Below are 142,342 nucleotides of genomic sequence, written 5' to 3'. Positions count from 1 at the left end.
ATTTTCACAACCGAAAATACAGTCCTTGATTGCCACAGACAAAGAGACAGCATTGAGCCCGGGACTGGTGCTGGGTGAACCTAGATCCGACCTCTATCACATCAGAACTCCCTCTGTTCACCAAATGGCATCTCCAGGGGGGCTGTTTTATACAGTTTTTTCTGCCCGAGGCAGAGGTGCCCCCATTCCTTTTGTTACCCCGCATATGCATGAAGTTTCTTTTCTCTGTAGGGGCTGGACAATGCTATTTCTTGGTAGGTGGAGGGTGTTGATCATGTTGTGGGAAGTCGGGTATTCAGATGTATGTTCCCGACAACTTTGGTTATCTTGATTGTAGATACTTATCAAGTGTTGATCGGGTGGTTCCCTGAGATGCCCATCTCCATACTTGTTTTGCTCTCTTTCCTTCCTGCCATCAGGAGTTTGGCAACTTCTGTGTGGCAGTCTGTCTCGGGACTGTCTGTGGTCTTAGGCTTTTGGATTTTGGTTACATGTACCATTTTATTTTACAATTTTATTTTATACATATTTCATATAGCATGTATTATCTCACATTACATATTACAACTGTAATCACAGATGTTTGTCAATGTCTCTCCACTACTTCATAAGTGTATAAGACTCCTTGTTCTATATGTGTGAATTTCATGTAGAGACATATACAAACGTTCAATTTCTCAAACACACACAAATCATTAAAAAAGAAGAAGGCAAAAAAAGCAGCCATATCTTTTGTATAGCTATTTGTTGTGAGTTTTTAAGAATGCTTTCAGTTTTCAAAATTCTGTTATATTCTAACAGCTCAACTGTTCCTCTTTTTTATAAGGGTAGGTATAAAATCCAAGTAAATTTGTCTTAAGAGTAATGACTCTTTAAAGCCATTGAAAAGCAGTGATGCAGAAAATTCTAACAGCCTTACTAAAAGGTGTGCAGCACTCGTGCAACTAAATACAATTTTGTCTCTCTATGTACTTTTGAAATAAGAGATTTTTGGAGCAATATGAATTAAGCATTTAAAGTTTAGCCTGTAGAATTATGTGTTGAATTTCAACCTTTTTACTTAAGAAACCTCTGCCATGGTACAAAGGACATAGGAAAATGCAAATTTCTGAAGCTTCTTGCATAAAAAACAATACCAGAGGAGACCAAGGTGTTGTGAACAAGTTCACAAGTTAATACTGTTGGAGTTGTTAGTGTCAATCTGAAACTGTAAGAAGTTGTGTTATTGAAATTGTTGTTAAATATTAAACCTTTAAGTGACCCCTTTCAGTCTTACCCTGTATTTGTACCCCCTTCCATCTTACCCCGGAGCTGTATCCCTTTCCGTAGGAAACCACTTCCCCTGCTCCCAAAAGGACTTGGACCCAGGCTGAATTTTAATGAGAGGCTGATGGTACTACATGAACCATCTCAAAAACAACAAACCAGCACATAAACTGATTTTAACCCAGCAGAACCACACGAAATCACCTACCATTGACCAGAATCGGATTCTGCCACCATAATTTAAATAGCACCCAGTTTGGATGATACTCCTAAGCTACGAGCCAACATTGTCTTCCTAAGGACTCTCGTGAGGACGGAAGCCCCAGCTCTGCCGAGAGACAAAGCTGCACTCCTCCTCAGTGTAGTCCTGTGGGAGCAGCAGCTGTGCGCAACCCCTTGGGTTGCCCACCCAGAGCTGTCTTTAATAAAGGCCTTTTAAAAGAAGCTGGTCTCCTGGCCCTGTTTATCTCAAAGGGATGCAAAGAACCCAGATAAAGGGACTCCTCCATCTCCAAGCTGATCAAGGCCAACAGATATATCCAGATAAGGGGTATATCTGGGTATATCTGATATATATCCAAGGGACCAAAAGCACACACGCAAAGGAGAAAAGTTCAAAAGTTCAGTCATGAGGAAGACCACGGCCTTCAGGCTCAGAGACCACCGAGAAACCCCCGCGCGACCACCACAGCAAACAGCGCATGCCCAGAAGGGCGTGGAGCTGATTACCATACGAGGAGAGAACAGGTGGAGCCAGGGGTTGAATGTGCATGGCAAGGTTGAAAAATGTATTGCATATGGAACACCTTTGTGAATAAAGATGTGGCTCAGACTGAGGCTCAGGGCACAAGTTTTCACAAGAGCTATCTCGCTTGTGCCGGGTGCTGACATACATACCCACTTCATAACTACATCAGGTTGTGGAGTCTGTTTATTCGACGTATTGCTTCACTTTGGACGTAACAAATCAATGAAATTGAAATTTGCAAATACTCAGCCTTTACTAAATTGTGCAGCTTCTTTGAAATCTTACTCCCAACCAGCAAATAAATGGTTCCATGGCCAAAACACCCTGTGGCTTTGGGAAGCTTGCTATGCTAGCACCTGACTTTACCATAATTCATGACCAAAAAATTAAGCACAGCAGATTTGTCCATCCGTTTAAATCTGACTGCAAAACTGAAATTGACTCTTGAGGTAGAAAAAAGAAAATAGCAGCCTCAGTATTGGCCCCTGGGGTTGCTCCTGCAAAAACTCAATAAATGCTAAGAGAATTAAAGGTGCTGGCTAAGTAAGCAAACCAATGCTACACCCTAAGCATTGAGTGAGCTGCTAACAAATGGTAATAACACCATGCATGTATCATTATAAAACCAAGCAATAGACTTTTCACTGCTCGCCCTTGGACATAGCTGCCAAAACTTTGAAAATATGTACTTTGTACTTGTGAAAAATGCATATTTTATTATTGGCTTTTCACAAATATTAAAATTAATATTATATGTGTTATGTTAGAAAGTTATGCTGTATTAATTTTCTCAAGTAGTGTGTTAAATATAGTTTTAGGTTATAACATAATGTTAAAAAAGAAACTATGCTATGTAAGATATTTTTTTAAAGAAAGGACTCGCACTGAAACAGCAGCCACAGGACACCTAAATCTTTCAGATGAAAGGAATTTACTGCACTCTTATCAGAAGAAACTAACTTCTTCCTGCCTCGCTCAGTCCTGAAGATGCCATTAGGATTGAGAGGAAGAAGCTGACACTGACCAGACAGAATCCTTTGTTTGAATGGAATTTATGCATCATGTATGAGGTGTATGAATATGCAACAGGCTATTGTTTTTAATGGTTAATCCTCTGTTAATGGGTATCCTTTTTTGGGCTTATTTTGCCCAGAAAAAGGTACCTAGAAGTCTGTAATTCTTTGTTTTTATTGTCTCATATTATCCTATTCCAAATTGTCCAAATTATTATTACTCTAATTAGATTGCTATTTTTATAACCATTTTATTATTATTAAATTTTAAAAATTTTAAAAATAAGTGATTGGCATTTTTCACATACTCGACATCTATCCATGCAAACATCCAGAAGCTGAAGGAGGAAGTAAAGGGCTTAAAAGTTAAGAAGAACTCAGTTTACATCAATGAACTTTTCAGACAATGGGAGTTGACAGGGTGGATTTCATCGTTTGTTCAAGGAATTTTTGGGTTGTATTCATTTTTTTACTTATGTTTTCCTGTTTTGTTACGTGTCTGCAGAGGTCCAATGGGGAAGATTTCACAATAAGAAAAAACAGGGGAGTTGTGGAATCCTCTGACTCCTACCCCTCAGGGAAATCCCCAGGGCCTGCCTTGGAAGAATATATCATAGAGTTTTCCCCGCCTATGCTACTAGAGGGGACTCAGCCAATGGTGCTCTGCAGCACTACTGCCAATCTACACTAGATTGCCTTCCCCATTGGCCAGTTGACACTGCTCACCCCAATTACTCATCCCTCCTCCCCGCTACAGGTTGCTGCCCTTTGCCCCGACCTTTGTCCGCCCTTGTGCCCTCAGGTCATTGATCACTGACCCCATTCTTAAGTCATGCAGACCACATGGTTTGGTATTTTGTCTCTGGTCCCTTTGGCATGGTGGATGCAATAAACCCTCTCTGGAATATATCATGCAAAGACCCTTCCTGTCTTTCCTCTGCTGAGCTATCTGTAGTATGTGTATGTGTGCGTGCATGGACTTGAAATGGCTGATCTTGTGGCCTTACTCTGAGTGGCTTCTGAAGGAGATGTTTCAAAGAAGGTTGCAGCGTTTCTACCACTCTGCCACGCTGCAAAAAGGAAGGGTGTGGTTCTGCCAGCTGGGACTGGGGTCAGACTGCAAGGACAGGTCTGGGGGACTTGGCTCCCCTTTGCAAGACTGAGAGTTTGGGGGTGGGAGGATGGAGACGTTTCTTACAGATGTGATGGGGAAGCAACAGAAACCAGGTCATTCTGTGCTGCTTTCTGGTAACAAAATGGCAGCAATGAAAAATGAGAAACGTCCTACACCATCCAAAAGCTGCAAGGGCTTTACTCCTTACAAGTGATAACCTGGGTCTTGCTGTGAGCAAAGAGAACAGCTTAGTTGAGAAGTCTGGAATCAGGGTCTGTAGTCTTCGTATTAGATATCCTGGAAAGGCTACTACTTGCACAAAGCAAAAAAAAAAAAAATAGTGCTTGTATAACTGCCCAGATTTTAAAATTCTGTTTAAAGAAGCTAACTTGTTTAATGAGGCAGAAAAGTTACTGATGTAGTAACTTACATTCCTGGACTGTGCATGTACTTACCCTCTTCCATCTCTGTCAAATAAAAGTACTAAAAAGATTGTTTTTGGGCTGCTGGCATGAAAACCGGTAAAATATTTATGTAGTATGTAGCCTCTTCTGCTTTAACTTTGAAACTTTGTGCTGATTAAAATGGAGGTGGGATCTAAATAAAAACATTTTACAGAAATTCTGGCCCAGAATGTTTACAAGATGAGTTTCAATTTAGGTACAAATTCAAACACAATGCTTGATTTTCAGAATTTATCCTACATTTTACACAGCTAAATACTTAAAGGTATTTGAAGGAACTTAATTTTAGATCTGTAGCACATGAAAATGTTGCCTGCAGTATTTTTTTCCTGATGATCAGAGATAGAGTCAATGACATCTACAGGAATTGCATGAGATGGTATTTACTTATTTGAATCAGTTTTAAATCTCACCTACAGTCTGCTTCAGTAAGACTGTGCATGTATCAGATGAATTTAGCCCGTTTATTTAATGTATCAGATTAATTTAGCCTGTATATTTCATCAAGGTACATCTTTAGCAGCTACAGCTTCTTCTGGCAGCGTTTCACCTGCGTTTTTTAACCTATCTCCTATTGCCTTCATCTGTTACTCCCTCTTTTCTTCTGTGGGAAAATAGGCCTTATCAATCTTCTCAATGTCACTTGTGATATTTCCAGAGCTCTGTCAGGTTGCTTCCCTGCTCTGATCACCTCTCCCTTGGACTGCTCAGTCCCACCTTACTGAGTGGAAAATCCTCAGCCTCCACACTTGTAATTCTGTTGGGAAGGATTTACACGCAGCTGACTATGCTTTGATAAAGTGTGAAATACAAAGCTGTGTTTCGTGTCAGATACATACAGGCAATGTGTGTATTTGTGATTGTAATATGTGTGGAAACTGACCATGGGACAGTTATAAAGATGAATTCTAATAATAACTGAGGAAAGTAAAGCATGGAAGAAGGCTATCCTTTGTTGAACCTATCCTTTGTTTGCAATTAACCTTTATAAGTCTTAAGTTGATTTAGGAGCATTTGAATCAAAGGATGTTGTTTATTTTGACAGGAACTTTCTGCTTGTAGTTAAGCCTTTGTCGTGGTTTGAGAGGAAATGAAGTTTTTTTGTGGTGGTGTGGTCATGCCAATCGGTGTTCAGATTTTAATATTGGCACCTGGTTTGTCCACTGAGGGCATGGATACGCCTCTGAGAACACAGGGGGTTAAAAGCTGTGAACGCCCAGGGGAATTTCCTTTTGGGTTCTGCTTTGGAACAGAGCAGACCCTCCCCTGCCCGGCTCGGAGCTGGGCGGTGGGGGGGGTGGGAGGGGAGCCATGTGGCCAGAGGGAGGTAGGCCAGACCTGGGCCAAAGGGTAGAGAAGCACTGCGAGGACTTCGGGCAGCCATCCCCCATTCCCCCTCCCACCCGGAGGGAGAGAGAGAGAGAGAAAGCAGCCTGTGCCTGTGATAGCGTGGCTGGCAGGGCAGCCAGCCATGGGAGTTCATGAACCAAACCGGCAGAGCCTGAGACTTTTAACCCTTCTTGGGATGATGGAAACCATGCAAATGCTGATTCCTCCTGAAGTTGACGAGATTGAGAGAAGTTGAGAAGAATCCTAGGTTGGAGGACATGATGGAGTGGCCTTTGGCTGGACTTTTCTTGGATAGCCATGACAGAACCCTTGAGTTCCTGTGACACAGAGACTGCCTTCTAGGGGGAGGCAATGGCTCAGAGCCAGGAGAGTGCAGTGATGTGAAAGTGTGTGAACAGAGACGACGGGTGAGGAGGGTGGTGGTGGTGCCCTCCCTCTTCGAAGAAGAGGAAGATGATCTCTATTCAAGAGACCCCTCAGCCCCAGGGGGTCCCCAGGAGGTGAAATTTGGGGGGGACAGGTGTCCCAAAAGGAGAGGGACTGTGCTCTTTTTTTGAACTGGACAAAGCATCCTTAAAGGGAAAAACCCTAGAAGCAGCTCTGGTCCATGTGCAGTGGTGAGAGCACTGGACCTGGAAGGAAGAGGTCATGATGGCAAATGTTCTCCAGGCGGTGCCACACGTGACACGGAAACACGAGAAGTTTCGACTGTTTCCTGGGGAAGTGTCGCCTCGTTCACAGGGGTCCCAGGATGAGGGAAGAGACGAGAAAGTTGACTCCATGTTTCAGAAGGCTTGATTTATTATTATATGATAGATAATATATTAAAACTATACTAAAAGAATAGAGGAAAGGATTTCACTACAAGGCTAAGCTAAGAATAGAATGGAATGAATAACAAAGGTCTTCTCCCAGACCGAGACCGGCTGGACAGGTGAACTGTGATTGGCTCTTAATTGGAAACAGTCTGACGAGGCCAATCACAGACCTCCCCTGTTGCATTCCACAGCAGCAGATAAGTTTGTTCCTGAGGCCTCTCAGCTTCTCAGGAGGGGAAAAATCCTAAGGAAAGGATTTTTCATAAAACATGTTGGTGACAGGGAAGTCTGTGGTTCAAGAGGGACTCCTCTTTTCTCGAGGAATTGAGAATTGATTATCTAAAGGGTGGTAATGGAATTAGAAATTTGGTGGGGGGAGGAGGAGGAAATTTGGAAGGTTTTCATCCTGTGTTCTGTGTGTTTCCTTGTAGTTTTAGGTTAATAAAGTTCTTTTTTTTCTTTCAATCTTAAGTTGGAGCCTGCTCTGCTCTGTCTCTGATCACATCTCACAGTAGATACCAGGGAAAGAGGTATTCTCATAGGGGCACTGGCATTGCACCAGGCTCAAACTTTGACGGCCTTAAAGAGTTTTGCAACAATAACCTTTTGAAGTATAATTTTAGAATATTTCTTGTAGTAGGGATCTTTGAAACTATAGCTTTAGAATATACAAAAAGGAAACATGCAGCTTGAGAAAGGAATATGAACATCAATTCAAGGATTAATAATTTTGACCAAGGGAAGCTGGGCATCACTATTATGAGATTTATAGTCCTTGCAATCAAAAGGTGGACCCACATCTGGAGATTGGACCTCACCATCTGGAAGACTTCTTCCTTCTTTCAGCATCCGAACCACCACCACCTGGGATACTCCTTTTTCTGGGATACATCCTAAGAAAAACTAAATCACAATAGTGTATAGAATTGTGACGTAAAAATTAGGAATAGAAACTGCTGAGAAAGCTTATGAGTACCCCTATAAATACCTGTAAGCCCCAACTATCAGTCTGCAGTTGGCAGAAAACTTCCCCCACTGTCCCCAGTGCTGTATTGCTCATACTTTATCATATTAATTAATATAATGATTGCTGCTTGTATATTGGCCGAGTCAAGCTTCTCATTTATAACAAAAGGAAACTACTACTGATCTTGAAGTCCATTTTGGCCATATTCTGAGTGACTTTCTACTGCTGCACTTCATAGGTGACTGTTTATGTTGTCTGCATTACTAATTTTTCATTTTATTAACCACTTTGCTTCCCTTGAGTTGTCTCGGCTTCTCCTCAATGAGTGTCCACAGCCGCATCTTTAGTTTCCTTTACTTTCTAGGAATGTTCTCCATGTGCTGCACATCTCTGTGATGCAGAAAACAGACGGACCCTGCTGAGAAGCCTCCCAGGACTTGCTATTGACTACTGGTATTGACTATCTGCCTGCTGCCCGATAGGGACAAGCACATCCAAGAGTGCAGCGAGATGAATAGGACCCACTTCTGCCACCTCTTGCAGCTCCAGGATGAGGATTACTTAGTAATCAGTTTCCCCCAGTAAAGAGCCGGCGGCGCACTGTTGTAATGAATTCAATTGCCGGCTGCGATGCAGAGGGACCAGGTGTGCTGTCCAGCGCGGGGCAGCTGACCGCCTGACTTGGGGACGGGAGTGGGTCCGCGCCCTCCTGGAGTGGGTGGGGGTGGGAGGGTAGAGAGTTCAACGGCAGAGCCGGCTGGGAATCTTCCTCCGCAGCCACCGGGGCGTCCTCATGGGTGGAAGACAGCGGCGGGGGCACGCCCCCTCTCTCAGACAGGCTGTTGTCACTCACCGCAGCTGTCGATTGTATGGCCTGGCAACCTGGGCGAAGCAGTGAGAGACAGTGCTTCCGAGATCAGGACGCTGACAAACTCTGCTGGAGGCAGTGGAGCCACGGGCAGGGCTGGCCCAGGAGGTGCCCGCAGGGCTGGTGGTGGCGCTGCCCGTGGGGCTGGCTGGGGTGGCACCGCCATCCCCAGAGGGAAGGGGGCGGGGGGGGGAAAGAAAGGGGCCCCTCTTTCGCATGCTCCAAAGAGGCAGAAAAAAACTTCTCAGCTGTGAGCGAAACGCCCCCCCCCCGCTATGCGCGGGGGCTGGAAACTGTGAAATACAAAGCTGTGTTTTGTGTCAGGTACAGACAGGCAACGTGTGTATTTGTGACTGCGATATATTTGGAAACCGACCATTGGACATGTTATGAGTAAAAAAAGAGTGACCTGGTTTTTTTTAAGAAAAGGGTTGCAGAGTTTAAAGTTAAGCTGGGAACCGATTCCTGGCCAAGAGTTCTTTTGCTGGTTAAGTGTTGTAATCACCTGTTGAGTATCGTCGTTAACCCTCTATTGTGGAGAATTCTTTTTTTCAGTACCACCCTTGCCTGCTGCCAAGAGAATGACAACCCCCCCCCCCCCACCCCGACGGTGGGAAGGGAAGGGGAATCTCAGGAGACATGCAAATTTATCTCAAAACCCAGACTGCAACGGGACGGGACCCCCACCAAATCCTGGAAAATACCCCAAAAGAGACGAGCCAAAGCAGAATTGAGAGCTCAGAGTGGTGTTTGGACAGCAGGGCGAGGTCTGAAGCCAGCAGAGACGCTGAAAACCTCAGTCACTCCTTGCCCTGGATATAAAGAAGTCAGTCGGGTCCAGGACTCCTGGACTGGCAAACCAAACTGAACACAGTGTATCCCCCATTGCCCTTGTGAGGACAGGATTCCCGGCTCTGCCCCCTAGGGTACAGAGCTGCACATTCCTCCTCTTCCGAATTACTCTTGGGGAGTGGTGGCAGGAAACTGCAGACCTGTCACCCCCCCCCTTCCCGAGCTGATCAATTTTAATAAAGGCATTAAAAGGAGAAAGATCTCCTGCCCTGTTTATTTCAGCTGGGGGTTCTCTGGGATAGCCATGCCTGAAGAGGACACTGGGACTGGGATGGCCACTCACCCTAGGACCTCCGGGACAGCTGGTTATCAGGACCAGAGAAGATCAGCTCAGGACCAGTGACGCAGCGGGAGTGGGGGCAAGTGAGAGGAGTGTGAATGAGACAAGGGCTGGCAGCTCAGATCCTCAAAGTGAGTGGGACTTCCTTGTACCGCGTTTTCGAACTCCGGTGAGGGGGCTGGCCGGGAACAGGAGGAAGCGTGTGGAATTAATGTGAGTGAGAGCCTCCGAAGGGGGAGAGAGGGCCCCCCACTCCAGGCATGCGGAGGAATTCTGGGTGTGAGTGGCACTCAATCCAAAAGTCCTGACGAAGGAAGTCAGGCAAATTGTAAGTCTCAAGAAGAATTCAAGCAAGCTCAAAGCCCTGCAGGCAAATTAAGTCCCGACGAAGGAGGTCAGGCACAGATCTTGGCGAAGGAAGCCGGGGTTTGTTTTAAGTACTGTTACATAGAGAAATGAGGCAGTTGTTTTTCCTGACAGAGGGGAGTCAGGCACGGCTCAGGCTCTTATGCTGGAGTTCCGTGGGTTTAAGTCCTGATAGACATAAGACCTGACATTGGTAAAGTTGGGCAGTCAAGAGATCAGGCAGTTTTTCCTGACAGTCAGGCACGAATCCGGCTCTTACGCCAGGGTTTTGTGTTTTAAGTCCTGATAGACATAAGACCTGACTTTGGTAAAGTTAGGCAGTCAAGAGATCAGGCAGTTTTAGAATAAAGTCCTGAGCTTCAGGCAATTTTTCTTGAGATTATCTATCAGTAGAGGCACTTTTGGGAGTTTTTTTCTGTTGAGACCTGAAAAATGGGAGGATGTAATAGCAACAGGCAAGAGCTGAGGAATATACCTCCCAATAGTCCCTTAGGGGAACTGTTGGACAGATGGGATTCTATAGAGGCCACAGAGGGATAGGATAAGGTTAAAATGATTCATTACTGTGTAGAAGTTTGGCCAGAATTAGCGGTGCAAGGAGGATGGCCTTGGTGTGGGACAAAGGACAAGTGGATGTGTCAGCAGCTGAGTCAATATCTGACAGCTCAGGAGGACACTGATCGCGAGCAACTATTGTATGTAGCTTGTTGGTTAAAGAGTGCCATCGGAGATGAAGGTGTAAGAATTTGTAAGGTGCAGGAGAAGAAAGAGGGGAATGTAGGAGGGGATGCTGGAATTAGTAAAAGATGGGACCCCCTGGATTATTTGCCTCCGGGTGTCCCTTTATCTTACAATCCTCTTCCTTGGGCACCTCAAAGGGTAGATCTGGCTTTTCCCCCGGCTGCTATCTCATTACCACCTCCTGTAATTCCTTCTTCTACCCCTTTGGCTTCTCCTATGGCAGACCCAGTATCTCCCCTGGTAACCACTCCCTCGGCACCCCCTTCAGCTCCCTCAGTTCCTTCTGCACCACCACAAGTGCCTACTCCACAGGCTACATTCTCCACCCCTTCTCAGGCTCCACTTAATATGCATGCAGGCTCTTCTCCCCCTCCTATTGCTGTCCCTTTACTTCCTCCTAGCTGGGACACAAATGCCTCCTTGCCTGGTAAACTGTTATCACCAAATACACCGGCTGACCTGCAGAGTTTAGGGTAATCCTGATATCCCTCAAATTGGTAGTCTGGTGTCTGAAGACGGGCCATACTGCAATACCCAATCTAGGACCTCCAAGGTAGAGAGACTCTTTTTCCCCTCAGAGAAGTTCCTATGGGAGGGGTAGCAGGAGGTGTTGGCTTTGTGAACGCTTCTCTAACCACTTTTGAGGTGAGAGGATTCAAGAAGGAGTTAGGGCATTTAGTTGAGGACCCAGTGGGTATAGCTAACTAAGTGGATCAATTCTTAGGTCCAAATATCTACACTTGGGGGGAGATAAATTCCATTCTAAATATATTATTCTCCCCAGAAGAGGTCCTAATGATTAGGGCGGCTGGCGTAAAAATGTGGGAGAAAGAAAACCATCCAGGACCCCAAGTGCCAATAGGTGAACAGAAATTGCCACTAACGGATCCCAACTGGAACCCTAATCAGGAGGAGGGGAGGAAGGCCATGATGGAATATAGGTCTTTGATAATTCAGGGGATCAAAGAGTCAGTTCCCAAAGGAACTAATACCAAATTAGCATTTGAGGGTGCTCAAGAGAAGGATGAAACTCCTGCTACTTGGCTTAATCGCCTAAAGTGGAATTTCCAGCTGTATTCCAAAATAGACCCAGACACCATGGAAGGCAAAGTGTAACTTAAGGTCCAATTTGTTACCAAATCTTGGCCTGATATACGGAGAAAACTGGAAAAGATTGAAGATTGGCAAGAGAACGACATCAATGAGTTATTGAGAGAAGCATTAAAGGTGTATTTAAGGAGGGAAGAAGAAAAAGCAAAGGCCAAAGCTAGGATCATGGTTGCAGTAGCTAGAGAAAGTGTGGGGGCAAGCAATTTCGCCCCGCGATTCGAGGTACCAAAAAGGTGGGTGGGTCCACCACCAGGAGGAGGCAGGGATTTTTAGAAGTGACAATTGGGGGGTCAAGGGCTTTGCACTTTATGAGACACGATGCAACATCTAGAGAAGCCCTTGATAAACTTTGAAGAGGGATCCCTAAATGAAGAATTTGAATTTTTGGTAAATACAGGAGCAGGTATGTCTCAACAAAGTACCAGAAGGTAAGGTAATTGGTAAAAAATTTTGTGAAGGTAAGTTTGACAGGTAAGTCCTGTCTCAACAAAGTACCAGAAGGTATGGTAATTGGTAAAAAATTTTGTGAAGTGTTAGGGGCTGAAGGGAAACCATTTAGAACATCAGTGACTGAAGATGTAAAAGTAATGGGAAATTCAAGACAGTCTTGAAGTTAGAGGAAACTGATTGGCTGATTGGATAGCAAAGGAAGCAGCTTTAGAACCAGGGGATCCAGTGAAAGTTCTTAAAGCAGAAACCACACCTGAAGAGAGAAAGAAAAGAAGAACCTATATTTAGTGAAAAAGAATTAAAGGTTATCAAGGATTTAAAGTTACACCAGGGGCAACAAGGGGAGTGGTTAACTTCAGATGGACGGGTCTTTTTGAACAAAGCACTTGCTCGGACAGTGCTAACAGAACTACATAAATTAACCCACTGGGGAGTTCAGGGGATATGTGATCATGTCTTAAGAAATAACCTATGCATAGGTGTATATAGCCTAGCAAAAGCAATTACAAAAGGTTGTTTCACTTGTCAAAAAGTGAACCAGAGGGTCATGAGACAAGTAGCCCCTGGAGGGAGGGAATTAGCTCTAAGACCTTTCCAAAGCATACAGATAGATTTCACTGAGATGCCCCCAGTGCAGGGGTATAAATATTTACTGGTTATAGTAGATCATCTCACCCATTGGGTAGAAGCTTTCCTGACTAGAAGGGAAACAGCCCAAGTTGTGGCAAGTGTAATTTGGAAAGCATTATCCCCAGATATGGAATGGTGAACACCATAGACTGAGGTTCACATTTTGTAGCCCAAACATTGAAAAATATAATCAGAGCTTTAGGAATAAAATGGAGATTACATACTCCGTGGCACCCCCAGGGTTCTGGGAGGGTGGAGCGGATGAACAAAACACTCAAAAATGTATTAACTGAACTGATAGAAGAGACAAAATTGAATTGGCTGAAGTGTTTGCCCCTAGAACTTTTGCGCATCAGAACAAGACCTCGGTCTGACATAGGGATTTCACCCTATGAAATGATGTTTGGACTGCCATTCTTGTTAACACTTGTTAGCACAGGAGACTATCTGGAAGGAGAAGAGGCTACCAGAAAGTATTTGGAAGTCATTGGAAGACCCTGGAAGGACTTAGAAAAAGAGGATACCTCCCCCAAACTTCCCCTCTTTACATGAAAGTTCATAACATTAACTCAGGAGATTGGGTTCTGATAAAATCATGGAATGCTGGACCATTAATGCCTAAATTTGAAGGCCCCTTCCAGGTACTCCTCATCACTAATTCAGCTGTGCAGACCAGAGAAAAAGGTTGGACTCACATTACGAGAATAAAAGGGCCAGTCTCACCCCCGGGCACGGGATCAGATTCAACATCAGCGTCTTTCTCTGGCATTGGACCAGATTCCACACCACTCCCACCTCCAGGCACTGCACAAGATTCAACCACATCTCGAATTGATTCACCTGAGTATACTGTTATAAAAGGACCATATGACTTGAAATTGACTCTCAAAAGGAAGAGTTAAAAAGACTGAACTATATAGAAAAAGAGTTTGGTATCTGAGCCATAACATATCTAAAAGTGTTGTAAGACAGTTCTGTGTTTAAATGAGGTTTGTAAAACATTAAAAAAACTGTTAAAAAGTAATTCTGGTTAAGCTCCCCCTACTTAAAATCAAATACTCCAAGTTAATCTTCTACAGAGTACCCTCCCTAGGAGAAACAAAAATTAGTAAGGACAGACCAAGAGAGGTAACCAGAGAAGCAGGTAAAAAAAGACTCTAAAGGGCTTAAAAACTTCTTCTAAGTGAAATCCCCAAGAGACAAGGCCGGGTGGACAGGCTGTGTAAGATGACCCATACTGGACTCTTGGGAAGGGCAGTAATGATGGCTTTAATTGCTGGTGCTCTGGGGAGCCCAGGAGAGCTGTGAGTGCTACCAACCCCTCGACGAGGAAGAAGTAAACTCCTTGTTGAGAGTCCACACAGGTTTTAACCCTAATTGTGTTACCCTTTCCCAATTGGTCTTTAGTGAAAAGGATGAGAAAGGATGGATGGCCCATAATACTGCCACTTTTATGCAGCAACTCCCGGGAGAGGGCCCTGTAGGAGAAGCCGGTTTGGGCTTTGAATGTGATGATACTGAAGCAAGCTTAGTAGATCTGGTAAAAAGACAAAAGATTGTAAAAGTGGTAAGAAAAATAGTTTTTAGAAAGTATTTAGCAGTAAAGAGTTTTGCTACCCAGTGGATCCCAAGAGATGCAAATAAATTTAAGTCTGTTGAGAAAAAAGAAAGGGACAAGTGTATCTACCATGAGGTATATGAACTTTATGAATGTACTGAAAAAGAGATAAAAAACTTTTGGAAAAAGAATTGTGTAAATGTTGGGAGAACCCTAAACCCCTGGTTTTGATCTCTGGTATTACAGCATACACTAAATTGTCAGGAGATTGATCGGGCAGTTGCACTACTGGAATGATAAAACCAGATTTCTTTTTATTACCCAAAGAATCTGGATCAAGTTTAGGAGTTCCTATATACAAAGATTTAAGAGAAACCAAACAGAAGAAGCAAAGTGCAATAGAAATTGGGAGAATCCAAAAATGTAAGGGCCAGGTTCGGACCCGGATATCTATGTTAAATAGAATCATCAGGCTCCAGGCAGTATTAGAGATAAGGAATGCAATCATTAGAAACATCTCAAACGAGATAAAAAAACTAGTGTATGTGAACAACCAAGAACGGACTCCTACACTTGATTCCAGTTGGACTTTGGACTTTCAAAAAGGATTTATGGGAAAAAGTAACTTTCCCCACTGTGTATATACTTGGGGGATTGCTCTTTTTACTATGCTTATGTCCCTGCTTCATTAAAATGGTAATATCTGCTGTGCAGACCAACCTGAAGAAACCAAGAAAAGTAACAAAGTTAAGTAACTATGATTACCAGAGTCCTCAAGAAATTTATAATCAATACAAAAAATTAAAGAAATTTGATGCGAGCTTAAGCTCGATCAAAGAAAAAGAGGGGGGACTGTTATGAGTAAAAAAAGAGTTACCCATTTTTTTTTAAAGGGTTGCAGAGTTTAAAGTCAAGGTGGGAACTGATCGCTGGCCAAGAGAGTTCTTTTGTTGGCTAAATGTTGTAATCACCTGTTGAGTATTGAGTTGTTAACCCTCAACTGTGGAGAATTCATCTTTCAGTACCACCCTTGCCTGCTGCCAAGAGCATGACAACCATCCCCCCGACAGTGGGAAGGGAGGATATCTCAGGAGACATGCAAATATGGTCTCAACCCAAACTGCAACAGGACGGAATCCCCACAAAATCCCAGGAAAAACCCCAAAACAGAATTGAGAGGTCAAAGAAGCGTTTGGACAGCAGGAGCGAGGTCCGAAGCCGGCAGATACACTAAAAAGCTCGGTCACCCCTCATCCCAGTTGAAAAAGACGTCAGCTGGGGCCAGGACTCCTGGACTGGCAAACCAAACTGAACCTGGGATATAGCCCCATTGCCCTTGCGAGAACGGGACTCCCGGCTTTGCCCCCTAGGGGACGGAGCTGCATTTTTCTCCTCCTCCGAGTCACTGCTGGGAGCGGCAGCAGGGAACTGCAGACCTGTCAACCCCCCCATCCTGAGCTGATCACTTTTAATAAAGGCATTAAAAAGGAGAAAGTTCTCCTGCCCTCTTTATTTCACTTCTTAATAGCATAGTAATAAAAGAAAGACAATACTGAATTAACTTTTACTATTCGCTTTTCTTCCAAACTTTCTGGGTTTAGCTAAAAGCTTTCTCCACAGCAGCCTCTTCTTCTTATATCCAGCTGTGCTAATAGCTGCAGAGGCAAATTCTTCTTTCTGTGAGTTACAGTTAGTTAAATAAGAAAGACCAGACCAATTTTAATACGAGATGTATCACATCTATTGCTTTTTACTTTTTGGGCAACATTTAATTGTTTTAGCTTTACAAACCCATTCTTCAGGAAAAAAAAACTTCTTTCTAACAGCAAACAAAAGAAAAAATACCTTTTTACTTAAGAAAAACAAACCACTTTGTGAGGTTTGGAGAGTCAGCAATTTCTGCTTTGATTTTATCTTTTAGTGTTAGCCCACTCCCCCTCTTTTCACAGCATTTCTGTCAAGACTGTTCTTTGCCCCGCTGCTGCCACTTCACTGCAGGCTCCCGGCTGGTGGGAGCAGGGGAAAACAGCCATGGCCATGGGGACCCTGGAGCCATGCCTTGGGTCCCTTCTGCCCCGTCTCTCCTCTCTCTTCTTCTCTCTCTTTCTTTCTCTCTCTCGACCCACTTACCGGGGCTGACGCTGCCATCCTGGACTCGGGACCCCGACAGTCTGGGAGCCACCCTGGGCAGTTCCGCCACTGAGCCAGCCCACTCCTGGCCCGCAAACGTGTAATCTGCTCCCAGCACTGCCACCAGGTCATCTCCATGAATCGGTCCCTGCCACAGCCCCCGAGACCATGCCGCTCGTACTGGAGCAGGCAGACACCTCCCAACATCGACAACCTCAAACTTGGTGTTCTCAGGTTGAGAACACCATGACATTCTTTTTCTTTCTTTAGTCAACTTATCCTCTTTTCCCTTCAAGGAGGGCCTGTTCTGCTAAACCCTTTCTGGAACCCAGCTCTTAACAACCATGTGTTAAGACACTTTCCTGCCTTGCATGCAAAAAAAACCCCCGCATTCACACTTCTACTCTCTGCTAGCACCAAGATGTCTTCACTCCACATTCCAACATCCCAGAGTCTGCTAACCACTCCCCCTACTTCACCTTCTCTCTTTCTTCTCTTCTTTTTTTTTTCTTTGATTCAACACACCTCAGATGGTACAAGGTGTACACAACCAGTTTACTTCCAAAAGTAAGCTTACAACTCTCTTTTACTAGGATTGCAGTAGCTATTATAGCTTAAATTCATACTGGCTAGCTGTGGCTTGCCGGGTCTAACATCTTTGATATATAAGCTAGTTGTTTTTTACTCTTCTTCACTCCTGAGTTAAAATTTTATTAGCTACTCCATTTTCTGTATTTATGTATAAATGATAAAGGATTTTTCTAACAAGGGTAAGCCTAAAGCTGGTACTTAGGCTAGTTTTAACTTCAATTCTTTTAATTTAACAATATCTTCCTTGGTCCGTTTAATATCATCTCTCTCTGTCAATTTTTCATACACAAATTTTACTGCCTGTGTGTACCCCTCAATCCATAATCTACAGTATTTCAATAATCCAAGTAGTTTTCTGATCTCCCTCTTTGAAGAAGGAGGGAGAAGGGATAAAAATTCCTGCAATTCTCTCATCGTTGAGTTTCCAGCTACCTTTATTTATAAGGTGTCTAAGATATTTCACCTCTGGTCCTACAAATTACAGTTTCCCTTTTGATGCCCTTAATCCTCCTTTTTTTTTTTTTTCCCAGAAAATTAAAAAATTGTATAGTAGCCTCTCTCACTTCAGCTCCCCAGATAGTAAAAGATCATCCACATATTGGATAATTTGTATTCCAGGAGGAGTAGGGAAATCTTGTAGTATTGTTTTTAAAGCTTGCCCAAATAAGTTTGGGGATTCCGTAAACCCCTGTGGTAATTTTGTCCATCTTAATTGCTGCTTTCTCCCAGTTCTTGGATTCTCCCATATGAAGACAAAAATATCTTGGCTCTCCTTACGTAGTGGGCAAGCCCAAAAAGCATCTTTAAGATCCACCACACTAAAGCACTGATGCTGGGGTGGGACTTAGAAGAGTATAAGGATTTGGTACCACTGGGTAGCGAGTCCAAGTGTTGGGGAAGATGAAACAGGAAGGCCTTACAAATATGATTGCCTGGCAAAAGATTTTGAGAATATAGAAACTATAAGCGAGATTGAAATGAAAGCAAGCTTTGACATCCCTTAGTTACTGAACAACGGGAAAACAATGGTGTGGCCAGCTGAAGGTAATCCCCTTTTGATGATACAAGACCCTCTGCAAGCAGGCAGGTCTAAGGGTCAGAGCAGATCCTGCCAGCTTGGCAGAAGGGGTCCGAAGAGTAGTTTTTAGGGTTAAAAATGTAGCACAATATGATAATATAGTGATTCTTATAGGCTGTATGTAAATGCTATAGGATTTGTATGCTCTACTAGATTGGTTAGTGTGAATCAGAATATTCAACACAGACAATGATTTATTGTATTGTAACGGGAACTTCGCTCTCTTATTCTCTTACTTTTGCTCTTGTGCTCTTGCTCTCTTGCTCTTACTTTACTATGCTCTTAGCTCTTGCCTTTTAAGTTATTACCCTCTCATCCTCTCTCTTCTCTCGGGCCTGCTCCGAGCTGCAGCTGGCAGCTCCCAGCAGGGCCCTGTACGCAGGCCCTTTGCAATAAACCACAAGTTCCACAACCTGGCTTCAGAGATCTCTCGTCTCCGTCCGTCCCGACCATGCAACCCCCAGTCTCGCCTACACCAAGTTCTTTTATTAACCTCCCTTAAATCTTGTACTAGTCTGTAACTCCCATCAGACTTCTTTACTGGGAGAATAGGGGTATTATGAGGAGAAATACAAGGTTCTAATGTCCTATCCTTTATTAGTCCTTTTATTACTGGCTTCAAACCTTCCCTTCCTTCTAAAGATATAGGATACTGACATACACGTATGGGACAGTCTTCTCTCTCAATTGTAACCCTTATGGGGTCGATATTTAATCCTCCCCTATTTCCTTCCCCAGCCCAAACCTTCTTGTTGTTTTTTTTTTTTTCTTCATCCTCTTGGCCTAATTTTAAAACTCTAACTGTCATTTTCCCATTTTCTGGTATAACTCCTATTCCTAATTGCACTTGTCTCTTCCCAATAAGTTGCTACCTGCCCCTGGGACCAATAAGACATCTCCCATCGAAATTTTAGTTTCTTCCCTTAAAAACCACATCTTTAATGACCAGAACTGTAAAACTTTCTCCTTTTGCCCCTATTACTTTCACTGCATGTTTGCTCACACTATAACCTTTTGGAATATTTAACAGGCTGGTTCTTTCTGCCCCTGTGTCTACTACAAATTCCAATTATTCTTCTTCTTGGGGACTGTCTTGGTTTGGAAAACAGGTGCCTGCTAAAGAAGGCAGGAGCCTCCCCTGAAATGGAGAATGCAAACCCTCCCCACCCCTCCGAATCGCTGTGAATTTTAAATTAAGGGGCTCTCAGGCAAAAAAATATGGGAGCAGGAAATAACAGTTCTTTAATAGGAGAAAAAAAAAAGGATAAAATAAAACAATGCAATATACTAGAACAACAATGACAGAGTCTGGACTCAACCTGACACCCTGTTGGTCAGGATCTTGGTAGCAGTCCAGCTGGAAAAGTGGCTGCAGTCCTCCTGGAGTGTCAGGTGCGTTTCTGTTGGAGCAGGGGGGTTCTGTAGAAAAAGGGTGTATTCTTCCTCCACAGATCTGTGGAAGTAGAAGCAGCTGCTGTTCCTCTGGGAAATCCAGTGGGAAGCCGTGCCAGTGTGTCAGAATCCCCAGATTATTTTCGCGTAGCAATGCTTGGCTCCTCCCTCTGGGCGGAGCATCTCACAATGGGAAGTTATAGTTCTTATCGGTCATGCAGTGACATTCAATAGCTTGTTATCAGCAGATGTGCCCTGCTGAGGGAGGAGTGATTATGATCACTCAGAGGGAGAGATAAGGAGAATTGCCCACTTGACACCAGACAACTGCCATACAGATGGTAATAGAATACATCTTGCCTTGCAATCTGGAACAGGGATGCACTTGGCCTCCCTATTCCTCCTCTGTGCTCTTTTAAAGATTTTCAGATCTTCTGCTTGCTTAGGACCATTTTCCTATTTCTCTTGTTTATCTATTTAGTTCGAGTTTCTTCTTTTCCGTCTGAAAAGCTGTCCCTTAAATACTTTTTTTTTTTTTTGCATTTCGCCTTTGATATGCTATCTCATTTATTTCCTTGATTATGTAATTACAATAATTATTCATGTGTTTACTCCCCTCCTATTCTTTTGACCCCACTCAGGAGGTACAGTTGGCATTTTGGCTTCTCTGGAGGTCCCTGTGGATTATCTTTTTTTTTTTTCCAGGTTTTTATTCTAGCTGCCTATCTTCCTGAGAAAATATTATTTTCATTGTAGACCGCATCTCTTCTCAAGTATAAATGTTTGGACCTAAAAATTGGTTAAATTGTTCAGGTATGCCTATGGGATCCTCCAAATATCCATTTTATTTATTTCTTAAAATTTCTGACCTCATACGAAGTCTAAGGAGCATTTACAAACCCCGGTCTGCCCCTCTTATGGGAACCTCTCTTAATGGAGATAGACCAATTCCTTTATCCCATTCTTTTTGGATTTTTATCTTCTAGAGCGTTTCTCCTATATTTTTAGGAAGAATCAGGAGAGGGCTTTCTTTTAACTGACCTTTTAGTGTTTCGAGAAGGTGATTCCTTGAGAGAAAGAGTTCCCCTGACCAGCCGGAGCTGTGGTTCCCAAGGGAACGGAGCTCGGGGTAGGACGGGCGGGGCTCGGCATAGCGCCGAGTCTCGGTCCTCCAAAGGCGGGGCCTGCAGGCGGGATCGCCCGAGGGGGTGTTGCGGTGCAAACCGAGCTGGAGCGTGGACAGCCCCCGCATGGCTAATGGCGGCTGATCCGGCAGAGACAAAGCAGGCGACTGACCCCGGCTGCACTGATTCTGGTCGGCTACCGCCGGTGCAGCCGGGCATGGGACAGACGGGACAGACGGGACCCCCCCCCCCCCTCGGTGCGGTCGGCGCGGTGACCACGGTCCACACGGCAGGACAGACCCCCACCCAGCCGGCATGGTCATGGTCGGAGGACGGGCCGCGGGCCAAGCGGCTGGGACTGTGGCAGACGGACTGTGCCGGTGCCGGCACAGGGGCTGGGGGTGCAGCCGCGAACGGGTGGGGGAGGAAATGGAACGGAGGAGGTAATCTTTTGTTCCCAGCCTTTTTCTTCCACCGTTTTTCTTTTATTGCTTTTTAAAGATGTTATTTTCTTACCGTCTTCCCACCCCCCCCCCCGCATGTGGTATATTCTTTTTCTTCTGGATTAAACAGTTTTTTACAAATCCAGAGCTTAACAAATCCAAACTTTTGCTTGTATACTTTGAAATGGTCGACGAGCTAACTCACGACCTTCTCATGATGTTTTTCTCATCACCCTTTTATTTATCTTTTGGTAAATTCTACATCTTTCAGTTACTTGTTTTTCTACTCCAAAAATCTCAATGCACCCATAGTTCCTTTAAAAAATGATCACACAAAGCCTGAGTATCCCCCTGGGTTTTCTGATGCATGTCTTCTAATATTCCCTAGTAAGCATTTTATTAACTGTCTTGCATCAAGATGTTTCCATTTCCCTGATTTATCTCGTTCACCTCCTATCTTGTTTAATTCCTTTTTTTCTCAGCTTCTCTAAACTTTGGAATTTCCAATTTTTCCTCATTTGGGAGTTAATATTAACTCTTTCAGCTCCATTTTCTGCTGCATCTTTAGCTTCCTGATCTGCCAAATTATTTCCTCTTATTTCTGGGGTCTTCATCTTTTCACGTCCCTTAGTATGTACTATAGCTATCTCTCTTGGGTAATTTTAATGCCTCTAAAACCTCTAAAATAAGTTCTCACGTACTAATCCTTTTCCTCTTGAATTAAGTAATCTCCTTTCATAAATTTTTCTTCAGCTATGTGCTACTCTAAAGGCATACCTTGAATCAATATATAACTCCTTTCTTTTGTGTTAAATATTTTTGTGCTCTTTTTAAAGCATATAATTCACAAGTTTGAGCCTTCTAGTTAAAGGTTAATTTCCCTTTTTCAGTAGTTAGCATGTTTCTCTCATCAACTTCTGCATACCCTCTATTTTGCTAGTTGTATTTCTGTTAGCTAACATAACTCCCAAAGCGCTATCTTGGGGGTTTCTCTTCTACTATGCTTTTATTCCCCCTTTCTTCCCTGTATCCAACTTACTGGTTTTCTGTTCCATTTTCAAGATCTTATCTCTTCATCCCCTGCCTCTGTTTCTTACTTTCACTAACAGCTTTAATACCACTTTTCTTTCCCAAAAACAACCTTTTTCTCACACTACTTTTCAACACAATACTCGGTTCAACACACCTCCCTCCGAGGAGATATGGTAAAGCTTCTACATTACCCATACTTCCATTTGTCTACATTCACTCACTTTTATTCCTCATTCACTTTCACACATTCCTTCACACCCTCAAGACACAAAGTGGATCCCTGCCACCAGAAAATCACGGGTCCCTGTGGCTCCCCTCGCCTTGGGGTTGGCCTCCAGGTCTCAGTATTGCCGGGCCTCCTGGAAGGGCCCTGACTCTGGTCGCCTCCGGTTCCCGTTCACCTGTGAGGCTGTCTGTGTGTCGCTCACACTCTTCAGCTACGGCCCCCTCACATGCCCAGGGAACACTGGCCTGGTTTGCAGGTCACACACACCCTTCAGCTAAAGCCCCACCCTCCCCGGGAACAATATTCTGGTTTGCCGGTCACACACTCCTCTTTCCACTGCCCCCCCACTTCCCACCCGCCCGGGAAGTTGAGACTGATTTTGTGTGTGACTCACTCTCACACACACAACAAGACAATTTTAAGGTACTTTTTACTTTCACATCACTTATTACAGGTTTAAGTATTACTGACCAGTCCCAGTGCTATTGGATATCCCTCAACCCAGCTGTGTTGTCCAACCCCAGATGCTCTTGGGTATTTTTCCCTGAATCCTGACGTGTTGTCCAACCCGAGATGCTCTTGGGTGTCACTGTCGAGGCGGTCACGACAAAAAGCAGAGACCACAAGCAGTCTCAGTTGGCAACTCTTTATTCTTGAACATGGCTGATCTTTTATACACTTTCCAATTGTTTATGCTTCTTCTACCTTAATTATTGGCCACCATGATTCAACATAATTTTATTGGTGAGAATTTACGGTGACTTAACTAACTTTCTAAAAATACTTCGTCCAGCTGCAAAGTTCTTATCTTTCTTCAGTTCTTCTCTTCTCTTTGTCTCCTTGGTGACAGCCTTGGAGAGAGCTCCTTATCAGCTTCTTGCTTCTCACTCCTTTAGCTAACAGGCCCGCTGTTAGCCCCTTCCACACTTCGGTATTTTTCCTTCAATCCAGCTGTGTTGTTCAACCCCAGATGCTCCTGGGCATTTTTCTGTCCCTCAGCCCAGCAGTATGGTACAACTACAGATGCTCTTGGGCATTTAATTATTTTTGGCTGTGTTGTTCAATCTTGGATGCTGTTGGGCAACATTTTCATCCCTCAATCTAGCTGTGTTGTCCAACCGCAGATGTCCTTGGGTATATCCTCACTCAGGCAGAATTCTGCTCAACCCTGCTCTGGGATGCTCTAGGAATGTTAATCCCTCAACCCAGCAGGTTTTTAAGGGCCCTTCCTGTCCCATTTCCAACTGGATTGGGCTAGGAAACATTGCTCCCTACCTCCAAGGGGTCCAAGCCCTCCCTGAGACCCAGTCCCAGTTACCCTGGGGGACTTTTTCACTCCTATTATCACTTGCTTTGTCCCTTTACTGGCTGCTTCTCTCGTGAAAACTTGGAAACGCAGCATGGGAGACTGCACTCACTTGGCAGGTCTGGGACAACCAGCCCGCCTCTCATTCACACACATTCATCTCCCCCACTGCCCCCCTGAGAAATACTTACCCTTTTTCTGGCTTTGTGCTGCCCAGAAAAAGGTGCCCAGACGTCCATAACTCTTTGTTTCTATTGTCTCATATTGTCCTAATTCAAATTGTCCAAATTATTATTACTCTAATTGTATTACTATTTTTATAACCATTTTATTACTATTAAACTTTTAAAAATTAAAAAACAAGTGATTGGCATTTTTCACACTCACAAAGGAACACAGGCAGATAATGGAAGGGGGAAGCCCAAGTAACACCCTGCTGGGATGCTCTCAGAGGCATCACAGGAGAGTCATCAGTCCATCAAAGTCAATCTTTGCAAGTTCAGGGGAGCAGAGGGGCACAATAGCCGTCAAGAAGCCAAATAAAGACTCCAGGGAAGGGACACCTGGTTGCCTGTCAGGGCTGTCCCAGAACAGCTTTAGATCCACGTTCAGGCATGAACTCCAGTGAGGTGGACAGTGGGAGCAAGTCTTGATCATCTCTCTCACTTAAGGAGGAGTTGCTTCCCAGGGCTGAAGGATACCCTATGGGATGCTGGGGAAGAACATTTTGAAACTTCACAATCTAAATTAAAATAGTCCAAACCCAGTTTAAAATCTCTAACACAACCCCCTTGTTGGATATCATATATGAGCTTGCTACCAAAGTCCCAGGATCAACTGACAGGGCCTTCTCCTGATCAGATCTCTTACGAAGCTGCAAGCATTTCAGTGGCCAGATCCTGAGGGGGCATGGAGTTCAGACCAATAAGAATATCCAGACTGGGTCTTTTAAAAATCTTTATAAAAGAGTAGCCTGGGAAAATAAACTTCTGTGCCACATGAACATTGAACATCGGGAGTGAGTTGTGTCTCTGTCTCCTTGCCCCTTATCCAACCTAACATCCCCTGACTATTAAACAATGCGGAAGCAGAATTCTTAGGGACTCAGAAGTAAAGAAGCACTAAGGTTGGGAATGATGAGTAATTGCTTTTAACAAAACATAGTTACAGCAAGTGTTTCACTTAATGTTTAAGACACGTTGTCTTAAGGCACTTCTCACAAGACCCATGTGTGTCGCCCTGATTTTGTAAAACTTTGTAAAGCCTTCTGATGTTTATATTCTCTCAACAAACTTTCTCACACACAATTCTGTAAATAACCTATGTTTTGCATTCTTTCATGGAGGTGGAGAGAATTGATGGACCCTTGGTCTGTCCAGTGGCACTGGAGAGGTGGCACTGTCACCCTCCAATCCACTGTCACCTTTGGAAAACTATAAATGTTGGAGTCAGAAAATAAAGGTCCTCTTTTTTTGTTCCCCTCGAGAGCAGCAGTGTCTGTGTCATCATTTCGTGCCTTATCTCAACATCTGGTGAACCCCTTCGTGTGAATTTGAGACCTCGAGTGTCGTGCGGCCTTGCTGGGTGAGGTTGTATCCTTCCCCCCCGCCTTGGTTGCTTGGCGTTGCCTGCTGCTCTTGTGAGAGATGGCAGCCTCTGTGAGTTCCTCAGATGTTTCTGTTCTTTTAGACCTCTGGAAAGTTCTCCTCGACCGGAGGGGAGTTTCCCTTTCCTGGAGTGAGTTTGAGAGTCTGTTTCTGTGGGCCAGAGAGCAAGGGTTTTTTTCGGACCCTTTGGAGGCGCTCTCTAGGGAGGCGTGGTCTCGCGTGGGGGAATCGTCTCATGGTTGCTCTCCTTGACCATTGTTCGGTGGATGTGAGATCGCTGATGGTGCACTGGAAGAAGTTGAGTGACGTTTGGCGGGGGTCTCCTCGTTATAGCTCTCGGGGTTCCCTAGGGACCCCTTCTGTCTCGGATGTGGAGGAGGGGGAGTCTGATCTTCTGTATGACGCAGGACCCTCTCCCCCACCCCGAGAGGGAGAGCTGGGGGGCAGCTCCGCCTCGGAGGGCGATGTCTGTTCCCCCGGGGTGGATTTGGCTCCTGGCCAGCTGGCCCCGAGCCCGGCGGGGGGTGCCCCGCAGGCATCTGGGGACTCGGTGGAGCCGGGGGGCCGCCCTCGCCCCGCCCCGCCCCGCACGGCTGGCGGGACGGGGGGGGACCCTCCCTCCCTGTGTGCCTTCCCGGCACTTGGGGACAGCGGGCAGTCACGGGCCCCGCTCCCGCCTCTGTTTGACTCTGATTCCGTGACGATTCTGTGTCCGCACTGTGGCGTCTCCGCCAAGTACCCCCTGGCTGCGGTAGGGACAGCTTTGCATCCCCCTGGGTCCGGCTTCTCGGAGGGGGAGGCGGTTTCTCCCGTCCCTGGGCAAGCGCAGTCCGTGGCCGCAGCCCGGGGCGGGCCGTCCATCGCTCCTCCGGCGGGCCCGGCCCCCGCGGCCTGGCAGCCCGCCCCGCCCCGCCCGGCGGAGGTGGTACCCGCTGCCGCCTTTCGCGGCACGGGTCCGGCGCTCATCGGGGCTTTGCCCGCCCCCCTTGTGCCGGCCCGCTCTGACGTGACTCCATGGGCCGTGCCCCTCTCGGCACCCGGCCCCGCCCCCGTGTCGGGGGAGGGGGGCCCCACGCCGGTTTCCCGATCCGTGCCGGCGCCCGCCCCTGCCCCCTCCACGGAGCCCTCTGCCAGGGCTGCGGGGCGGCAGGGCGCTGAGGTGTTTCGATTTAGCGCGTCTACCGACGCTGCCGGCGGGAGGCCAGTGACTCCTCGGGGCCATGGTCAATCCTCGTTGGCTTTGTCGACGCTGCCTTCATGTCAGGTGACGGTGTGTCCGAAGGAACCCAGCCGTTTCTGGCAGGAAGTTAAAGCTAAGACTGACGAGATGTGTGATCCTGCATCCCCACGGCAGCTGCGGGATCGAGGGGGAGTCTCCTCTGGCTCTGCTGATGCTGCAGGAGATGCAGGGCCTGGCGCTGTCGGGCTGGCTCCCAGCCCAGCATCTGCTTTTGTCCCTGTGATGCCCACAGGACAGGATGTGGCAGGTGCTGCAGCTTCGTCGGGGAGTCTCCAGGCCTTCCCTGTGATCAGGGGTGTTACTCACAACACCCATCAACCTATTTTGTTTAAGGTAGAGCAGGAACTTTGCGATGCGGTTGCTAAGCATGGTCTGGGGTCTGTGGAAGTTATGCACGTTCTCCGGAGAATTACCGCGGACGTGCTGACACCTCATGACATACGCAAGCTGGGCCATGCTCTTTTTAACCCTGTGCAATTTGTGGTTTTTGACGCCAAGTGGACTCGCCTGGCAGCTGAAGCGGTGCGGCAGAATGCTGCGCTGGGGGCGCAGGACCCTCGGTGTGCGGTTGTCGCTGAAATGCTGTTGGGCACGGGGCATTTTAGTGATGTTCAGGGGCAGGTTGGCTATGATCCTCTTGTGCTTCAACAGGCCCACGAGCTGGGCGTGGCGGCACTGGTTCAGGCTGTGGAGGTGGCTGCTCCGCAGGCACCGTATGAGACTATTCGCCAAAGGGCTGATGAGCCGTTCATGGACTATGCAACGTGGCTGTCTGCAGCTCTGGAGAGGCAGGTGTCTGATGCTATGACAAGGGATCGCCTCCTTTCGAACATGTTAAAACTTAACAGCAATGAGGCTTGTAGGAGGGTCATAGCGGCTCTGCCTGCGTCTGCTACTATTGCAGACATAGTAGAGGCCTGTTCGAATTTCAACCTGGTGAGGCCAAAGTTGGGTGCCGTGGCTACTGCTGTGCAGCCAGTCTGGGCGGCGCCGCAGAGCCAGTGGCCGCAGCAGGGGAATGCGCGGAATGGCAAGAAGAGGGGGAAGAAGGCGCAGAAGGCCAAATATCCCATGTTTTTATGTGGTCGGTGTGGACGGCCTGGTCACATGTCCAATGCTTGCAAGGCGACGGCTCATGTTAATGGCCAGGCTTTGCCGGGTTCGGGAAACTGGAAGCGGAGCGCCCCGGAGAGATGCGCTCCGACACAAGTCTCTCTCCAGACCCCGGAGCCGATGGAGGTCTGCTCTGCCGGCTTGCGGCCAGCACCCGCGGATCAGCAGGTGTGGATGTCTGCACCGCAGCAACTGTTGTCTTAGAATCTTGTCGGATACACAAGATTCCCCTGGATGCTTTTGGTCCCTTGGGTGGAGGCATGAGTGCTCTCCTGATGGGGAGGTCTAGCGCCACCATTCAGGGCATCATTGTGCACCTGGGGCTCATTGATGCAGACTTCACAGGGCAGATTTGTGCCATGGTTTCCACACCCACCCCCCCGTCACAATCCCAAAAGGGACGCGCATTGCTCAACTTGTGCCTTTTAAGTCCTCTGTTCGCAGGACGGCTGACCGGTCACGTGGTGTGGGCGGCTTTGGATCCACTGGGTCGCCTCAAGTTCACTGGACCACCGTCCTGTCCAAGGACCGTCCCGAGATGCTGTGCACCCTGTCCAACCCTGGTGCGACGCCGTCGGACATCCGCCTCCGCGGACTTCTTGACAGTGGGGCTGATGTCACGATTCTCTCCCTTGCTGCCTGGCCCCCGGAGTGGCCCCTGGATCCGGTGGAGACGCCTGTCACAGGACTGGGAGGGACGGCGCAATGTTTCGTGAGCCAGCGGCCCGTGCTGGTCGCAAACCCGGAGGGACAGACGGCCTGGGTTAGGCCTCATGTTACCTCTACCCCTGCTAACCTCTGGGGGAGGGATGTTCTGTCCGCCTGGGGGGTGCGCATCGGGACGGGTTTTTGATGGGGGCCACTGCGACGAAGGGCGCAGACTGTTCTACGCCTCCTATACGGTGGCTGGTAGACAAACCTGTTTGGGAGAACCAGTGGCCCCTCCCTCATGAAAAATTGGTCGCCCTTCGAAATCTGGTGCAGGAGCAGTTGGACCAGGGTCATCTGGAGCCTTCTACCAGTCCCTGGAACACTCCTGTCTTCTGCATCAAAAAGAAATCTGGGAAATGGAGGTTGTTGCAAGACCTCCGAAAGGTCAATGCCGTGATGGAAGGCATGGGAACATTGCAGGTGGGCATGCCATCGCCTACCATGCTTCCCGCGGACTGGCCGATCCTCATTGTGGATCTGAAGGATTGTTTCTTTACAATTCCTTTGCATCCCAATGACAGGCCGAAATTTGCCTTCACGGTGCCAGCAATTAACAACGCTGAGCCGGCACAGAGATATCAATGGAGGACGCTGCCCCAGGGCATGCGCAATTCCCCAGCCATATGCCAATGGTATGTGGCCCAGGCCTTGTCTGGAGTTCGCAAGCAGTTTCCTGATGCACGTCTGTATCATTATATGGACGACATTTTGGTGGCTGCGTCCACCCAGGATGAGCTGCTGAGGATTCAGCCTCGGTTGCTGGATGCTTTGCATGCTCATGGGCTGCAAGTGGCTCCAGAAAAGGTTCAACAACAACCACCTTGGAAGTATTTGGGGGTCAAAATTCTGGAACAGACAATTTGTCACCAAGAGGTGCAATTTGTGCATTCTGTGAAGACACTGAATGATGCTCAGAAATTGGTAGGTGTCATCACTTGGTTGCGTCCATATTTGGGACTGACCAATGCACAGCTGTCTCCGCTGTATGATTTGTTGAAAGGAGACAATGATCTAAAGTCACCTCGCACGTTGACCCCTGAGGCGCAAAAGGCGCTGGAGGTGGTTCAGCAAGCTGTTTCGGCTTGCCAAGTTCATCGCATTGATCCCTCCGTTGATGTCACTGTGTTCATCACCACTCCAGATTCGCATCCCACAGGTATCATTGGCCAGTGGAGTGACAAATGGTCCGATTCCTTGCACATCTTGGAATGGGTTTTCCTGCCCCATCAGCCGCAGAAGACGGCAACTGCATTGTTTGAGCTAATCGCTCGCTTGATAATCAAATGCCGGCAACGGTGTTTGCAATTGATGGGTGCGGATCCCGCAAAGATTGTACTCCCGGTGCAACGGGAGGATTTTGACTGGAGCTTTGCAAACAGTGTGTCCCTGCAGAGTGCTCTGGAAAACTTTTCAGGGCAGATCACTTATCATCTGCCCAGCCATAAGCTGTTGCATGTGGCGAGATTCACACAAATGTCTTTGCGGCCCAAAAATAGTCAGGAACCCGTGCAAGGACCCACCGTCTTCACTGACGGTTCCGGGAGGACCGGAAAGGCCATTGTTACCTGGAAGGATGGATCTGAGTGGCAGGTTTTGGAAGGTCATGAGGATGGATCAGCCCAATTGGTTGAACTGAGGGCTGCTGTCATGGCATTTGAGAAATTTTCCCAGGAGCCTTTCAACTTGGTCACGGATTCCGCCTATGTGGCCGACATCGCGCAGCGATTGGGTCATTCGGTTTTGAAGGAGGTCAGTAATCCTGCCTTGTTTCATTTGCTGAAGACCTTGTGGCGTGCCATTCAGGCTCGGGTTCATCCCTTCTATGTTCTGCATGTGAGGAGTCACACCTCTTTGCCAGGCTTTATAGTGGAAGGTAACGCGAGGGCTGACAAGTTGGCTAACCCAGCGTGGGTAGCACCTCAGCCTGATACACTCGCGCAGGCCAAGGCATCACATGGGTTTTTCCACCAAAACGCACATACCCTGCAGAAGCAGTTTCAGCTGACGCCAACTGAGGCTCGTGACATTGTTGAGTCGTGTGACGACTGCCACGCGCTTGCTCCGCCTTTGCCGGCAGGGGTAAACCCCAGAGGCCTTAGGGCCTTGGAGCTTTGGCAGACCGATGTCACCCAGATTGCCGAGTTTGGCCGGCTCAAGTATGTGCATGTCACGGTGGACACGTTCTCCTCTGCGATGTGGGCTTCTGCTCACACTGGAGAAAAGGCCCGTGATGTCATTGCCCACTGGAGGCAGGCCTTTGCCGTTCTGGGCATACCTTCTGCTGTGAAGACCGACAATGGTCCTGCTTACGCATCACAGAAGGTGCGGCAGTTCCTGCAGTTGTGGGGTGTCTCACACAAGTTTGGTATCCCTCATTCTCCAACCGGTCAAGCTATTGTAGAACGCGCTCATGGTACTCTGAAGCGGGTTCTTCAAAAACAAAAACGGGGAATGCAGGGTGAAACCCCGCACAGTCGGTTGGCAAAAGCTTTGTACACAATCAATCATCTCACTGTGCCGCAGAACTCAAATAATCCTGTCATTTTGAACCATCATCTCTCGTTGCAGGCTGCGGATGAGGCACTTCAGCCTCGAGCGAAGGTTCAGGTGCGGAATTTAGTCACCAAACAGTGGGAAGGTCCCTATGACCTTATCGCTTCGGGGCGCGGGTATGCTTGTGTATCCACAGATACTGGGGTACGCTGGGTACCTTCGAAGTGTGTTCGCCCTGACCTGCGACCGCAGAGACAGAATCCGGCCGACGGGCAACATGGAGACCGTGACCAACCTGAAAGGCATCAAGCGGGTGACTCATCGAGTGATGACTCGGATGCAGACGACGCGAGTGATCGCTCTGATGACTCCTCCGCAAATGGACACTGAACATTGTTCATGTTTGTTTTTCACATTGTTCATTTTCTTTTTCGTTTTTTCTTTTTTAGACAGAAAAGGGTGAGATGTCGCCCTGATTTTGTAAAACTTTGTAAAGCCTTCTGATGTTTATATTCTCTCAACTAACTTTCTCACACACAATTCTGTAAATAACCTATGTTTTGCATTCTTTCATGGAGGTGGAGAGAATTGATGGACCCTTGGTCTGTCCAGTGGCACTGGAGAGGTGGCACTGTCACCCAATCCACTGTCACCTTTGGAAAACTATAAATGTTGGAGTCAGAAAATAAAGGTCCTCTTTTTTTGTTCCCCTCGAGAGCAGCAGTGTCTGTGTCATCATTTCGTGCCTTATCTCAACACCATGTGAACCCAGACCAAAATCCCAGAGGGAGGTTCAAGCACCTGGTCCTCCAGAATTCTACAGATGTGGCATTAAAACAGAAGTAATGGTTCTGTTTTAATGCCAAAATGGTTCCATTTGGGAACCATTTTGTTGTTGTTTTCAAGCAAACTGGAATTCTGGTTTGTGATAACACATGGACAATTGCTTTCCAAACACAGCAACACTGCATATTTCAACTCATGGGCATGACTGCACAAACAAGTCTCTTCCAGGAGGTAGAGAATTTTGCAGTGTTTCTGTGCCTCTGCTCTTTTAAGATGTATTTGAAATCAACACTGTTTGCATTTCACACAAATATTAAAGTAACATTACAAAAATTCTTTCTGTAATTCTTCAGACATTATCACTTGATTTACATTTATTTTATTAAAAGAATAAATACCAACCAAAGTGATTTTACATAAATATATTTAAAAAAAGTCTAGTACTGAGTCAAGAGGGTCTGCCTAAAGGTTCTGGAGTACCACCAACACAAAAGTCAGTTTTACAGAGAGGAAAAAGTACCAAGAACCTTAGGGTCACCTTCTCATCAAGGCTAAACAGAGGAATCTGGAAGACCACATATTCTCAGGGAAACAGGATTGTGCCTAGTCACAATCTTCTTCAGCATCCGAAACCTTTTCAGTTGAGCTTTGCAGCCTTGGTGTGATACATATTTGAAGTATTTGCAATCTAAAGAAATTTAAAAAAAACAACACTAAGTTACACCATGATACAAGCAAATACAAAATGCTTTCATAATTTAAATAATATGCAAACAGCTAAGAAACTTTTCAGTAATTAAAGGTATTAAAATCCAAGACATGCTCATTAGAGACATAACTGCAGCATTAAATAATCTATCCTCACTTAGCCCAGCAAACATTCTACATGTATCTAAATGCTTGTTATCTTGCACAATGCTTTTTTCTCTTTCATTTTTGCTCTGCAAATAAGATCACAAAGTAAAATTTCAAGAGTGTAAAGCAGCATTGATATAATACAGTATCATATATGTGCATACATTAATTTATTATGCTAGATAATGAAAACAGAAGCTCACATTGAGACCAGTAAGTACTGAAACTTCATTCAAGAAAATCTGAACTGGAATGCTTTTATTTGCCATCTGGCAATTAAAGGGAGATATCTGATTCTACTGAAAGCAAAACCAAAAATATCCAAAGAGCTTCCAACATTAAGCTCTGTTTGTTCTATGAGAAATTGTTCTTTGAAGTGCAGAAGAAAAAGTTACAGAAAAGCTGACAATGAACATGTTGGCCACCAACCAGAAGTTCAAACCAGTCTACAAGCCGTTGTCTCCACACCATATTCCCATTCTCAATTTAGCATGTGATTCTTGGCCTGATCCTCCCCTTGTTTTGGCAGCATTTCAAATAATGCTACTAAAGAGGTAATAATCTTCACCTTTTTACTAAATTGATGATGTTTTTCATTCAGACTCTCCCTCCCTTTCCTGCATTACAACATCCCCATGGTCCTTAATGACCAGCTGACACCCAGTATTGCTGAGATACTGCCCAGGCTGGCATACAGCAAGCAAACTCCCCGCGGTCCTCACAATATTCTCTAATGAGGGTGTTGTGCATTTTTGGAGTTATGGTTTGAAGGTCAAACAAGACAAATGGTACTGTGGCTGCTCAACAAGGCTAGATAAAACTGAATTCTAAACCACAATAAGACCAGCTGCCTCACTGTTAAATATCAAACCAACTTAAATGAACCTTTCATGTTCACCTTCAAAAACAAGAATCTTATTTAAAAGAAAGAAACTCTATTTCTTCCAGGCAGCAGAGCAGCTGCATCCCATGTCATTAGGGCTAGAACTAGACATTATTTCTGTTCCATGAACTGTAAAGAAAAAAAAAAAAATCATACCCTTTCCCAGAAGAATTCCAGCCACCAGAGCTTTTTCATATGAAAGGCTTTTATTTTCCTGCCAATTCCTTTTTGCCAAGTAACGGCTAAAATGGAAGTCCGGCCACCAGTCCTTCCTGGAGTTCCACTCTTGCTTGATCCAGTCAAGATGCTTCTCAGAGCTGGAAAAAGGTTAAACAAATTACAGAAGAGGTTAAAATGTAATAGAAAGATTATTAGGAGACAGTGAATGTTATAATCTACACTACAAATCTCCTAAATTGCCAACACAGACACACTGACTTTATACCAAAACACTAATACAAGCATTTTTACATAAAACTAACAATTATTTTTTAATCTCTGGCAACACTTGTGAGGCTGAAAGTGAACTCTAGCAGTTTTATTAAGCCTTGGCAATAGCACAGATAATGGTTTAAAATTAAGCAAGCGTTTCACTTGTCTGCCAGTTTTTCAATAGTAATATGGAAGTTTCTCCAGGTTTGTCAACAAATGAATACTATGAAGGGGCTGCTTTGTCCTTAGGAAAGGTTTATGTTACTCCAAGCATACTCAAAGACTAACTCATCCCCAACAGTTATTACTGTTAGGCAATAACACCCTTAAACTAAGCATTTCAGCAACACAAACTCCTTCCAGCCCCTCAAGGGAATCTGCAAGAAACACGAAGAGGGAGTTTTTGCAAGGGAAGGTAGAGACAGGACAAGAAGGAACAGCTTTAAACTGGAAAAGGACAGGTTTAGATTAAATATTAGGAAGAAATTCTTCACTGTGATGGTGAGGCCCTGGGTCAGGAATGGCTTTAAACTGGCAAACGACAGGTTTAGGTTAGATATTAGGAAGAAATTTTTCAGTCTGATGGTGAGGGCCTGGGTATGTTTTGCCCAATATAGTATTGGTGAGTGGTCTCTCCCTGTCCTTCTCTCAACCCATGAACACTTATATTTTCTCTCCCCATCCAGTTGCAGAGTGGAGGGATAGAGCAGCTTTGGTGGGCGCCTGGTATCCAGCCATGGACTGCCTACTACGCTGCTCTAATGGGAGGTGTCCCTGCCGATGGCAGGGGGGCTGGAACAAGGTGATCTTTCAGATCCCTTCCTACCCAAACTATTCTAGGATTCTATAAAACTATCTACAGCAGGGAAGTGACATTCCCATACAGTGATCAAACTGCCCAGTATATTCAAAGATACTCTGAAGTTGTGTATGAAAGGCAAAAATGAAGGCAAAGTTAGATCACAGAGGGTCGCTGTGTCCACTGCCCAAAGGTGGAGACTTGACAATTTTGTTTCAACACACTGCATCAAAGCTACTTACATTACAATTTGTTTCACCTGTCTTGCCAAACAGCTCCATGCTTTTGCATTTTCTTTCCAGCCAGCATAATCCAAAGCTGCAAAAATAACTTCTAGGCCCAGTTGACGCTTTTTTCTTTTCTCTGGAAAAAGATGAGGCTGATTAATGAATTACACAGATCAGGATAAACTCATTTGTAAGGCACAAGTGAAATACAGTTCTCCACTCTGCCCCTCCCCCCAGTGCTGCTACTTTAAACATAAGTTATGTTTATTGGTATAAATTTCTTTAAAAACTCCAGGTTATTCTCATTGGTTATGAAAAGCTGGCAAATATGTCACACATGAACTGAAAAAGGGAGGTTTCAGACGAAAGGTCTCTTTTTCCTCCTCCCAAAGGAGAATCATGGTTTGGGTTGGAGAAGACCTTAAAAATCATCAAGTTACAACCCCCTGCCATGGGCAGGGACACCTTCCACTAGAGCAGGTTGCTCAGAGCCCCAGCCATCCTGGCCTTGAACACTTCCAGGGATGGGGCATCCACAGCTTCCCTGGACAACCTGTGCGAGTGCCTCACCACCCTGACAATCAAGAACTTATTCCCAAAATCTTTTCTAAACTTCCCCCTGTCAGTGTGAAGCCATTAAACCTCATCATATCAGAGGAGTGAACAATCTTTCTTCATTTACATTTCACCAATCTGTTGACCTGCTGAGACATACCAAGCCACAAGAAGACAGACAGCTTGGAATACAATTGATCAGCATGGAAAAAAAATAGTCTTCAGATTAGAAGACTCTTCTACCAGTTTGAAGATAATGCTCCCTTAAAGAGAAGGAAAATTTTGTTGTTTGATCATTAACAATGAACTAAAGAATAGACACATTCCAATAAAGAAAAAAAATAAATAGAGATTCCCAAAATGGAATGTAGACCTTGGAATTTGGAGTAGGGCGCCTAAAAAAAATTAAGTTGTTTTTGAGATCCTGCCTGTGCCGTACAACTGCTTGCTTTGCTCAGCCTTTAAAATAAAAAAAAAAGCACTTGTTTACACAAGTTTGTAAATGACTGCTCACACATGTATCTTAAGAGGTTATGGTGATTGAAAAGATGACATTTGAGTGGGTTTTTTGGGATTATTTCTTAAGAAACAAAACTCATTTCAAAAGCAGAAAGAAGGCTGTAGGATAATCCAGAATAGTTTTCTGAATTTACCATAAATGAAATGAACAAAGGTAAAGACTTACTTGATTTTTGAAGCATGGTATTAAAATCTATCATTAGTTCATGAGAAGGAACAATATCGTGCAAGATCTGAAAAATAAAAGACAAAACCCAGATAGGTTATTTTAATGTGAAAACTTTTGAAGACTCTTACCTGACCAAGAAAAGCACAGGCTTCAGAGCTTTGAGTGCTTTTAGTTCGGAAAATTAAGCAATCTGGTACTTTGGTGCTTTGATATAAAGAATGGATCTCTAGGTCCATTTTGTACATTTGTGACACTGCTCTGTGACACCACAGATGAAATACCTTGATTGCTGCTGACAAAAACTGCTTGTGGCAAATACAACGTTCTGAAGGAGCAGCCCAAATGCATATCCAGTGTCCCCTTTTTTGAAGGCAACATCATTTTCTCCCTAGGACAGTTCTAGCTCCCCTGTATACTGCTCTGTGCATTGGACCAGTTTCTGGACTTATCAAACCATTTCTATGATTTATCTCTGTTTTCTAAGAGACCCATGTCTAAAGCCACTGCTAAAAAGCAGAGGAGAATTTCATGCAAAACTGCTACAGTTTCAAAGTCTAAAACAAACAAAACAGCCTTACAAACCTGTTTATAAACAAAACTTGTACTAACAAAAGCACATTAGTGCCATCAAGTGGCAAAGCATAGTTTGCAAGGAGTACCAAGTGCAAGAAAAGCAGGAATTTAAAAGCTTAACCCAACAAGGTCTTATCTGCCAACAACCAGCAGACATTCACTTTTAGCTTTAATGTACAGCTCATTGAAAACAAGCAAAGAAAATAATTGCTAGACAGGATCAATAGGTGAAAGAGAAGGCATTTAATGATTTGTACAATATTGTAAGGATCAAACTCTAAGAGAAATCAATGCATGCTATACACAAGTCTGCTGATACAGACTTCTGGAACCATGTGAACATGCTTTCTGAACTTGCTTACTGCCTTTAAGTGATATGATGTACCAGTCAGAAGCAAAACAAGAACTGGAATTCAAGGAGAGTAAAGGATTCTGCCCCCTCCCACTAACTTCCCACTACTTCCCACAATAAATACGATAGGATAAATTATGTTACAGAGCTTAAGCAAGCTGTCAGACAGACCACCCCATGACTGACACAGACTGTACCTCCTAAGGGATACCTACCTTCAGTGCAGATATGAGGGATTTCTTTGATTCACCCTGCCTCTTGAGGAAGTGATAGAGGTAGACATGGGCATTGGGGTTAGCAGGGAACTTTGAGTTGTAGGCATATTCATTTAACACTTGGTGGGCCTCGTTGTGATCACCATAGAACTCCAGCAACTAGAAGTTAAGTCTCTCATTAGTTTGTCAGATACAGGGAACCAAACTCTTACAATTAATTCCGGACCGCCACAGAGCCATCCAGCAGCACAGTCTGTATATAAGAGTGCAGTGTATTAGATAATGCATATTAGATAATTACATACACGCCCATCTTAATTTTACTGGCTACTCTCAGGACAGAGAAACAAGAATTCACACACAGAAGCTACCATGGGAGAAAATACCTTAATACCTACTTAATTGTCAAAGGATTATCATCCCTTGCACACTGGAAAGAGATGCTGAAGGCACCTGCCATATCTCTAGAGACAGAACTTGGCAGATGCCAGCACCAAGGAAAATTCTTGAGAGTCCTAGATTGCCAAGCACTGTGTATGTTAGAGGTGTGGCAGTTATCTTCTGTTAATTAGGCAGTTTTCCTTCTCTTCCACAACCCATCCTCCCTCCAGAGAGATATAATCAGTTAATGGGCCATTGACTCTCACTGCATGACTGATAAAATTACAGCATCCCATTGTGAGATGCTCTGCCCAGAGGGAGGAGCCAAGCATTCATAACTAGATATAATCTGAGGTTCTGGGACAGCAGAACAGCCTTTCCACTGGATTCCCAGAGGAAGAGTTCTGGATTCCCAGCGGAACAGCTGCCTCTTCACTTCCAATCTTCAGAGGAGAACTACAACCTTCTACAGGATCACTGCTCCAACAGAACCACATCTGACACTCCAGGAGGACCGCAGCCACAATTCCAATTGGACTGCTACCAACACCCTGATCCATAGGGTGTCAGGTTGTATTCTCACTCTTGTTCTCAAACAACACTGTCAGTGTTGTTTTCATTCACCACATTGTTTATTTTCTTTTTATTTTCTTCCCTAATAAAGAACTGTTACTCCTCTTCCCATATCTCTGCCTGAGAACCTCTCTTAATTTCAAATTTTTAACAATTCGGAGAGAGGGAGTTTACATTTTCCATTTCAGGGGAGGCTCTTGCCTTCCTTAGCAGAGTCCTGTCTTTCCAAACCAAGACACGTGCTTAGAGAAGTCAGAGCTTATCAGTGTTCACAAAAAGTAAAAGATCTCTTTAAAATTACTAATTCTTGGTTACAAATCTTAAGTAGGTATTTAAAAAACCCAAAGCAGAACAGAGAGGGGCTGCATATTTGGCATCTCTAACATTTCATGTATCCAGAGAAAATACTGCCCCTGCCATAAATCAAAGTGTTCTCAGGAATTTGAACTAAAGCAGCTATGCTCCAATTTTTGCAGCCCCACAAAAACAAAACATGTAAGCTGTTTGTCTACTTCTTTTTCTTGACAATGAACAGATAAAAGTTCTTTTTGTACTGTGCTCAGACTCTGCAGCTTTACCAGGAGTATGCTGTGCTCTGTATCAAAGACTGTGACATGCACATACAAATGTATTGCTTTTGAAATACTTTGTTTTCACTCACACACAGAGAAAATAATCTGCATATGGGCATCTTAATGAAAATTAGACAGGGAAACACAAAAGAAAGCCATCTGTAAAACAAGCCCTTACATCCACATAGCATTTCACAAAGACATCCCAGACTCCAGGTATTTTAATAATCTCCTTCAAGTTCACTGCTGCTTTCCGGAAGTAACCATGCATTTCCTGCTCAACAGCCAAGTCTGCAAATCCATCCTCACCTACCAAAAGACAAAGGAAGGTCACAAAGTTATTAACTCTGCCAAGTACAGGGGTCTTGAAGTGCTGCACCTTAGGGATGATCACATTTTGCTAAGCAAGGACTTCAGCCAGAGAGCTTTTAAGAAAAGACTCCTCAGTACTGAAACAAGACATTTTCACTGTTCCTCATTGAAATTTATAATCAGTTTCAACTTATGGAGCACAATGAGTAGGACATCAAGAGAAGATGCTACCAGCACAAGGTCCATAAGCCAAATTCAACATCTGGTTTTCAGAGAAACAGAGATCTAGTGCAAGTAATAAAACGCTGCTATCACTCAACATTCCAGCGGCAATCATGCACTTGCACACCTATTAAACCACTGCTTTCGGGGAATGCATTCCTTTGATCACTATTTTAGGTGATGCTGGCTGGACAGGGGGAGAAAGAGTTTCAGAACAGCATTTCAGGGCACTTCATAAAGTGCTATTTTGGCACTGCCATCACTGCTGATATAGAATTCTGTACCAGCCACACCATCACACACTGATGTCTGGTAAAGGAAAAGGTGTCATTGCAAACCTTGGCATCTGCATGAGCAAGCTGAAGCTACAGCTCAATCCAAAAAACACTTACCATGCTCTAAAAGGAATTTCTTCTGCTTAGACCAGCTACAGTAGTCCAAGAGCCCCCTGTAAGCCTGAATCAGCTTAATTTCCTTATCCTGAATGGCTGTTTGTTCTCCAAACCTCCAGCTTTCTGCCAGGGACAGGTTCTGGTAGGCTTCATCTATTTGCCCATTACAGAGGAGATGGAAGACATGCTCCAAGCAGACCTACAACCCAAACAGTCCAAAACACAGCATTACACACTCAAATGCAGAGAATCTAAGCAATACAGCAAAGTTCTACACACATGTGCAAATAAAGAGGAGACTTGCTGACGTGCATAAAAATATTGCCAAGACACGTAATGAAGAATTTAAATTATTTGCGTTGCCTCAAAAACCTGCTTGTCTTTAACATGTGCTGTACCTGATTTAGAAGATCTAAAAATGACCTGAGGAAACCCAGCTGGGTTGCATTTGCTTATTTTTCAGAGCACCTGAAAGAGGGATGTCCTTCCATCCTACCATGTTGATTGGGCATGATAAGATAAAAGCCTAAACCTTCAGTTAGCTCCAGAAAACCCTTGTATGGAACTTCTTTTGAAGACCTTTAAAAACAGTATAAAAGACAGAGGCACCATCCCAAGTGTGCAACAGCCAAGGAAACCAACATTATAGGTTTGAATGAGCCACCAGAGGGGAAAAAAAAACCATTAAAAAAACCCCCACAACTGTGTGACACAGGTGTGCACAACATACAGTTTTATAATCAGATTAGCTACTCAAAAAGTGAGAGGGTAATGAGGCAAAATTTAAGTACAAATGCTTAGTCAGCAGCACAGTGGTCAAATTAAAGACTGAAAATAAAACTTGGCAGGTAATTACCTGTATTTAGATGTCATTGGGACATACATGAATATGAATTTGGTTCAAATTAACAGATTAAAGGGTTTTTAAGCATTTCTAAGGACTGAGAACATACATCCATGATCAAACATACAAACCAAATGAGATAAGGTTAGGCATAAAATGACCTTCAAATATAATGCAATTGGTAATTCAAATTTTGGGTTTGAGTTTTATTGACACTGGGTTTGAGTTTTATTGGCACGAATGTCAGTAATTTCAAAAGAGATCTGGAAATTAATATTCAAGTAAGTGTTCAGATAAATGTGAAAAATCATCAGGGCTGCTTTAAGTACACTCACCTTCAAGTACCTTTTTACTCCTAAAGTTTTCATCTGTTCCATGAAACAGCTGAACTCTTTCATCCTGCTTTGGGAATGATGCCACAAAATTTCAGTTCCTATTCTCCAAATCATCTGTTAATGGGGAGAAAGAAAATCAAAACCAACCTTAGTACAAAAATGGCAACAGACATCACATATAGTCTTACTAAACTTCTAGTTACTGTAGGACATGAAAAATGTACATTTGAGTTGCAAATAAAAAATACTACAAAGCATTATCTACTGCAGTAGTAACCTACTTACTCATCCAGTAGGACTTTTAGAGTCATTCAGTGGTTCAGAATAGCTCATTATAAATGCAGCACTCCAGAAGAGTTTATGAAAACTGCATGCCAAAGGGTTCCTCCTCCCCTCACTGAAAAGTTATGTTCTTTTTTTATATGATCCCACTAAGACACCAGGTATACACAACTCTTTGAACTTAATAGCAAAGATTCTTTCCAATTTGATGTAGCTCCCCAACTGCATGCATTTGTTTCCAAAGTCTGAAAGCTAGCCATACTCAAGTACTCCATTTATTTAAAACTCTGATCCTTTTCCTTCCGCCTGCTTCCATCTACCTGCAAGGAGTTTTGCAGCTACTGGAAAAGCTGGTAACAACCTAAATAAGACACCAACTTGCAAACAGATTCTGACTGATGACATGCCAGAACCAAACACATTTACTGCTTTCCCATTTTAGAGGACTACTTTGACTTTTCATAGATACACTGCTGATAGAGTGAACTTATATAAAGCCAAGTCTTCTTCTGTTGTGACAAGGATCTATTAAAAAAAAATCAAGCCTGTGATTAGCTAATTAAGACAGACGTTGGTCCTGAAGTATATGGATGCTGTTATGAAAGTATTTTTTCAACTGCAAAAAAACTCAGATAAGGAACATAGGCTTACCTCTGATGGACCAATGTGTTCTCTGGAATAGTCCTTTTCTAGTGACTCAACATAGCACGTCAGAAACTCTGCAGCCCTTTTCCACTGCTTTTGTACCAAGGCATCCTGAATGTAATTTAAACATGCTTCCTTGCTCTTCTTGAAGTTTAACTTGTATTCATTGGAAGATGCTAAATAAAGAACAAAAAAAACCCCAAACAAACAAAAAAATCAACTAAGCCCACAGCAGTCACAGCCCTTATTCAGATAGCCACATGCTCTCCCTTTCAGCATCTTTCTTGTATGGACACTACAGAAAGTCATCTTAAGCTCTGTGGTTCTGAAGATGAACAGGGAAGCAAGATTATGGGACAAGCTGGAAATGTGATATGGAATGACATTTTCCATAAGCAGCGCATAGCTGTGCTTGAAATTGCCATTCACTTGAAACAGTGAATAGCCAATTATGTTACACTACTGCCCTACTAGAATCATGGAGCCATATGGAAAATGTCATTCCATATCACATTTCCAGCTTGTCCCATAATCTTGCTTCCCTGTTCATCTTCAGAACCACAGAGCTTAAGATGACTTTCTGTAGTGTCCATACAAGAAAGATAACTTTGATAACTTCACAGTATATTTTGTCATATTTTGGGGACTATTCTCTTCACTTATTAGTCAGCACCTAAGTTTGTGATGCCACGGTGCTGTAGATTTGCACGCACACAAACAGACTGTTCCAGTACCAAAAGCTAAACAATTCCCACAAAGATAAACGTAGAGAATTATTCTCATTTGAGTACAAGGCTGCAAAGAGGTCTCTTGGTCTTTTTACATCAATAGTAGTTCAATTTATACTGAAACCAGGACGAAACTGAAACTTCATTCCTATGAAGTGTGTTTAAAGCTCACAGCTGTATGACCCTACAACAATTCTCATCCAGAAAGAGCCACCTGCAAGGCACATGAAGAGCTCACCAAGAGACCTCCTATCTGGATACTGTAGGCAAAGGAATAACTCAAACAATGGCTAAGTCAGGTAATCACAGAACCATGAGAGTTAGAAGGGACCTCTGGAGATTATCCAGTCCAACCAGCTGCCAAGGCAGAGTCACCTGGAGCAGGTGACACAGGAAGGTGTCCAGGTGGGATTTGAAAAAGTCTCCAGAGAGGGAGACTCCACAAACTCCATGGGCAGCTGTTCCAGTGCTCTCCCACCCTCAATCTAAAGATCTCCTTCATGCTCAGGTGAAACTTCTTGTGCTTTAGTTTATGGCCACTGCACCGTGTCCTGCTGCTGGGCACCATTGAAAAGTCTGGCATCATCCCCCTAGCACTTGTCTTTGAAAAAATTACATGCATTAATGAAATCCCCTCTCAGTCTTCTCCAGCTCTTCTAAAGAGGCTCAGCTCCCTCAGTCTCTCCTCGTAAGAGATGCTCCATATCCCGAATCATCCTTGGTGCCCTCCGCCGGAGCAGGAGCTCCACGTTTCTCCTGCCTTGAGGAGCTCAGAAATGGGCACAGCTCCCCAGATGTGCCTCACCAGGGCTGAGTAGAGGGGCACGATCGCCTCCCTCGACCTGCTGGCACTGCTCTTCCCGATGATACCATGGGCCCTGCTGCCCGCAAGGGCACACGGTCGGCTCACAAAATAACTACGGTTATTTCGAACCTCTTTCCCGGCGCAAGCAGACGGTTGGGCGGATAGAAGCTGAAACTCTGCCACCATTCCCAGGACAGCACGAAGGAGTTCACAAAGAGAACGCACAAACGCCACTCCCTTACCCGACTGCGGCGGCAGGAAGGGCAAGTGCAGGGGCGGCTGCAAGGCCGCCTGAGTGGCGGGGCTCCTTCTCCTTCTTCTCCTTTTCTTCCCCTCTACTACCACCGACGGCGCCTCCTCATAATCCTCCAGGAAGCTGTCCATGGCGCGGCGAGCAGCCGGGCTCCGACCTCACCTTGCAGTTCAGGGGGGCGGGAGACGCCGGCCGAGCCGAACGCGGGGGCTCAGTCGGGGCCGGGCGGGCAGCGGCCGGGCCGTCTTCTCAGGCCGGCACCTCCCGGAGGCAGCATGGACGGAAGATCCCAGCAGGCGCCGCGTCCTGGGAAGCGCAGGGCGGGAGCGGCCCCTGCGCGTGCGCGCCGAGGGGGCCGGGCGGCGCTGCCGCCGTGAGGGGTCGAGGGTGCGCGGTGCCTCCGCGGCGTTTCCTCCGCTGCTTCCCCCTGTGTGTGGGGAAATGAGGGATGCGGGCCAAGGGTGAAGCATGAGGGATGAGGTGGAGCATGGGGCGTAGCTGGGTGTGTGCAGGGGTGTAGCAGAGAGGTGTTTATTTCTAGATATACCGCAATCAGGGCATGACTAGAACCGTGGCTAATGCACTGGTTGTTCCAAGGATAATTTAGCGAGCTCCTCCTGTCACTCTTTCCATTAGCTGTATTGCTACTTTCCTGTTCTTTTGTTACTCATAACGTTCTACAGAAGAAAGAGATTCGGAATCAAAATCCTGTGCATCGTAGAGCAATGATGCTGCCTGTGTTCCTGCTGGATTTTGGGAATTCGTCTGCTTTAGCCACAGCATCCAGTTTATACAAATCTGTGCTGGAACTTGTTTCTTAAAACCACTTTGGAACTGAGTTTGCCCCGGACTGTTTTGATGTGTATAAAGTCCATTTTACCGCATAAGATCTCAGAGAGTTGGGTTGTTTTTTTTTTCCAGAACTGGAATGGGAGAGTGAGTAAATAATAAACTGGCTCAGATTAAAGGTTGCAGTGTCTTGGTTCAGCTGTGATCAATAAGCAGTGTTGGGAATAGTGCAAGGCAGAACAGTTGTGTACAGCATTTAAACACTTAAACCTCAATATCATACCTTAATATGGTATTTAATAAATCAATGTGGTGAAAACAGAAGTCTCCCTTTGCTTTTTCTTTATTTTTAATCCTGTGTTCTTCCAATGAAGGCCAGCATTTCAGTTCATGGGTATTGTTATTAATGGATAATTAACTTACTTGATTGACAAAAATAAAATGTTATGTAACACCACATCTTTATTACTGCCATTTTCTTTGACTGTCCTTTATAATTTGTACCTTGTGTGAGTGCCTCTCTGATCACTGGTGTTCCCCAAGTTTGATGTCACTTCCTACAACACTCCTGATCTTCTGTTAGCTCAGTATTCTAATTTCAGAATCAAACTTATCCCCCATTTTTTGGTTAAAGTTCTCATGTTTGCATGCAAGAACATTTACTTTTGGCTTGTTATTTTTATTGTCCTGTTTCATACATAAGTGAGTGTTTCCTGATCCTTAGGTAAACTTAGCCAACTGATCTTGTCAATGGGTATCAGCTACTTTAGTAGATATTTTAGCACAGAAAAGATAGGAGAACTGCTTTTTAAGAGTAGGTGAATGTTAGATACCTCATGTACAGTGGGACTACACTCATAACTGAATACATATTTCCAAGATTGGGGTTGAAAACTGGAAAGAAATTTTGCCTGAAATATCTTAATTGAACTAAGTGAAATATTTTTCTTTTCTTTCACACATTGAGGAAAGCTAGGTCTGTTAATAAGTGTCTACCTTATTAGCCTGAAATACTTGAAATTGTAGGAAATACTTGACAGTTGCAGTGGTAAACTTGTATCAACTGCAAGCTGCTCATTATTGTAGAATAAAGGCAGTGACTTATACAAGAAGTATGTGATTTTGTTTTTCTTCACATTTCCCTTTCTTGCCCTTTCTTTACAACGACAGACACCATTACCTTTTATCTTGGTCTTTTATAAAGATAAGTTTGATAAATTGTATTGATGGAAAATAACCAAACAGCTCTTTCTTCACAAGAAATTGGACCTAATACTGTGAGCATTACAAAACAGGAAATATTAATGTTGAGGAAAGAATACTTATCTTTCACTCGTAAAATTATCCTAAAATGTGACTTGATTGAATTTACTTCCATAGTGTAAATTGTGACAACCTTCCAGATTTTCTGAGTAAGGCTTTCTTAGAGCTTTTAATCAGCCAGCATCAGTGATGGCAAATAGATATCACCTCATTCTCTAAGATGTGAAACACAAAAATGTCAACAAAATTGCAGGAGGGCTACAGTCACTAAACTACGCTAGGCCTGGAGAACACACATGAGCACTGGGTGAATGAATCATTGCATTCCTGAAGCATGTGGTTCCTGGGGATACACAGGAACCACAAGAAATGCCAGGGTGTCCATGGGATGCTGGGCAAAGAGGTACCAACACCTGTTTCTACCTTGACACTTTTTCATAAGGTGATTAAAATATTAAAGTGCTCTAGGTGGGGGTTGAAAATGAAACACATATTTTTCAGAGATTACACAGCAGTAACTAAGCCTGGATCTAAGGCCTTGTACAATGAGACTGTGGAAATGAGAGTCTGGAGTGAAAATCAATCGGCATGAGGATGCAAGAGGAACACATGCAACAGTGATTGCTAAGTCTTGAGATGTAGCATTTAAAAAGGCTCTCTCTTTAACAGCTCTTGGAAAAAACCCTCAGCTGCTTTAACAAGCACAAAAAAAAAAAAAAAATTCACCTTGACTATCAGTTCTGTGATTGCCTATTCATTTTGGGAGTAGCTTCAGAATTTGCTCTGAAAAGTAGAAAAAAAATACAAAAAATGAAGTAATTTGATTCACCAGCAAGAGGATTCTCTTATGTCACCTGTCCTTTCTTACTTGCATCTTTTATTCTTTTTGTCTACTCAGGCTACTTTGCTGAACAAATAACATGGGGCTGAAAAGGAGAAAAGAGAAGTACTGTTCATCTGCATTGCGACTTCTGCTGTCATTTTGCCATTTTAGATCTCTAAGGCAATATTAAGGTGATGGATGTGAAGAAAAGGCAATGGTAAGCACAAGCCCACTTGTGAGCAGCCAATCTTTCGGCTTGCAAATACTCAACACTTAAAATGTACCATCAAGCGGAAGCTGCAGCTACAGAAGGGCAAGGATAGGCCTTGTCGGAAAATCCTGCGCTTTCGGCTGCTCGCTGTGAAACCCAGCACTTTCCCCAGTGGGATCACGGCTGAATGAGCTCCTCCGTCCGCTGCACCGCAGGTGTAACCTCAAACTCTCGGAGGTCACCGGGAAAGTGGCGGCTGCTTCTCTCCAGCAGAGATAAGAACTGCTCGGCGGGGAAGGAGAGAGAGCAGCCAAGTGCTAGTTCAGATATGTCGTATCCTTACAGGGCGGCAGCTACAACCTTTCTGTAGGTTCTTGTTACTCCAGCGATCCTCAGCTGGAGAAACCCGCACAAATAAGGGGCGGGACCTTCCTTCTTTTCTGGCCTGCGAAGCGGGAAAAGTGGTCGGATTCCTTCTCGGCGCAGCGGTCAGGGGCGCTGGCTTCTCGGGGTTGGGATCCTGCCGCACAGAGAGTGCACTGCCCTCCTCCCGCGGCGGTGGCGGCGGCGGGGCTGGGCTTGTCCCTCCCCCGCCACATCGCCCTCCCGCCGGCGCTGCTGACGTGTCTGCTCCCTCCTTCCCGGCCCAGCTCCCTCCCTCCGCGGCGCTCACCGACATGGCCGCAGTCGCGCCGCCGGAGCCCCGGCTGCTGCTCGTTCCGCTGCTGCTGCCGCCGCTGCTGCTGCTGCTGCTGCCGCCGCCTCCGAGCCCGCGGTGCGCCGTCGCCGCCGCGCCCGACCTGGGCCGCCGTTTCGCCGAGCGCAAGCGCTGCGCCGACCTCGAGTGCAGCAGTGAGTGGGGGGCGGCGGGCACGGCCCCGGCGAGGGAGTTGTGGGCGAAGATGCCTCCCGCAGATTCTTCCCTACGCTCCTTCCTTCCGCCGGCTCTGGAACGGAAACTGGGGGGAATCGGGGAAACGGGAACGCGACGCCCACGCGCGCCGTCCCTCTCTTTGCTCGGCCAAGTTTTCAGATCCCCGCAGCTCCCTGTGTGGTTTTCTCCCCCTATGCAGAGCCCTCTCGTGATAAACCCGCTCTCTGGGTGTTCTCTCGGATAATTTCAGAACCGATTCGCTGGGACACAGATATTATCTTTCTGATTTAACATTAATAATCAGCTTCATAGCTCACCTCTGAAATGTAGTTCTCCCGTGCTTTGTCAAACCCTTGTCTTGACTAGAATGCTTGCTTTACTTTTTTAGCTATAACTTGCCTTTTTTTTTTTTTAGTTATAACTTGGCTTGCTTGTGTTAATTATAGCTAAAAATTTCTTAGTTATACTTTCTATTTAGTTATATTTTTATTAATTTATTAATTTATTAGTTATACTTTCAATTTACTTTCTTATCTCTTGACCCAGTCTAGAAAACAGCAAAGTGGTGCATGGGAGGTGGTTTTTACTGCCAGTTAGCAAAGACACTTTTAATGTAAATTATTTTTAAAGTCATACTCTGTTTTCTTTGGACAGTGTTAATGTGCCGTGGGAAGGCCGTGCGGGATTTTAAAGGTCCGGATTGTCGCTTTGTAAATTTTAAGAAGGGAGAAGCAGTGTATGTATATTATAAACTAATAGGAGAATCCACTGAGCTTTGGGCTGGAAGCGTAAGTACTGTAGAGCATTTCTTCTGTTTGCTCTTCTTGGTAATCTTTTTTCATTCCTTTTGCCTTGTAAGAGAATGCTTGGAGTTTTGAACAGGGCTAAATAACGCAGTGAATCCTGCTTTGTCATGAGGCCAGTGGGAAATGGGATGAGGTTTGATCAAACCTGAGTGCTGTGAAAAATGGGCAACTCTAATGTGTCTAAAAACTGTTAGAAAACTGTGTTGAAAACCTCTAATTGCAGCACTGTCAGTGGTGATGGCCACAGGGCCACCTGGAAGCTAAGCCTCCCTTCCCATTTAGGGAGGCTTAAGCCTGTCCTTGTCCTTTCCCATGACGTGGTCTCATCCTGCACTCTGTAATCCTGCTAAAGATCACTGCATGTGCATGTTTTAATTTTGCTTCTCATCCTAATATTCATCTGCCTTCTTCCGCTTTTTATCTAAGCTGCGTGCAGAGTTGGAGGGAAAATAAGTAGTAAAACTAGAAAGGATTAGGGAAAATTTGATTTCTAAAAGGTCTCTTAGCTCTGCTGTAGCTTGCAGAGTAGTGGCCTTCTCTGTGTCAGCGTCCTTGGACAATCTGAGAGGCTTCAGCTAATGGGGAAGGAACACCCCCATACTTGCAGTTACTTCATAGAAAGCTCCTCTTCACTTTCATAAGCACCTTATTTGCCTGGCAGAGGCAGAACTGAGATACCATGGAGGAGGAGCAGTTTCTCTGGGCTTACCTTGAAAATGTTGGCAATCCAGAGGTTGCTTAGACCTAGTCCCTGTTGCTTCCTCCCCATGTTTCCCCTACATCCTTTTTAGTGTCTAAATTGTTTACTTCAACCTCTTTTCTTTCTCTAGTTTTCTACAAAGGATTAACAATTTTGACAGTGGTCTCGGGTGCTTGAAACACCTGGGTGTTGACTATAGGGCCAGTGGATTAATGAAAATCAGGATGTATCACTTTCTGTAACCACTTCAGGCTGGGCGTGGACACCCAAGCTCTCAGTAGGAGCTGAATCCAATTAGAAGGATACAGAAGTGAACAGAAAAAATTGCAGCGCGTGGTTAAAGAAGAATTAATAATTCTATCATGCTGGTAATTCCCTTCTGACATGTACTGTACCATAAATAATCTGGGTAATTAGTTGGTACAGGTTTCCAGGGCTGCCAGTTCTCGAGATGCAGAGTAGCAGCGTGGGGCCAATTTTGCATCCTCTAACAAGGCATAATGTAGGCTGCAAGATTAGACAGCAGGTTAAGGTAATTGCTGAGTTAATATTCAGTTTAATTATTCACTGATAGGCAGCTCATGCAACAGTTAGGTGTGTCTCCAAGTTAAAAGGATGTTTGCTTTGAGTTTAAAGTAAAAGCTGCAGTTGGCAGGTTGGAAAGAATTGCCAAGCTCAATTTTATTTGTTGTCATTTTTCAGCTGTGTTACACAATTTTCAGTGCTCCTTTTAGGGCAGTACTGCCAGACTGATTCCTTTTGGTTGGTGCCTATAATCTTTATTTCTTTTATCCCTCTTGGATTGATTGCTGCTGCATTAATCCTAACACTGCAACAACCAGCATGGAAGTACTGAAGCAGGGTCAGAAGTGCCTGCCTTTGCATTTTGAGTATGGCACTGGCACAGCTGCCCCTGTCCCTGACTCACAGATAGCACTGGGGTCTCTCCTGCACCATGACTTCCTGTGTCAGATTTGGCTGGGCAGCCTGATTTCTCATGCCAGGTTTGGCTGGACAGCTTGATTTATACAGGCCAGCCTGCTGTGTGAAGTCTTGGAGCCAAGGGGAAGCTGTTCCTGCTTGCTAATTTAAACCAGGCTACCCAGTGAGGTCTGCCATTAAAAGAATTCCAGTGCCATGGAAGGCATGCTACCTTCTGGCATGGCCCTTTTGGGATCTTATTGCGTGACTTCATGTGGGCTTTGTGTGCATTATTTGATCCCATCCATGTACCCTGCTGCCTTTTTTCATTCCCCAAAGTTTTTTTTGGGAGAGGATTTATTAGGGCAGAATAGAAGCTATGAAATCAAGGGCTAACTGGAGTTCTGATTGTCAGGTGTGAGCAGAGTTCAGGGAAATGTGTGTATGAGAAGCTTCAACTAATGCAACCTGGGGCTTATTTCAAACAAGTTGTAAATACAGATTCTTATTCCAAAATCAATTTGAAGGAGCCACGAGAAATACAATAGTATTTCTGACCTGAAGGGATATGATCTAATAAGCCTTTCACCAAGGCTGAAAAATCTATAGCAGTTGGGACTAGGCTTTATTTGCCTTTGCTTTTCTAATTCATTCCACCCTTTACAAGCCATTCTTTTTTTTCCCCTGTGCCAGCAAACATGTTGTATATTGACAAAATAGCTCCTTTATTTTGTGATGCCAGTCTTGAATACTAAATTTCTTACAGAGCACACACTATGTTCACTGGGTATTTTGCATGTGAAAAAATTCTGGAACCCAGCTATATATATATATATACACAGTAATATGTATACTGTGCATTATATGGCCTGTAGGTTTTAGCAGAGCTCTCTAAACCTCAATAGTAAAGCAAAGCCAAATGCTTGGAAAATACTCCATGACCATTATTTAATAGTCATTTTATGTTATGAATTAATACATCAGTTGCAGGAAAAGGCTTGATTTTTTTTCCCCCAAAGCCAAAAGATAGAGCATATCAGGTGCTCTTGTTGTCCTCTGCACAGTGTTCTGCTGTAAATCAGTCTCCTCTTCAGTATCAATCTTGTGATGCTTACACGATCAAGTTGTTGTATAGACTCCTGTGCATTTTTCCTGTATTCTGCCCTCACTTTAGCAGGGTCTGGGTCTGAAAATCCAGAAGTACTTCAGATCATTCCAAGTAAAATCTGCTGCTTTTTCACAAAGCATTTTGTCAAAGACACTTTAAGGTTGTTATTTTATCTTATGGCAAAGGGATGAACTTAATACTAATAAACACTGCCAATGCTCAGTAGGTGCAAACCAGCTCTTCTTTGCCCTGTGTTCTGAAGTTTTAGTTACCTGTGATGCCTGTGCTCTAGGGATGTGGGCTTTAAGATTAAAAAGATTTGAACTTCATCTTCCCCATCTGTCTGTTTTCTGATAAATGATGAGAGAGTGTCACTTCTTGGTCAGTGAATCTGCAGCAGCTGCCTGTGACAGGTGGGCACCAGGGGGGCCAGATGCTGTACGCACAGCCACATGTTTTGTCCATGCACAAGTTTTTAGCTGGGAAGAGAGTGGTTATTTCTCCCTTATACGCTTGGCATTGATAGTGCCTTTCCTCTGTCGTGTCTGTAGAGAATGAATGTTTCCTTTATTTGCACAATGAGGCATTTTTTCCCCCTTACAAGACAGGACTTGTAAGGAGAGAAGCAGATGAAATTTTGGGCAGGCAGATTCCATATGGCTTATAAACCACAGAAGTGGCAAGCTGGGTCACTGCAGAGGACTTGTATGGTCAGCAGATTGGATTGCAATAAAGGAGTTTGAAATTGTGATGCCTGATTATAATGGTTGTCACAGAGATTAGTCTGTAAGGAGGCTTTGAAGCTCTAACTTTTGTTTTCAGAAAGATCATTAAAAACGAGTTGAAGTTTAGAGAGAGAAATAAGCCAATTTACAATTAAACTCTACTGTACAGTACAAAGACAAGCTTTTGATTTGACCTGTCCAAATGAATTTCCCATTGGCAATTCACAGCAGGAAACATAATTTCCAATAATAATCATGCATAAGTGATCTGTTTTCAGTAAGAGAGCAATATATGCTTACAAAAGGTGGGGAGGGTACAATGTAGGGTTTCTTAATACATGTGTAACAAACTTCAGAGATATTAACTATGGAAGGCAAGATCTGAATGAGAAGTAGTTTAAAAAGGAAGTCCTGTAATGTATTATTTTGTACTTTGCTCGCATATCAAAACAAACACCTCCAAAAATTATTAGGACGTATTATTTACTAGATACTAATTTCTTCTAATTTTTTTTTTAAATACCATTGTAAATCCAGAAAGATTCAGGCAAGGTTAACCTGTTTCAGTGCTATCAGTGTAACAATATATCTGTGTATCCCTAATATCCCATACCAAGTTTCTTTTTTGGTTTGAACTTCAGCTGAGTGTTCTCTCCACACAAACTCTTCAAGAAAATTGCCAATTGTCATTTTTCTCCTGTAACAAATAATGGAAAAAATGACCAACATTATTTTTTTCCTCCAGATATTTTGGTTGTCTAGGAACTTTGTACCTTTCTAGGTGTTTCCACCAGACTCTAATTACCTCAATTATCTAATCAGTGTAGTGATTGCATGCTATTAATATTGTCTTCTTGACAGCTGTTCTCAGAACTCTTAAGTGCAAGCATTACTCTGTGTAGATCATATCTGGTGAGTGAAAGAGAGATTCTTGTCTTCCACTATTTGCCTTGCCTTAGCACATTGAAAATCACCATTCTGTGACTGATTTTTTGCTTGTGTCAGGCACTGAAGAGAAACAATACATTCACAGAGGAGGAGGGGTATATTTTCCACAGAGGTTTTTAAATTATTAATTCTGTATTTTAAAATGATGCAATTTTGCATTTCTCTGCAATTTGCTTTAAGAATTTTTTTCCATAAGTTACAAGATGAGCATATTTTGGGCTATAATATTGTGTGTGGATGTAAATCTTATTAGTCAAAGATCCTCTTCTGCTTGCTACTTGGGAAAATCCTTGAGGTGTGTGTGGCGCTTCTGGTGCCTGCACAATAGCAGTTAAAGCAATTGAGTCAGAAGGCCTGGGATTTATTCCCAACTCTCCTAATAAGTTGCTATAAGTCAGGCTTTAAAACATAAAGAGTAAAACTTAAACCAGCTTCACAAGGCTGTTGTGAAATATAAAACCTCAGTCAAAACTCTGGCATAAACAAAGCATCCCTGGTCTTCTTTTATTCACTGTGTTAAACTTCATGTGGAATACCTGAGAGTCAGTTCAACATATTTGCTACTGGTGTCTGCAATTTTTACATAGTCATGTCATTTCTAAACCTTCTTTACTGTTTTTCTTTCGTGCTTGGTTTTTTGCAGGTTGGAAGTGATTTTGGATATTTTCCAAAGGATTTACTTGAAATAAATCATAACTATTCCAATGAGGAGCTAGAATTACCAACAGATGTAAGTCTTACTTGTTCTGTTTTTTTTCTTCACTTGGGGTTTTACTGTTTCTTACCTTGGCATTCAGTGAAATTCCCAAGGAAGAAATCTTGAATATTAGTGATTTTTAGTATTTTTTGTTAGTAAGTAACTACATACTTGCAGAGGTGCAGATGTATGTATGGGGGTGGAATGTTTGTGCAGCTCTGTATGTGGATGGGTGTGAAAGCATCAGCCCAGAATGTGGGCATTGACCTTCCTTTTCTCAAATGTTATAGTTTTCTTCTAAAGAAATCTGTTTGGATTGAACTCTATACATCCTGCTAGCTGGCTTGTGCATAGGCCTTCTAGTGTGTAATCAAAATGGCTTATTTTCCCAAACTTTCCAAGTTTAAAGTACTGTCAGAAGCAAACAAATCTGGGTACACTCAGCCCTTTGATTCTAGAATTGGTCCTGCAACCCTTTCACACATGACTGGCTTTCATGCACTAATAGCAGCAACTTCAGAGTTGTGTCAGTAAAGCCTTTTTGAGGCTGTAGCTTTAGGTGTACTGTGTGTTGTAGCGCAGAAAGCCAGGCAAATCCTGGGCTGCATCCAAGACAGCGTGGCCAGCAAGGCAAGGGAGGGTATTCTGCCCCTCTGCTCTGCCCTGGTGAGACCCCACCTGCAGTGCTGCATCCAGTTCTGGGGTCCCTAGCACAGGAAGGACATCAGCCTCTTGGAATGAGTCCAGAGGAGGCCACCAAGGTGATTTGAAGGATGGAGCCCCTTTCCTATGAGGAAAGGCTGAGAGATGTGGGTTTGTTTAGCTTGGGAAAGAGAAGGCTGCAGAGAGACCTAATTGCAGCCTTCCAGTACCTGAAGGGAGCATACAAGAAAGATGGAGGGGGACATTTTATAAGAGCATGTAGTAACAGGACAAGGGGGAATGGCTTCAAACTGAAAGAGAGCAGGTTTAAATTAGATATTAGGAAGAAATTCTTTGGAGGTACTGAAAGAAGTTGCCCAGAGAAGTTGTGGATCCCCCATCCCTGGAAGTGTTCACAGGCAGGATGGATGGGGCTCTGAGCTACCTGGTCTAGTGGAAGATGTCCCTGCCCATGGCAGGGGGTTGAACCCTGATGACCTTTAAACCCTTTTCAACCCAAGGCCATTCTATGGTTCTATGAAACTGCATCTCACACTGTTTCTATTTATTTTTCAGAAACTGTGTGACAGGGAGCTCCTGCTTGGAGGACTTAGTCCTTTAAGGGAACACCAGTTAACAGAGGTTGTGACACACAAGCTTAGCAACATTTGTTTTCTTCTGTTCACTGGCATTTAGCAGTAGACTTGTTCTTCATTCAGTACATATGGTGATCAGTGTAGTGTAATACTGCCACCTCCATTGATGCCTTACACTTTGTTCCTGCAAAACCTCTTTATTTAGATTTTTTTAATGAGTCCTTGGGCAAAGCTTCCACTGGTTTCAAAGAGAGCTTTGGTTAAGGAGTTAAGGGGTTGATTCTATGTGATTAACATTATTTACTTTGTTGCTGCATCTCTCTTTAAATATGTAAATGGTTTTGGTTTCATTACTGCTATAAAGAAAATAACATTTTTTGACTGCATGTTGTTTTTCATTTCAGGAAACAGACTTTGTTTGCTTTGATGGAGGAAGGGATGATTTTGATAATTATAATGTGGATGAACTTCTGAAGTCATTGCAAGAGACAATAGCAAACGAAGGAGAAACTGAATCAAGTGATGCAGGGACAAAACCAGCTGAAGGAATTGAAATTGAGAAGGATAAGGAAGCTGATCAGACTGATAGAGGAAAGTCCCTTGGTGCTTTGGAGACAGACAGTCTTGAGCAAAGTGCTGAAGAAGAAAAGGAAAACCTTGTCTTGACAGACAAAATTGACAATTCTCATACGGAAGGAACTGAAAATACTGGGGAAGACTCCAGTGTCAATAGTCACAAAGAAAACTCTCAGGGAGATCAAACTGCACACGAGCACTTGAAAGGAATGCTACATGGAAAATTAAAAGGGCTAGAAAGTGAAAATACCAAAAACACTAGTATTCCTCAGGGTGAAACCAGCCAACTTGACCAAGAGAATGAAGTCAATGCCTATACGCTTTTAAACAGAGAGCTCTCTGTGAACTTAAAAACAAAATTTGGCTCAACTGCTGATGCTATTGTATCAGATGATGAAGTGACTCGCCTTGTTACATCACTGGAAGATGATTTAAATGAAGATTTGAGCATTAATCCTCGCAATGAAGAGGAGGAGCCAGAGTTTGCAGATCAGTCTGCAGAAATCCCTTTGCTGTCTTTTATAGCAGAGGATGAAATTACATTCCCTGTGGATTTAGAAGATGGAAACAATGATGTTGAGTCACAAAATCACAAACCTGATGAAGATGCAAAGGGTGCTACAAAGCTGAATAAACAAAGAGACAATGGGGAGGAATGCAATTCAGATGCATTAACTCTTAAGGATGCCTTCAGTAAGAGCAGGAACTTGGGTGGCAGTGTAAGTGTAGACATGTCTGAATCTAGACAAACAGAAGAGAAACAGGAGGAGGTGGTGCTAATTAGTAAAAGAGAAGCACCGGCAACAACTCAGCCTGAGGATGTCTCCAAAGAGCTCCTTGGAAAGGAACCTGTGGGTACACGTGATCTGGGTTCAAAAGAAAAAGCCAACAAAACTGAACAGCTGGAAGAGCAGCTCACTGATGGAACAGAGTCACATTCTGCAGCACTGAAAGGTATAGCTGTGCCTGATCCTCATGCTTTGCCTAGTCCAGGCAGTGCTCTGGAGTCCAAATCATTTCTTGAAAATAAGGAAGATGCTTCAGAACCATCTGATGATGATATCAACAAAAGTCCTGAAAGAGTTCCCCTTGCTCCAATAGAGAAAAGTGAGAAACAGTTTGAGGATGATACCTTGGAGGAGTCCTTGGAAAGTGATTTAAAGTACAAAAGACCATGGGAGAAAACAATGGAGAAGGGAGAAGCTGAGAACAAGCCTCTAGTTGATGTTTCAGCCAAACCAGTGGAAGAAGTAAAAAATGCATCTCAGGATGACCTAGGAGATACTGACCTCTTGAGACAGAAAGTGGAGCGTGGAATGCCTGTTGTGGGAAAAGAACTTCTCAAACATGAAGAAGATTTAAAACAAGCAGGGAAAATTGATCATGAAAATAAAAATCCTGTCTCTTCTAACAAAGAACTGGAAATAAAAAAGAGAAACCTGAAAGAAACCCCTGCAGAGGAAGGAGACTCAACCTATAGTGGAGCTGTTGAGCAACCTAGGCCATGGGAAAATGAGACTGAGTATTCAGAGGCAGATATGAATGAAAAACTTTCAAGAAATCCTGGCAAGATGCCAGTGTTTAAAAAAAGCACTGAGAAAAGTTCTCCTGAAGAAAAATCAAAAAGCACTAAGCAGAACACTAATACAGATAATCTTACTCATCAAGGAACTGCTCATCCTGAGGATGCAGGATCAGACAGAAATCTTGGCAAAGATTTGGCTAAAGAAACAACACAAAGAGCAGAATTGCAGTCTGATGCTGAAGATGACCCTGACCTGAAACAAGCGGATGATGAGCTACTGGAAGATGAGAATGCAGCAAGTGCAAAGTTGTCACGAGCAAGTGCTGCAAATGCCCAGGATAATACACTAAGTGGTGAAAATATAAATCCTGAATTAGGACTCAGTGAAGCTGTTTCAGGAACCCCAAATCCTACTTACAAAACAGGAGGGGTTTCATTCCCTAAGGAGGATAAAACAATCAGCATGCAACACGCAAGCGAGATTGGGAACAAAGAAGTTGATGTATCAGTAAGAAAAGATGCTAAATTGGATGAGATGCAACATGTCACGGAAGCTGATGAGGAGTCTTTTGAACCTGAGGAACCATCAGCTGTTGAAGAACATAATTTCCAATCTCCTCACACAGAAGACAGCAATGACTTTGACCAAAGGAAAGATCGTCTCCCAGAGGGCGTTTTACAGAAAGACTCAAAAGAGGTGCAAAATTTAGAGCAAACAAGAAATGACCACCAGCAATCTGCATATGTCCCCAGCCCTGCGGACAGCTCAGGAGCCACCAGTGACATGGTGACAGACTTCAGTGAATCTGTGAAGCGGCTCTCAATAATGAAAAAGTTCCTGGATGAAAAGCGCGTGATGCGCCTACAGAAGTACCTTGGGCTCCAACACGTGGTTAGGGTTGAAGCCATGTTCCATGACATGAAGGTGGAGATGGAGCTTGCTCGGAAGGCGAGCCAGAATAACGAAGATATAGAGAAAGCTCTCGACGAGATACTGGAATTTTCAGAATCGAGCATTATGGATGTTGTAGGAAAAGTTCTGGATTCCAGGGTGGCAGAAAATAAGGAGGAGGTGGTGAAGGAGATGGATTTGTATGATGAGGAGAGCGCACTGATGGATGATATTCAAGAGTTAATATATTCATTAAGAAGTAAATATTCATTTGCTGGTGAGAGTGTCCCACTTGCTTCTCTTCCAGAACAGGAAGATGACCAGCTGCATATTCAAGGTAAGATGTTAAACCAGTTAATAAATAGATGAAATGGAAGTAAAACCCTGTCTCAAGCAACACTAACACATAGAAACTTTAAGAAGAGGGTGAGCGAGTAGAATCTAAAGAGGTCTTGTGCAATGACCTGGGATTTTGCTTATTTTTAATGCATATTTTTAGCATTGTGATGAGAGTGGCTCAGGGACAAATCCTGAGGGAAGATATTGAGTTCAGCACACCTGTTCTTATGGACCAAGTTCTATGTAAGATAAGTGAGATCCATTGATGGATATGGTCGTAAGGAGCCATTCAGGACAAGTCTGTACCTCCTTAAGAAACAGGGATTCATATATACTTATCTGCAGAATTTTCTGGAGGGCTTTTTTTCCCCTGAATTAATTATCACCTGATTGTCAGAGATCCGATGATTAATGTAAAGTTCAGGTACTAAATCCAGGCACCTAAAGTCTTGGATGTCCTTATAATCATATTTTTGCCCGCATTCATAAAAAAGTGCATAAGTAGCAATACCAAACAAACATCTTTTGATTGGGCAAGAACCAGAGGTAGAGTCTTTTGCAAACTGACTGGGTTTTCTATTAGTGTGCAAGATGTTAAGATACATTTTTAGCCAGGCTCCTCTTACAGTAATACATGTTAAGTATGTGATTTCTGATAAGGTCATGAATGATGCAAATATTTCACCTTGCAGTGTTTCACTGCAAGGTCAGTGGTTGATATCTTGCAAGAATTTCATACAGACATTTAATTAGATGTTACTGAAAGTTGATTGAGAATATACTGGAAGCAATACACAAGCTGAAATATTTAAAAAGTGTCAAAAGCTTGGTTACATGCAGCATTTCACTGAAGTAGCTGTGAGTAAGTAATACACATTAGCTCTGTGCTTAATTCATATCTCCTTGTCTGTCACAGATGGTGCGAAAGAGGCTGAATATGACAGTGTTTCCACCAGAAACCCAAATACCATTGATGAGGGCAATCAGGAATTTCTGCAGCTCATTGAAGATAAGAGACCAGAGCAGCCTATTGAAGAGGAGGAGGAGAGGGCTGTCAATGTTCCACAAAAGCATGAAGAGGCCAACTTCTCAGATAATGGAGAAGCTGAAGAAGGGTATGATAGTGAAAAACGATCACTCCTGGAAGATACTTCCTTTGGGTCAGTTGATTCAGGAGAGAGTGCCAGTGAACACTTTGCTGAAGGTAACCATTTGGAATTGGCTTGTTTTGTTCTTTTGCTCTTGAAGACATGCGTGGTTTAAAGGATTTTTAGGCAAATAGCAGGAGTTTTCACTGATACTTTCATGTTATGTTGCTGTAATCCTCATGGCTTTCCCTGACTGGTGACAGTCCCTCTAGTGGCAGTACTGTATTGCTGTACAATATTATGTACAATTGCTGTACAAAATTTAGCACAGCAGTTTTTTTACTACGGTTTTGCAATGTAGGAAAAAGGAAAGTGCTCTTTTGAGTGTCAGAGTTAGAGCTCTTTGGACTGTGTCTCAGGATGGTAGTGGAGAAAGAGCAGAAATCCCTGGAAGCACACCATCAGCTCAGGTTTCATCCTCTTTTGCATGGATTGACAGCATCAAGGTCACTTTCTATAGACAGGACAGCCCACAGAATAGTGTGCCCTCTTTTTTAGCCCATATCTCTGGTCCATATTATTTTCCAGGAAAGGTAGTGTGTAGCTTCCCCCTCAGGCAGCTCAATAATTTCTCAGTGTGTTGGAGTAGGAGAAATGTTTGGCTCCCTCTGGCTGACGCCTTATCCCTCTGGAGCTAGAGTGCTGTCACATTATGCCAAGGAGGGATCCTGTTACTGTCATATTTCCTAGTTCTGTTTTGGTATGAAACAATCTTTGACTGTATTCTCAGTGCTACTCTCAATTTGCTGTTCTGCCTTCACTACTGATTATGCTTAATAATTCTCTCTCCACTGAACATTTAGGAAAAATCCAGGCACATTTTTGTTAGCTTTTGTACATTGCTGAGGTGCAATACCATCTCCAGGGCCAAGTGCTTTTGAGCAGCTTCTAAGAGCTGAAGGAAGCTCTAGGTTGAATGCCAAGAAAATGAAGGAATTTTAAATGTCTCGTGGATAACTTACTATTTAAGCAGTCAGATGTTCAGCTGTATTTTAGACCATTTTCCATTTTTTCCTTAAATGTGGTTAAATGCTGCTTGGCAGGAATTCTTAGGAGGGCTGGTAGAAGTGCTGGGAAGTAACAAGGTGGACAATGGTAGAATGGCTGGTCACAGCTGCTGTTCTGCGGTGTGAAAACAGGCTAGGCAGGTGGCTGTGGAATCTGCTGGCCCGAACGTGTGGCAGAAGAAGGAGCAAGAGGAGAGGGCAGTATTCAGGACAGGGCAGAGCTGGAGATGGTTTAAAGCTTTTGCCATACTTACAGGGTACTGACAGAGTTCAGGAGTGTTTGACATGGTGTCCTTCTTGGGGGTGTCCTGTGCAGGGCCAGGAGTTGGACTTGACAGTCCTTGTGGGTCCCTTCCAACTTAGAATATTCTGTGGTTCTGTGAACGCTGCTGGGAACTAATCGGAAGGATTCGCGGTTAGGAATTGAAGAGTGTGTGCTGCTCTGATTCACGGCTGGAGGAGATGGGTATGCTCTGTCTGAGCCGGGCTCGGCACCGTGCCACCGCACAGCCGTGTCCTGTCCTGCGGCACCCCACCTAACGCCGCCTGTGGAGTATCAGCGCACTTCCCAAGGGCTCGCTGCCTCTTTCCTCAGTGCCCCGGCGCACGGGGGGCCGTCCTCCAGCGCGGTGACCGAGGCGGCTCCCGTGTGGCCCCGTGAGATGACGCCGCTCCCCTCTGGCCCTGCAGGTACCGATGCGGGCGCCGCCTGGCGGGGGACTCTGGCCGAGGCGCGGGAGCTGCTGCGGCGAGTGAGTGGCGGCGGCGCGCGCCTTGTGACGCGGGCGAGGGCGGTGAGGCCGCGAGGGGCGGGGCCTGAGGGAGGGAGGGGAGGGAGGGAGGGAGGGCTGACGTGTGCCTGACGCTCCCGGGCCGCCATGGATTCCGCGGGCGGCAGAGGGTGGCCGGTGGAGGAGCCCTCGGGGCGGCGAAGGCTGTTGCAGGTGAGGGCAGGCAAACGGCGGCGGGCGGGCCGTGAGGAGCGGCGGAGGTGTTTCGGCCGCCCGACCCGGCGGTGACACACCTCCCATAAGCGAGGTGGGTCCCTGAGGCGGTTACACCGGCGTACCCCGCCGTGAGGGCGGCTGGCATTCCGCGCCCCTGGGCCGTAATGTGGGGCAATCCCGCGGGAGCGGAGGCGGCCGCTGGCATCAGGGATCGCTGCCGGCCTCCCCGATGCGGGGGGATAGCTCGCCCCCCGGCCGGGCTCTGTCGGGGCAGGTGTGCGTTCTCCTTTATGTTCCCCCCTCTGCTGGCTGTGGAGAAGGTAGGGAAAGAGAGGGTAAGTAGGAGGAAAGGAAGGGAAAAGGCAGCGGCTTCCGTGTGGCTCGCACAGTTTGTTTCCCTGAGCGCCATGCCATGTCTCTGTGAGCGCCTTAACTTGTACCAAGCAACCGCACCTTCCCCAGCTGCACTCTGACCTCCAGGTAGAGGAGGACACTCACGTCATATGACCCTCTGACAGGGGCAGCAGCTGGGAGAAGATCTGAGCCATTTGCACTGGATTCGTACAGGCATCCAGATGTAGAACTGTTTGGGGGTTGGTTTTTTTTTTTCCTATAGTTTTCCATCCTTATAGCTTTAATTGGAAACAGGTCAAATAACTACCAGTGCTATCTAACGCAAATTGTGCACATCAGTGTGTACTCGTTTTGGTGTGGCTCTTCTTTACCAGCAGACTGCCTCTGTCAGGTGTCCTCCTGGTACTCGAGAGTTTTGCACTGAAATATGAGCACTAGGTTGCTCTGTGGTGTTCTTCATTTTTGGTTTTCAGTTTGCAGAAAAATTGCAAGAAACCTCCAGATGGTTCTCTGGTTTTATGAGGGGAATAAAGGCACTTGTCAGACTTGTTTTACCCCCCTATTTAATGAAAACACACTCATAACTGTCACTGCTGTTGGTTTGCAGTTTGTCGCCACGCTGCCTGAGGAAATGCGTCCTGGGACTGATTTCCATGGACTTCCGTGGGAGCCCGTTATTATAACTGCCTTAGTGGGAATTGTCACACTTGCCATATTTTTCTGGAGAACCTGCCTTTCAGTGAGTATACTTCATGCTTGCAAGCCTGCTGATGATTCACCCGCTGAATGGTCTTTTGTATGGTTAAACTGTTTCAGCATTAATGAAGTCAAAGCAATATGTAGTCTTTTGTGTTTTACTTTTTCTGTTTAGAGCATTAATGGGAGCTAAATGCTGGGCTGAATAGCTAAAGTAAGTTGCAGTACTAAGAAGCATTTTCTATAAGCTGGTAATTGAAGATTGCTTAGTAAGAGGTAATTTCGAAAGCAACATAGAGGAGTATGATGTAAATAAAGAATGCTGTGGAAAGGGTCGGCATATCTTTGAAATGAGAAGCCTTTCATGTGCTTAAACATGTTGCTGGCTATATCCAAAACACACAGTTAATCCTCCCCACTTCATGTTGTCCTGCTGCTTGCAGGTACTGCATTTAGAAACCTAAAAATATTATATTAATTCTCATTGGAGAGCCTCTTCCATTTGTCCTTATTCCTACATGGATAATTTTCTGTGCAACAAAAAGTCTATCACCAATTCTCAACTATAGCAGTGCTTTTCCTTGGGAGCTGAGAGATGAGAATCAAATAGGCAAATTTATTTACAGCTGTACAGTTTAGCCATGATATACTTAGAAATTTGTGGAATGCTTTATATTTGCCTGACAAAAATAAACTAAAACTACATCTTTTCTGTAACACTGTTGATAGTTTTTTCCCTTGCTTAGTTTTGGTATTGAGTACACTGGGTCAGTTTCAAATGCAAAAATCGGTGTTAATAGAACAGTGTAAAAAAGCTTCTGAAAGTAATTTTTTATGGGGTAATTTCGAAACAACCACCTGTCACGTAATCATTGCTTTAGAGGGTACACAACTGGGATACAAGGGTTTTGGCGTTTTTGGGTTTGGTGGTTTTTTTTTTGGGGGGGGTGGGTTTTGTTTTGTTTTGTTTGTTTGGGTTTTTTTGTTTTGCTTTTTGCGGGGGGGGGGTTGTGTTTTGGGGTTTTTTTTTGGGGTTTTTTTGGTTTTTTTTTGTTTTGGTTTTTTTTTTTTTGGTTTTTGGGTTTTTTTTTGGTGTTTGCAAGGGTGGTTTTTTTTTTTTTTCCTTCTTGCCAGTTTGTGGTTTGATGCAAAATGTCTTCATTTTCTGTGCAAATTAGCTGTGGGCAGTTACTGGCATCCCTTTAGTGAGTGAGTAAACAGACCTTTACTAAGGCTTGGGGCAGGGCTTTAGCCTGGGAGCTTTTATTAGAAAGCAGCTTAAGCTTGTTTGTAGTGTTACTCAACACTCATTGGCAGTGATGGATGTGTTTTCCATATGCTGCTTTAATCTGCAGGGAAGTGGTCACTTTTTTCCATAGGGAATATTAATAGCATTTTTCACTTATCACTTTTTATGGCTAATCTTTTTGTTTGTTTGTTCTCTTCTGTAGGTAAAGAGTAGAATATATCAAGGTAAGTTTCTCTCTTCAGTGTAGTTGATGCTTAGGCATTAGTTTTGAATATTTATACTGTTTCAGAGGACCAAGTATCCATCTTCACTCTCTTTCAAGGAGAATACTCAGTCCAAGGTTACAGTGTAAGCTTGGCCAGTAGATGATACTTAGTTGAATGTGAGGGTTTAAATTTTGCATTTGATAATGCTTTGATCAGGAGAAACAATGCAACTTGGACCTGTAAAGTAAAGGACAAGGAAAAGCTCCACTTTGCTTGACATAAATGTGAACCGCTGGTTCATGGGGCAGAGTTTGTTTTGGTTTTCTGACCAGCAGTGGGTCTGCCTTTGCTTGCTGTTTCGCTCAGAAAGTAGGAGCTGGTTCCTTTTGTTTTTTGGATTGAGGGGAGCCTGAAACTGGCTGCTGTTCAGTTGCAAAGAGACACTCTTAAATGTAGATCTAAATATGCAGGCATTCCTGTGGCCAGTACATCACTTTTTACACGAGTTTTTCTCCAGCTTCAGGTTTATAAAATTAAAATGTACTAAATAGAAAAAAAATCAAAGTAGGATGATTGCTGGAATTCAAATTGAATAAAAAATGCAAATTAAAAGAATTGTCTTCCTAGAAACTCTCTCTTCTTCCCTCACATTTTACTTACCAGTCATTTCTGTCTAGTTTTATTGTGGTTATACTGCAGTTTCCTTCTACACAGCGTAGAATTAATGAGCTGAAAAAAGCCTATCTTAGATTTCTGAGGTGATTTCTGTAGTGCAGGAAGAATATTGGCATTGGTGGTGCAGAAATTACTTAGCAGCCTTCCCTAAAAAATCTAGGAACATGGATTTAATTCCACCACCCAAATACTCTTCTCTTGATGCTGTATAGAAACTTCTAAAGATCAGAACAAATAGATATTCTTCAAGCGTGATACAGGCCACATTGTTATTAAAATCTTTATCCAAAATAGAGGAATACTAACAGTGACAAAAATGCTTTAAAACAGAGATTACATTTGGAGTCCCAAGGATAAAAATCTATTATCCTCTCTTAAAGAGAGTAAAATTGGGAGGCCAAGCTAATGCAGGGATTGCTGCTTCCCTTAAACTGCTGAGAGCTGTCTTGAACCTTGGCAGCCACTTGCTGTCTCTTTTCCCAGAGTGGGAAAGGCCTGGAATTCACTGTCCCAGGAGGCCTTGTGTGGGAGGGAAAGGAGGAGTAGCAGTTATCATTGCAGTCTGTGGGATGCAGTTAGAACAACCCTGTTGTGCTGCAGAGTTTGCTGTGAGGCAAGTGGTGCTTGAGGCAGTTAGATCCAGATCAAGGTGGCTTAGGACTTGAAAAACAACAAAAATTAGGTGTTATTTTAAAAACTTGCAATAAAATAATTGAAGTATGTTAATGGTTTTCATTGAGTCCTAAGACTTGGTTGGTGGCTTGTTTAGAGTAAAAAGCAAATGTATGCCTGAAGGTCTAAGCAGAGCAGCTCCTTAAGACCTACTGGTGCTGTCTCCCAGCTGTCTCTGTTCTGTTCCCAGTAGATCTTTCAGAGCTTTCATCCTCTTACTGTTGCTGATGAAACATTCAGCTTCAATAGAGCAGAAAGGTGGTTGTTAGGGAAGGTGTGGTATCTCCCGGAGTGTCTGAGACTGCTCTGAGATCCTCACTGTCTTCCTCTGAACACACCTCAGGTGTGCGTAGCCAGCACCTCACTTTGCTCTGGGTTCTGGGAGCAGCTTCTGTGAAGTGGATGCAGGAGCTTTGTTCTTTGTGTCAGCTTTACTGTCTTGTTTTCAATTCTCACTTCAAGTGAAAGCTGGAGATGCAGAAAGGGCTGACTGCCAAGGAATTAATACTCTCCTGATTTATGCTTTAGTTATTACTTGAAAACGTTCTTTGAAATGGTAAAAATGATAGCTGATTTTTTTCCCCAGTGTATGAAGTGTAGTTACTGTAAGCTTTCTTTTTCTTCCTAGTGACTGAAGAACAACTTGCTGAAAAGATTAAAAACCTTCTGCAAGAAAAAACAGAAATCTTAGAAAAGCTGTCAGAATACGATCAAAAGGTATTGCTTTAAGTTGTCCTGTTTCTAATTTTCTATTATTGCTTTAATAACACAGTTAATGCAACATCTAATATATTTTTATTTTCTATTAGTGCTGCATATTATGTTGACAATTTCCTCAGTTCTGTGGTTGTTTCTGTGTTTAGATAAAGGAAGCAAAGGAATCTGTGAAAGTGACCCAAGAACAAAAAGACATTCTCTCAGATGAAACTGCAGGCCTTAAGGTAAGAGAAAGTTAACTGTCTCTGTACTGAAAGTAGCAATACAAATAAAAATAGTTTTCTTTTGGTTGGTCTTTTACACCTTTTTTTTTTATTTTTAAGGACACTGTAAAAGAATTGGAAGAAGCAAATCAGCAGCTAGATAATAAAGTGAAAAATTTGCACACCATGCTTGAAACAGAGAGAAAAAAGAATGAGAAGAAACAGAAAAAGGTTTGAACAATTACACTTGTGTCTTACATTGTCATTAGCTTGACATGCCCTGAAAGATGGTCATGACATGATGGATTAGATAGAGTAGAACAAACAAGGTGACCCACCTAAAAAAAGAGAGATTAAATAAAATTTTAGGTTTATCCCAAGATCAAAGGATTAGTCTGATTTATTTTGTTTGGAGTTTTTTGGGGTTTTGTAGGTTTGGGGTTTTTTTTTTAAGATCTTGATGGACTTGTGTGGTTATGTGCTTTCACATACAGATGCAGTCAAGTAATGGGCTAATCTAATACTTCCTAGCTGGCCAGGAAGTTCCTTGGCAATATAAGCTGAAGGCTTCAGTTTGGGAAGAGACATTTTCTTGTACTCAGAGCAGCATTTAGTTCTACAGTAAATGTGAAGATCTGTGAACTGCCCCTCTTTCTTGTTGTCCAGAGATATTTGTTTTCTCTTTCTTCATTTGAAAGCCCAATTTTCTGTATCAGCAAGCTCTTCGGTCTTATTTTGGTCAAAGGTTGCTGCTAATGATAGCAGTTCCTCTCGCTGTGGACTGCGCAGGTATACAGGGAACTTCCTGGCCACAGACAGGCAGAATCAGGGGTAGAAGTTGTTTCAAATTTGCTGAGTGTTTCTATTCCTTACCTTGTCCATAAGGTAGTGCTATGTTGCTGCCAGCAAATGGATGCTTGAAATAGAAGTTTGTTCATGTTTTGGCTTTTCTTTTATGCTTCCAGAAGATACAGGTCAGGCTGAGGTTTGTGCCAGGATAACACTAAGTCACTGCTCATCTTTTTCTTAGCTCTCTGAAACCCAGAAATCCTTGGAGAAGCTTCAGGAAGCTATCACTATGCATTCTGCAGAGCTTTCAGAGGTAAAGAATTATTTACACCCCCTCAAGAGTCACAAGTTTCTGTGCCAGGAAAATTCTTATCTATGGAATAGAAAATGCTGGCTTGGCAGGTTGCAGGTTGTTTGTGCATATGTACCTTTTTCTTTTCCATTTAACCAGGTTTTTTGTAGCTGTTGCTCCACTATAGTTTGACTTTGTTTTCTTGTTCCTTTTTGTTTTGTGTGTAGGTGCAGATAGCCCTTAATGAAGCTAAACTGAGTGAAGAAAAGGTGAAATCTGAGCTTCATCATGTGCAGGAAGAGAATGCTAGACTGAAAAAGAGCAAGGAGCAGGTAAGTTATGCCCAGGCCAGGCAACCTTATCTTTCAAACAAAATATCTGGCTTTTATTCCTAGTTTTTTTGAGTGTAGCTTCAGCACGTCTCTGTTTTCTTAACATGGCAGAATTCCATGTTTTCTATTACCATGATAAAATTCAAATGCTTTATGCCTGCTTGCACAGGCTGTTTGTGCAGCTGAGCCATCTCTGGTATGAAGGCTTTGCCAATTCCCTAGAAGCAGTTTTTGTCAGCAAAGTCTATGCAGAGGTGGTTATCAAGGCATGATGGAGATATTGCCACTTGGGATCTGGGCTCAAGGAGGTAACGGTGAAGAATTGCCAGAAAGTATTTCAGAAAGCAAAGATAATGGGGAGGAGTTTTAGCCCTGGAATATCAAGACAGTTCTTTTCCAAATGATTGTAAATATGTTTTCTTTCTTCATATGTGAAGTAAGTGGCTTTTTAAGGAATGTGTTTTGATTACCTCTGGACTGCAATTAATTTTCTCATATTTTGAGGTGTGTGAGCAGTTTGATGTTGGGATATTAGCTGGGAAAATGTCAAATTTGTAAAGCCGCCTAATAATAAACTGCAGAAAGATTCCCAGCATCCAGTTCTGCCAGTGGAACAGCAGTGAGCCTGATCACTGAAGTTTACCCCACCAGAGCTGGTGGTAAAGTAGGCTTTAATTGCATACACCATGCACTAAAAATACAGGAAATAATAATCTTGTCTTGGTGCTTTATACAGCTGCTAAAAGAAGCTGAAGGTTGGAGTGAGAGGCACTCTGAGCTCCGTGAGCAGATTCAACTGTATCAGAAGTCTCAGAAGGACATAGAGGAGACACTTGCCTACAAAGAAAATGAAATTGAAGTAGGTTCTCTATAATCAGCTTGCTCAACCATAAAATACTCTGTCAAACTTCACAAAATGCAGGACAACTGAACATTTGATTTCTTCACTAGGTTTTAACCAATTGCATTATGCAGCTGAAGCAGCTGGACATGGATTCAGAGGCCAAGAAGGATGACAGAGGGCATGAGTGGAGCCCAGAGGATGATCTGGCCAATGGAGAGTTGTCAGGTAGGGTTATCCCAGCTGAGGATCCTGTGGTGCTGTGCTCATGGCATGTTAGAGAGGGAACAAGAGGGATCCATGCATATAGAGCTGCCAGCTTGAATCCTCAAACACAAAATATCCCTAACCGAAGGGAGGAACTGGCTACAAGGTCAATAATTGCTTTTAGATTACCTTTTAGGTATTCCATGAGTGTAGTGACACAGTTGTAAAGACTTTGTATAAGGGTGGGTAATTAAGAGCATTTCTAAAGCTGAGAGTCTTAGCTTTGTTGTGGTACATTTATTTTTGAGATGAAATTTTAATGAGCTTTCTGCTTGCCTCCAGATAAATAACTAATTTAGGTAATCACATTTTTTAAATCTGAAGGACCAAAATAGATGTTTTCAGCACTATTGAGGCAGTTTGTCATTTGTGATGTTGCACATGTTTTTGCTGCATCTCTGGTTTTGAAAACCGTTTTTTTTTTTTTTTGGTCCTTTTTTCTACTTAAAGTGTATGTGGGTTGGAAATTTTCACTTCTTGATTTATAGGGAGTGTTACTTTAAACAGTTGTCCACAGACTTGTTCATGATTAAAAAGCAGGGAAAACAAAGATATTTTCCTCTTTTAGATATTGAGAGTGAGAAGATGAGGACTCAGATTAAGCAGTTGATGGATGTCTCCAGGGTATGTTGCACAAGAATCTAATTATTGCAGTCACATTACTGCTACTCCTGTGATCATAGACTCTCTGCTCCTTTTTTCAGGTCAAAACAATGTTATCCATAGTTGAAGAGGACAGAAATCTTCTGCAGTCCAAACTGAATGATGAAGTTACAGCAAGGCACGAGCTGGAAGGTAGGTTTAGCAAAATAACTGCTTAGGAGGGAGTGCTGTTGGTGGCTTAAAAAGAAACAGAGCGTGTAAGTGGCCATCATGGTTCTTACTGCAACTGCTTCTCCAACAGAGAAGATAAAAACTTTGGAACATGATTCCTCTTCACTGCATACAGCCAAAACTCAACTGGAAAATGAATGCAAAACTCTTCAGCAGAAAGTGGAGATACTTGGTGAACTGTACCAGCAGAAGGAGATGGCACTCCAGAAGTAAGCCTTTCCTTACTCTGTCTGTTGTATCATGGGCACTGCCCAAATGCTTTTCACTCAGAAGGCTCAAAGAACTTGGAAGTTGTGGGTGGAATGAGTGATGGCAACTCTTTCAATACAGCTGAAGCTGGCGTCCTTTCTTTACTTTTGCCACCGTTCCAGAAATTCTAAAAAGACTGTCTGTGTGCACACACCATATTGCCTTCTACTTTTAAACTTCTGGAGAAGGTGGGTGGGTGGCTTGGTCTGCAAATTCTGTGGTTGCTCTGTTATATCATCCAGAAGTGTCAAGGAGAACATAGGGGCCATTAAGATTTCTTTCTGTTACTCTGACTTCTCTTCAGTGACTCTAATTCTTATAATGTAGAAACTTCAGTATTTCAGCCTTGTGAGCTTCTTGCATTCTCAAAGGGCTAAATGAAGGCTGAATTGGTGATGGCAGTTGAGAGGAATGAATTGCCAGTATGTGTTCATTCCTCATTAATTTATTTACTTACTGAAATGTCTGTAATACCATCTCAGTTTTGTGGGGAAGATTTGAGAATAGGATTCAGGGACATTCTCAGCTAAATTCTGTAGAAAAGCTGAAATTATTATGGAGAAGCAGTTGAAGTTCCTGTGGTTTAAGTGTGTTGGCTTAGGGAAGCATAGGTTTGGAAATGAGGCTGTAGTGAAACTGCCTGACCTTGTAACTACCATGGATCTATGTGCAGTAAACTTAGAATTGAGAGGTGGAGCATAACCCACCTTTCAGGGAAAACTTCATCTATGTTGACCTCTGTGAAGAATTTCTGTTCTTTCCAAAACATACAGGAGACTGTTCTGGAAAACTGCTTTGACTTTTAGCCAAGGAAATGAATTATGTTGAACTGGCTATTAGCAATAATTAACTTGCTATTAGTTAAATGTTTCCAGTTTTGTGGGGTAGCTCTTGTAAGCTAGGAACACACTATAGACCTCTTAAATACTTCCAGAAATATATCAAAAATCAAAAAATAATGAACCATGATGTTATAAAAAGACTCTGGAAATTGGTTGTGCAGTGAAGTGAATTGGTATGGAGAATACTTGGAAAAAGCTTCATGGTTAACAACGATTGAATGTGTTTGTCACCTGGGCCCTAAATTTGTCCCTTCTCACCACACATACATTTCTTCATTTCCTATGGTCGGTGTCAGTCCAGTGGATTTCCTTATTTGTACCTTTGTAAATCTGGATTGCAATCTGTGGCATTGCTAGGAAAACTACAGGATCTGAAGGGATGAACTGTTTGTAGTTGATAGACTCTGATAGATCTTCAGAGGCTGACTAAACTTTCTAGTCAACTCTGTAATTTTAAGGTTTTGTACACAAAGGGTTTGTCTGTTGGTTTCAAAAGACAGGATTTCTGTCTCTCTTTCTAAAAAAATCCCTTTTTTGTCTCTGATTTCACACATTATTGTAGAGTTTGATATTGCTGTTGTTGGCAGGATTTTGAGTTGTAATAGATGGAGAATGCTGGACTATATGGTGCATTTTTTTCCCTATGCAGAAAACTAACCCAGGAAGAATATGAGCGTCAGGAGAAGGAGCAGAAATTGTGTGCTGCAGATGAAAAAGCTGTGCTGGCCATTGAGGAAGTGAAAGTTTACAAGTAACTTGAATTTCTGAAAATTATTGATTTTCCATTTATTTCAGCTACTGAGGAAAATTTATTCAAACATCTTTCCTTCTCCTCTTTTTCCTTTTGTACAGGCAAAGGATCCAAGATATGGAAGAAGAATTGCAAAAAACAGAGCGATCTTACAAAAACCAGGTAAACTTCTTGCTTGCTGGTTGTTGTGCCATCTTTTTCTGCATCATTCTAGTGCTCTGTGATGAGTTATTGGAAATAGTGGTAGTTGGATAAAAACTGAATGGCTTCTTTCCTTCTCAGATTGCTGCTCATGAGAAAAAGGCACATGACAACTGGGTAAGAATATTTGTCCTTTTCTGATGCCAGCAGTTTATATTTGATGTCACATTGGTGCCAGTAATGCAGTTGACAAAATTTTCTCTACCAGCTCATTGCCCGCTCTGCTGAGAGAGCTCTGGCTGAAGAGAAAAGAGAAGCAGCCAACCTCAGACAGAAGTAAGTTCAGAATAGACCCTCTCTATTGCTCTTTGAACATGCTGGGGTGGGGGGGAAGCTCAGAATGTGCAGTGCATTTTTAAGTTACTTATTTTAACTACTGTTAAACTGTTTTGATGGCTAAACTAATGTTTCTTGGTGAAAGCTATAACATTTTACAATGCAGTTGTTATATTTTAATACATACAACTCACATGTGTTGTTTGAATAATAATGAGACCTTTATTTTCCAAAATCAGATTAATAGAGGTAAACCAAAAAATCATCATGCTTCAAAGACCAGTCATTGTAAAGCCAACTCCAGGCAGACCTGACCGCCAGATCCCACCACGACGAGGTAAATGCTGCTGGTTCTCCCAAAACCTTTGGTCTTGGAGTCAGTACATCACAAAAACATAGGGCTGTGCTAAATTGTAGAAAAGTAAATCAAGTGGTTTTATTTCTTTGGCACAGGGCCCTTAAGCAGAGATGGCTCTTCTGGCCCATCACCTGTGAGTGGAGGAAATCCATCCCCTACACAGATGATTGATGTCCCTGCCCGGCCCCTCTCTGCTCCTCGAAGGGAAGGTGTGAGGGGTGAATTTGGTAAGCAGTGAAAACTCCCCCGTTTTGAAAATTGCCTCTTAGGCTACAAACCCAGAAACACTAAGGTCAGATATTGGTTCTAGGAATGTTGGTATTGATAACTGCTTTATTAATACACTAATGAGTGGTGGGTGGTAGTGTTTTATTAATAAGAAATAGCTCAGGCTTGTGTTATTTAGGGTCTCTGGGGTTCTCATTTCCATCAAGGTACAATGGTGGATGGCCCCCCTGCCCCACGAAGGCCTCCAGAGCTGCGTGAAAGGATGTCTGTTCCTGGTAAGTTGTGTGGTCTGCAACTTACTCGTTACTCTTTTCCTTCAGAAAGGCAATTTCAAGCTCACCTTCCCTACCCTTGGCATGGTAGGACACTTATTCATGGTTCTCTTTTTAGATATTGGACCTGCTGTGGCATCCCTAATCAGCAGTGAGCCAAGAACCTCTTCCCTTTCCACAACAATTGATGGAGTGGTGAGTTGAGAACACCTCAGCCTTCAGGAAGCCTTTTTAATATGTGATTCACTGTACTTCCTCCTGCTTCTTTAACTGTATTATGTTCTGTCTTGTCTGTATCCTGTCACTATCCCAATTTGCTGTTCAAAAAAACCCCAAAAGCAACCCTCTCCCAAAGAGTCTGAAGCTCCCAGTGTAACTACAGATTCACCTTCCTCCATGGAACTAGCTGCAGTGAGTATTCCAAGGCTGGACTTGGTGATGGTGCTTTGATGGAGAGGAGTAACAGGCTTGGTGTTCTGAACTGCTGAATAACAACTGCTGTGTGGAACTAACCAAGGGCTGGTCCCTCTGTCTCAAAGGGCTTCTCTAATGATGAGCAGTTGCTATCTGGTTTTTGTGGGATTGAGGCAATAGGATGTTTCTTGTTAGGGACTAAACAGTGGGCAAACACTTTGGAGTTACTACAACAATAATCCTAGTAGCTTACTTACTTGTGGTGTTTAATCACAATTCCATATATCATTCAAAGTTCCAGGTCCTTTACCAAAGGGGTTTCTGCCAAGGGCACCTCAACAGGGCTTGAACTTTTCTTTAGTACAGCTTCATCTAAACAAACTTGTCTCTCTAAACCACTCACTCCTGGGTAGTACCAGCAGTGTTCTGGGAGAAGGGATGATAATAGTGCAGTAGCTGTCCCTGTTTTCTGCCTGGTTAATGTGGTTTGGAGAGTGTTGGGGTGATTTTTCTTTCTTTCCTCTCCCCCTTGTACCTGTTTGCTTCTGGGTGAGTGGTTGGGTTCCAGCAGTGTCAGTGCTTGTCTGCTGCAGTAACTCAGAGATGTAACCTCATCTTGCCCAGGGTAACGCTGGTGCCAAAGGCCCCTCTCCTTTCCCTGGGACACCTCTGATGAGCTCCTCAGTGATGGGGCCTCCGCCACCGCCACCCATTCGCTACGGACTGCCAGGACCACCACCTCCTCCTCTGCGGGGGCACTTCGGGCCTCGGCCTCTCCCTGGGCCTCCAGGTACAGCAGCAGTGCCCTGTGCTGACACTTCACTTCCTGGAGCCTGACTGCAGGACTCAGGGCTGCTTTTCCTAAGCACATGGCTTCCTCATGCTTCATGGGCTTTAGCTGGCTCAGTAAGCTTGGACTGGGTGGCCTTTCTCCTTAATGCCAGGGTACTTTTCCTTGTTTACTCTTAAATGGAAATCAGCAGTCAAAAGTCCCTAGAATAATTTATGGGCTTTGAAGTCCTGTATGTGACAGTGATCCATCCACTCCAGAGCTGCTCCAGAAAATGAAAAACTGAGGAACTAATCAGGAGCTTCTCTGTTTAGGTTAAACTAAGATTTCATTTAACTCCATGATTTCCTTTCCTTCTAGGTTGTGGTCCTCCCTTGCCACCTCCAGCTGGTAGAGATTTCTTACCTAGTCCACGTTTGCCTCCTGGCCCACTCCCACCTCCCCCTGATCCCAGAGGCTACGCACGTGGGCATCCTCCCTTCCGCCCCCTCGGCCCTCCTGGCCCCAGGGATTATCCTCCAGGCCCTCGGCTACCCCTGCAGGCTTCCAGGGACTATGCTCCTTTTCCCAACAGAGACTTGCCTCCATCGGCACCCAGGGACTGAGGGCAGCTGGCCCCAAGGACTACGCACATCCCCAGTGCAGGATCCCTGCCTGCAGCACCCAGTCAGCCCCACAGACCTGGCTCCTGTGTGCACAACTCTAGGAAATGGCTCTTGGTTTGAAGACATTGGTGTCATTTCAGTATATCTCAGCTTTTGCAGGATTAATTTTTATCCAGTTGCTACAGATGTCTTACATGCATTTATGATCACAAACTCATCCATCCACTTGGGCTGCAAGAACTTTTCTGTGATGGACTTGAACCTACTCTAAAAGTGCAATAGGAAGGAGGTGCCTGTGTGGAGAGTTTTAATTCAATGTAGCCTTTGTAACCAGTTGGCGAATGAACTAATTTCGTTAAAAATGTATATCAAATCATTTCCTGTGGAAATAATTTTCTAAGTAAAATGCTATCCAACCTGCCTTCTCCATTAACACCTTCTCCTTCTCCAGTAACATCATTGAGCTGCAGTTACTGTAGACCAGGGGTTTACATAAGGACTCTGAGGTTTTGATGTTTTTTAAAAAACATGTCTGGTCAGAGATCAGAAGCACAAATGACACTGTATTCAAAGGAAAGTTATAATAAAAAGCAAAATTCCTTTTGCCAAACCCCAAAGGCTTTGTTTCAGTGCCATGTTTTGTTCAGAAAGGATATTGGTTCAGTAATGTGACAGAGAATGCTACAGTTTTGAGAACAAGAATTGAATCAAGGCCTAATTAATGCTGCTGCAGGGTAATGACCATGTTACCTTCATGCTGATCTACTCTAACACAATATGGATTTGCTTCGTCTAATGAGGGCCATGGGGGATACAGCTTCCAGAGTTGGAAACCTTAATGAGGTTGTGGAGTTGACCTGTGTTACTACAGTGCCCCTCCACTAGAGAAACTTAGAATGTCCCTAATTGCTTTCTGCTTTCAAGAGCACCTCGCAGCATGAAGTGAAGTTTGAAAACCGAGTTTTCATCTTCCTCAGGGTTAAGAGCAATTCAACTTCTTTAAAAGGAAGGCTGGATTTGGAGAACCTTTTTTACTTCCATCAAAAAAAAAAAAAGTAGCTTTCTGTAAAGGAGAGTTGGGAGTATGTAAACCATGTTAACACCTACTGCAGCTACCACCACTGAACAACTTTCAAAACACACCCTACACTGGCAGGTCAAGTGTTTGTGCAAGCATTTGGAATAGCAGGCTTTTGACTGTCTCAGTGAATAAGGCTTCTCACAAGCCTGAGGGAGGAAAAAAGGAAGACAATGCAGAATAATAAAAAACCCTACTGGGAGGCCATTACAGCTTTACTGCCAGAGTACAAGCAGCCAATAAAGTTGCCATCTAGGTGTTACATTCTTAAAGTACAAGTATAAAGCTTTTAGATTTCAGGTGAAAGACAAGCTGGAACATCAATGAAGCATAAAACAATCCCCAAGCCTGTGGTGTGTGCAGCAGCAGTCCTGGCACTGAGACAGTTTGCAGAAAAAAGGCAAGGGATAGAAGCAACTTTAAAAATGGTATTTCACACTCAAGAGACATTAATTCACAAACAGTTAAATACAAAGCTCTACTTGTGTATTTAACAAAAATATTTCAAAGTTGACATTTCATATAACTGGCATTAATACAGACATCTACAAGGTGGGGAAGGGTCCAAGTAAGCAGCAGAAATTATGGGTTTGTACTTCAAGGGACAGTATTTCAGTTTGCAGATGGCTGATGCTACACAAATTGATGAACATCCATGATTAAAAGTCAAGTTCTCCAAGTCCAGAATCTTTCCTTCCCCATACAAACCTTTGTGACACTCACTGTCTCCCCCCTTGCCCATCCCAGCTAACAGTAACAAAAGTTGGATGGAATCTCCCTCTGGATGCACGAGCATTCACCTTGGACACACACAGAACTGCAGTGCTTACCCTGGATGGCAGCTGCACTGAACTCCAGAACCAGCCCTTCCACCTTTCAGGAACACTCAGATCCTGCAATTCTTTGGTCAGAACAAGTCCTGAGCCAGCCAGGGACCACTGACAGGTAAAATGGGCCAAGCTCAGATTACTTGCAACCACAGACTAACGCTTTGCTTTGTCCTTTTGCAAAGTTCAGAGGATGACTGGTATTTGGTTTTGAGCAGTGTAGGTATTCTCCTTTAGTCTGGTGTCCAGAATGCTGCATTCAGAGGAGTTTCCATAACTCACAGGGATATCTTGATGATCACCCATCAGCTTTAAAACCAGTGGGATATTGTAAAGATCCATAAACAGGACAATTCAACTGCCCTTTTTCCCCTCCAACCAGCAGTGGAATTTGGGAAAGTGTTGCTGACTTTTGTTGTAACACCTAAATAACGTCATTCCTAGTTATACCAGAGCAAAGAAAGGCAAGAAGATTAGGACATTCAAAACCAGCTTTTTATCCTAATCAATATGGTAAAGCCAGAAATGCCAAATAGCTGAGTAGACACAGACAAACAGGATGAGGAAAAGTAACATCCCTTCCCTTAACACATGATGGAACATCTTGGGGTGAGGTGACAGAAAAGAGGAATGATGATTCACCTGCATCCAGGCTGTTTAAAATAATTGACACTATTTTGGGAGCTGGGTCTGTAGTTAGCATAGCAGAGTATTCAGGCACTAGTTGAATATGCAAGAAGTTTATCAAACAATAAAGTATCGTATTAAATATCCACACAAATATATGAAAGATTTGATTGGGTTCTACTCTTTCCCTTTTTCAGGTCAAAAGGTGAATGCAAATGTGTCATAATAAGCCAATGTCCTGCAGCTTATTATGCACCAAATAAAAAATACAGAAAATTAATGATAATCCTACCTACTTACATAAAAAGGCAATTTTTTTAGTAAGTTTCCAGACTTGCACAAAATATGCAGAAAACTGCATACAATCAGTTTCCATAAGAACAGCAGTTTCATGTAGAAGGTGGGTCAGCCTGCTAGCCAGACCTACTTTATATAAAGCTCTGGAAAACTGAAACTTCAGCACTGAAGCCTGCTGTCATTGAAATGGCAAAATGCTCACTGCAACCAGGAGAAAGCCCTGGAGAAGGCCTCTTTATCCCCCATCTGCCTTTGCAACCACTCTGTGACAAGATAGAGAAAAGAATAGCTCTATTAGGGAGTAAGAGTGACTGAAAAGATTGTAACAGGTATTCAAAACTCAGGCAAGGCTGTTCAATCATAGTTCAGTGTTCTCATCTGCACTTGTCCTCCTTCTGACCTGACCACAGGGACTTGTGACCACTCATCTGACTGCATCCTCTGCTCTCTCACTTCAAAGCACTTGCAGTACCTCAATCTCCTTCCCAGCCCACCTCGTCCTTCTCCCAGTCTTCTGTCACCCTACCCACTCCAGAGGACTCTGAAATGCAGATGAGAGGAACTACAACAGCACAGCAGTGTAAACAGTTAGTAGGCCTGCCACATCTTTATTACTGCAGGTTTGACAAAGGGGCACTCTTCATCCTCAGGGGGAGCTTGAGGCAAAAGGAGAACACTTAAAGATAAAAAGTGATGAACAGCAAACTTAGGAAAAGCAGTCAACCTATATCATGGCTCTTGGAAAAACCTGTAGCTGGAAGTTACTGAAAAAATCTTGCACTTGCATGGTGGGCTTGTCTCTGCCCCTGAAGTAGTGCTGTGCAGTGGGTGATGGTCTCGTGTGACCTACTGGCATGAACAGAGTCATCTTCCCACCCCTTGGAGCCTAAAGCTACTACACAGTTACTAGGACTTATGGTTCAGTTCACAGAGGTCTCAAAACTGGGGTCATTCCTTGTGCAATGTTTGATGGAGGTGAAGGTAAAGTGGTTTCTTGGTCAACAGTTGCAATTTCTTCCTTTTAAAGTCAGTGGGTTTTTTGTACCTGTAACCATAAGAAAGTGCATTAATCCAAGTGCTAATGGCTGTGCAGAAAGATGACAGCAAACTAGAAAGCTCATCCTGTACAGATCTTGTTACCCTCACCCTTTAAATACATCTGACAAGGCTTGCTGTAAGCAACAGTCATCAGTAGGTTTACAGGAAGAAACAGTATTTTCTCTGGATGATTATTTTTACAGAAGAAAGATTTCAATATCTAAGTGAATGTAGTATTTTTGTAAGGAGATTCCAAACATAATACTCTGGATGGTAGGAGAGACCCAGTGTCAGTAACTCAGTACTTCAGAAGTACTCCAAGTAGCACAGACTAAGCACTTTTCCAAGAATTGCAAGATTCACCTTCTTCTTGAATATAAAAACCAAACCCCAATCCTCAAACCCCTCCCTCACACCTTCAGCCACTCAGCAAGGAGAGGATGCACACCATAACCACTCAATACTGCTTTGAAATGTTGACAAAGTTAATTGCAAATTGGTATCTCATGCCTCAAATCAGATTTCCTTTGTAGAAGTTCTGTACAAAAAGACTGAGTTGATTATTTTTTTAAATATAGCCGATCTGACAGTCAGGCTAAGCTCCAAATTAAAATGTCCCCTACAGACTTCATTAAATTAATACAAAATTAAATTACAAACACCAGTATTTTATTTGGAAACTGATCTAGTTTCTGAGAAGAGTCTCTAACCATCTTACTTGCCTAAAAGCATTTTATCTTCCCCTCTTCACTGAAAATAAAATATTCCTTATGAAAGCAAATCTAATGAGTCTAAGAAACCTTCCTTAATACAACAAGCCACACATTGTAATTGAAGGCTGGTTCATTTCCTCTGTCATTGTCATCCATTATTGTGAGTCACTTACAGTTCTATAACAATTGCCCCAGGTTTAATTTCATCCATCTCCATGAAAGCAAAGCACTTGGTGCTAGTAAACCTTTTCTTAGGCTTGTAGTGTTTGAATTCAAAGAAAATAGCTGCACCTGGAGGGAAAATTAATAGAAAAGTTAGAAATTATGGCTAAGAGTTATCTGAAAAATTATCTGCCATTAAGTTGCTTGACTTAAATTGAAGGGAATTATCTCCCATACTTCTGTTATTTTCTCAAAAGCTACACCGTCTTCTTACAATGCTCACAACACTCCACAATTCAAACTCTTCACTCCATTGCTCACACCCAGGTACCAATGACTAAGCAGGTGATAAAGCAGCTCAATACCTGTGTAGCAGAGCAGACTGCTCTGTTTTTATGTCTTTTCCTTTCTCTCTTGCCTGCAAGCCATCCCAATGACCAATTTGAAAGGGACGGGATGCAAAGGTCTATTTTTATCCTTGTCTGGATCTTGAGCCCTACAGCAGCAGCCCAGGAGCAGCCCAGTGTCTGTGCTCCCAAAGCTCCTGGGCCCTGTTTCAGGACTCTGGTACTGTTGGAATGTTGGGGGACACAAGACAGATGACGGACTTTGGACCTGGTTAACATAGGAGATTTGATAACAGGATGCCTTGGCAAAAGCAGACCTAGACTGCAAGAAAATTAAATCAAACTGGTTTACTGGAAAAAGAAAATCCCATTAAGCTTTGAAAGCAAGAGATGTTGTTATATGCATACGTTTGTGTATGTGATTTTAACCTAATCATTGTAGTATACACTACTAGTCTCCCTAAAATAGTATATAAGTGCCTGTATCCCACAATGAAATCAGATTATGACCACTGAGTCCATCTCCCTGTCTCTCTCCATCGCCGACAACTGGTACCTCCGTGTGGGGGAACGAACCACCCTGACTGGCGGCATTCAGCGAGCCCCCGAAACTAATCATGATGGTGACAATCAGAGCCCAGGATGCATCTGGGCCCAGAATCGCCTGTCTGCTGCAACTGACAGGTGAGCCAGGGGAACTAAAAAAGGAACTAAAAATGGGAAAGGAAATGTCCAAAGAAAGAGACATCTATGAAACCATGCTCGCCCTTCTGGACAAGCATAACACCCCCATCCTAAAGAAGGACCTCAAGTCACTTTTACTCTCGTCCTGGAGAATACTTTTTAGGATGTTGAAAAAGTGAGAGTGGCCAGATGCTGCCGGCCCCCTACCCCGCTGTCACTCCTCACTCTTACTCTCCCTGCCCTCTTGAAACTGGCACCTCTCGTACTGAAGAGCGGCCATAGCCATCAACCCTGCCCAGACAAAGGAGGGGAATGCATCCATCCTGGTTGTTGCCAGTTTATATCACTGACCCCAGCTCTAGCAGTGAGGAAGAGGGGGAGCCTTTCTATCCAGGACCTATAGATTCAGATTATGAGACTGATCCATTCCCTCCTGACTTTCGTGAAAAATTAATGCAACTAAAGAAAGAAGTCCTTAAGGAGGGAGGGAGACCCCGAAACTTGCGGGAAATCTCAGCATTTGAAAAATGACTGTTTTGAAAAGGGGGAGGCCGGATCCAAAACTCCTGGTATTTTCCCTTGATGCTATAATCAATGTCGGCCCAAGTATGATTTTGAAGGTCATCCGATATTGGGAAACCAGAGCCAAAGCATGGAGCGGCACCATGTTGTTATAGATAGATAATGAGATGACTGGCTCTCACAATTAAGGGATAACTATTTTATGAATATTAGGAAAAGCTTAAGTGATGTATAGTTATTGTGGTTTAGATGTCCACTGTTTTCCCCATAGTTCCCTTTTACCTCTTGTATTGTTGCCATCAGACAGCCAGGGTGGTCTAGGAAAGGTAAAATAAAGGTGTGCACATGTGTCCCTTGCATTGGGCAGTTGAGAATTGAGAGGAATAGCGGATTTGTCTTTACAAACAAGCTGTGTGTCTGACTGAGTTTTATCTGGTAGATAAAACTAGCTCTGGAAGATAAAAGAAACAATGGGAAGGATTCCACTGATTGATGAATGGAAAAAGATATTTGCTTTTACAAATGAACTTTAGATTTGCTGATAAACAAAATTACACATTAAGAGACGAAAGAAACAATGGGGAAGAAAAACCCCCAAATTCCATAAGAATTAAAAATTAAAAGGGAGGGTTATACATTAGAGGAAAATCTTTGGTATCAGGTGTATCAGGAAGTCTGTACCTCTCAAGAACCTCAGCTAATGTGAAAAGAGAGAAGGGAAATGTGGCCAGAAAATTAGGACAAAAAGGAGGCTGCGTCCTCCATAAATTTGAGAGATCCGAGGGGAATGCCTTATGGCCTCTCCCTTTATTTGAATAAAGCCAGAAAGGACTCCTCTGTCTCCTTTTTGGACATAAACCTCCGGGGTTTGTGCATTAATCTTCCTAACAGAATGGAAAAGCTTGTTGCTTAGGGGGTACAGCATGGAAACATCTGACCTCCAATCAAGCTACATGAAAGCAGTTTCCACAGAAAATGGCAAAGAAGAGCTGACTGACAGACTTTGGGAGGGGCCAGGGTTGGCTTATGCAACCCCTAGGGGTACAAAAGACTGAGCATCCATCTAGAAGACTAACTGGCCACGTGGTATGCACGAGGGGCTGTTCTCACCACTGCAGCTTTTTCCTTTTGTAGTATTGTTGTATTTTTGGTAAAGTTTAATAAACCTCTTTTAATTTTCAAAGTGAGCAGCTATCTCTCACAATGCAAAGACACAGATGCCCCAGCCGCTGCCTCAGAGTGGACTGCTGCAAGCCTCAACCCAGTCTCCCGAAGCAGCCCTGGCCAGACCATTGTGGCTGTTATGAACAAAAAAAGGGTTACCCGTTTTTTTCCAAAGGCTGTAGAATTACAAGATCAACCAGTTCTGGCAGAGAGGAGTGCTTTTGTTAGCTGCTTGTTATAATCACCTGTTAAGTATTGGGTCGTTAGCCATCTGTTGTTAAGAATTCACTCTATTGTATCAGCATCATCCTGCTTGTGGCCAGCTGGGAGGATGGCATCCTCCACCCGCCCCAGACTGTGGAGAGGAGGGGACCAGGAGTTGATATGCAAATAAATTTAGAGCCAAGATGCAACGGGGAGAGCCCCCACCGAACGACAGCTAATGAACCCCTAAACTGGTGAGCCAATACAGAATTTAGAGATCAAAGTGGTCTCTGGACATCAGGGGTGAGGTCAGAAGCCAGCAGATATGCTGAAAACCTTAGTTGTCCCTCGCCCTAAATAAAGATCTCAGCTGTGGCTAGTACCCTAGATGGAAAACTCAAAATTCGGTGTAGTATATGATAGAGATAATTCATGCTTTGTGTAAAAATTATAAAGATCCAACCATGCCTCTGACCCCCATGGCCAGAAGCAGGACTTTCCTTTCTATTCAAAAGATTTCCCAGACTTGCCCAGATAAAATCATGACTATTAACAAATGACTGAGTCCTTCCTGGGCAATCATCGGCCATTTCCAAGGAATGTCCAAAACATTCACAGAACGCACATGGAAGAGATTACATCGAGGAACGGGGGATGTCTTGGCTACAACTGAAAAGAGGACTATCTTGAGGAGCCCTGACAGCCATCATAACCTATGGACTGACTTTTGTACAGGACTGAATCTGTATAGTCCCTGGGACTGAATCTGTATAGTCCCCGTTATACATATGTAGGGACTTACAAAAATTTTAGGCCCTTTCTGCTCCAGGCAGAATAAACTGTATAAAAACTGGCTACCAGGAGCAGTTTGTGTGACATTCTGAGGAGACGCTGACACTGCGTCGGTTCAACCCAAGTTCACGCAGCGTCGAAGTCTGGGGTTGACGCTGTCTTGGCTGTGGCGGTTTTATAGCATTCTATTTTTTGGTTGTCAAGCTAATAAATTTATAAAATTTTTTTATAAATTCGGCTGCCGATTTGATAATTTATAACAATTGGTGATGGCCCAATGTGATCTGATACTGGGGTCCGGGAACCCCTTTTCCCGCCCGGGGGGCGCCCCGCTGGTTTTTAGCGGCCTGGACGGGAACTGGATTTTGGAACCAATCAGATCAACAAAAAGCCACAGACCAGAGCCATGGATGATGATTGGAGCCGCGTGCTAACAGAGCCACAGCCAAGGGAGATAAGGGCCCATTCTCGGTTCGGAAAGATCTAGAGAGATCTCTGAGATCCGAGGTTTTTTTCATCCGTAAAAATCAACGTGCATGAAGAATTCCACGCAAGAAAAGAATTGTAAGTATTGCATGGTTGGGTGGAGCGTGATCGCACACATGTGTGAGATGTGACATTGTCACGGAGCGAATGCGGACCCCACGACTGCTATCCTGCGAGGGAAGTGGCCAGTCAAGGGGGAAGCGAGAGGTTCTGGTTCAAAACACACAAGACCGGGGGCTCGGGAAGAGTCTAGGGGGAAAACTGGTCACGTTGGGATCAGAAGGGGAGAAACAACCCTGGAAAGGTCCAGGAATTCATACGCCTTCTGAAACCAGAAGAAACAGGTAAGAAAGACTACCTACAAGTTGACAGGACGGTCAACTGTCTGACTTGGTCAGGCTGGCGACTTTTCGCGAGCCGGAAAACCCGACGTTGGAGAAAGGATCAGGACTTGAGACTAAAGTCCTGGGAAAATGACAGAAGGTAAGGAAAATCATAACCTTCCTTGAGAAAATGGGATTGGGAAAAAGCAAGGAACAAAAGAAAACCCAGGAGAAAATCCCTCAGGTCCCCGGGAGAGTGTTACCAGAAATACCCCGAGACAGTCCTCTGGGGTGGATGCTGGAACATTGAGATGAGAATCCACAGAGGTGGGGAAAATCCAAGGAAAAGATGATTCATTTTCGTATGGAGAAATGGAGAGGGAAGGACGTCGGACAGTACGTGGTTTGGCCGATATTTGGCACGTTTGAAAACTGGACCTGGGAGTCTTTGACCACGTGAACGGTCGCAGTCCATGGGACCCGGAGGAAATCGACTATGCAGACATGTGGAGGCATGCTCGCCCGAGTCTGTACCCAGTGAGAGCCTGCCAGTGTGCGGCAAAAGCAGGGAGGGAGTGGGAACCATTGGAAAATTTTCCACCACCTTACCTTGTGGCTCCACAGCAGCCAGGTCCTGCACTGGCACAAGCGGTGCCAGGGATGCCTCCCAAGGTGGGGGTGCTGCAAGTTCAGGCGACTGCATCACCGCCGCCACCAGAAAAAAGCAGTGGCATCCGCTCCCCCACATGGCCACGTGGCTGCAGAGTAGCTGCAGCCAGAAGTATCCCCGAAGGTCGAGGAGAAGGGGGCGGGTGTCCCCAGGGACAAATCTCCCCCGGCACCCCAAACTAAGAGAAGAACGAGGAGGTCGAACATCAGAGAAAGTGGAGATGAGGAGGAAAAACTCAGTATCTATCCCTTACGGGAGGTACCGACAGCCCCGGGTTTGATTGGATATGTCCACATCTCGATTGACACCAGTGATGTAAGGGCGTTCAAAAAGGAGATAGGAAAGCTGATGGATGACTCGCTTGGAGCAGCGGAGAGGTTGGATGAAGTTTTGGGAACAAGCATTTACACTTATGAGGATCTCCAAGTGATCCTCAGGTCGTTATTTAATAATAAGGAGAGAGACATGATCCGGTCAGCTGCGATCAGGGATTGGGAAAAGCGGAACCCGAACAGGGGGTCCGGGGAGGAGCAGTGGCCGAACCAAAAGCCGTCTTGGGAAACCTGGACAGAAGAGGGGAGGCAGAGGATGATAAATCTGAGAAATATGGTGATTCAAGGTATCAGGGAGGCGGTACCGAAAGGGCAGAACATGAGCAAGGTGCTCAGAGAATGTCAAAGGAAGGATGAAACACCTATGGAGTAGTTGGAAAGACTCTGAAAAGGTTTGAGGATGTATTCAGGGATGGACCCTGATTCCCTGATGGGGATGGTGTTGTTAAAGACACAGTTTGTAGCAAAATCTTGGGAGGATATTCGAAAGAAGTTGGAGAAAATAGATGGCTGGAAGGAACAAGGACTGCAGGAACTATTGCGGGAGGCTCAGAAAATTTACATTCGCCGGGACGAGGAAGAACAGAAAATACAAGCCAAAGTCCTGGTGGCAGCCATGAGAGAGGGGCTCAGAAACAGGAACGGGGAAAGGATGCGGCAAAAAAGGGGTCGACAAAGAAAACTGGTCTGTCTCTGGCTCAGGACAAAGGTTCGGGTGAGCAAAAGCAGGAGTTTGAATGCTATTACTGCAAACAAAAGGGGCACATTAAACAAAATTGCCCCAACAGAGCCAAAGATCAGGCCATGTTTCAAGAAGATTAGAGGTGTCAGGGGTTTTCAGTTTGGGTCCCAGAACATCTAGGGAGCACTTGATAAAATTAAAAGTGGGACCCTACAAAGAAGAACTACAGTTTATGGTGGATTCAGGAGCAGAGTGGACAACGGTGTTACAAATACCAAAGGGATGCTCTTTGAGCGATGATTCCATGATGGTAACTGGGGCAAAAGGAGACGCTTTTTGAGGTCCCAATCATAAAAAACATTGAAATAAGCACAGGAAACAGAAGACACATTGGTAATATTTTATTAGCCACGGGCGCAGACTTTAACTTGTTGGGGCAGGACATGATGGTTGCTCTGGGGGTTGGGCTAGCGGTGGAGAGAGCTCAGCTCAGACTGAGACTTTACAGCCTCACTGCCCCTGATGAGGAGAAAATAGACCCGAGGGTGTGGTATGTCCCGGGAGAAGCTGGGAGGTTGGACATAGAACTGATTCGGGTGGAAATTGAAAGGCCCAAAGTACCTATAGGGTCAAACAATACCCCCTTTCCATGGAAGGGAGGAGGGGCTTGAAACCAGTGATTGATGAATTAGTAAAGAAAACAACATTAGAACCTTGCATGTCACGACACAATACCCCGATTTTGGCAGTGAGAAAACCAGACGGCAGCTTTAGGCTGGTGCAAGATTTATGGGCTGTGAATCAGAGAACTAAGACTGTTTCCCACTGTGTCGAATCCTTACACTTTGTTAAACAATCTCTCCCCTGAAGATGCGTGGTACAGCGTGATTGATTTAAAGGATGCTTTCTGGACGTGATTGATTTAAAGGATGCTTTCTGCACGTGTCCTCTGGATGACGGCAGTTGCGACTATTTCGCATTCCAATGGGAAGATCCGGAGATGAATAAGAAGCAGCAGCTCAGGTGGACTTCGTTGCCTCAGGGCTTTGTGGATTCTCCGAACTTATTTGGACAGGCACTTGAGCAAGTTTTGAGTGAGTTTGTACCCACGGAAGGAACAAAGCTTCTACAGTACGTAGATGACTTGCTAGTTGCAGGAAAAGGGGAGGAGGAGGCAAAGACAAGCACAATTGGGCTTTTGAACTTTTTTGGAGAAAAGGGATTGAAAGTTTCAAAATCGAAACTGCAATTCACAGAACCGGAGGTCAGATATCTGGGACATTGGTTAACAAAGGGGAAAAAGAAATTGGATTCAGAAAGGGTGGCAGGGATTATTGCCTTACCACGCCTGCAGATGAAAAGAGAGGTCTGGCAGCTTTTGGGATTGTTGGGGTATTGTCGGCAGTGAATTGAAAGTTATAGTGACAAGGTGAAGTTTCTCTATGAGAAACTCACCACAGATAGGATCAAATGGATGCAAAAGGATGAGCAAGAGTTTAAGGGAGTCAAGGAGGCGCTCACGGCAGCGCCAGTGTTGAGCCTCCCTGATGTCAGGAAACCTTTTCCGTTGTTTGTAGACGCTAGCAACCACACAGCACATGGGGTGCTGACGCAAGACTGGGCAGGGATCAAGGAAGCCTGTAGGGTACTTGTCCCGGCTTTTGGACCCGATCAGCAGGGTGCCCATGTGTTTGCAGGCTATTGTAGCTGTGGCTTTGCTAGTGGAGGAAGTGAAAAAAGTGACTTTTGGAGCACCTCTGGTAGTATTTACTCCGCACAATGTGCCGGGCATACTACAACAGAAAGCGGACAAGTGGCTAACGGATGCAAGGCTGCTGAAGTATGGGCCCTTTTGATTCATTCACAGGATTGGAATTGAGAACAACGACTGCGCAGAACCCTGCGCAGTTTCTGTCTGGGGAGGCTGCAGAGAAATTAGTTCTTGACTGCGTAGAAACAGTCGAGCTGTAAACCAAGATCAGGGAGGATTTAGAAGAAGAAGAACTAGATGAAGGGGAAAAGTGGTTTGTGGACGGGTCAAGCAGAGTGGTTGAAGGGAAAAGAAAATCAGGATATACGGTTGTGGATGGGTTGACAGAGAAAGTAATAGAGGCAAGTCCCCTGAATGCAAGCTGGTCTGTACAAGCATGCAAATTGTATGCGGTTTTGAGAGCATTGAAAAGACTGAAAGGGAGAAAGGGAACAATTTTCACTGATTTGAAGTATGCCTTCGGGGTTGTTCATACATTTGGAAAAATTTGGGAAGAAAGGGGGCTGATCAATAAGAGGGGAAATGAACTAATGCATGGGGAATTGATCCGACAAATTCTGGAAGCACTGAGATGGCCAGAAGAAATTGCAGTGGTCCATGTGAAAGGGCATCAGACAGGAATTCAGTTTCGAACCAGAGGGAAGAATTTGGCGGATCAAGAGGCCACAACTGCGGCATTTATGGTGGTAAGTACCCCAGAGCTTGAAAGGGAAGAAAACCCTGAGGATTCCCCTCAGCCCTCCCCAAAGGAAATTGAATGTAATGAAAAGATTGGAAGTGAATTGAAAGAAAGTAAGTGGAGGCTACCTGATGGAAGGGAATTAGTTTCCAGAAGATTTACTAAGAGAATTTTGCGAAGATTGCACCAGAAAACGCCCTGGGGCGCACAGGCCCTGGCAGAACAATTTCTAAAATTTTTCGAGTGCAAGGGAATTTATGAATTGGCGAGACAGGAAGTACAAGGGTGTTTGATTTATCAAAAGATAAACAAATCAAGAGCCAGGAAGGCTGCCCTGGGGTGTCGCCCCATTGCATACCGGCCATTTGAAAGAATTCAAGTTGATTTTACTGAATTGCCAAAGGTGGGAAGGTTCAAATTTGTATTCGTAATTGTGGACAAATTGACTCATTGGGTAGAAGCCTTCCCCAGCTCTCGAGCAATGGCCCAGACGGTGGCCAGAAAATTACTGGAGGAGATTGTACTCCGATATGGGGTAGCGAATTACATTGATTCAGATCAGGGAACACATTTTACATCAAAAGTTATTAAGCAAATGGCTGATGCTTTGGGCATTCGGTGGGAGTACCACACTCTGTGGCACCCCCAGAGTTCAGGACAAGTGGAGAGAATGAATGAAACTTTGAAGGCACAGTTATCAAAATTGATTTTGGAGACAAAGATGTCCTGGTTGAAGTGTCTGCCCTTAGCTTTGCTTAATATCCGAACCATGCCTCATTCAGAAACGGGGCTCTCACAGTTTGAAATGCTACAGGGAATGCCATACAAGCATGGAATACCAGTGGGACACCCCAGATTTGAGGATGGTCAGATCCAACCATACCTCGTTGCGATCAACAGAAACTTACAAGAATTTCGAAAACAGGGAATAGTGACACAGAATGCTCCTCTGGGGTTCACTATTCACAAAATTCAACCTAGAGACAAAGTGTTTGTAAAAGTGTGGAAAGAGGCATCGCTCTCTCCTCACTGGGAAAGTCCTTTTCTTGTGCTCCTGACAACAGACACGGCCATTCATACAGCAGAGAAGGGCTGGACACACGCATCTAGAGTGAAGAGAGCCGAGCAGCAGGAGGAAGCACCTGACTGGAGAGTCACTTCTTCCCCCGGCTATTTAAAAATCCGACTCCAACATCCTCATAAATGACAAACAACGAGCAGATAAGTTGTATACTGTCAGATTGTGTATGCTATCCGTTTGTGCACTTCAAGTGTGAATATTGTCAAGGAGTTTTTGTGATCCATTGCAGAAGGGGACAGAGGCCGAAAAGACTGTGTACTCAGTGTTTAAAAGAAGAACTCGAGTTGACTGATCGTATCCAGACCTTAGCCACAAGTCTGAGCATCACTGAATTAGATTCTCAAGAGTATTGTATTTTTCAAAACGGGGTGTGTGGGAAGATTAGGTCCCAAGCAGAAATTCTGGATGTGGAGTGCCGAAAATCCATCAGGGTCCCTTGCAGTTCTGATGCAATCAGGGTGTCTCAGTGGAGCTTCTTTAAGAGGCGGTATGCGGCTAGGTCCGAGGGCATCTTCCCTGAGGAGTACTCCTGCTGCTGCAAAGATGGTCTTCCTGACCACTGGTGGCACCCCAGGGGGCGGAGGCAAAGGCAGAGGAGTACGCCTAGTGGGAATCCTGATTAGCCTGAGCCTAGTCATGTGCGGGATGCAGAGTCTGATCATTGAGATCCCCAGGAACAACGAAAGCTCCGTGGTTGAGTGTAGAAATTGCACTCAAGTAGTCCCAGTTGCCAGGGACGAGAGATTCTCGACATACCAAGCCCCAGAGGAATGCCTGAACGGAACTAGCAGGTACTGTTAGAAAAATAGTACTCGGGTGAAATTGTGTGAATTGGAAATCAGGATTTGGTGCACCAATCCTGAGGCAGGGTTAAAGAACGGGCAGTCAAACAATCACGAGTTCCAGAAGAAAAAACGTGATGCAGAACAAATGTCAATCCCCATTTGTGACCAGTGTAATCGAACTATGTGGGTCAGGGGAAAGACAGAATCAATCCTTATTGCATATCACCAGGTGAACCCTTTGTGCTATGATAATGCAAAGTTTGGGGATATGCACGATGAATGGGAAAATGTATTGGCTAACAAGGAATACAAAATTTGATAATAAAGTTACCGGGAAAAAGAACCCACTCATATTAAATCTGGCACGAGCAAAAGATGATTGGGTGTGCCTGCAATATGACAGGGTGATTTGTTTTGCAAACAACAAAGATAATGAGGATCCTGAAGGGAAAATGAAAGAAATTATTCAAGAAATGAGAAGAAAGGAGTCAGAATTGAGGAAGCAGAAGATTGAACAAGAAAGGTTGAAAACACTGAGTGAACAGTATGAGGCCTTGGAAAAACAATATTCTGATGGGGAATTACCTTCCCCGGACAAGAACTTATTCATTGATCTGAATTAAGAAACAGCAACAGAATTGGGTTTGTCGAACTGTTGTATTTGTGGGGGGCTGAAATCTGTGGAGAAATGGCCTTGGAAAGGGGAAGGTTTGGCTCCTGAGCAACTTCTGAAATGGGACAGTCCGAGGGTCTCAAAATACAGAGGCCTGAGGGGTGGGTTTTGGACCAAAGAGTTATTAGCTCAATTTGTGTCAGTTGGGAGGGGAGAGAATACACCAAAATGGTGGGATACACCCCCTGTGTGTCTACTTTGACGGTGAATTCTGATTCAAAAAGCAAGGCATGGCTCCCAGCCCCTCCTTTGGGGTATTGGAGCCTGAAAAATGATACAAATTGTGAGTGGGATGAAAGAATAGGGTTATGCTGGGTCCAAAGTCCAGGAGCCAACCCTTTCCAATCCTTAGAAAGTGTAAGAGAATTCTGGGGAGACCCAGGGAAAATAAACATTAAATTTAAATGGAAAGCACTGGATGGGATTTATTAAATCTGTGGAAAGAAGGCATACAGTGAATTACCCCCGGGGTGGAAAGGGTCTTGCACTCTAGCTATGATCAGGCCAGTTTTCTTCACTCTCCCGAGGACGAAAAGCAATCTGTTAGAGGCTCCCTTGCATGAGACCTTGAAAAGGGAGAGGAGGAGTCTGAAGAAGATGATACCGGTGATAAGCGGGAAGCAAGCCTGGGGGGAAGAGGAGTGGCCAGCGGCAAGAATAATCGATTATTATGGGCCTGCTATGTGGGTTCAGGATGGAAGCTATGGATATAGGACCCCAATCTACTTACTGAACAGGCTGATCAGATTGCAAGCAGTTATGGAAATTGTATCAAATCACACCTCAGAAGCCCTAGATTTACTAAGTCAGCAGCACACACAGGTGAGAGACTTCGTGTACCAGAATCAAATAGCATTAGACTATTTGTTGGCCGAAGAGGGAGGGGTGTGTAGAAAATTTAATGAATCAGAATGTTGCATTGCGATTGATGATTATGGGGAAACCATAAGAGGTTTGGCGACCGAAATTAAAAAGGTGGCCCATGTCCCCGTCCAAAAATGGAATTCAATTTTGCAGTCCTCCTGGTGGGACAAGTTATTCGATGGAGCATGGTGGAATAATGTAATATTCCTCATTCTCTATTCAATAGCTGGAATCCTATTCCTACCTTGTCTGACTTTTATCAGACTGATCCACTCAGTAGTCAGGGGAATGCAGATTGCAATAGCTCCCAGAGACTCAGAGGGAGCTTCCAGAGGTGATGCATCTAAGATCATGAGGCTCAGGGAGAGAAAGTATGCCAGTGATGCTGCAGAAGCATTGGCAAAGTTTGAAAGGCAAAACACTGAAGAAAGGGGTAGTATAGTGTATCAGGGCATCCCACAAAGGGAATACCGTATAGTGTAAGGGGTACTCCGCTTGTGAGGAACCCTCAATGGTGATGGGTAGAAATAGAAAATTAATAAAGTAGAAGCATGAATTAAATAAGTAAAATAAATGGGAAGGGATTGTAGTATATGATAGAGATAATTCATGCTTTGTAACTGTGTAAAAATTATAAGGATCCAACCATGCCTCTGACCCCCATGGCCAGAAGCAGAGCTTTCCTTTCTATTCAAAAGATTTCCCAGACTTGCCCAGATAAAATCATGACTATTAACAAATGAATGAGTCCTTCCTGGGCAATCATCGGCCATTTCCCAGGAATGTCCAGAACATTCACAGAACGCACATGGAAGAGATTACATCGAGGAACAGGGGATGTCTTGGCTACAGCTGAAAAGAGGACTATCTTGAGGAGCTCTGACAGCCATCATAACCTATGGACTGACTTTTGTACAGGACTGAATCTGTATAGTCCCCATTATACATATGTAGGGACTTACAAAAATTTTAGGTCATTTCTGCTCCAGGCAGAATAAACTGTATAAAAACTACCAGGAGCAGTTTGTGTGACATTCTGGGGAGATGCTGATACTACGTTGGTTCGATCCAAGTTCACCCAGCGTCAAAGTCTGGGGTTGATGCCGTCTTGGGTGTGGCGGTTTTAAAATATTCTATTTTTTGGTTGTCAAGCTAATAAATTTATAAAATTTTTTTATAAATTCAGCTGCCGATTTGATTATTTACAACATCGGCATCCAGGGATATACCTCTGCCTGCTCTCGTGAGGACAGACCCCCAGCTCTGCCCCTGATGGACAAAGCTGCATTCTCTTCCTCCTCCTCCAAGTCACTCCAGGGAGCTGCAACAGAGTATCCACGGACCCGTCGGGCCTCCCAGCCTTGAGCTGATCACTTTTAATAAAGGCATCAAAAAGGAGAAAGGTCTCCTGCCCTGTTTATTTCAGTGGCTGACATAAGACCCAGCCACACCAGGCAGCACAGGACTGGACATATCAACCAATACCACAATAACGTTAATTCATTCATCTGTTCATTTCATTCCCACAGGAGTTTTCAGACTACCTGGACAGCATATGCATACTTTGTTTGTTCTCCCTGGAGCTATTGACTGACTCATGACATGGACACCACCCCCCAGCCACCCTGTGTAGTCCCGGCAGGGAGCCATATAGCTCAACTCATATTTTCCCAGCAGCACCCCTATCTGCACCCCCATAACTAAGGGGAGGCCGGGTTGATTCCACAGGGGTCCCACAGATTTTATGGACATAATGTATTACATGTGAGCATCCAACATGCCAATGCAAAGTGACTCTCAACGCAGAGACACTCCTAACAGGACTCATTGATACAGGAGCAGATGTGAATGTTATCTCAAAAAGCAAAAGGCTCGCTAATAACTGCCTCAGGTACTCCTGAGCATGGGTGGAAGAAGCAAAAGCCTGCAAAGCCAACACTGGGTGCAAATAACAGGGCCTGATAGACGATCACCACAGTTAAACTTTTTGTGACGTCTGTCCCCCTGGTTTTATGGGAGAGGGATGTGTTAATATAGTTGGGAAATTTTATGCATTCAGATTTTGTACAGGACTCATTGGGGACACTTGACACCCCCACAATGGTCCCTGGCTGAAGTGCCCCAGGCACTTTCAAGCACTGGAAGGAGCAGCCCAGTCCCCTGTCAAAAGCCACAGTTCATACATATCTAAAGCCCTGAGGAACACCCAGCCCTGGTCAAATTTCCAGTTATTTGCCTTTTTTTTAAACAATGTATTTTGTTGAGAATTTTTTGGTACAGCTATTTAGTACTATATAACTAAATCTTATTTTGTTTTGGCCTTGTTTATATCCCACTACTATTATTAAGTCAAACTTAAATCTATCCTACAAGCAATCTTTAAAAGCTGCTGCAGGGGGTGCGGCCTCGTCTGGCACCAGCCAGTCTTGAGATTTACCTTCTAACTTGTGAATTGTGATTTTTAATATAATTGTTACTAGAAAAATTCAAAGGTGTTGGTATAGAGGTGGTGTCTTTTTACCTATTATTAATATAACAAAACTGCATAGTTCACGGAGGGTAATTAGATAAGTAATAAATTCAAGATTCTTTAGCTTACATTCAAGACAAACCTTGAACTTTATCTGCAGTCAATATTTGAGACTTAACTATAATTAATATATAAAAACACTGTCAGCCTTACTAAGTGCTTGCTTTTTACTTCATACTTCTAACAAGGTAATTTTATTGTAAAGATTTTTGTTTTGAATTTAAAAAGCTGCCAATTTTTTAAAAGGTTGCCAAGTTCACAAGTTAAACCAATTGCTGCCAAGTTGGAGTTCTATTTATTGTTAATAATTTCATGTTGTAATATTCTGTTAACAGTTTCCTTTTAATCACCTGTTCTTAACAGAGCCCTGAGCCATCCCGCTGCTGCCGGGCGGCCCGGGAGAGGTGGGGCCCCACGCCCACCTTTCGGCGCGGGCCCGCCCGTGCCGGGGGTGACCCAGGAGCGGTGGGACGCCCCTTCCCTCAGCGCGGGTCCCGGCGGGGCTGGGGGAGCCCCACGGGTGGTGCCCCTGGAGTGTGGACCCGCCCCGGGGACAGGCAGGGCGACCACCCCCGCCTCAAGCACGGGTCCCGGCAGGGCCGGGAGGAGCCCCGCGGGTGCCCGCGGGGTCCGGCCCCCCTGGGAACGGCGGGCCCCCCCGACCGCAGCGCGGGTCCCGGCCGAGCCGGGGAGGGGCGGGGGAGCCGCGGGGGTGGCACCGCTGGTCCCAGGGGCGGGGACCGGCCGGAGTCGCCGTTTCCCGCAGGGGCAGCTGCTGGGCGTCGCCCGGCTGTTTCCTGGGAGATGGCACCCCGACGGCGAAAGGACGAGATTGACATGCAAATGACATCGTGTACAGCATGCCACGGGAGGGACCCCCTCACCAAACCTAGACAAAAACCCCTAAAACAAGGAGCCAATACAAAATTAAGAGATCAAAGTGATGTCTGGAGGTGAAGAACAGAGTCCCGAGCTGGCAGAGACGCTGAGACCCTTTTTTGCCCCTGACCATAACCGCAACGATGTTGGCTAGAGCCAGGACCCTTAAGTTCAAACCAAAAAATAGAATCGGGGGGTATATATCGTTACTGCTCTCGTGACAACGGACCCCCCCCCTTCCCCAGCTCTGCCTCCTAGTGGGCAGAGCTGCACTTCCTCCTCCTCCGAGCCACTCATGGGAGCAACAACGGCGTGACTGTGAACCCATGAGACCTCCCAACCTGAGCTGATCACTTTTAATAAAGGCATTAAAAAGGAGAAAGATCTCCTGTCCTATTTATTTCAATTTCAGTACAGTTGTGTACTTTCATGTTGTTTATTTTGATGTTTAACTATTATATGACAAATTTTCAGTAACCTTTTTGTAATAATAGAGTTTAAATAAGTTAATCCTTGTTAAGATTGATTTTTGTTTAGTCTTGGTGATGTTAACTTTAAGTTCTTCTAGATATATTTATTAAGGTTAAGTTTTAGTAAAGTTTAAGTTTTGTTCAAGTATAACTGTTTGAGGTATAAGATATAATTCCTTTGCTATACAAGTGAATGGCATAAAGACTGAATGATTTTGTTGTTAAAATTTCCTCATTGAAATTACAAGATACAGCTATTTTGCTACAGAAATAAGAACAGGTTTTGCTATTTTATTTTTTAGGATTAACTGAAAGGGAGATTTTGGGGGTTCGCTTAAGTTAGCAATATGAATTAAGCATTTAAATTTTAGCTTGAAATATGATGTGTTAAATTTTATCCTTTTACTTAAGAAACCTCTGCCATGGTACTAAGGGCATAGGAAAATTTCTGAAGCTTCTTGTGATTAAGAACAATAGTGGGAGAAGACCAAGGAATGCAAGAAACCTAGATAAAGGAGCTCCTCTGTCTCCAAGCTGATCAAAATTGACAGACATACTCACATAAGCACCAAGGGACCACAGCGCATGCGCAGAGAAGAAAAGTTCAAAAGTTCAACCGTGAGTGTTATGAGTTAAAAAAGGGTTACCCATTTTTTAAAAAAAGGTTGTAAATTACAACTTTAACCAGTTCTGGCAGAGGAGAGTTCTTTGTTAGCTTCATGTTGTAATCACCTGTTAAAAGTCGGTCATTAACTCCCAATTGTTGAGAATTCCCCTTTTTGTCAGTACCACCATGCCTGCTGCCAGGTGGATGGCATCCTCCCCCCGGACGGGTGAAAGGAGGAGACATTGGAGTTGACATGCAAATAACCTCGGAGCCAGGATGCAACAGGGTAAACCCCTCACCAAACTCAGCAAATAAACGCCCAAAAACAACGAGGCAACCCAGAATTAAGAGATCAAAGTGATGTATGGACATAAGGAACAAAGTCCAGAGCCTGCAGAGACGCTGAGACCTTTTTTTTGCACCTCATAAAAGAAGTTGGCTGGACAGAGGACCTCAAATGTCAGAGCAGGAAATGAGGAATCTCCTGGTGCTCCCGTGAGGATAGAACCCCTAGCTCTGCCTGCCAACCGGTGGACAAAGCTGCACTTTTCCTCCTCCTCCTCCACGCCACTCCTGGAAGCAGCGGCGGCATTAGAGTGACCCGTCGATTCTTCCCACCTGAGCTGAGTTTTAATAAAGGTATTAAAAAGGAGAAAGATCTGCCCTATTTCAGTGAGGAAGACCATGGCCTTCAGCCTCATAGACCACCAAAGACCCCCACGAGACCACCGCTGTGAACAAGGCATGCTCAGAAGGGCATGGGTCCAATTACCATATGAGGCAAGGACAGGTGGGGCCAGGGGTTGAATATGCATGAAAAGGTTGTGCAATGTAATGTATATGGAACACCTTTGTGATTAAAGATGTGGCTCAGACCAGGGCTTGGGGCACAAACTTCTGGAGAGCTATCTCGCTTGTGCCGGGTGCTGACATACATACCCACTTTGTAACTACATCAGGTTGTGGAGTCTGTTTATTCTGCATATCACTTCAGTACTGAAGAATGATTCTCCATATTATGACTGTAATTAGTTATGAATTATTTAATGCTTTCTTTTATTTTTTTGCTTTAATATCATATATGTCTAGGAAAATATAACCTCAATTTCTTAAGACAATTTCTACTGATTTATTAAGTAACGCTGATTATGCTATTAATTTTTTGATGTGAATTAACTGACTTTTTATAACAAGCATTACTTTATTAATTTGCTATTTGTCTATGGTACCACTGACTAACGATAAATGAGAAAGCCAGCTACTTTACAAACCTTCGCTTATTGTTATATAGCTATTCATAAGACATATATCATTTTTCTAACTACTAAGAAGTTTCTAAAATATATTAAAAAGACTCTTCCAGTTAAGAGCCTGGACCCTGGCCAAGTCCTGGCCTTAACTAGTAGAGAAAATTTTCTGCACCAAAATTATATTCAAGTAATTTTGACTTAGCTAATTTGGACCAATAATAGCTAAACCTCCTTTTAAGGTGATCTTGGAAGTTTTACCCAGGAATGATTTTCCAAGCCCTCACTTTAAAAAATAAAGCTTGCCAATTACTACAGACTTTAAGTAATAGTACAATAGTAAAGAAATTTATAAGGCATTGTTTTAAATCACCATTCTATTTTTCATGTGCTACTAGTTGTATCTATAATCTGATTTATATTTACCTAGTATAAGTTTATTGTTATGTTACATATTGTTTTGCTTTTATGTTACCTTCATGTTCATAATCAGAAACACACATCTTATTAAAAAAAAAAATAGGGGTGAATATAGCTCCTCCAGAACTTTACACTAAAAAAATTTTTTTTTGAAAGCAAATAAAATCATATCAAATTGAATCCCATACCTTCCTGAAACACCTTTGGAACCCCAAGAATTAGAGTTCCTGGGTTCTGTAAAATTGGATTTTTGTGTTAATTTTAAATACATGGGAAGAAATCAGTCTAAAGCTTGGGATGTCTCTCCGTATCACTCCATGTATAAGAATCAAACCTTTTGGTACAATTACCCTTCTGGCAGCCTTTCTAAATCCAGTAATGCAGAATCATCAGGAAAGCTTTTAGTTTATAAGGATCAAGGCTGAGCCTTTTAGTGACTGGAGTTTTTAACTAAAATATTATTTTTAGGATAGGTATGTATTTGGTAATTTTTACAATAATTGTATTAATCGTTATACCTTTCAGTGTGTGCAGAGATTAATTAATAAGGCCATTAAAAGAGTATTTTTGGTCAAAAGGAAACATCTGTCTTTGGGGGGACACAAGACAGATGATGGACTTTGGACCTGGTTAATATAAGAGATTTGATAACAGAATGCCTTGGCAAAAGCAAACAGAACTTTGAAAATTAGACCTAGACTGCAAGAGAATGAAATCAAATGGGTTTACTGGAAAAAGATAATCCCATTAAACTCTGAAAGCAAGAGATGTTGCTATATGCATACGTTTGTGTACGTGATTTTAACCTTATCATTGTAGTACGCATTACTAATCTCTCTGAAATAGTATTTAAGCATTTGTATCCCACAATGAAATTGGATTCTGATCACCGAATCAGTCTTCCTCCTCTCTCTCCATTGCTGACATGGTACCACATACCTTTTGTTAGTCTTTCAATGTGCTTCTGAATCTCAATGTCCACATTAAAATGGATGTATGTGTCCTCCTTCCTCAAAGCCACAGGAGTATCCTGCACAGGAGTCAGATCTATCCCATTCAAATCTGCAGGAAAGAAACAGCATGAGAATGGCAGAAGTTTCTCAGACTTCAGGGTTCAGCTTTAAGAGATTTAAAAGTCTCTCCTAATCCTGCCACAAAAAATTAATCCACACCTGGATGTTTCTACAAAACCTAAAAAGGGGCAATCATACCCCTTCACAATCAGTTAATTTTCTTTTTGAGTGCAACACAAAAGCAGCTAAAGTTCTAGCAGTATTTCAGATAAAAAAATTGTAGTTATCCTTCTTTTTATTTTTAAGAGTGCATTTCTTTCTCCTGTCAGCAAAAGATTCCATTCCCTGTGCACAGAGGACTCCAGAAGAGCTCCAGCCCAAGTGGGATACTCACCAAAGACAGCCCTCTACACAGGGTCTGCAGGGCACAGCTGGCACAGCTCACACATCCTGTGTGTGCCCTGCTTTGTCCCTAGATACAACAAGCGTTATTACTCTTGGGTTTTCCACAGAGGCATAGTAGGGCTCTGGGTTGGACTCCAGCTCTCAGCACCAGCCCCTGGTTTTGCTGGCACAGCCAATATTTTTTCTCACTAAGCCTCTGCTGTTTCCAGGGGTATATTTGTCCTGTCTTTCCTCTCATTCCTGATCCCTTTCCCTCTGGCAGAGGAAGTTGCTAACGATGTGGCCAAGACTACAGGTATGGAGTGCACATGTTGTGCTTGGAGCTCAGGCTGAGGCCCTGGCCCTGGAGCACCAGTGATTCCCTTCATCCATGATATGGATGGCCGGGGATTGCCAATGCTGCATCAGGAACAAACCTCTCTCCAAACCTGCAGAAGAGCAGCTTGGTTTAAAACCAAGGAAATCAGCTACTAAGTGCCTTCAGACTCCTAACAGTCTGAAGAAAAAATGAGTCCTCAGAGTTTGCCTAACCAAAAATCTTGGGAAATTAAAGTATCAAAAGACACCATTAGCAGACTCATCCATAGCCTGCCCACACTCTCATTTTTTGATCCTATTTTCTACCGCATTACTTGGCAGCCACCACTTATAGGTGAATGAGTTTGGATACAGGGAGCGTCATATTAACAGAGACTTGTTGGGAAAGCAAGCCCAGCAATAGTCTCCTTTAGCTCCAGAAGGGAAATGAGAGCTACAGCAGCAGTTTTAGCAATGTACAATGAGACAAACACTTCAGTGGCAAGGAACAAGGAATGTTTGCTTTACAAGCCCTGGTATGTATTCAAGGGATATTTGATGTTGTGAACCTTCCTCCTGACAGAGGATGTCTGGTGGAAGAAGCACTGATCACACATCTCACAAGTCTTTCATCCTACATTTAGTATCCAATAGCACATCTCAAGAGGATACATACAAGATCATTATCACAATTAAAAATAACAAGAGGCTCAGCTACAGATTTTTACATGATAAACAAAAAAAATATCCTCTGCCTACATTTAAAGATTGTAAGGAGAACCTGAAGTAAAGCAGAACACAAGGCAGGGGCAAGCAGGTTTGACTACAGAGGCTTCCTGCTAAGTGCAAAACGGGCGATAGTGATACTCTCATTAGAAAGAGTATGAATATCAAAAATCTTAGCCTTAAAAGATACCAATTATGCTACCATCTGAAACAGAGAAATCCTCATGTTGCCTATCGTGGACTGACAGAGAGAGATGTTCTTCCAGATTTATGGAGCCTTCCACCCCATCAGGTTTTGGCTGAAGCATTTCACAAGCCAGGCTAACACATTTTTTATTTTATTTCATTTCACTTGCAAGCTTTGTTTCCCAGCTTCATACCTATCCCTCTAAACCTCAAGCCCTGGTAAGATTACATTTGTATTACTACAAAATTAGTTTAATGAGAGGGCAAGAATGGAGTCAGTGGGCTGTGGTTCCCCACCTCCAGAAAGCCCAGAGACAAATAAGTACGGGGAGTACACACAGTCCAAGCAGATCTGTACTTAGGAGTCCACTGCAGAAGCCATGATGGAGAAGTAGGGCAAAGTCACTCAGCTCTCAGCATAGACAAGCCACCCCTAAGTGTACAGAGAGAAGTGTATCCTGCAGATATTCACCTCCCAGTAGCTGTCAAATACAGAATTTTTCACCCTTGATTAAAGAAGAAGCCCTACATCTACAACAGAAGTGCCAACAAATGTTTTTTCAGCAGGCTGAAAAATCAATAGTGCCTTCAGAAAAAATGCACTCTCTCCAAAGCAGCACTGAGGAGTCAGAACAGAAATCATTACCCTTTACACTGACGGTGATGTAAGGATCAATGCACTGCCCAGCATCTTTCAGACCAATTTTCTCTATGGTGATGGTGAGTAACGTCATCCCGGGTTCAGATGGCAATCTGGGCAATAAAGTACCTGGAAAGAGTGAAGCATATTATTAACCCTTGGTGTCTTCTCAAAGCAGACGTCCCACTTGTCCGATCTTCTCTCATGGAAGATGCTGTTCTTAGGGCGTTGAAATTCCAAAGATTCCTATCCCAGTAGGACACACCACTATGGGAATGTCTATGCACAAACACACAAAGTCCTTTGACAGACTTTAAAGCCCCCCAGAAAAAACCCAGGACTGCCTCAAGTCAAATCAACTGATAAAAAACTAATGCCATAAAAATAGAGGGGAGCAGGGTTTAAAGTGTTATTCCGCAGAAAAACCATTAATGGAACTCACTTGATAGCATTTTTGAGGATTAAATTTGGGAGGCTGAATTCAATCTGCAGTTGCAGGAGGTTTAGACACTTGATCAGGAGTCCAACCCCACTGAACATGACTTGGCTTCACATTGAACATTTAGACTGGGAGATTAAGGAGGAAAATGACATTGTTGCAAATCACACAGAACATAAGGGAACCAGTAAATTGTTTCTTAAGTAAGTTCTACTGGCCTCTACTTAAAAGGGGGGGGGTGGAAAATGTAAGTGTTTGCATCCCCCAAGTTCCCTTCTGCCTAAAGGAAGGAGTACCCAGCTTTGCATTAAGAATATCTAGCATCAATACTTGGTGGTCAGTATAAATGAATCCTCCCAGTGTTGAGGAAGACATTGCAGCTGTCCAGACTGTTCAAACTCACTAAAAGTCATAATATTCTGTCATCAAACATGGAGTAGGTTACTTCATGCTGAATTTAGCAAAAACTGGCACACTTCAAGCCCCTCTCCCCTACTGGATAAACAAGCACGAGGATAGAAAGTACTCAGACTCATAAGCAAGTTTGAGTTACAATGTAATTATTTCCTTTCACAAGTCCAATACGGGTGTTTTCTAGACACAATTTTTTCCTCTCATCAGCTTGAGGAACTGTGGAACCACAAAGATTTTGTCTTATGAAAGACTGGCTTTGCAAGAGGGACCTTGCATACTGCTCTGAGAACTACAGGCTCAACTTCAGCAAGATTTCATAAGCATTCCTGCATCCAATCCCCCTCTCAGAATCATGTGCAAGACTTGAATTTCCATCTCTGATGCTGTGTGTTTCTGTATTTCCTGTCCTGAGGAGACTCAGGGCCTCCAAAGCACCGTGTCCACACATCTCAACACAGCACAGCAGAGCTCAGCCCAGTGTTCGAAGCAATGGGAAAGGCTACTGAGTGCAACGGGAGAAATGTTAGAGAGCAAACTTAGTAGAGAGCCCTCATTTCTGCAAAGCAGCTCATGCTCTCATATTTCTGTTTCTTTCCCAAAGGGATGTTCAAAAATAGAGTTCTTATTTCAATCTAAGTGAAGGAAGAAGCAAGCCTATCTTCTCTTTGGCACAAACCTTTGCTCCATCATATGTCAGTTGTCTCCTAAAAGCAGCATGGCACCCAAGAGCCAGGAATAACTGCAGCCTTCAGCTTTCCTGTCCATCACTCCATCCACTTGACAGAAAAATCACCTGAAAGATGCCTCAGCCTGGAATTTATTATAAAAATTCTGGCTTAAGAGAAATTATTCTGTTCTTGAAGAATGCTTTCCAGAATGTATGAAATTGCAATGGAGAGAAGGGTCAAAGTCACTTCCAGGAGACAAGAGAACAGTAGGACAGACAGTATCCAAGGAACACTATTTCCTTCCTGCCCTTAGCAGGAGGAACAGCCAAGCCAACAGTGGACTAGAGCAGCTGATTGTAACCTGCCTCACATGAGCCACAGCCCCAGGCAGGGCTATGCTGGAGCCTCTGCAGCCAGAGCAGGTAATAGTGCCCTCTCCGTGGCACAGCTTTCCTGGGCTGGGCACCACCCCCCTGTCAACCACCACAGCCTGGGCCCCTGAGCAGGCTTGCACTGAGGCCTTTCAGGATAAAGCTGCAGCCACACCAGACACAACCACAGGGCATCTGTGCCAGAGGGGGATGGGAGCATCTGCAAATGAAAATTTGTCGGAACTCAGGACATCCCTTTGGGAGTCCGGAGTTGCTGGGACCCTTGCCAGGGGGCTCAGAGACCCTGGCACACAGCCCAGAACACCAGTGGGTTTGATTACGAACCATGGAGCAAATTGCCACCTTTACATGAAGAGATGAAAGCCACAGCAGTTTAAATAGTGTAATAATAAAGTTATCACAGGGTGCAAATGTAGGTTTTGGGATTTTTAATATAGGGGATTTTGGGGACAAGATGGAGGGATTTGGGTGTGTCCAGCCTTCTTCTTCTCTACCTCCATCTTCAGTGGTGATGGGCACTTTTAGATTGGTTTAGAGTAGAAGCTCACTGTCTAACATAGGTGATAGGTATTGGAAAATAATTGTAAACACGTTATATGTAGTTTGTAGTATATAAAGATAACACCACCCTGGGGGCAGGCATAGTGCCTCTGACTGTCCTGATGAGAGGACCTCGGCTGGGCAGGAGGAAAAATTTTATAGATAAGATACAATAAACAACCTTGAGACCGAAAACTGAAGAGCTTCAATTCATCCTTTGAACATGCGGGCTGAAACAGAGACTTTTAACACAAGTCGGGGTAGCAAACCCTGCGGCCTTCTGACAAAAAGTATCCTCCTCCAAGTGGGTTTCAGGGACAGTAAGCCAGCCCAGCAGCCCACTGCCAGCAAGACACAGAGCATTCAGGCTCTCCACTCCCAAATACCAGTTCAGAGAAAGGGGAAAAAAGTGCTAAGTCTCCTGGTGAAATGGTCTATAGAAGAGCACAGCACTGGAATAAAGTCATATATAACCAGGAGAAAGGCAGGAAACCTTTGCTGTTAGAGGCAGCAAGCCATTGGTCAGTTCAGCTCCACACAGCACAGAAGTCTAACTACACAAATACTCTTTGTGTAAGATTTCCCATAAAATGTGTATTCTACTAAATAAAATCCAGCAACACCCACCCTTGGCTACAACATAACCCAGAACTCATTAATTAGTATAGGAGGATCTCTAAAGAGCTGTTTGAATCAACAAACATGACCTTTCTTTTTCTCCTTACTGAAGTCAAACGAAGTCCAACAGATAGGTGCCCAGTAGTGTGACTGTTACCAAAAATTGTGTTGTGAGGATTGGCAGTAAGAGCTGGATGAAGAAGACCACAGCTACATGAATGTGAGCACAGAAATTACTGTACATACTAAAAGGTTCTCATACCTTTGTTGGCTCCTGGGTTAGATGAATGGGGTAATGTGATAACAATGAAGTTATACATGGAGAAGACAAGACCATGGTCAATTAGACAGTACTGGATGGATTAAGGGCACATCAAAGCAAGGAGTGCAACACAACTCTGTCAGTTTCAGATAGGGAAATTCACTTTGCTCATAAGGCTCACCTCAGGGCTGCAAACTGCTTTTGTTTGAGTCTTCCTGTTGTACTTGGGACAGACAGAAGGCATCTCCATAAATGGATTTATCATGGTGAATAACAAGGATCAAGACAGCAAATGTTAGCCATCAATATCACAATACATTATAGCCTTTTTGGGAGCTTGGCATGAATAGCTGTAGACTGTGCATGTCCACATCAGGTCAGCCTGGAGGGACCATATTCAGCACTGTGCTTGGGATCACATCTGAATATCATCTGTTTTCTCCAGATATAAGTAATGCAACACCCCAGCTCTTTTGACCATTATTCCAGTACTGGTTTCTGTACTTGTTATCTCATTCCTGAAACACAAAGTTTGCCAGCTAGATCTGAAACTAGAAACTTGTTTCTTCTGCAAAGAAATTACACCAGGAACTAAAGGAACCAGGAACACTAAAGAACCTCTGATACAAAATTTAAATTGTCAAAACCTGAAGCTTCAGGAAGACCTTCTCTAGAATTTGTGGTTTCTACAAAGTACTTCCACATGGACAAGGACTTCAGCTATGAAAATCAATACCTCCTCTTTCTCTTCTCACAGCCTGGCTTCACTCTAAGCCACTGTCTCACGAAACAATGCAACACAAAAATAAGCAGCAATAACTTCTCACATCTCTAGAAAGATGTGCTGCTTCTTGCAGGAGAAACATTGCCACAACTTACATTTGAACACATTTGAAGTGCTTCACATAGTTAAAGCGCACTAGGGATGAAAATACCGAGTCTGAGTCAGGATTAAAGGCTAATTATTTGAGGTAGATGGTACCACCCTCACAGGTTCTCCATACAACTGTTTCACAGTAAGATACTGTTTGCTGGAAAAAAAATTCACTGGACACCCTTGTGGTTCTCCAGTACAGCATTAGGGTTTGTTTATATGAGCCTGTAGCTTCCCACTCAAACTTTTCAAATCACAGGTGGAAAAAGAAGCTTTTTAGAGTCAGAGTTCAGAGATGCTACAGAGGCTGGCATGGCAAGGCTAGAGCCCCTACCTGGAACTCTAGCAGAAAAAGAGTTTGGAGACCCTGCTCCAGCTCCTCCTTCCTCGTCATCCTCATCAAACTCCAAGTGTTCCTCTTCTCCGGGCGCTAAAATCTTCCTGTAAAACACAAGAAAGAAAAAAATGAGACCAACACTCAACCATCACCTTGTCAATTCACAAGCCAGCACCTGAGCATGGACAACACTCTTTAATGTCATTTCATACTTCTTAACTTCTACCTATACCTACAGACTTTGATAGAGATTGCAGGAGTTCAGACCAATGGAGAGCACAGAATCTAAAGCCAGGACATGATACTGGAAATTTCAGAGAGATGTAGGGATGTACCAAGTACCGATTTTACCAAAAGTATGGTCTTGATTTTTAGTGGTACCTAGACAAACAGAGTTTAAAAGGTCTTTTATTAACCAGTTTATACAAAGCAGTCAGGCAAGCAGATGGCTCTAGAAATGTGTTTTAGGTACATACCAAGCCCAGGCTGTATTCCCTTTCAGTACATATCTGTACATGAAGTGATATGCAAGAAGCTATCTCTTACCTGAGTGGGACGGGCTGAACATCAAAGGGGAACTCCTTATTGTAAGTGAGGATATTCTTTAAGACTGAAGAGAAGAGAAAAAATAAAAATCCATACTCATAAGCCAGCATTAATTCTACTACTTTGCACAGCTATGTCCATTCTGACAGCATCTTCACAGACTAATAATAATAATAAATTTCTTAAAATAATAAGATCATACAAAAAACACCCCTCTTCCCTCATATTTTAAACACCAGCACAGCTATGATCAAACCTATATCACTATAACATTCAGACAGGTGAATTGCAACTGCAGTACAAGATTACTACTACCACACCCACACAGACAGAGAAGATAAATGTGGCAATAACAAAAATCTTCATGAGAAAAAGCTACAGTCCCTGGGGCGAGGGTAGCAATCACTGGTGGCTATTGAGAGCAGGGTGGTGGCGTTACTGGCATCAGCTCCAAACCGACTGAGATCTCCAGAGCTGACACATGTGGGCGGACATTCAGGCAGCCACCATGGGAGACCAAGTGTGCTGCTAGCACAAATCTTAGGTGAGATTTTCTACTTCTTCAGTCATGTGTTTTGGGGTTCTTGTTTGGTGGTGGTGATGCCTTTGCTTGTTTGTGTTTTCTTTCTATCTGCCCTCATATGTCTGGGCAGATTGGTGAAATTCAGGACAGATAAAGTACAATATCGGGGCACCAAGCCCCAGAGACATCATCTGCACTTTCAGAATTTCATGCAGAATGGCTCTGCTGTTTATATTGGAAATTTACTCACATTTTAGCAATCCCAACTTTAGCTGCCATTTCCAAACACAACTACCAGTGAAAGATAAACTTCCAAAGATGTGTGAAAGAAATAAGCATTTCATGATGGCTAAAGGGCCTAAAAATTTACAAGAGGACACCTGCAGGGAGAGGCACCAGACAATGAATATCCCAGACTGGTAGGGGGAGCAGAGAGAAAAACCCCTGACTCTCCTCAGAGAGCTTCACTTCACCATAAGCACTCTCAGAGCAGAGGAATTCTTCCCTGAAGACTTCTGAATGAAAACAAAACTCTTTTCAAACAATGTTCAGATTACACAAATACCAAGAGGTACTTAAATACCAGTTATGCTTAAGAAGCCATTGCCAGGCCCCTCTGAGCACACTACAACTCAGCCAGTGTAGGACAGCTTCCCTGTCTGCCTTCACATTCCCATCACCCAGTCTGGGCTCCTACATTAGCTTACCAGACACCACCTGAATGCTCTAAGAATAAATTATTCCTCTGGGAAACTATAAAGAAACCAAAAAGTCTTTCCATTCTTTACTCATACTGATTTTTTTCTGATTTTTGTGCTACAACATGAGAGGGTAATCAGTGCCTAATCCCAGACAGTCACAATACATAAATACAGAGAAAGGTTTAAAGTGCCTTCAGTCAGAGGTCTGATGAGAGAATAAACTGATGCCATGTCTCTCTCTCCAAAGACTTCTGCTCTGAGGGACCAGTAATGCAGATCTCAACATGAATCTGAAGACTTACAGCCACTTCCCACCAGAAAAGCAGCTGACCAACAGCAGATAGTCATCTTTCAGTGCTGCTGAGGTTCAGGAAAAGAAGGGGATTTTTATTACTCTCAGAATTCCCCAGCTCTCAGAGAGATACATCACATCAGAAACAGAAAGTGAAACCACCCAAGGAGGAAAACCTCAGTGAAGTGAGATCTTTTACAGACAGTAGGCACATTAAACAGAAGAGACAGGCATCACAGTAGCTCTCCTCCCACTTTCTAAAGGTCCATAAGTGCTAGACTCCCCTCTTCTAGTAACCAGGTCCCCTTAAAAGCAAAAAAACCTTCCTCCTAATTCACTTCAGGCATCTATACAGAGCCCAAAAAGCTCTACTGACATGAGCCCAGGCAAGAGGCAAAGAGTTCTACAGCACATAAAATCGTGCCGCTGCTGCCAGAGGCTGAGCACCCCTGTCCTGCCAGGAACAAATGTGCTGAATGTTCAGCTCAGAAGCAAGACCTCCTGCCTTTTGCTGCACAAAGCTGTGACTCAAGTTTTTTAAGTGCTTTCAGTTCTTGTCTCACCACCAATAGCAAATAATTTTGCAAAGTTGTAACACAGCAATATAAGTCCTCCTTTAAAGATCAACAGGTCCACCGCACTCAGCCGGGTGAAATACTTACTCAAAGCCACTGAGAAAAAGCTAAGCAATAAAACTTTGAGGAAAAGTAAAATCCTCTTTGCATCTGCCATAAGTATGAGCTTCAGTTGATTCAAATAAAAATATCAGACCACAGGAAAAAAAATGAGGTTAATACGAACAGGAATCTCCCTTGTAATGCTGCGTAAGACATCCAAGCTTTAAAAGGTTGGTTTGGGCTTTTTTGGATCTCTGTTTCATTTTCAAAAACACAATTCACTTCTGGGAAAAAAAGTCCTTCCCCTCTGTAATGTTGCTGCTTGAGAACATGATTCCCAGAAAATTCTACACAAGTGCAACTAATGGGTAGATCACAGCATCACAGCCTCCATCTGTGCTGTATTTCCAACAGAAATCTTTTTAAAATAGGGTTCTGCAGGGTCTTGTTCAGAAGTTGCCTTTTCTTTGGACAGTGTCACTTTGATTTGCATAGAATCACAAAATCTCCTGAGCTGGAATGGACCCTCAAGGATCATCACAGCCCAGCTCCTGGCTTGCACAGAACACCCCAAGGATCACACCATGAACCTGAGAGCATTATCCCAACACTTCTTGAACTCTGTCAGGTGGGTGCTGTGACCACTTCCCTGGGGATCCTCTTCCAGTGCCCAACCACTCTCTGGGTGTAGCACCTTTTCCTGATCTTCAACCTAAACCTCCCCTGACAACTTCAGGCTATTCCCTCAGGTCCTGTCACGGTCACAGTGGAGCACATGTCAGTGCCTGCCCCTCCTCTGCCCCTCATGAGAGAGTTGTAACAGCACTGAGGTCTCCCCTCAGTCTCCTCCAGCCTGAACAGATCAAGTGACCACAGCCACTCCTCATAAGGCTACCCCTCGAGGCCCTTCACCATCCTCATAGTCTGATTTTATCAGCAGTTGGCTCTTTCCAACTGCAGTTGGCTTATGTTGATAATTTCAAGAGAAATTATCAACATAAGCCAGAAGATCAGGACACATTAACTTGGTAAAGACCACTGTCCATTTAGATTGTCTGTGACAGTGATTTTTTCTGATACCTGTACTTATTTTTTTTTAAATAAACAACATAAAATAATTCAGACACCAAGCTCCCCAGTACAGCCCAGTATCCACTTGTCTTATAATTATCACCCAGGCACAAGGGATGCCCCAGCCCATCCATTTGTAGTGTGCATTCTAAGACTGGTATAAGCTTCCACAAAGAAATGGATTTGAAATCCAGTGTGTTAACAATGACTTCACACAGTGCACACTCAAAAAAGCCATTTGTATGTATCGAACCTCCTGTAGCATTATTCCAGCACAAACTATTCAGTGACAAATCCTATAAACAAACAGAAGTAGCCAACTGCTTCACTTTCAAATCTGCATGAAATGCAAGCTCTAGTAGGAAAAGTTAGAACTCAACAGCACAAGATTAAGGGAAAACAAAAAAGTAATTCTAAGGGTCCTGGCTGTTATAACAACACCAAAACCATTCTGACAGCTTCAGGCACAAAAGTAATTAAAACAAGCCAAATGTGTTAATAGTTGTTTCATATGAATAGCTGTTTTGTTCCACCCTAATGGAATGGCTTGACCTAACAAAGGAATCACTCATTTACATTGCCAGCCCAGATTTTTTAGCTTTTTCTGGTGGGATGCAAAAGAAAATTGACAACATGTGAATTAAAACACTTCACAGTGGATTTTATGAAATGGCTGGTATTGGCCTGATTAAGATTTACTCTATTCAAGATATACTTTAAAACACGAAACAAAGGCACAATTCAGAAAGAAAGAGGCCAGAACCGTCCAAGTAAGACAGCAGCATTAGGAACATCAAGTTCAATTGTTGTTGTAGAAGTACCCGTTCTCCTCCAAGGAAAATAACTCAGTGTATTTGAAAACTGATGGCCACACACTCTTCCTCAGTTTTAATAAAGTTGCTTGTTGTATGAGTTGTGGGCTGAATGCACTTCACACTGCTGAGCAGTTTTTTTGACAGCTAAAAATCAGTTCTGTGATGGAGGGCAAAATAAACAACAGGACTGTTGCACCATAATTGAAATTTTGGACAAGATTCCCGTCTCTCTTCCATCATTTAGTCACTCACAGGGCATTGGCACAATGGAGTCTGAAATCCACAGTCATTCAATGATTACAACATTTAAAATTCTTTGTAAACAGAGAGGAGCAAAATCTACAGAGAAAAATCCCAAGTCAGAATTCAGAGGCCAGACACGCAACATGTAGTGTGAGGAAGACCGAATATTTCAACACACAGTTAAATCCTTTCCTGAGTTATGGTCTTCACCCATAAGACCCAGCAATTTTGTAACACACCTTCATTTTGCACTTTCAAGGAACAGTTTAAAAGGATTTGGACTCTATGTTTTGGTAGAGATACTAGGAAGCTTAGCTCAATGCTCCACTTCTTAACAAGCTCCCCTGTAGGATCCTGTGCAGAGAAGCTCAGCCCACTCATGAAGGGGAAACACTTGCCTGCCCATCATATTCATCCCCAATATGCTGCTCAATGTAACAATTGTGACATGAGCAAAATATAACCAACTTCAGTCAGCATGAAAGAAGTTCTTCCACATTTTCTGTTCCCTAAGAATTGCAGAAACATTAACATTCAGGATAATATTGCTTAGATGTGAAAGCTCTTATCATAAAGATGCTTTGAGAAGAAAGCAGCCAGCATTACAGAAAGGAAAATGAAGCAGATAAATAGATACTTCCTATATGAAAAAGTTATTTCTGGATTGACATTCCAGGATCAGCTGGAAAAAAATAACATCACACAAAACCCTTCAAAGACTGACTCACACCCTCACTTTGACTCTCATCTTCGCTGGTCTGGTACATTACAGTGGGAGGTGATAGGTGATTGGCTACCATGAGCACGAGTTAAATACTTTTAGAAGAAAAAAATAAATGTCATGCTGCAAGAATGAAGACCACAAAGTGGTGAAATACAGTTCAAATAAGAAATGTGCAGGTAAATTATACAATGTACTACTGATAGCTTAAAACACTATTTTGTGCAAAAATCAGCAGCGCCCAAACTGCTTATTTGAAAATGAAGATGAATATATTATCTGAAACATTTGGGTTACTGTACTTTTAAATTACTCACATTACATTCCTTAATACACATCAAGTTTTCTCTGTGTGGTAACAGACACTTGGAATAAGCACCTAAACCCAGCATCACTGTTGAACTGCAGTGTGGTTAGTCATATCCCTGCTGCTGTCATGTCCTCCCCTGTCATGATAAATGGCACTCAAAATACAAGGATGCCACTTACTTGGTTCCAACTTCTTCAGATCCTCAAGCTTAAACTCATCCTGCGACTGGGTGGACTAGGACAGTACAAAAAATAGAGTCAGATCTTCAGATACACCCTCCTCATCTCAGAATAAGATGCAAGGTGCTTCCTTGGAAGGAAGGAAGCACCTTGCATCTTATTCTTGAACAAAGGAAGCACCTTTGTTCAAGCACACCAAGTTACTACAAAGCTACATCCCCCCAGAAAATCTCCCCAACAAAAGGCAGGTTCACAGGTGAGGCAGAGACTACATCACTTCTCACTTATTAAGAACAAACTTATCCAATATTCCAAGCTCTACTGAAAAATAAATATTTTTAAACCAACTCGTTATAAATTTTTCCTTACTGCACACAGGAACATTCACATTTCAAGACATGTTTCCAACATTGTGATACTAGCAGAAATTACAGTACACAGGATGAGCTTGAAAAACTCAGCCAAGAACTCACTGAAAATAGAAGAGGAATTCCCATCTTTCTTTTCTCCGGCTCAGATGATGGTTTCATCCTCTGTCTGTGGCACATACATGTACACTTCTCAGTAGGCCTATCTAACTGACTAACTCAACAGAGAAGTTCTTAATTTTTAATTCTGAGGTAGCTCACCAACAGTTTGGTAAGATTAGTTTTTTCTGAGACAAGTGGCAGAGCTGGCATAAAAAGAAATAGAAATAAGAGGATTGACACTGGACATTCACTTCTGAGTGGATGGTCAGGTCTTACCTATTATGTTATTGCACCCTTGGCATCCCTTAAGATTGCCCATTGTTTTCAACATTTAAGGTCCAATGAGATTTTTTTTCTTGATTTTGTCCAAGAGTGAATACCTTCCCCAAGACTGTGTAAGGATATTAAAGCAGCTATGCCCTTAGTGTTAGGAGAGTGGGAAAAGGTGAGAACATTCACTAACTGCTTTAACCTCTGCTAAGAAACCATAGCCTCCCCAAAGTGAAGCAGGAAAGAAGTTCTTGTACCCTCTCAAAAGGTTACAAAATCCTTGACTTACTGCTGGGGAATCAACAGCAAGGAAAGGTGGTCTTGCATAACATACACCTCTCCAGCTTGGCAGGTTAGGACATGGCTGCAGCTTCTGCTGCTGCTCTCAGATGTGATCTGACCCACAAAACTATTCCATAGTGGAACATGCAGGCTCTCCTCAAAGTCACAGTGACTCCAAGCAAATGAAACATTCTTCAAACACCCCAGGATTAGATCAAAATAGAATGACAGGTAGAGGTAACCAAATAATTCTTCAAATTCTACACAGCCTAGAGACTAGTCAGCCCCCACCTCATGAGTCCAGCATGCTGTATCCCAGCCTTTCAGACAACTGAAGGCAGCACCTTGTCCAGCAACATGAAGTACTTGCTACTGGTGCTGGGAGTAACTTTGATGCAAAATTTGCCCATCATCGCTCTTTCTTGGCAAAGAGGTAATCCACTAACCCAGCCTTTGACTTATCCCTTCCCCATCCATGGTCTTTTGGAAATTTCTGTCATTTGTTTTTTTGTTTTGGGGATAAGCATGTGCTGAGAAAAAATGATATCCAGTCCCATGACATCTACTTTCAGTCCAGAAAAAAAAACCCAAAGAGTAATTTACAAATTATTGTTTTCCCACATTTTCCTAGAGCACTGCCAGTTTTCATGACTGCTAAAAAGTAACTTTTATTCTACACACACATTCTTCTTTGTGGTCTATTATGATTGTGAAGCAGCTGAATCAGTCTAAGGGTCATTCTGGTGATCTTTTTAACATTGCACACAGGAAGAGAAACAAAACAGTTCAGAAGGGTGAAAATGAGGCAGAGAACCAAAGACCAACAGTTCAGAAGGGTGAAAATGAGGCAGAGAACCAATTCCTGTACAAGCACCAATACATGCTCATATAAGCACTTGTAGCCTTTCTTAAGGCAGTCACCTGGGCCATTATGACGACAGCCTGGAAATTCCAAATGTTCGCTCCATTTTCAGAAGTTTGGGTATTTCTGAAGACAGTGAACAAGTTTTAAAAAGCTCTACAGTTATTGCTGCTAAAGTATGAAGTCAGATAGGAAAAAGAGCTATACCTGTAAAGCTGCACTCCTCAGTTCCAAGCATGTTGCAATTTTAGCTATGGTTTTCTGAAATGGAAAAAAAAAAATTAGTATTGAAACTAGTATTTGTCCTCATTGACACTTTTAAAGAATGCAAACACAAACAGTTGGTTTTTGGTTTTTTTTTCCAAGGTTTCAGGTCTATTGTTCAGTACCAGACCACTGAGCATCAGAAGCTTTTTTTATAGGCAAGCAGGATTTACTGAAAGCACAATAGATGAAAGATATCTGCAACTTAACTCCCCTCCTACAGCCCAACAACACAGATGGAGGTCATTCACTCTGAAGAAACTGTAATAAAGCCTACCACATCCTATACTGTTTATAAACTCAACTGCTCTCAGGGGATAAGGGACTGAAAAAAAAAAAAATCCAAGCTAAGCAACCTGTTACCTCCTGAGAACCTGAGTTTTTTGTGCTGATTTACCCTTTTAGAAGCCAGGCCTACAGCTCCCAACCTCAGCAGACGAAGTCCACCCACATCAGACATTACAGCAGCCCAGTATCTCAGCCCTAAAAAAAACCACAGCCCACTCCTGTGGGTTTTGGTGGGAGAGGAAGTCTAAAGGTGGATCATTTCTCTAACTCTCTATTTTTGTGATTTTAAGAGATTTAAACTGTGAGCGAATCATGGAATATATGCCTGAATTCAAACTTGACAGCAATCTAAAATATCTGTGAGCAGAACTGTGAAGTAATTTCTCATTTTCATTTAAAACTTCAGAAGAGAGGGAAGGGCTTCAGAATAGCCCATTGCAAGGAGTCTTGCTTTGAAGACAATTTTAAGCTTTTATGTTTCACAAAGTAAGATTCTCCAGCAAGTCACATTTGTTTCTGTTACTACCAGCTGAAATGAGGACTTAAGACTCTCACGAGTGACACGAAGAGGACACAACTGCCCAGTGTATTTTTCCTGACCATCACAAGTTTTTTCATTGACTAAAACTTTTTGTGAAGAGAAATTCAGATGATGTGCAGAAATAAGTGCCAGATAGAAATTCAAAATATTCCATGGAACATTTATAGGGCAAGAAAACCAGCAACAATGAAGCTACAAAGAAAAGAGGTTTATTTTCAAATTATAATTCCCCCAGAAGGAAGAATAAAGTTGTAATACACACCTGCAATTCCTTCTCTCCTTTTAAATCAGGCAGTATAAAACCAGCTTCTCCACAAGCTGGATGCAAGGAGGGGAAAAGATTTCCAAGAGCATAATTCTAGCATCAAAGAACTTCAAGAGTATGGGCACCTGGCAATCTATGCAGTATCAGTCAAGTCCTAAAGAAGGGTTATGTTTCTTGGGCTCCAAGAGGCTGGTAACAGCAGATAAAAACTACACATGCTTTCAAAGGTGCGTCCCCCATCACCTGTTCTGGTTCTCCTCCAAAGTGGTGTCACAAATCCTTCTCAATCTGCTCCTAGACCCCCAGTAATTTCACCAAACTAAATGACTGCAGTTTCAGTTCACCTTAGGTCACACTGAAAGTTGAAAGAATTCAGGAATCATAAGGAGGTTACACATCAATACCTCAAGGGCAGAGCCAACAGCTGGAGTGTTCAAAAGCCTCGGGTATCTGATTTTCATCTGCCACCACAGGCTCATCAAAGTTTTTGAAGCCATTCCTCCCCAGCTGGCATCTCCCCTTAACATTGTTACAACATGGCACTAGGCCAGGCTTTTCATCTCCATAATTTTTTATTACTGTCCATTGTATGGCAGCCTTTCAAAACTTTAGTTCTTCTGAGCACCTTCCCAAAAAGCAGCAAGTGATGCCTATTAACACAGGACACATTGTTCAGTCAACAAACTTCCTCCTCCCCAAAATAAATTCTGCAATGCAACAGAGACCCATGACTGGATCTCCAGCACAGCTTGAAAAAACACAGGTAATTTGGATACAGAAAAGAGCACATAGAGTCCTGAATTCACTTTGAGACCCACACTGCATACGAGGTTGTTGTGGATTTGTTTACATGTACTGCCAGGCTGGGTGGGAGGACACCAAGCAGTACTGCAGAAGCAGATTCTTAGTCCCTAGAATGAGAACATGCTACAGCCATCTAATCAGCTGCAGTATAACAAAAGGAACCCCTTTTTCTATTTGTGAACATCTGGAAAAATATCTCTGCAAAGGTAGATTCTTAAAGAGGAAGGTGTGAAATAATGGGTAAAAGAAATGAGTCCACAGGTTCCCTAGGGAAGGGAGGGGAATCTCTGAGGTTTGACCACAGCTCCAGCATTTGCAAAAGTCCAGCTGTTCCAATGGTTTGAGTGTTGACTGCTGAGCAAGAAGCATGTCCATTCTTTGTGAGATCAAAACTCCTCCATTTGCATAACAGAAAGAGGGCTATGAGTTTGAAGGGTATCAGCATACAGCCTCCATGCTCCACCACAGAACCAGAACATGTAAACAGATTTTCACCTGGCTCTGCCCTTCCTGGTCTCTTATTAAGCCCACACCATAAATGAGGTCCAAGAAGCACTGCTCATCCCCTATCTCCTGTGTCAATACACCAGCAAATTCAACAACTCCACTACTCCCTATTCTGAAGATTCGTAACTGTGTGTTCCGAAAACTGCCTGAACTAGGAACTCGCTCACAGAACAAAGAGCGATACAAAATGTGTGTCCTCTGGCTCCTGGGAGCTGAAGAGCAATAATGGCTCTAGAAACAGATTAATTTAAGAGAGTTTGGGAGTCTTAAAATAGTAAAGAATAGTTTTTATATGGAATCTATTGAAATATGGCAAGCTCCCAGCAGGCATTATTCATAACTATTTCTTTAAGGGACCACACCCAACCCAAAAGTTAAAAATGCAGCTAAACACTGCTATCATTTTCAGCAGCAACTATCCCTGCTGCAAAGGCTCCTTTTTGCAGCAGGGAAAACATTCTGCATCTCATTAGAAAGACTGAAGCCATAATTAACTTAGCTAGTTAAATATAGTTTAGATTCAGTTTTATGTAAAGTCATGATTAGAATGGGGAAAAGTCAGTTGATCTTGTAGTCAAGGTTTCTTCAGAGGAGTTGTGTGAGTAAGGACTGTGCTAACTGTAATGCAGGCAAAGATGTTTGCACAAACACAGAGCCAGAGCAGAGCTTGGCTTTAACCAGAGTTAAGACTGTTAGAAGACCAGTAGTTTAATGAATCATGCTAAGACTGTTCAACGGCGCTTGTATTTCAGCAAGTTAACATGGCTTCAGAAGCAGGATTTTGTAACACTGATGAAAACTCAGCCTAACACTGAAACAGTTACACAAGAAGCAACAACTGTGGCTGGAAGAGGGCTTTAAACGTCACATTTATTGCACAGAGAACTGGGTGAGAGTAACGGTACCTGAAGGCAAGCTGACAGACATAGCCAAACCTAACTGGAACGATTCCTATCACAAAACACAGTGGTTGATCATGAATGAAGACGGGATTTTTAGAGAATGGAGGTAAAACAGTGAACAGCAGTATTCAAAATGGTAAGACTGAGGTAAATTCACCAGGAGCTGTATCTCTTAGTATTCCACACATGCTGCCTCTAAGTGATAAAACTGTGGCACAGCCACTTTATAGCTGTTGAAGGGAGACAAAACACAATGATTTGCTGTTTGCAGGATCTGCAGAGAAATGCTTCAATAAAATTCACGATCACTAACGAAGAGTCCAGCACTGTCAATTACCCAAGTTAAGACAGAGAACGAAAAATACAGAATTATGTCCAGCAATAGTTATAAGATGACAACCCATCACAATTTGAAAATACAGGAGTGAACAACAAAATCTGTAGTCTGCTCTTTCAAGACAAGTAGCATATAGTGTTTCAAAACTGATTCTTTAGGAGCAAAAATGGGAGATACAACTATTTAAAAGCCTAAATTCTTACCATAAACAATACATGTATTAGAAGATAAATGATAACTGGTTCACAGGATGACCAGGAAAGAAACTGGTGGTATCTGTCAAGTGTTCTTAGATTAACAGATTATATGATTACATTAGCAAGTAACACACCTGTGATGCATGAAATAAACCCAAATGTGGTAAAAGTTCATAGGATTTGAACCTAGTCTTGTCCTTTCCCTGCACCTGTAAAGAAAGTAGCATCCCCTTGCTACAGAGGAATCACTGCTGAAACCCATCTTCCCCACAGAGTAGGTCAAGTATGAAACGACGGCCTCACAACAATTCTCAGCAGTATTTATGGTCCTTTGGAAAGCAGCTAACTTAAAATCTACCAAAAAAACTGCACTGAGGGTAGATCAAGCAACTAGAAATAATCATAATCAGCTTCATGGCCTTTCAATCTACAAAATTCTGCACATAGCCTTGGCCAGTGACATCAGATAAGCAAACCCTAAAGGTTACAGACTCTTCCACAGTTAAAAAAAAAAAAAAGTGGCTCTCGTATAACATACAGAGCCTCAGAAAGCATGCTGGTGGGTGCACTGGCAGGAGAACAGTTGAGCAAAAGTTACTGATTTGTAGCTGATTTTTAGAAGGTCAGGGGGAAAGAAGATCAAACTGCCTACAAACCCAGTATGCACCAAGCCCTCTAGCCACATGCCATGTGAATGATATTAGTGATGACAGTAATTAGTCATACTGACTAGATGATATACTGGACAAGCTCCTGCAGAAATAGGGAAGACAAGCACATCAAGGAGCTTTACATCAGAGATTTTGCTGTGCAGAGTTTAAAGTGCTTTTTTTAAGCAACAGCAAAACTCCACTCACAATTTTTTTTTTTTTTTTTTTTTTTTTTGTGACTATCATTCCTCAGGGTAGAGGAGATAAAGTGTTCTTTCAACAAAATGTTGGGGAATTGGTTTGTGCACGTGGCTAATGAAACAGGCACTGCTATTTGATAAACAGACTCAAAGATTCAGTGCATCAGCCATGTCATGATCGGCAAAAACCAACAAGTGATAGAAATGCCATCCTCTTTTATAAATTATTTCAGCTTTAGAAAAGGGGATCACTCTGCTAGGATGTAAAACCACCAGCCATTACTTTTTTCTTTTCAGAAGACTGCTGCCTTAAGACATGACAGCACTTGTGCATGAAACATCTGCGGTCAGTTATCTCCACTTCCTGAACCCCCCAGGCCTTCCCTCATGGCTGACCTCATTCACTTCCACAATCTGGTTCAAGGTCCTTTTCATAAGACTCAGGGAACATCTGGAGGCAAAGCCCTGTGTGGTTCTGGTTCCCATACTCATAGGAGATGATGTCTCCAGAAGTGAGATTAACAGCTTCACCTTCATGAAGTTACTACTTTTTCAAAAGTCTTCACAGAGGGGAAACACACAGTAAAGATGACTCTAGGTGAGAATGATGGTGAAGGCTACCAGCAAGGGAGGGAGAGCAGAAGCATTCAAGGAATAAACAGCAGTCCAACATTAACAAGGCTCTCATGGCTTACAAATCAGGAAAAGTGGACCAAATTCTTCTCCAAAATTATGGCTCCGTTTAAGGCAATCATGAGCTTTATCATCTTTGCAGAAGGTAAGCAGAACATGGAAGACCAGATCTTTGCTTTTCATATTGGTACACATAGAGGAAACAGCGACAAACCTCTCTCAGAGTCTATGTAAGGTGCATTTCTTTGAGCTTCTTTACACACATCAAGTTCTTCTCGAATTTCTGTAGCCAGCACTTGTTTTCAGGACTTACATTCCTAAGCACAGCTTCCATTGCTCTTGCATCCTATTCCCATTGGTGAGACTCTGAGCTAGCAAATGTCAATTTTCAGGTAACAGCATTGCTCAAACAAGTGATTTTTTTTTAATCATGAAAATCTGAAAATATACGCCCGTAGTTTTTTATTCCTAAGAAAAACATGCCTTTATAGAAGACAAGGAAATTTAGTAGGGCCTCATATCTCAAAAGATTTTATTTTGCACTAAATGTTTGAGTGCATGAGTCCACTTAAATCCCATCACAGAACTGCAGTAGTATGTTGCTGAGACAAGAAAGTAATTTCAATATTCTGAAAGATTATAAACAACTAATATTCTAAGAGACTGGTAGGGAGTATTCTGCCAGGACTCTTCCCTGTCAGGTATTACATGTTAAGCTTTCATCCCCCTCACACACCTTCAATATCTGCAGTTCAAGATGTTTTGCATTCAGAACATAAATTGTGCTAATCTCGAATAAGTAGGTTATCAAACATTAATCAAAAAAAAAAAAAAAGAAATACCCAGTTTATGAAAGACACTGGCCAGCATGCCTGACATTCAATAGTGCAGCAGAGCATCCCTCACATCTAATGACAGCAACCATTTTAGCCACACTGGGCTCTGTTGCTGTTTGTGTATATTGAGGGAGGAAAAAAGGTCTCATAAGTCTCTGGCCTGCAAGATAAAAAAACATAATACACATCAACATCTGAGTCAAGCTCCTTGCCTGAGCAAACAGCAGTACTCACCTTTTGATCTTCTGTGAATTCCGAGTTGTTGTGCTGAGACTGTGCCTCTTTCTGGAGGTGCCTGGCTAATCTGGATTGGGGAAAAGAAAACTGTAAAGTGGGAACACAACACAAACACACACCCCCCAGCTCCAGAAAATGTGTCAGCCAAAAGGTTCACAGACTGCTGCTCCAAAGGTTTGGGCTGGTTTTGCTGTTGTGGTTTGGCTTTGTTTTTGTCTTTTGAAACAAAGTTTTCTATAGCCATGGTAGTTCATACTTAAGAAAAAACCACAGAAGGTGGACAAAGCATGCAACTACATTAGGCAGGAAAGACTACTGTGTCATGAAAGGAGAACAGGTAAGAGGGTCATTATAGCCAACAGCCCCTTTTACAAGTACTGACTTTTTTCCTCTCACAATCCCCTTCTTTTACAATAAGAAATCACAGACGCTGTGAAGACCCACTGTGGTGCAATCCCACGCACACTTCCCGGGAGAGGCTGAGGCAAGTGAGATGCCAGGGGGCTCAGGTGAGTGCACTCTAAATTATGGCACACACTCTCCCAGCACTGGAAGCCAGGCACAGGGCAGTTTGGCCTGGGCTGCTGGGGTGAATCCACTCACATTTGTGCCTGTCAGCATCACTGGTGGAGCACAAACCTCACACCTTGTCATCACCAAGACTGGAATACCAAGGGGTTTGGAAAGTAACAGTAAGCAAACAGCTTGAGAAAGCAAAAAGAAGCTGGAGGGAAGTGTTACAATTTCTGTCCTGGGAGGCAGAAGAACATTAAACAAGCAAAACCTCTGGGCAATTGTTGCCAATCCTTGTAAATAATTTTTTTTAGAAGCAGAGAGAGAGCGAGAACAGGGGTTGAGGGGAAACCCAGGGACATCACAATAGGCTTCCTCCTGGTACCTCACAAGTTTGCACTGTGAAAGGGACTCTGCTTCCCTCCACCACTACTGTGGGCATTGGCCCAGCGTAGGAGGGGTTTATAAAATATATACACCAAGATGCATCCAGCAGAACAGATTGTTGTCAAAGCCACAGGAACCAAAATCAGAATTCAATTTCTTTGCTTTTCCTCAAAATCAGCTCTCAAAAAATGCCCATACTGATTGATGCCACTGTAGCTTTTAACTCTTACCAGGAAAAACACAACCAAACAGGATGAGGTAACTACACAACTAGGTGGTATTGTCCCACTTCAAAAATGGAGAAAGACTGGGGCTGAGAAAAGACAAAAAGCATAAACATACTTGAACCCAAAAGTACACTCCTTGCCTACTGCCCTGCCCTATGATACACAGGACACAGAGAAAGAGCATTGTAAAGTAATGATTTAAGAAAACACATTATCATAGCAGCAATATGCCACCCACAACAGGCAGCATCACAGCATCAACATTTCTGCAAGCATCACCAACAGAACCCTCTTTCCTTTTGTCACTAATACAAAAAAATCCACCCTAATCCAAATAAATTCATCTGGCATTCCTCTTGAAGCTCATTCCAAGTTAGATGAGACCAAGTTCCATGATGGGGACATTTAACAGGGAAGCCACTGCTGACAGTTCGAAGGGTTCCTGCATAAATAATCACCCAAATGACCGAGGGCCAATCTTTGTACCAAGCTTCTTGTACTTCTAGGGTTAACATGAAGACCTGAGCAGATAGACACAGGAGGTACATAATTTTGCTTTACATCAGCAGCCATCAGGACTCAGAATTTTTCCCAAATCCAAGCTTTCTCAGCATCAGCAAGCCTTGTATAAGCAGCTTCTCTCCAGGATGCTTGTGTGGATCAACCCAGACTGTGCTGGTGTCCACAGCACCTGGATAAGAGCAGCACCACACCTCATCCCATTTCAGGGTGCCTTCGAGAAGGCAACAACATAAACCCATCCTGCAACATCTATCCGCAACTACAGCTTGGTATCTTTTCCTGTGCTGCTTGTTTGCAACTTCTATCCTACGGCTTGATATTGTTATTAATTTACTTATTTACCTCCTAAAGATACAGGATAAAGAAAATATACACACAGAAAAGGTTTTGCTCCTCCCTAGGAAATATCTCCCTGTAATCCCTTGATCTTCTCTCTCTTTTTTAATCCTCAGACCACAGAGTTCATCTATTGCCAAGTATTTAGTAGAAACTCACTGATAAGAGCAGCTTCCACCCAAGAGGAGCTTCCTTCCAAAGACACTACACTGCTCCCAGGTCAGAACAGAACCAGGGTGTGGAGATCATCTCAGCTCTGTCTGACACAAGCAACAGAGTGAGGAAGGCAACAGAAGTTGCACTTCAATTCTCAAAATGGACTGTCTGTAAATGTTTAGTGACCTCACTTCTCAATGAAGAGAGCTCAGAAGGAGAGCTCAGAGACTTTTCATTCCTAAGAAACATCATTATATGAAACTCAGTGCTCAGACTTCTTAGACAGTTTAAACCATTCGTATTCTACTGGACTCCCTGTAGACATCCACATAAGGACAGTTAGTAAAAATATCTTATTTTACTTCTTGATGATTCTTTTTTTCTGCTGAGATACAGATCTGGAAGAGAACTTCTTTTCATCTCTCTGCCAAGGTTTGTAGAGTAACAGCCTGCCCTACTCTAAAGGCCATTAGCAAACTGCACATCAGTGACCTTGCAGTGACAAGTAACACTTCATCCTTCCTGGTGAGTGAATGAAATTATGAGATTACAGCCTCTCCTGACCACCCAGTACGTCGCAAGCAGGCAAGTTACTCTGAATGACAACTGAACCGGCAACCAGCATGGTCAGAACCCAACTTGACCAGTCCTGAACAGTGCTAAAAGATCCCTCAGGGAGCATCTCTTCAGCTGACTTTCTCTTGGCAAACAAGTGTGAACCCTCTTTTCAACTTCCAGAAAATTCACCAGGAGAAGCCTGGCCTGAAATATTGCAATCACAAAGAAGTAATTTTCATTGTCATGGCAAATGGAGTAGTAGGGAAGAACATCTGACTAAAGGTACCAGGTGCATTTCCAAGGAGTCCATCATCAGTGCCCTGTAGCTGATACTCCTCTGCTGCCACAGGATTCATGGATAGTGCAGTCACACCCTGTGCCAGCCAACCTGACTGGGTCTGCAAGGTTCCCCACTCTCCCACTCTGGTACCATCAGGGACACAACACACAAGAATGTGACGGACCCCTTTTCGTTCTGATGGGTTGTGTGGAGTTTTTTCGGTTAAGGCTGATACTTAGGCAGCCCACCCATTTGCCAGGTTGCTCCACTGCCACAAGCATGGTGCCAGGGCAACAGGGTGATAGGATGGGGGCATCTCCCATCCTATCCGCAGTGGTGCCTCGGGGGCTCCACCAACCAATCATTCCGGCAGCCCAGGCTCTCAAAATCCTGGTTTGGGGTAGAAGGGTCATTAAAGATCACCTTGTTCCATCCACTGCCATGGGCAGGGACATACCTTCTACCAAACCAGGTTGCTCCAAGCTCCACGCCGGCCGCTGCCACCCTCCCAGGAGAGCAGAACGGCCGGCTACTGCCTCGCCCCCCGGCCGGGCACCCCCCAGACGAACTCCTCGGCACCTGGCCCCGTGCCTTGGGGAAGGGCCGAAGCTGCCAGCGGCGCCCCAGGGGCGAGGGGCCCGCGGCCTGGGCCCTGCGGGGCCCCCCTGCCCTGCCCTGCCCTGCTCCGTCCCAGCCGGGGCTGCCCCCTCACCCCGGAGCCTCGCCCGGGACTCCGGGGCCGTGCCGGGCCCGCACTCACATCTGATACTCGTCGATCGCCTCCACCAGCTGCCCCCAGGAGTCGAAGTCGGTACCCTTCCTGAAGCTGGCGCCCCAGCGCTGCAGGAGGCTGCGGGCCGCCTCCGACATAGCCCCAGTGCTAGGGCACCATGCTCACCCCGCGCCGGGGCACCCACCGCGCCGTACAGCCGCTCCCTCCAGCCCCGCGCCGCCGGCAAGGCACGGTACGGTACGGCCCGGCCCGGCCCGGCCCGGCACAGCACAGCACGCCACGGCCCGGCTCCGGGACACCCGAGCACCGTGGCGCCTCCCGCCTGCACCGCCCAACCGCGGAGGCGGTGCCGGCCGCGCCCGCCGGCGCCATTGCTACCGAGGCGAGGGCGCCACTTCCGCCCCGGTATCTGTCATGGCGCCGATCACGTGCGCACGGGTGGGGCCCGGGCGGGGTCGCTCCGCTCCTCCCTTCGCTCCTCCCGCCGCTCCCGGTCGTGCCGACACCACAGGCCCGCCCCCAGGTAAGGCCCGGCTCCCACCAGCAGCGCCGCAGATGGCTCTCGTCCTTCGGGAGGGTCGGTGCCGTTGCTGGTTTGCTGGCGTCTCCACTCCTGCCAGTGTTGGTGGTGTTCAGGGGTCCTTCCCACGGGAGGACTGTGGGCCCCGGCCGCACCGGCGGCCGCTGTCTCGGGGGGACGCCCTACAGCCGCAGGGCTGTTGTTGGCGGCGGCCCGAGGACTCCGGTGGGGAGGAGGGCGAGCGGCGGGGTCGATGCGATCGGCCGCGATGGGGCGGTGCCATCGACTCTCGGCTGGCGCTGCCTGCGGCAGCGGGCGCGTGACGCACCGCCGGGAGCGGCGGGGCTGGGCCAGGGTACCGCGGCCTCGAGATCCTCTCAGGGACCTTTCCGGGCCGGGCCGCGACACCGCGGGGTCAGCAGCGCTGCGCAGGAGGGTGGGCACGGCGCGACAGCCGCTGGCCTGACGGACAAACCCCGAGAGGTACCGGCGCGGTCAGCACGGCGCCATAGGTGCCGACGCGATGAACGAACCTCCTGCTCGGTCTGGGGGATCTGGGCAGTGCGGGGGAATCAGTGCTGGCAGACCTTCTTGCGTCTGTTTTGGTTTTGTTTCTCAGCAAAGCTGCAGAGTGTTTTTATAGGGATGAACGGAAGGGATTCCAAAAGGACCACGGGATGATGGAGGTCCTAGGGGGCCTCTGGTCCAGCGTCCTGCTCAAAGCAGATACAGCTACGAGGTCACACCAGGGGCTCGGGGCTTTGTCCCGTGATGTCTGGAAAACCTTTGAGAGGCAGAGTGCAGAACTTGCTTCTCGGTTTTTCTGTCCTCATGGTGACGTTTTACCCAGTAGGGGCCTCCCATGTTCGGGATGTGTCCATTATGTTCCATCACCCTGCACTGCTGTTGTGAAACTCACTGCAATGCTTGTATTATATTTGGCTGCTGAAATTGAAGTGAAAGAAAAGAGAGAGTCGGGTTTATCTCTGCCCTCCCAACCTTCCAGGTCTGATGCACTTGTGTAAATCGATCCGTGTTTTCAGTCAGTGTTTGTGGCTGCAGGTTCATGTATACCAAAGCCTCCCAAATAAAAGCTATTCACAGATGGACCAGACACAGTATAATGATCTCAGTGAATTAAGATTTAGCCTGGAAAGGAGGAAGGAGGCTCAGAGGTGACCTTATCATTCCGTACAACTCCCTGAAGGGAGGTTGTGGCAAGTTGGGGATCAGCCTCCTCTTCCAGGTATGAAGTGACAGGATGAGAGGAAGGGGCCTCAGGCTGTGCCAAGGGAGGTTCAGGTTTTGCATTATGAAGGATTTCTTCACAGAAGGAGCTGTTAAACATTGGAATGGGCTGCCCAGGGAGGTGGTGGAGTCACCCACCTCCATCCCTGGAGGTGTTTAAGGAAAGGCTGGACATGTCACTCAGTGCCATGGTCTAGTTGACATGGTAATGTTCTCACAAAGGTTGGGCTCAGTAATCTCAGGGTCATTTCCAACCCAGTTGATTCTGTGATTCTTAGATATTTCTTATGTAATTTACAGATATGTTCAGCCTTATTACCTCAGCAGGAGGTAACAAATGCGGAGGTTTTTTTCCTAGCAAGTGTGCTCACATAGAGCTAAGTAGGTGGTAGCCTTTTGCCTAACTTTAAATACTTTCTGAGGCATTTTTATTTCAAGGGAGTGTAATTCTCACACAAAGCACATGGATAATGAGCACGAGGCATATGGAAGCTTGGCATTTCAAATGGGGAAGAAAAAGAAATTAATTTTAAATTAGTTATTTACATTTGGAATATCTTTTTGTGAGCAGAGGACCAGGACATGGGCAGCATCTCAGTTGTACCTGTTCCTGCAGCTGGTCTTTCCTTTCCACTCTTTAGATTTGGCATAAACAACACCGCAGGAAGAAAATGACCCACTGGTTCCATCGCAACCCTCTGAAGGCTACAGCTCCTGTTTCATTTAATTATTATGGGGTAGCCACCACTCCAGCTGCAACAAAGGTTTGCAAGTAAGTATACTTGGGACTAGCTTCACTCTGCCTCTTACAGTTTGGAGGAAATCCTTAAAAGCAATGGTTGCTCTTCAGTTTTTGAGATGAAGATGACTAAAGATTTGTGGATGCCATGGGACAGGGAGAGAGAAACGGCAAGCGTTTCTCACAGCAGCTTGTGAGAAATTTTAGGGAGTTGGAAAGATGTGATAACCTGTTGACTAAACAATTTGCAGGTGCTGTTTTCTACCATGTTTTTCTGTTCCTCTCAAGGACAGTGCATGAGAAAGATGTTTCTGTTAGTTAGCCAATAGAACAGAATCTATCGTACCGCTCTATACAAACCACGTGGTTCTTTCTTTGCCTTTGCTACGATCCTGCCTCTCGTCTGTTCCTGCCCTGACCTCGGCGCACGAGTGACAGAGATGTGTAGGCAGGGAGGCAGTAAGACACTGCTAACACAGAACATTTGCTTACTGAGAATGAATTCTCCAGTCTCTGCACAGCAAGGCCAATTAGAACAATGCAGAGGCAAAAGACTAAACACTTCATTGTCTTTCTGATGACTGTGCATTCCTCTGCAGAAGATTGCTTAATTTCCTTAAGTGGATAGGGCCTGACTCTTCTGTTGTGGATAGGAGTGTAATGAAAACGGATCTCAGCCTATTTTGCAGATCTATTCTTATTTCTTCATCTCATCATCCCATTCTAATGTTGAAGACTGTTCCTGCTTGTTGCTTCCCTTTCCTCTCTGTGCACCCAACTTCTTGGCAGGTAAAGGCACAGTTATTTTACTTAGTGTAAGAACAGTAGATTGAGTACTGATTATCCACTGCTGTGTGTCCAGTCATATGTATCCAGAGGAAAAAGGAAGATTTTTCTGTATTAGTACATTTTTAATAGGATTGCTTAGGGGTTTTTTTTCTTGTTTTTTTTTTCCTCCTTTCATTTAGTGACTTGCGGTTGTCTCGAACACGGCTATTGGAGCTGTTTACAGACTCAAGTTGTAATCCAGAAATGATGAAGAATGCAGCTGACTTGTACTTCTCACTCCTGCAAGGTAGGGAGATTTCTTAGCAGTACTACTAATTCATCAAGAGAAGTATCAGTTCAATTTTAATAGCAGTTCTCATAATGTTAATTGTGTTGGTCTCCTGTAAAGAAGCTTTGCACTTCTCAGGAAGGAGAGTACCTTCTTGGGTTCTGTGCTTGATACAGCCAGTGCTGGCTGCTCGCCAGGCCCCTTCTCCATGTTACAGTATCCTTTGTGACCCTGCAGTACTAAGTGCTGCCCTGCCCTCCTGCCTTTAACCTCATTCTTCTTCCTGTTGGAGGAGAAAAAGTGTATTATATTTTAGGTGGTGGTGAGTTGCTCCCTAAGTATAAATTGAGTCTATTAATTAGTTTATTTCATTTAGTATTCAGTGTAAACTGCTGGTTTGTCTAATACTAGACCATAGACTTGTTGCAAGTTTACCTTTTACTGCTGCTTATCTTAAGTATGTAGGTGCTCATTAGCATGATACCTGCACTTTCAGTAGGTGGTTCAGCTGTGCTGACACATTCCTTTGAAACCTTCCTTCTTACCCCAATATTGGCAGTTACCCTGCCAATATTTGGGTAACTCTCCTTAGCAGTCAGATGCTCAGCCATTTTTTTTAGGACTGAGTTTTCAGGAATCAGCTGATTTGTGGAAAGTGGGATCTTTCAGTCTGTGGGAAGTAAACATTGGTTTAATGAGCTTCTGTGTAGGCTAATGTCACATCTAAAGGTCAGATAAGAGTCCCTGTTGCAACAGCCAAGAATTGGTTAGTTTCTTCAGGAAAATATCATGCTTGGCCACTAAAATCTCCTGCATGTGAAAGGAACAAGTATTTTCTGATTTTATAAATATGTGACACACTGACAGGTATAGCCCCAGTAGCTGCTATGGCAAGCTCTTGTCCTCCGAAAGTCTGTAAGGCCTGATCAGACCAGGGCCCTTCTTCAGCCTCACTAAAAAATTCCTGGGCCTGCATATGTGCGGGTTTGAACATCCCATAGCATGAGCCTCATCCCACTAACTGCTGTTTTGTGGGCTACTGGACATAACCAATTTCCTGTAGCCCTGGAGATGGATGATGACTAGGTGAGCCCATGCTTAGAAGCCCTTTTCCCTCTCCCTGTTGGCCAGGCAGCTTTTCCTGCAATTTCCTAGTTGGCGCTATGGTGGCATAGACAGCCACTCACTTACCTTGAGCACCCTCAGCCATCCTGTACCTGGGCCAGTCCCACTCCCAACTTGTCACCATATGGGACGTACAGATGTCTGCCAGGTTTTCCTTGAACAGTCAAGATTCTCGGAATTGAGATGGTAACATGCTGGGCAAGCAGTTTCCTGAAGTAGCCAGTTGGTTTTTTTCCACATTTTGCTCTCAAAATACTGAGGAATAAAAACCCCAGGAAGTAAACATGGGGTTTTGAGGGCTTCAGCAAGAAACATTCCTTTATCTATATCTCTATTCATATTGATCCATCTCCTTCATTACTCATTTCTGCTTCTTACTTTGAGATTGCCTGTTTTATTATTCCATAGGTTTTATCCTTTCACTGGATGACTCTTCCCAAGAGTGCAAGTTGAGATATATTCAGAATTTCAAGTGGACAGACACGTTACAAGGACAAGTCCCAAGGTGCGTGTGCTTTTCTGGGTGCGGGGTAGGCATCTGCTCTTTGCTGCTCTGTTACACACTTGCACAGGCCTGAAGAGAAACAGAAATGCAGCAAAGTCTTGAACACAAAGTAGTTTCTAAAAAGGTGTTGCCGTGTTTTTGTTAACTGCTGTACTGTGTTAGGTGTTCTGAACTGTGCCTAGTGGCCTTTATGTTAAGCTGTGAGAATGCACAATAATGATAGAAGGATCCTTTAGGTCTGAGTTGATCTACAAACTGAACCTGCAGTTAGCTAGAGCAGCACAAAGAAAAGCCTTGAGGGTATTGGTGACTTGAGCATGGTAACAAAGCTCACTGCAGTTTAAAGCTGAATTTGGCACTATTGCCTGACCAGGAACTTCTGTGATCTGATTTTGTTCTTGTCCTCTGAAGCTCTGAGTACATGTCCTCTTGGTTCAAACAAACAAATCTTCTGTTTCCAGGAGGAATACGGATCTGTAACCTTCTGAATTATTCACTTGTCTCTTGCTATTGGAGGTAATTGTGTTGTATAATCATGCCTACAAATTTGTCAAGCTTTAGCTAGAAGTGCTTGACCTCCTCAAAGGTTTAATTCCCCATGGAAGAAAATTTGTTGATTAGGACTTTATTCTAATTTTCTCACAGTCATGCACACTTGCACTTGTGCCAGCATTACTCTTCCCACTCCCACATCTTTCTTTTGAAAAGGTTTGCTAGTTCCTAAGCTAAACTGAGCTTGGGATTGTAAGTTCAGTCTTTTCAAAGACTCTGTTTTTACCTTTTGAAATTTCCTGCTATTTGCACATGCTGTTTGTATGCAGTTACATAAATAATTGCAATAACATTCATTTGAGAGAGTTGTAACAGACTTATTAACTTAGCAGTACAGCTTTAAAGTGGACGTTCCAGGGCAAGGCTTTGCACAAAATTTGCAACTGAAAAAAAAAAAAGGGGGGGGTGATGGTGCAAAATGTCAGCCACACCCAAAGCTAAACAAATCTCAAGTTAATTTTAAAATAGGAGTTCCTAAAAGGGAAGGGTGGGCATCTGAATGTGATAGATTCTTATTATGAGTTCTTAAAGGGAGTAAGTAAAAAAAATTAGGTCTCTCTTTGGCAGTTCAGTGAAGTAGGAGGTTCAGAATTGGAAATTGTTGACATCTTAAATGAAAAATGTTTTATGGAGAGAAGTGTTGACTTTTGCTACATGAACTATCAGCAGAGAGAGATGTGAGAACAAAACTGAATGCATTAAGTTTTTGGGGGGTTTTGTCTGTCTTTCTTTAGTGCCCAGCAGGATGTTGTGTTTGAACTGATTTCCATGGGATTTAATGTAGCTCTATGGTACACAAAATATGCATCAAGACTCGCTGGAAAAGAAGAGTAAGTGGTTTTCTTTTCTTAACAATTCTGCTGCCGCAATACTCCAATGATTTAGCAGGTTCTGGGGGTTGCTTGCTATAGGAATGTCCAGCTCAGGCAGAGGAGTTCCAGGAGGCAGTTGGTCTTTACACACAAGCACTTCAATCCCTTCTTGCCTCTGTAAACCGAGTGCAGGAGTACTACATGACTGTGATACAGAGAAAGTGTCAGTTCTCAATAAACCCTTCATCAGTCCCCCTCTAAATGTCCAGGTAGAAAACTGAGATTCTTAACATCACAGCTCTGCTGACATTTAACCCTACAGACTTCTAAATCCTTGGCATCTAACACTGAGGTTGCCTTTTACTTGAGAGTCATCACAGGATCTTACATATCTTTTCTTTCAAACAAGTTATATATGATTATTTCATGATTGGACACTGTAAGAAACTTCTTTACTCTGAGGGTAGCACAGCCATGGGATAGGTCACTTAGGGAATTAGTGGGCTTTTGATTCTTGAAGGATTTAAGATTCACCTAGACAAATACATAACTGACCTGATCTGCTGCTGCAAAATGTGGTGCCCCAAAGCAGGAGGTGGCACTAAATGACACTTAGAGTCCCTTTCTAACTATAATTTTACCAATTAATTCTGTTTTCTCAGTATAACAGAGGATGAAGCAAAAGATGTTCACCGCAGCCTGAAGATAGCAGCTGGGATTTTTAAACACCTGAAGGTAGAAGGACCTTCTTTGCTGCCTGTTCTTCAAGGTGTCTCCAAATATTTGACTTTTTGTCTTAGAGAGGCCTTTGCTATACACACATACCTGAGAACACCTGAATGATGCAGGAAACAGAAGAGTGTTAATGTGTTGTGGTACCACCCAACACCTGCAACTCATTCCCAGTGGCACTGGAAGAGTGGTTTGTCTGTCTGCCCATATCATGTGCTATATGTGCTATCATGTGCTGTCTTGGGACAGTTCACTCAGTGTGTCCCATCCATTTAGGAATGAAGCACTTGTTTTGCACAGGTATTGGGCCTAAACTAACTCTGAGACTTGCTTTGTATTTAGGAAAGTCATATTCCAAAATTGATTACACCTGTGGAAAAGGGAAGAGATTTAGAAGCTCGACTTATAGACTCCTACATCATACAGTGTCAAGCTGAAGCTCAAGAAGGTATCTTCTAATCTACATTGGTTGGCTGTGGGAAATGACTCTTTGTGGGTCACTTCTGTGTCATGAATTCTGCTTGGTAGCAAGGCTATGAGTTTTTTATTCTCCTGAAGTACTGTGGCATACTTTTATACTCCTGAAGTCGAGCAGGTTGCTTTTAAAGAAAATTATGTTACAATTATAAAAAGGAGATGCCAAAAATCAGTCTGATATTAGAATTGTAATATAGAATATCTTTCACTTTGGAAGAACTTGTGCGTGGCATTACTCCTTTTTCTTATTTCTTCCTTTAGTGCAACCCTTTCACCACCATGCTTGCCTAACAGACATTCCCAGTTCTTTTACTTTAAAATATGTGCAGCTTCTGTTTATTAGTTAATCTTAAGGCTAACATTCCTTCAGTTTTTCTGTTAAATTGGAATAATGCTGTCTTTATTCTGCTGTTTGCTTGACTGCACAACATCTATTTTCTGTTCATGCAGGGGTTTTAAAACCCTAAATGCCTCTGCTGATTTGATGTGATGGGACATTTCAATTAAACTTAAACCATGGTGTGGAACTATTTTTCAGTGACAATTGCTCGGGCTATTGAGCTGAAACATAATCCAGGCCTAATAGCTGCTCTTGCTTATGAAACAGCCAACTTCTACCAAAAAGCTGGTGAGTGTCTTGTTTTGTATCCTTAGTGACTCCATTTATGCACTCTTGCCAGCAGATAACCTTCACCTACCCATAAATTGCAATATTAATGCTGTTCTTGGTGGATATGGAGTGTGTATCTAGCTTTTATTTAGCACATTTAAGGCTTCAGTTATCAGCATGTATTATGATAAGGCTTTTTGTTTTTGTGGGAATCTTGTACTCTGGTAGGAAATGGTAGCTGATGGTAGAAAACTTTAGTGAAGGAAACCAGACTAGCAGCAGACAAATGGCCTGATGTCAGTGGAGTGTGTTCCAGCTGCCTTTGGGCAGCAGATCATGATGCAGAGCATGGAGAGTGGAGTGGGTTCATTATGTACCACCTTCCAGATGAGTAAGATGATCTCTGGGCTTACTGAGGCAAGTGGGAGAAGTGCAGAAGTATGAGAGTCACTACTGGAACTTAAACTAGGAGCAAGTTTTGAAATGCTGCCTAAATATACTTAGAGAATTAGCCATCCAGACTTGGTGGACAGCAGTTTCAGGAATTCTAGGGACAACTGCATGGTAGCTGTATATTTTTGGTGGTTTTCTCATGTTTTTTTCTGTGTTTTTGCAGGAAGAATTTTTGTCCCTTGTTTCTGGATACTTTAGAGTTAAGATCTAGTGCTAAGTTTAAGAATTCTGGTATTTTAATGTGTTTGGGGTTCTTCTTTTTGGAAATGTCTTAAGAATAACTTTACCTATGTGTTCACAGATCAAACATTATCCAGTTTGGATCCAACCTATGCAGGTAAATGGAGGAAGTACTTAAACTTGAAGAGCTGTTTCTATATGGCCTACGTAAGTACTTTGGGTGGCAGCAGTCACAGCTTGTTGTCTGTCTGCCAAGGGCTGCATAGGCAATGGGGGCTAAGTATTGCCTTGGCTTTCTTTGCATACTGTGAAGAGGAATTGTGCAGTGTCAGTGACATTTGAACTGGCTTTGTGAATCCAAGTGAAATAGCAGCAGTGTGGATTTGTTGTGATCACAGATCTTTAATTGAAGCCACTCAGGCTGAGCATAATGGTGCTCTCTGTTGTCTACATCATAGTCTGATCCTAGGCACAGTTGAGAGCTGAGCATCTTTATGAAGGCCCTGAATGCAACTGCATCAAGTACCAAAAGGTACCATTCCAAGAGCTGTCCCTATTTGCCTGATGGATCTCCTAGCAAGTACTGAGTGCTCTTGAGATCCTCAGCTGCTCAATTTGCTGTATCTTGTAACCTGCCACAGCCTGTAATCTGTCTTTTTTATACTGTGCAAAAGGCTCAAGCTAAGCAGTTTACATAATTGTCTTTTTCTTAGGCTGAACCTCTAGCTAAAATCTGCTTGCCTTGTTAGCAGATTTGAGAGGTGAGGGAGGGTCAGAGTTGTGGTACTTTTCCCTTTTTTTAAATACAAGTTATCTGGGAAGTGGTAGATTTAGATAGATTTGTCCTGTGAGAACAGACACTAAAGGAAGGGAGGCAAGGTGGGTATTCGTTGATGGGATTGTTCCTTCACCTGTTGTGTTTCTTAGTTAAACTCAGTTCCTGATAACAGATAATAGGCAATTCAGTTTTCACTGGAATACAATACCACCTTCAAGCACGGGTGTGAAGGAATCGACTTTTTAGGGGTGGAAAAGTTATTTGGACAATGACAAAATATCTCAGACAGCAGAACACCTCATCATTTCCAGATTCAGTGACGTTTTTCACAGATGGAGTTTTTGAGTGTTCGGGTAGTTTTAGTTTTCAGTCTTAGCTTTGTAAACATGCCTGGGGTTCATTTTCTTTCTGTGCTGCGGCTTGATGCTGCACACTTCTACAGTGAGAACTTGGACTGGCCTGTGTGCCAGTGCTTCTGGTCAAACAGCTCTGTGCAGCTCAGTTACTCTTGGGTAGAGCTGAGAGAGCTCGGTTCATTCTAAGTGTTTGTGGTTCTGGCTCACAGTGTTCATGTTAAACTGCATTAATGGCTCAGTGAATGCTGCTTTGACTTGGATTTCCCAGCTGTCAACTATCTGCAGCGAATGGCAGCTTCAAAGAGCTGCAGCTCCTGTAGGGAGCAGGAGGAGGGGATTGGTGTAGGAAGGACCCAGGGATGTTGGTAATGATTTTGTCCTCTCCCATCAGGCATACTGTTACCATGGCCAGACTTTGCTGGCGAGTGATAAATGTGGGGAAGCAATCAGATCTCTGCAGGAATCAGAAAAATGTAAGTGTGATTGAGACTAGAGTACAGGGTCTGATGATGCCATGCCTCTTCTATTTTGCTGTATTGTGTTAATTTGCTCTCCCATAAAGATTTTATCTGTCACCTGATAGAAATCCAGCACATCTTTGAATAGAGAGAGTCTATTTTTTTTGTAATGGTCTTACCAATTACTGTCTTTCATAACATTTCTGCAGAAAATTTTCTTCTTCAATTCTTAGCCTGGATTAAAGACTGGCTTTGAGCTGCCTGCAATACACAGTATAAAAACCCATAATGGTTTGGTCATCCTGTTTTCTGGTCTGTATATTAGAGTAGTGCAGCCATTTATGCTTTGGAGTTTAAATAGTTAATCTAGATCTTGCTTGTTTATTTTTAAACAGATTTCAGTAACTTATTTATTTTCTATTAATTTGAAAGGTATATTCAGGGAAGTTTGCAGTAGTTCAAGGTCTTCTGTCCAGTCTTCTCTTTTCAAAGCTATTTGTACCCCATTGGCCTGCACTGCATAACTTTGCTGCAATGCATAAAAATGCTCAAATCTTCAAAGTGGAAACTTTAATATTAGTTTGAAAAATAAATCAGAAATTTATTAAGAACAAACTAAGTTCGATTTCTTGGAGTAAAACAAATCCTGTTCGGCTGTTCAGAGAAGAGTGCTTCTTCTCCCACTCCATATCAGTTATTCTTGTTTGGTTTGGGGCATCAGCTGTGTGTGGATACCTTCAAACCCTCTGTTTTTCATGTGGCATAGTCCTTGGGCTTATTGTTGCATTTTGTCCCACACATAAGAATGCTTTCCTGCATCTTCCCACCCAAAAAGCTATCTATTTCTTTTCCTGTTCCTCGTAACCTATTGGATGCAATAAATCTTGACTGTCTTTGAACTGGTTTTGTTTTGTTTTTAAGAAGAAAGAGGCCTGTCTGGATTCTGCTGTCTTCTAAGACTGAAGCACTGTAGAGCAGAACCATGATTTTAGAGGGTCATGGAAATAATTTTTATTTCCTTTCTTTCTTGCAAAGTTTTTGCCAAGGCTGAAGCGTTGTGCAAAGAATATGGAGAAACGAAAGGGCCTGGGACTACTGCCAAACCTTCTGGACATCTTTTCTTTAGGAAATTAGGAAGTTTGATTAGGAACACATTAGAAAAATGCCAGAGAGAGAATGGATTTATGTAAGTAACTCATGGTTGGTACAGCATGAAGTTTTATTACGTCATTTGCCTTATTTCAGGATGGGATGGTAAATTTTACTCTCCAATTGTTATATTCCTTTAGGGCATGGCATGTAACTTAAAGATAAATTTGCAATTCTATAATTTTCTCTTGGCAGATTTGCAGTGGGTCTGTGCTGTCCCACTCTGTGTCCTGCGCCAGTTCAGCAAGGTGGGCTGGACTGACATCTGGAGAGGTTGAGCAGTTTTCTTCCCTCATTCCTCAGCCACCTGGTTACTTTTCCTTCTGCACAGGACAAAATCTGCAGAAGTTACTGTGTTGCTCTAATGCTCTCTTCCTGTCTCCCGAGGTCTAGTAGGTAAAAAGATGACAGAGGGGGAAGCGGCAGTAGGCCATTCTGCTTTGCAGGCAGGGAAGTCAAAACATGGTGCTACCTTCAGTGAAGATCATGCTTAGGGTGCTAGGAGCTTTACCAGTCCAAGTATAGTTAATATTGTGAATAGGGCTTTCTGTTCATTAATGTCCTTCCAAAAAAGGTTTGGAAATACCATTTTTTAATTTCAGTTGAAAATAATCAAGATTAGTTTGTCTTTAGAGTTCTTTTGCTCATTTATTTCTCCCCTTCCCTCCTATTATGATTTAGCATTTCATAATAGGTTTGTTATTTTCATTTTTATGATATTTAAGGGCCTGCATTATAGGGAAACTGACTAAATGGAAAGGATGGTCAAGTACATCAAAGTGAACTGCAAATAGAAAGAGAAATTATCTGCTCTGCTTTGGTTCAGATACCCATTGTCAGAGCTTACAACAAAAGTATACTGGAGATTTCAGCACATCCCTGTCCCTCTAGAACGAAACTTGTAAAGAGAAAGCAGTGACTGTTTTGGGAGAGCTCTGTGAAACACAGGAAGTGAGGTAGAGTGTGAGGTCAGCGTGTGAGCTCCTGCTGCCCTGCCAAGGGCAGAGGGACACCCTGAGTCAGGCTTTGCCCTGTAGCCAGTCTTTGGGGGACTGCGGTGTTGCCATCATCCACTATGGCACATGAGGACTGTTTAGGAAAATTAACTGTCCTCTTCATCTTTGGAAAGTACTTTAAATCCTCATTTGTATTTTGAAGGTTTTTTTTGGACAAAAGATGTTATTCTCATTAAAGCACTGGCAATAATGGTTAATAAGTAGGAGAAAACCCACCACACAATTAGGGAACAAACAACAATACTAGGAAGGGGTTGCTTTTGTTCTTGTGAACCTTGCTGGCAGAATGCATGTTAGGCAGTGCCTTAATAAAATGGAAGAGAGCAGCAGTGCTTGCCACTGTGAAAATCCAGATTGCTTTGTTTAGAATTGCAAGTAAGACTTGCAGAGATGGTGCACTGTATTTTAAATACATTTCTGTATTCTCTTCCAGCTATTTCCAGAAGGTGCCAACAGAGGCTCCCCAGCTGGAATTGAAAGCAAACTATGGCTTAGTAGAGCCTGTTCCTTTTGAGTTTCCAGCTTTGAATGCACACTGGACTCCTGAAACAGTTGCAGCATTTGATCTCACCAAGAGGCCAAAGGAGGACCCTGTAAGATAATCCCATGTGCTGTTCTTTCCCTCTGGCTTTATTCTGTGTATCACACAGAGTTAGTTTGGCTCTTCCATAATACTCCCCAGCTCAGTGTGGGAAGCAGACATAAGGCTACCACCTAAACTCATCCTTCTGTTGTGCTAAGGGAAGTCAGTTAACCTCTGCCACACTGCCAGCATCTGGAAAATCAGTTCATTTTTTACCAAGTCCTGTAACGTTGCAGCATGCTAAAGAAAGATTATTTTTTAGAAAAGGATTACTTTAAAGATGCTGAAACAGAGAACAGTTGGAACAGTTGTCTTTTCCCTCTTGCTTGGGGGTTACTCAAAGTTTTCAGCCTTGAAAAGAGCGGGGACTCTTAGATTATAACAGGTAAAGTTAGCTGTGCATAAATACTGTGCAGACATAGTGGTTTGTATTTGTGGTATTTAGTTGGGTTTTTTTTTTTCTTCTTGTTTACAGGCTAAACCAAAACCAGATGAAGAAGTAAAACCTCTGAAGGAACCAAATATAAAGCCTCAAAAAGACAGTGGATGCCAGATTTCTTAAATTCCATAAGTGCTTTGAATTCACTTTGAAACTCTATTCATAGGACTCTGGGGTTTTTGTTCTGATCTCCTTTTTTTGATTCTCCTCTCTTCATTGACAAGGCTAATTTAATTTACCTTTGTTAATATGTGTCTATCTTGCTTAAGATTGTGGTGGATTTCTAGGAAGTTATTTATATCTGACTTATTTTTGTTTTCAGTGGGATATCATAGAATGAGTGGGCTTAAATGTTCCTATTGTGCCTCTAGGGAGTTTCTTTTTGTGGGTTTAGTTTTACCCACAAATAGCAAAGGAAGTATCACGATTGTAATGCTTGAGGGTTTTTCCATTACCTTACATGCTATATCATGTCCAAACTTCCAAACAGAAGTTTGCATGAACAGTTGTATTTATTCAAGTTTTGTCATTCAGGCTTAGCACTTTGTTGTATCCGAATTCACCTAATTGTAGTGAGGGAAGAAAATATGAGTTTGGTTTGTAATGGTCATATGGTATTTCACAGGACTTGGGAAACCTCAAGTTCTGCATAACAGGAGCACAATTTATGTTGTGAAACTATTAGTCTCTGTTCTTTCCTCTATAGATTAAGGTTTTTAAATCAGAATTTGTAGTAAAGTACCTTAGCTTTGTCTGTCCTTTAATCCAAATCCTTTAGTATCAAAGTGTGTCTGAAAGTGATGCAGCAAGTAATATGGAAGTGCTTAAAAGCAAAGCATCCCTGTGTCATTCATTCAGAGTTTCTGAATCTTCAAAGCTTTATTAAGTTTGAAGTCTGCAGACAGTTCTAATCTCCTGGCACTGGAATTCCTGAAACTGTCATGCTAAGGTAATGGATTTGGAAGTAAGTTGCTGTGTTTCCATCTGTGTGATGTCTATAAGGAGCTGTCAGGAGACCAGGGAGGAAAGACAAGCTGAAGAGCTGATGGCACAGCTGGGAAGCCAAGCTCTAGATTTCCTTTATGCCCTGTGTAAGCAGTGCTGCTTCTCAGGTTTTGCAGTATTGCACTAAAATCAGCTCTTTCTGAAGAAAACTTGCGTGAAGCCAAGCCCAGTCCTTTCCCAGCCTCAGCCAGGCTGAGAAAGAAAGGATTTTCTAGAGCTTGCTTCCATTTCTGTCTGCTGTGAAAAATGTGACAGCATTCTTTAGTGCTGAGCACAGCAAAATGCCCTTGACAACTAAAACATCTTTCTGATTTGTTGCAAATGCAAAGGCATATGATGCATGTGTTGAAGTTAGAGCCTTGCAATCCCTGGGTACCAGTTGCTGCACTTTGCTTAGCCTGAGAAAGAAACTGAGCAGCCTGACAATGTTCACCCTTCCAGCAAACATGATGACAAATGCACTTACTGTGATGTAAACTGTAAACACATTTCTCACTTTGTACTCTTTGTTAACCTTACACTGTGCTGTGATTCTAAAATCCTTATTGGGGCTTGGGGACACTTAGCTTAGAGAGCAAGTGTATAACTCCTTGAAGGCCTGTGGAACAAAAGCTGCCAAGGAAGTTAATAGGGAACTCAAGACTCTTCCTGAGATACTGGACCGAATTACAAAATTTGTTGATGCAAAAGGCAAAGAGACTTTTAATGCTGGTTATTATGGGTTGATCAAATGCAGACATCCTTGCTTCTCATGATAGATTTTTCTTTCTGTCAGTTCTGCACATAAAACTAAGTGTAAAGTGAGCTGAGTTTCTTTGGAAGAAGTTTCTGTTCTGCAGGAGCCTAGAAGATAATGAATATCAAGAAGAATACATACCTGAAATGGCTCCATTTCTTCTGGTGCTGCATGGGGACCTTGTGTATGTTTCATGAAGAGTTACTAAAATCTGTTCCTAACTTGATCAGCTGGCTCATTAGACTTCTTCCATTGTTAAAATACCAGCTTAGGTTTTGCCAGAGTAGAGTGTGGAGTTAGTTTTCTTATATAGATTTTAATTCTAAAACTGTATTCCAGCTGTAGTCATCAACATTTGTTCAGCCTGCCCCCTTTAAGGATCATGATACAGTTAACTCAGTTTCATAATCACAATTTTTTTAGCTACTCATTTTTTTTCAGAATTCTTTGTCAGTATGTACACATCTCCACTGAAAGTTTTCTTTCTGTGCAGACTAGATCCTGTTTTCCCTCCTCCCCTCATTTTCCCTTCCATCTGCTACAAACTGTGGCACAGACATACCCTCATTTGCTAATGCACTTGTTGGTCCTGGGACTCATTTCCAATGCAGCTTTTATCCATGGGTGGGTTCCTGTAGAGGAATATCTTAAAATCAAATTAATAAATCATGACTAAAACATTCCCAAACATCTTGGTAGGAAAGATTATTTTATGGACTTGGAATTCTTTGGACACTTTCTCAAACCAAGCTGTTTGTCTGAATCAAGTTCACTGTAAATAGTTTGGGGCATAACTAAGTGAATTTTGTCAGGTGATGACATTACTTAAGCCTAGCTGTGTAACCTCTTGTGCCATAGCTGTTTCAGTAAATATGATGTAGTAGTTTAAAAATAGAATAATGGAACAAATTAATTCACTGAACATGTGTTGCTTTTCAAGACAAACCTTGTTTACTTGTAGCTGGAATCCTGTGGCAAACATTTGATGGTTTTGCCAAAAAATAAGAAGCTGGAGACTGTTCAGTTTGCAAAGTAGAGAGAGCAGTGAGGCAATGAGCAGCTTTCTCTTCTGGTTTTGTTGGGTAGTAGCAAGAATTACTGTAAATAAGATATAGATTAACTGTCCAATATGGTTAAGAATATGAGTGAATGAAGTGGGAGTTTCAGTTAATCTGGAAACCCAGCAGCCACTTTCCTTCTCTTATAGCTCCCTGTAGTAATTTTTAGGAGTGAGGTATTTTGAATGGTGATTTTTTAGTATTCTAATGCTGCAAGAGCCTGTTTTTGTGGCCTCTCTCTGGTTTTAGAGGCTCTCATGGCTAAGCCTGCAAATGTTGTTGGGGTAAATAATCTTTGAAAATCTGTGCCCCATCTGAAGCAGGATAGAACTGCTGCTGAATAAAGCACAGAGTGCTGGGCCCTCTGTTTTGTGCTTTAAGAAAAGCAGTGATTGTCTTTAATATACTGTAAACCAAACCATCAAGCTTTTTGTAGGATTTCTATTTAAATACCTTTCTCCGTGTATTTAATTATACTTTCTCCATATATTTAAATACACTTCTTCCATGTTTTGTGTTTGAGTTTTCAGTAGTTACTCTCCATCCAGCATGTGACACACAGCTGAGGGACTAAACCTGGCCCTTGGATGCTAATGTCTTCCTCTCACTGGATTTGGTAGAGGAGTTTTGCCTGTCAGCCTAGGGATGGTGTTTGGTCCCTTGGATGTTCAGCATGGAGCCATGGTGTGTCTGTAACAATGGTAGTCGTTTGTACAATGAGCCAGAAAATAGATCCCTGTGTCTGTGTAGAATAGAGACAACTTTGCACTTTAGAATTTTCTTTTCTTGCAAATTTGGTACAATACAATATGCATGTAAATACTCCTTCCTGTCATTTTGTTGCACTGATTTCAGTACTGTGCTATGGGTAAGGTTTTAATGGGAAACATTACTAAAATGTATTTTAAATTGTTTGTGTGTGCTTCAAACTCATTAAGCATATCTCTGCCTTTAGTATTGGGGAGCATGAGAGGAGGCAGTAGTAGCTCATCTGTCTTCCATGGGAATTCTAGGAGGTGAAGACTTTCTGTCTGTTGGCTGCAGGGTGAAACATTTCATCCCACCCATGTATGGTATCTAAACTGATGTTTCAGCATTAACATAAATCCTGTTCATGCCTGTTAATTATCCCTAAAAAGATTCTGTCTCTAAAGATCACTCTTAAATTACCATAGTAGCATAAGATGGTTTTTCTTTTCCTTTTTTTGTGTTTTTTTCCTGTCACTTGCCCAGCTGTGGGAGGAGTAAAGCACAGTGAGTATGCTGGCATGGAAAATCCCCTGGAGTGTGTACCTGTCTCCAAGTTGTGAGTGCAGTGACCCTTGGCTTGTCTCTGACCTTTCCCTGCTGGTGATGCTCTCAAATTCAGCAAAGGTCCCATGGCAACCTAGAGTACCCTTGATTTGCTTTTTATGTAGGAAGGCCTCCCTCCTTTGGTGCTGGTGTCTTCATGGATTACAAGCTTCCAGAAGCCATCCTGTATTCTGAGTAATCCCATTTCAACAGAATCAGCTCTGAGATCACTGACCAAGCAGCCTTACTTTGTGAAGACAGTCACCATGCAGTCTTAAGCTTCACAGTTGGAAAATTTGTATATAGCCACGAATTTCAGAATGCCATTTAAAATAAACAATCTTCAAATATGTTTGTTTCATTATTTAAAATTTTACATACAATAGCAAGAAAGAGGCTCTGTCTTGATTGTTACTTTCTGCAATTTAATGCAACTTTGTTAATATAGAGAATACTTAATCCTTGCTTATAGGAAGACCTAAATAAGGAAGATCCATGAATTGGATGCCTATGGAAGTAGTAGCTACAATGAAGCATGTCAAGTCCTGAGGCAGGAAGAAAGGAGGTGGGCTTTCCAAATTCTTGTTTAGAAAAAAAGCAATTAGGCAGAATTTCTTATGGCTGTGCAAAATCCCACTACTTGCCAAGGTCTGTGACATTGTGGGATGTTCTATTATACTATGTCAAGTGGGTTATTTGGAAATAACTTCTCTGATATTCTGGATGAAGCCTCACTAGCACAGCAGTCTCAGTCTTCCCTGAGCCAGACATGCATCTGCTGCTGTCTCCAGGAGTCCCATCTGTCTCTCAGAGCCGTGTGGTGGTCTTTAATAATTTTGTTTCATGCCTCCAATCTTCCTGTCTGGCTTTCCCAAAGAAGGACTCATTTGCAATGTCCATGTTGAAGGCCCCTGGAATGTAAGGCTGCCCTTGCTTGGTTGAGTTGCTCTCAAATCTCAAGGTCAGGGACCTTGTCCTCTG

The 142,342-nt window shown here is 43.5% G+C and overlaps 5 protein-coding genes across 10 annotated transcripts in view; 2 read left to right on the top strand and 3 right to left on the bottom strand.

The window, feature by feature from the left end:
• The window catches only part of HHIPL2 (HHIP like 2), a 19,413-nt gene extending 10,639 nt beyond the window's left edge, over window positions 1-8,774 (bottom strand). The window contains 1 exon segment of the mRNA XM_050973038.1: window positions 8,594-8,774. Within this exon segment, the coding sequence (XP_050828995.1) occupies window positions 8,594-8,774 (181 nt within the window).
• A 23,456-nt stretch (window positions 8,775-32,230) lies between these two features.
• Window positions 32,231-44,093, bottom strand: TAF1A (TATA-box binding protein associated factor, RNA polymerase I subunit A). Its single transcript, XM_009097029.4, has 10 exons — window positions 43,780-44,093; window positions 42,011-42,180; window positions 41,078-41,191; window positions 39,899-40,097; window positions 39,151-39,281; window positions 37,447-37,605; window positions 36,304-36,370; window positions 35,079-35,199; window positions 33,762-33,922; window positions 32,231-32,555 (listed from the first exon to the last, which is right to left on the bottom strand). The coding sequence occupies exons 1-10, from the start codon at window positions 43,919-43,921 to the stop codon at window positions 32,419-32,421; spliced, it is 1,401 nt and encodes a 466-aa protein (XP_009095277.1). The 5' UTR covers window positions 43,922-44,093; the 3' UTR covers window positions 32,231-32,418.
• Window positions 44,094-47,520: 3,427 nt separating this feature from the next.
• Window positions 47,521-75,057, top strand: MIA3 (MIA SH3 domain ER export factor 3). 3 transcript variants are annotated; one of them, XM_030235991.2, is made up of 29 exons: window positions 47,521-47,728; window positions 48,405-48,538; window positions 53,602-53,688; window positions 55,298-58,223; window positions 59,142-59,429; window positions 61,071-61,132; window positions 62,289-62,420; window positions 63,829-63,850; window positions 65,808-65,896; window positions 66,043-66,120; window positions 66,220-66,330; window positions 67,130-67,201; window positions 67,408-67,512; window positions 68,249-68,371; window positions 68,464-68,581; window positions 69,189-69,244; window positions 69,325-69,415; window positions 69,525-69,663; window positions 71,195-71,296; window positions 71,398-71,458; window positions 71,579-71,614; window positions 71,706-71,773; window positions 72,013-72,110; window positions 72,227-72,358; window positions 72,566-72,634; window positions 72,750-72,826; window positions 72,971-73,042; window positions 73,670-73,835; window positions 74,196-75,057. In XM_030235991.2, the coding sequence occupies exons 1-29, from the start codon at window positions 47,554-47,556 to the stop codon at window positions 74,438-74,440; spliced, it is 5,934 nt and encodes a 1,977-aa protein (XP_030091851.2). In that variant the 5' UTR covers window positions 47,521-47,553; the 3' UTR covers window positions 74,441-75,057. The 3 variants fall into 3 exon arrangements, with proteins under 3 accessions (XP_030091851.2, XP_030091852.2, XP_030091853.2); XM_030235993.2 differs by lacking the exon at window positions 47,521-47,728 and adding an exon at window positions 47,742-47,925; XM_030235992.2 differs by lacking the exon at window positions 72,971-73,042.
• A 642-nt stretch (window positions 75,058-75,699) lies between these two features.
• Window positions 75,700-123,655, bottom strand: AIDA (axin interactor, dorsalization associated). Its single transcript, XM_009097028.3, has 10 exons — window positions 123,508-123,655; window positions 119,766-119,835; window positions 113,315-113,368; window positions 111,224-111,278; window positions 105,752-105,815; window positions 105,203-105,309; window positions 100,668-100,790; window positions 98,334-98,456; window positions 79,194-79,311; window positions 75,700-78,314 (listed from the first exon to the last, which is right to left on the bottom strand). The coding sequence occupies exons 1-10, from the start codon at window positions 123,615-123,617 to the stop codon at window positions 78,218-78,220; spliced, it is 921 nt and encodes a 306-aa protein (XP_009095276.1). The 5' UTR covers window positions 123,618-123,655; the 3' UTR covers window positions 75,700-78,217.
• Window positions 123,638-141,711, top strand: BROX (BRO1 domain and CAAX motif containing). 4 transcript variants are annotated; one of them, XM_009097026.4, is made up of 13 exons: window positions 123,638-124,003; window positions 125,890-126,020; window positions 126,956-127,062; window positions 128,578-128,674; window positions 129,961-130,056; window positions 130,701-130,773; window positions 131,113-131,218; window positions 131,786-131,875; window positions 132,612-132,697; window positions 134,016-134,097; window positions 135,118-135,268; window positions 136,681-136,840; window positions 137,306-141,711. In XM_009097026.4, the coding sequence occupies exons 1-13, from the start codon at window positions 123,638-123,640 to the stop codon at window positions 137,390-137,392; spliced, it is 1,632 nt and encodes a 543-aa protein (XP_009095274.2). In that variant the 3' UTR covers window positions 137,393-141,711. The 4 variants fall into 4 exon arrangements, 3 of the variants coding, with proteins under 3 accessions (XP_009095274.2, XP_018777483.1, XP_018777479.1); XM_018921938.3 differs by having other exon boundaries at window positions 124,002-124,057; XM_018921934.3 differs by lacking the exon at window positions 123,638-124,003 and adding an exon at window positions 124,069-124,483.
• The last annotated feature ends 631 nt before the right edge of the window (window positions 141,712-142,342 follow it).

This window comes from Serinus canaria, chromosome 3, assembly GCF_022539315.1.
Source record: "Serinus canaria isolate serCan28SL12 chromosome 3, serCan2020, whole genome shotgun sequence".
Taxonomy (NCBI): domain Eukaryota; kingdom Metazoa; phylum Chordata; class Aves; order Passeriformes; family Fringillidae; genus Serinus; species Serinus canaria.
This window is presented reverse-complemented; position numbering and strand designations above follow the sequence as displayed.

What these genes read in the sequence shown, in the direction of transcription:
- TAF1A (XM_009097029.4), bottom strand. Translation starts at nt 43,921, where the DNA reads ATGGACAGCTTCCTGGAGGATTATGAGGAGGCGCCGTCGGTGGTAGTA. An exon ending in GAAATTCCTTTTAGAGCATG is followed by an intron (nt 39,282 to 39,898) that starts GTAAGTGTTTTT and finishes GTCTTTTGGTAG; the next exon opens with GTGAGGATGGATTTGCAGAC. An exon ending in CCCTCATATCTGCACTGAAG is followed by an intron (nt 36,371 to 37,446) that starts GTAGGTATCCCT and finishes TTTATTTTTCAG; the next exon opens with ATCTTGCACGATATTGTTCC.
- MIA3 (XM_030235991.2), top strand. Translation starts at nt 47,554, where the DNA reads ATGGCCGCAGTCGCGCCGCCGGAGCCCCGGCTGCTGCTCGTTCCGCTG. An exon ending in AGGTGTGAGGGGTGAATTTG is followed by an intron (nt 72,359 to 72,565) that starts GTAAGCAGTGAA and finishes ATTTCCATCAAG; the next exon opens with GTACAATGGTGGATGGCCCC. An exon ending in GCCTCTCCCTGGGCCTCCAG is followed by an intron (nt 73,836 to 74,195) that starts GTACAGCAGCAG and finishes CTTTCCTTCTAG; the next exon opens with GTTGTGGTCCTCCCTTGCCA.
- AIDA (XM_009097028.3), bottom strand. Translation starts at nt 123,617, where the DNA reads ATGTCGGAGGCGGCCCGCAGCCTCCTGCAGCGCTGGGGCGCCAGCTTC. An exon ending in TGAGGAGTGCAGCTTTACAG is followed by an intron (nt 111,279 to 113,314) that starts GTATAGCTCTTT and finishes GTACTGTCCTAG; the next exon opens with TCCACCCAGTCGCAGGATGA. An exon ending in TTTTTCTGCTAGAGTTCCAG is followed by an intron (nt 100,791 to 105,202) that starts GTAGGGGCTCTA and finishes CACTCTTTCCAG; the next exon opens with GTACTTTATTGCCCAGATTG.
- BROX (XM_009097026.4), top strand. Translation starts at nt 123,638, where the DNA reads ATGCTCACCCCGCGCCGGGGCACCCACCGCGCCGTACAGCCGCTCCCT. An exon ending in GCTGCAACAAAGGTTTGCAA is followed by an intron (nt 126,021 to 126,955) that starts GTAAGTATACTT and finishes CCTTTCATTTAG; the next exon opens with TGACTTGCGGTTGTCTCGAA. An exon ending in CAGAGAGAGAATGGATTTAT is followed by an intron (nt 135,269 to 136,680) that starts GTAAGTAACTCA and finishes ATTCTCTTCCAG; the next exon opens with CTATTTCCAGAAGGTGCCAA.